This window comes from Scleropages formosus, chromosome 8 (assembly GCF_900964775.1).
Source record: "Scleropages formosus chromosome 8, fSclFor1.1, whole genome shotgun sequence".
NCBI lineage: Eukaryota > Metazoa > Chordata > Actinopteri > Osteoglossiformes > Osteoglossidae > Scleropages > Scleropages formosus.
Window position 1 is genome coordinate 26,467,606 of NC_041813.1, and position 118,414 is coordinate 26,586,019.

General features: G+C 44.1%; 9 protein-coding genes and 1 non-coding gene across 19 annotated transcripts; 4 read left to right on the forward strand and 6 right to left on the reverse strand.

Annotated features, from left to right (window-relative positions):
* Positions 1–18,768: 18,768 nt before the first annotated feature.
* LOC108937141 (BUB3-interacting and GLEBS motif-containing protein ZNF207-like) lies at positions 18,769–24,504 on the reverse strand. 2 transcript variants are annotated; one of them, XM_018756902.2, is made up of 11 exons: positions 24,365–24,504; positions 23,557–23,683; positions 23,322–23,460; positions 22,202–22,381; positions 21,857–21,932; positions 21,684–21,754; positions 21,154–21,314; positions 20,760–20,852; positions 20,010–20,246; positions 19,660–19,798; positions 18,769–19,390 (listed from the first exon to the last, which is right to left on the reverse strand). In XM_018756902.2, exons 1-11 carry the CDS (start codon positions 24,403–24,405, stop codon positions 19,230–19,232), a joined length of 1,425 nt encoding a protein of 474 aa, XP_018612418.1. In that variant the 5' UTR covers positions 24,406–24,504; the 3' UTR covers positions 18,769–19,229. The 2 variants fall into 2 exon arrangements, with proteins under 2 accessions (XP_018612418.1, XP_018612420.1); XM_018756904.2 differs by lacking the exon at positions 20,760–20,852 and having other exon boundaries at positions 18,770–19,390.
* A 231-nt stretch (positions 24,505–24,735) lies between these two features.
* c8h17orf75 (chromosome 8 C17orf75 homolog) lies at positions 24,736–30,315 on the forward strand. The gene is made up of 10 exons (XM_018756925.2): positions 24,736–25,160; positions 25,785–25,859; positions 26,071–26,196; positions 26,354–26,485; positions 26,817–26,874; positions 26,946–27,065; positions 27,613–27,677; positions 27,958–28,097; positions 28,226–28,329; positions 28,954–30,315. The coding sequence occupies exons 1-10, from the start codon at positions 25,033–25,035 to the stop codon at positions 29,170–29,172; spliced, it is 1,167 nt and encodes a 388-aa protein (XP_018612441.1). The 5' UTR covers positions 24,736–25,032; the 3' UTR covers positions 29,173–30,315.
* A 32-nt stretch (positions 30,316–30,347) lies between these two features.
* On the reverse strand, positions 30,348–35,379 carry LOC108937155 (uncharacterized). Its single transcript, XM_018756926.2, has 11 exons — positions 35,273–35,379; positions 34,808–34,885; positions 34,595–34,627; positions 34,083–34,169; positions 33,639–33,736; positions 33,216–33,376; positions 32,842–32,955; positions 32,135–32,203; positions 31,741–31,839; positions 31,406–31,480; positions 30,348–30,994 (listed from the first exon to the last, which is right to left on the reverse strand). The coding sequence occupies exons 1-11, from the start codon at positions 35,327–35,329 to the stop codon at positions 30,879–30,881; spliced, it is 987 nt and encodes a 328-aa protein (XP_018612442.1). The 5' UTR covers positions 35,330–35,379; the 3' UTR covers positions 30,348–30,878.
* A 512-nt stretch (positions 35,380–35,891) lies between these two features.
* Positions 35,892–49,934, reverse strand: rhot1a (ras homolog family member T1a). 4 transcript variants are annotated; one of them, XM_018757315.2, is made up of 21 exons: positions 49,524–49,934; positions 48,551–48,609; positions 47,892–47,973; positions 47,685–47,728; positions 47,531–47,584; positions 47,305–47,357; positions 47,053–47,161; positions 46,701–46,802; positions 46,462–46,560; positions 46,179–46,287; positions 45,829–45,949; positions 45,327–45,411; positions 44,860–45,005; positions 44,618–44,718; positions 44,365–44,495; positions 44,069–44,152; positions 43,676–43,798; positions 43,261–43,463; positions 41,789–41,908; positions 38,692–38,829; positions 35,892–37,030 (listed from the first exon to the last, which is right to left on the reverse strand). In XM_018757315.2, the coding sequence occupies exons 1-21, from the start codon at positions 49,558–49,560 to the stop codon at positions 36,913–36,915; spliced, it is 2,118 nt and encodes a 705-aa protein (XP_018612831.1). In that variant the 5' UTR covers positions 49,561–49,934; the 3' UTR covers positions 35,892–36,912. The 4 variants fall into 4 exon arrangements, with proteins under 4 accessions (XP_018612831.1, XP_018612832.1, XP_018612834.1 ...); XM_018757316.2 differs by lacking the exon at positions 38,692–38,829; XM_018757317.2 differs by lacking the exons at positions 35,892–37,030; positions 38,692–38,829 and adding an exon at positions 38,914–40,318.
* A 1,475-nt stretch (positions 49,935–51,409) lies between these two features.
* Positions 51,410–57,573, reverse strand: adap2 (ArfGAP with dual PH domains 2). Of its 2 annotated transcripts, none has more exons than XM_018757049.2 (11): positions 57,280–57,573; positions 56,704–56,834; positions 56,364–56,455; positions 55,060–55,148; positions 54,689–54,801; positions 54,461–54,553; positions 53,989–54,072; positions 53,289–53,351; positions 52,744–52,821; positions 52,283–52,511; positions 51,410–51,617 (listed from the first exon to the last, which is right to left on the reverse strand). In XM_018757049.2, exons 1-11 carry the CDS (start codon positions 57,365–57,367, stop codon positions 51,589–51,591), a joined length of 1,089 nt encoding a protein of 362 aa, XP_018612565.1. In that variant the 5' UTR covers positions 57,368–57,573; the 3' UTR covers positions 51,410–51,588. The 2 variants fall into 2 exon arrangements, with proteins under 2 accessions (XP_018612565.1, XP_018612564.1); XM_018757048.2 differs by having other exon boundaries at positions 54,461–54,607.
* Positions 57,574–59,901: 2,328 nt separating this feature from the next.
* Positions 59,902–70,735, reverse strand: LOC108937453 (polycomb protein SUZ12-like). Of its 2 annotated transcripts, XM_018757444.1 has the most exons (17): positions 70,288–70,735; positions 69,904–70,069; positions 68,712–68,758; positions 68,533–68,597; positions 68,065–68,133; positions 67,912–67,961; positions 67,692–67,777; positions 67,298–67,526; positions 67,005–67,107; positions 66,729–66,834; positions 66,259–66,436; positions 66,003–66,091; positions 65,586–65,729; positions 65,058–65,215; positions 64,605–64,803; positions 64,211–64,290; positions 59,902–62,028 (listed from the first exon to the last, which is right to left on the reverse strand). In XM_018757444.1, exons 2-17 carry the CDS (start codon positions 69,998–70,000, stop codon positions 61,677–61,679), a joined length of 2,052 nt encoding a protein of 683 aa, XP_018612960.1. In that variant the 5' UTR covers positions 70,001–70,069; positions 70,288–70,735; the 3' UTR covers positions 59,902–61,676. The 2 variants fall into 2 exon arrangements, with proteins under 2 accessions (XP_018612960.1, XP_018612959.1); XM_018757443.1 differs by having other exon boundaries at positions 69,904–70,735.
* A 2,663-nt stretch (positions 70,736–73,398) lies between these two features.
* trnat-cgu (transfer RNA threonine (anticodon CGU)) lies at positions 73,399–73,470 on the forward strand. Its single transcript has one exon. It is a non-coding gene; the product is annotated as a tRNA-Thr (tRNA).
* Positions 73,471–74,820: 1,350 nt separating this feature from the next.
* Positions 74,821–83,196, forward strand: LOC114911053 (uncharacterized). 2 transcript variants are annotated; one of them, XM_029254060.1, is made up of 3 exons: positions 74,821–75,038; positions 79,033–80,421; positions 81,032–81,251. In XM_029254060.1, exons 1-3 carry the CDS (start codon positions 75,029–75,031, stop codon positions 81,181–81,183), a joined length of 1,551 nt encoding a protein of 516 aa, XP_029109893.1. In that variant the 5' UTR covers positions 74,821–75,028; the 3' UTR covers positions 81,184–81,251. The 2 variants fall into 2 exon arrangements, with proteins under 2 accessions (XP_029109893.1, XP_029109892.1); XM_029254059.1 differs by having other exon boundaries at positions 79,033–83,196.
* A 13,984-nt stretch (positions 83,197–97,180) lies between these two features.
* On the reverse strand, positions 97,181–105,784 carry LOC108937291 (alpha-1,6-mannosylglycoprotein 6-beta-N-acetylglucosaminyltransferase B-like). The gene is made up of 16 exons (XM_018757116.2): positions 105,694–105,784; positions 104,142–104,286; positions 103,481–103,584; positions 102,692–102,765; positions 102,361–102,531; positions 102,088–102,252; positions 101,490–101,650; positions 100,734–100,865; positions 100,112–100,245; positions 99,632–99,768; positions 99,308–99,463; positions 98,844–98,990; positions 98,561–98,677; positions 98,339–98,413; positions 97,742–98,013; positions 97,181–97,379 (listed from the first exon to the last, which is right to left on the reverse strand). Exons 1-16 carry the CDS (start codon positions 105,773–105,775, stop codon positions 97,181–97,183), a joined length of 2,271 nt encoding a protein of 756 aa, XP_018612632.2. The 5' UTR covers positions 105,776–105,784.
* A 3,922-nt stretch (positions 105,785–109,706) lies between these two features.
* Positions 109,707–111,887, forward strand: LOC108937302 (uncharacterized). Of its 3 annotated transcripts, none has more exons than XM_018757127.1 (4): positions 109,707–109,938; positions 110,144–110,258; positions 110,689–111,006; positions 111,314–111,887. In XM_018757127.1, exons 2-4 carry the CDS (start codon positions 110,159–110,161, stop codon positions 111,688–111,690), a joined length of 795 nt encoding a protein of 264 aa, XP_018612643.1. In that variant the 5' UTR covers positions 109,707–109,938; positions 110,144–110,158; the 3' UTR covers positions 111,691–111,887. The 3 variants fall into 3 exon arrangements, with proteins under 3 accessions (XP_018612643.1, XP_018612644.1, XP_018612645.1); XM_018757128.1 differs by having other exon boundaries at positions 110,178–110,258; XM_018757129.1 differs by lacking the exons at positions 109,707–109,938; positions 110,144–110,258 and adding an exon at positions 110,394–110,453.
* The last annotated feature ends 6,527 nt before the right edge of the window (positions 111,888–118,414 follow it).

A 118,414-nucleotide genomic window follows, 5' to 3' on the forward strand; every position in this document is an offset into this window, starting at 1 on the left:
GCAGTGGCTCTATGTTTTAGACTCCCATTCTGCTTTTTTATGAGGACACTTCCTGTTAGGATTGGGAAGTCTGTGCATTACTGTTTCTTTTTTTCTTGTTATTTTTCTTGTGACGGGTATTTAACTGCAAACAAAGGTTTTTACGTAGGCGTTTTCCCAGAAATAGTCGATCATGATCTATGCACAGGGGTTGAAAGACGGAGTCGGGTGGCGGCTGGGGATTCTGTGTAGGTGATGTACGTATTTCTATTGCACAAATGTAAATGGCATGTTTGTCCTGTCTACGCTCCCTTCTCCCCTCTCCCCAAAGGTCCTCATTATTCTGAGTAATTACATCGCCATGCTGTATATTCCTACACCAAACCGTTAATAAATTACTTTTTTCCTTCTTTTTTTGCTCAGCTCTTCAAGCTGGTTTCTTTTTGGTAGTTCTCTCCATGACGTGATGCAGTTCATTTAAGAAGGACCCAGAACCCTCTTACATATGGATTTGAGAATGTTGCATGTACCATACCTGTCATACAGTTCAAGTACACACACACTGTAAACCGTAGCTCTGTGGGGCGTAGATTCTTGTATGATTTTTTTTTTTTTTTTTTTTTTTTTTTTTAACCCAGTAAGACATTCCAGAGGAATCTATTAGCCTGTATTCATTCCTGGGTAGACTGCCTCCTTGCCATTCGGCTGTATGTTTTTACACTCGTGACCCGTTATTCGATTTCCTAGAAAGGGGTTTTTCCATTTATCCGGTCAACGATTGTTAATACCTCTCATCGGTAATTGCTGCTAATCTTTATTTATCTGGTCTGAGGCACCGGGTCCTGGTCGTCAACACTCTCCGGTGTAATAATCTGAAAACTGTGCCAAGCAGCAGTGCGAGAGAGACAGTAAGATGTAGTGCAATACAGGAACAGTGTACCGACAGTGTCAGTTGCAGTTTGGAACTCAATGGTCTCCCCAGATACTCCAACCATTGTGTTTACATGCTCTGTGTTGCACCGTTGTGTTGTAAGTTTCTCCTTTTTAATGCGACCTATAGCCTTCATCCTCCTATGGTCAGTCCACTCGCATTATCGTGCTTAATTCACTTCATGAAATGAGCTATTTATTTTATATAGAATAGACTGTTCATGAATGAAATTTCTGCAAATAGCTTACCCTGCAGACCCAGTAAACCTTAAAATAAGAATTTATTCTGTCTTTATAATGTACAATAGAAAAAAGTTGAACACAAAATATAATGAAACTCCTCCTTCTTACATGTACAGTAATCAAAGTGTAGACAAATAACACTCTAAAAACCTTTTTATTGTATACACACCTCCGAATTAAATGTTTTTAAGTTATTTTCAGGAACAAACTGCAAAAAAACTGTAAAATTTCATCATTTTTGGTGATTTCACAGTGAACTTGGGATGGGGGTTGGAACACATTGGAATTTTTCTCCATAAAAAATAATGGAATAAGTCATTTCATGTTAGACTTTTTCCAATATTCACTTCATTTTCAGGAATGAATTAGTCCTGGAAAACCAACTTACACATACTAGTTCTGAGTTCTGATCTTTCAATCAAGAAAAAGTCCATTAAACGCCGGCAGTATTTTCAGAATTTGCGCTGCTTTCATCCCCAGGAACCGGCTGATCATCACCGCTCCTGACTGGCTGTTTCCTAGTCATTTCCTCATAGATGGGAACTGGAATTATTTCTTGAATCTCTTCTTTACAGCTGCACAGTTTACCATGGAACTAATGAATGAAATGCAAATCATTTCAGCATTTAACCCTTCTTTTATTAAGGCACTTTAATTACAATCGTCACGAGGCCTGCGTTTTCCACTGTTGTCCTCTGTGTAACTATGTTCAACCGCTACATCTTCTCAAGTAACGGAAGATGAATGGCAGAATGGGGAGCAACCAGGAATTAATCCTTGGTGATTCATGAGAAGTAATATATTTACCTTTATTCATTTAGCTGATGCTTTTCTCCAGAGTGACTTACACTAGTGAGGTTACGATTATTTACCCATTTATACAGCGGGGTAATTTAGGGCAAGTACCTCACTCAAGGGTACTGCAGTCAGAGGTGGGGCTTGAATCTGCAGCCTTTGGGTCTAAAGGCAGTAGCACAAACCACTACGCTACCATCTGTCCCAGTATATGTTAGTTCTGCATTTGACTTTTGTATTTTAAGGAAGTTTGAGAACCAGGACACTTTGCTCACCAAGCGTAGTTGCCCGTTTCCACGTCTGTGGGTGTAATAACTATATATCCCCGCAAATTAACGTTGTGTGAAGTCGAGACATAAATTCCCTGATAGTATCAGCAAATTAGAGTTTTCTGGAGCCTCTCCCCACGCTTTTTCAGCATTTGAAAGGGAACGCTTGCCTTGGTGCTGTGAAGTTCCGTCGGGAAGTACTCACCAACTTGGCGTAGCCCATCACGATGACGATGAGGAGGAGCATCGCCACCATCGCAGATATGGTGTAGAGCAGGACAGGATATTGTGGACAAGCGCATCTCCCGCCTGCGGTTTCCAAAACCGAACAAGCACCAAGCTTAGTTACGCAGCAAATTATATTTCAAACAGCTTAGTTTAGTCAAGTTTCAAATGCCGATTCCACGTCGACTGTCCCATCACGATGAATTTGAATGACTTAGAGGAAGTACAATGTTACCGCCAGCAAATAATTCATTCGTTCCTCTTTACGAGAATGTAACACCTTCAGTGACGATGGAGACAGTGCTCTGAATGAGGTTCTAAGCTGCAAGCGCTACATGTCCCCTTCATGGACATTTAGCCTTTAATAGGGCGTCGGCTCACTTGGACTCGCTTACCTCTTGTTTCCACGAAGACGAACACCGCGGTGCTCTTGTGTTCCGCTTGGCCCAAGGGGGAGCTGCCGTTGCTGAAGCTGCAGACGTAGAGCCCCGTGTCGTTGCGCTGCAACGAGGACACGGTCACGCTGACGGGGCCCGTATCCACCTTCCCGCGGATGCTCACGCGGTCCCGATAACGCCGTCCCGTCGTGTGCCGGGAAGCCGAGAAAAAGGCCACATCCCTCTCGGGCTCCGGGAATCCGTATCTCAGGTACAGGCCGAAAGGACGGAGTTCCTCCTCTGGAACACAGCTGATGTCCACCGATTCACCTTCCCGTCTCCTGACGTAAGTTATATTCTGGGGGGCTTGAGGTGCAGGAATGTTGCCGTTGAAGACAGAAAAGCAACATGCACCTTAATAGAAATGCTAAAAAGTGAGGAATGTAGCGCACGTTCGGAGTAACTGGGAAGAAAACTCTGAGCTTCAACACTCTTGTGGTGGAGTTTAAGGAGGGAACTTGGGGCAGCTGATAGCGTAGTGGTTAGAGCAATTTAGGGTACGTACCTTGCTCGAGGGTACTACAGCAACAGGTGGGATTCAAACCTGCAACTTGTTGGTTGCTGTAGTACCCTCGAGCAAGGTACTTACCATAAATTGGTCCGGTAAAATTACCCAGCTGTATAAATGGGTAAATAATTATAAGCCACAATGGAGAAAAGCATGAGCTAAAAGAAAAAATGTAATGTACATCAAGACATGAAACACTGATTCCGAATTATGGGGATAAAACACAAAATGAAACACAGCCGATTCGACAACACGTAACGACTGCAAGCATCGCGTCCTGTTTGCAGTTAAAACCTTACATTTTCAGTGAATGACGACAGTGCCGAGGAGTTTTAGAAAAGAAAAATCTCCCGGTACTCGGGACTCAGTTGCACTGACAGGTAAGAGCAAATTAAAAATCGTGCACGCACTTACCGCACCTGCGAGGAAAGGAGGCGAAAAGGATCCAGGCGACAAAATTTAGGGACTTCATGTCCTGAAGTTTGAGGTCGGTGTCAGTTTGGTATTTCAGCAAACAATGTTGGCGGCTCAGCAAAGCAGAGATTTTTATAGCAGCATTTATGCCGCTGTAAGTGAATCAGGCCCAATGAAGGGATAAGAAGCAGCAGCTGAACAGAAGTACCATCATCCAGTAAAGAGTCGCTGGTGACGGGCAGCGAAGGTGTCAAACACGCGTCCCGTGTGCTCTGAGCCAGCACGGGAAGTGGTCGACTCCCATGAGGTGGGGGTAACCACAGCGCCGCGTCCCTGATCTGCACCTTACCATCTGAGGAGGACCTGCTTTTTACTTACCGAATACTGTGATCTTCTCCTGATCGTCTGTCTGTCTGTTGCTCTCGTTTTGACTCATTCTCGTCAATGTCAAAATACGGTTGTCCGGAAAGAACGCTTCTGCGGCCTCATTTGTCCGAATGATACCGAGCAGCGAGTTCCGTTTTTGGGTAGTTTATAATTCTTTTACCCGCTTCCTGTTTTTTCTTTCACTTAACATCATTGCTTTACATAATTAATAGAACAATTTTATAAACTAGTTTAGCAAGTACTTTTCTCCAAAGCAATTTACAGTGCTAAGCTACTTTATTTTAGTGAAATAGTCTGGTTATTTATATATTCATGTAGTCATTTATATTTATTTACATAGTTATAGTTTACATATAGGTATTTATACATGGGGGGGGCGTAGTGGGTTGGACTGGGTCCTGTTCTCCGGTGGGTCTGGGGTTAGGGATAGGGTTAGGGGCATCTCTTGGGGTGCCTTGCGATGGACTGGCGTCCCGTCCTGGGTGTGTCCCCTTCCCCTCCAGCCTTGCACCCTGTCTTGCCGGGTTGGGCTCCGGCTCCCCGCGACCCCGTATGGGACAAGCGGTTCAGATGGTGTGTGTGTGTGTGTGTGTGTGTGTGTGTGTGTGTATTTATACATAGTTATATATATGTATATATTATAGCTATACATAGTTATAACTATATACAGTATAGTTATCTGGTACATCAGAATCAGAAAGACTTTTTTTGGCCAAGTGTGCTGACACAAACAAGGAATTTGCTGTGGTTCTAGATGCTTCCAGTATTTACAGACAAACAGCTGACATAGAATTTCAAAATAAATAACATATTTACAGAGTATAAACAGTATAAATACACACACACACACACACACACACACACACACACACACACACATTTTCTGAACCGCTTGTCCCTTACGGGGTCACGGGGAACCAGAGCCTACCCGGCAACACAGGGCGTAAGGCCGGAGGGGGAAGGGGACACACCCAGGACGGGACGCCAGTCCGCCGCAAGGCACCCCAAGCGAGACTTGAACCCCAGACCCACCGGAGAGCAGGACTGCGGTCCAACCCACTGCGCCACCGCACCCCCTCCAGTATAAATACAAAAAATATAAATAATTAAGAAGTAGTGGGGGTGTGGTGGTGCAGCGGGTTTGACTGGGTCCTGCTCTCTGGCAGGTCTGGGGTTCGAGTCGCGCTTGGGGTGCCTTGCGACGGACAAGTGGTTTCAGACAATGTGTGTAAATAAGAAGTAAATTACAAAAAGTGGTTGGATATTGTTGCACTGACAGGAGACCTATAGGGTAGAGTTGACTCTTCATGAGAGTGACAGCCAGAGGAAAAAACTGATCTTGTATCTGGTTGCTGTGGCAGACAGTGCTCTTTAACGCCTGTCAGAGGGAAGAAGCATGAAGAGTTTGTGCCCCGTGGTGCGTGAGATCAGTGACGATTTTGGTCATCCACTTCCTCGTTCTGGACTTGTACAGGACCTCAAGGGTAGGCGGGGCTGCGCCGATGATCCTCTCAACCGTCTTGACCGTCCTTTGCAACCTAATTCTGTCCGATTTGGTAGCCAAGCCAAAGCGGGCGCTTACGGCAGCGCGCAGGACAGACTCGCGACAGCTGAGTAGAACTGGATCGCCAGGTCCTGTGGCGGGTAGAACTTCTTCAGTTGGAGAAGGAAGTACCTCCGCTGTTGGGCCTTTTTCACGATGGAGTCAATATCGGTGTCCCGCTTCAGGGCCTGGGAGATCGTAACATACTTATTTATATAGCTTACTGAAGCAAGTTGGGGTAAATACCTTGTTCAATGGTACTAAAGCAGGTGCATGAATTCTAACCCAGAACCTTTGAGTACTTTTCAGAAGTAAACTATGAACATGGTGGTGCCACTGAACAAGTTAATCGAATGGATGCAGTGACATAATATTGTGTAATATGAGAGCTCAAAACAAATTCAATGAAAACTGAAGTCTTTTTTAACAAAATATATGAAAATAAAAATCAATCTTGAAGACTGCCCCGGTTCTGCAGTTGAAAATAGGCCGTTTTGTGAGCATGCTGCCACCTGGCGGCCGAACCTGAGCGCTGCATCCTGAAGTCAATAGACTCCCTTTTCTCTCAGACAGGCAATGTTGCTCTGCGGCCACGAGATGGCGCTGTGCGAGTAGGAAAACAAAGCTCACGCTACAGTTTCCAGGGCCGACGAGGTAATGCTCAAGGTCCTCGAACACGGACCTGCCTGGAACAGGAGACATCATCGCTGTTTTTCGAGGGATCATTTTGAAAAGAGCCAGAAAATATGAAAACGTGCGGAGTCTGCCTTCGAATCTTTGTCTCCCTCCCTGTGTTTGTGTGGATTTTCTCGCACAGGCCAAAGACGTATGGGAAAAGGCAGCGTGAAAGGCTTCCATGTGCACGCCTATCGAGACAAAGACAGGAGGAGTCCCCTTCAGCACGAACATCCCCCCTCAGATGGAAAACGATACTACTCGCACAGGCCGCCGTCAGTGTTGTAGCGTCTACAACTCGAGGGCTCCGCCTAGCGGTGGAAGTGGAAATAGTTGTGTAATTGATTTTCCAAATTGTGCAATCGTCCAGGGGGCTGTGTTGACCGCTGGAGGAAGTAGGTTCCTAACCCTTAAAGACAAGTGTTCAAAAAAAGAAAAAAGACGTAAATGAAAAAGTGAGAGGCACTGGAGATTTTAGCTGAGGGTGGAGTGGAACTGAACATGGTGGCACAGCAAGTAGTGCTGCTGTCTCACAGCATCTGGGTGGTGCAAGAGGACATGGGTTTGCTCCCCACTCAGTCTGTGTGGAGTTTGCATGTTCCTCCATTGTCTGTGTGGGTGTCTTATGGGTTCTCTGATTTCTTCCCACAGCCCAAGGCATGCTCTTCCCCCATAGTGTGAGTGGCAGAAAGAGTGTGTTCCACTGATGTATGGATGAGTGACCCAGTGTAAGTAGTGTATCTAGCAGTGTAAGTCACCGCGGTGAATAAGGTGTGTGGGCTGATAAGACCACATAGAGTTCATTGGAAGCTGCTTTGGAGAAAAGCATCTGCTGAATATGTAAATGTAAACATGGGGTTGCATTTTTGGGGCGAATCTCTGCTCCCTGAAAGGAGTTTATTTCATTATAGGGAGCCTGCGGAGCCTAAAGTGCAGGATTTCTGGTGGCTTGTCCACCATCCTCTCAGGGTGATGCAGTGATTTTATTTCCAGTGTTTGTAACTCGGTAGCCCACAGTAAGGTCTCTCTTGAAAATGTCTAAAGCTCAATGGGAAGACATGAGAACAGCGACCACAAAGAAGACGGCAGCTTCGGAGATGCAGAACTTGAAGAACACCGTCCACTTCCACTGGAGGAACTGAGACAACTTTGATGGATTTCCCAAGCGGGAAATTTCTTTCTTTCGGGAGATTGTCCTCAGACTCTTGGGACATCCAGCGGAAGACATTGTCTGCATCCAGCGCAACGGGCCGTTATCTTTCTTCAGCATCACACTGGCATCTGATGTACGCTGTTGAAGGGTGTGATATACATAGACGTATAGCTTGAGTCGCTTCAGATTCCAAGAGAGAAGTGAAGTACTGTACCGTACTCATAACCATGCCATGCGTTAAGATGCTGGATACAAATGTGCAACATACAGCAAACATACAAGCTGCAACCAGGGAACAATTTTTAAAAGCACAACAACAAAAAAGACAGAGGAAGATATGACAGTTTGATTGAAGCCAAACAGGCTGTGAAGCAACAAGAAATGTTGATTACTGTGTTTTGCCCATTACATTCAAACCTTGAACCCTTTGGTCACTGATCCAGTCCTGTCACCCCCGGGCTTCTGCTGTTCCTCACCCTGTGTGTGTCTGTCTGAAGCAGGTGCTGCTGTGCCAGTACAAGAAGACAGGCAGTCTGTACACCATCAAAGCGCTGAAGAAGGGGGACATTCTGGCACAGGATGAGGTGGAGAGGGACGCGCCAAGGAGCCCGCCTCGCCGAGCACAGGACTCTCACTCCGCACGTCACCGCCGCTGTTCCATTCAGTCGTTCACAGGGACACACGAGTGCCACCGCGGTACAGCGCCGTGTGACACGTCGAAGCCGAAACGTGCAGGAACTGGGCTCACCGCGACGTTTCGTCTGATCATCTCCTTCTCCTTGTCTCCTTCCTATTCCCGCCTCCCGGGCATACCTGCAGCCTTACGTGCGAGAAGCGCATCTTCGAGACGGTCACCAGATCCCATCACCCGTTCCTGGTCAACCTGTTTGCGTGCTTCCAGACACCGGAGCACGTGTGCTTCGTCATGGAATACACGGCCGGCGGCGACCTCATGATGCACATCCACACGAACGTCTTCGCGGAGCCCCGTGCCGTGTACGCCCCGCTCCGCCCGCTCGCGTTCGGCGTGCGTACGTCCGCGTGTCCCTACAGTGTCCTCACTGCGCACTTGTCTCTCCGTGCAGGTTTTACTCTGCGTGCGTGGTTCTCGGCCTGCAGTTTCTTCACGAACATAAAATTGTGTACCGGTGAGCACCGCCCCGTCCGTAGCCGTTCAGGACTCAGCAGCTGAGCTTCACCCCGGTGAAGGCAAAGTGTTGTACCCTTGACCTAAAGAATGGCTCTGAATAATAGAGGGGGAGGAGTAAAACTGAGCGATATAGATGCTTCAATTAAAAGCAATAGGGATGGCTGGTAGCGTAGCTCTTAGCGCTACTGCCTTTGGATCCAAAGGTTTGGGCCCCACTTCCAGCTGCAGGACCCTTGAGCAAGTTTTGAAGAATCATTAAGCAGGTTTCCAGCAGCCTAGTGGTTAACGACCAGGTCTCCTATGCTCAAGGTGCTTGGTTCAAACCACTCCTCAGAGGTGTTTCTTTTCATCTAGCTGTAAGCAACACATGTGGCTCTTGATGATGCCCTCAGTACATTGATAAACTGGTATTCCTGTGGTTGCAGCTTTGAATCCATAAAAATTGCACTTATGACTAATGGATTGTCTGGCCTTCAGTGTGAGTTTGAAGTTCGAAGGGTTTTAACTCAAGTAGCACAGTAGCACAGGGCTTATGTGTATGAGCTGCCACCTGTAGCATTGCTGGTTCAAGCCCTGCCTTGTGATTATTCCCATTTAGCATCACCTGAGTTTTTTCCTGCTCCATCCAGCTGTTAAGGAATGACAGAGATGTTTGAACACTTTATTCATAGGTAGTGGGGTGGCCTAGGAGGTAAGGAGTTGGACTCTTGACAGTGAGGTTGCTAGTTCAAGCCCTCCTTAGTAGTTGTTACTCTTTAGTGTCACTTGAAATTTTCCTGCTCTATCCAGCTGTTAAGGAATGACAGAGATGTTTGAACACCTTCTTGATAGGCAGTGGGGTGGCCTAGGAGGTAAGGAGTTGGACTCCTGATGGCAAGGTTGCTGGTTCAAACCCCATAGAAGACAAGCTTGGAATACACACCTGCCTGCCACTGGTGCCAGCAGTTAAGGGTGCTGGAGTATGTGGTGTAAGAGGGTGTTTGGAGGAGGGGGATGCTTGGCACAACAAAAAAAAAGAAAAAAAAACCCCCTCCCTGGAGAGGAGGGGCCCTTTGGAATTTTTTTTTTTTTAAATTAAAAACCTGATGTGGCAAAGCCACCTGCCCACACCCTCTACCAATAAGAGCTACATACAGAGCACACACCACCGGGGACCGCACACACCACCGGGGACCGCACACACCACCGGGGACCGCACACACCACCGGGGACCGCACACACCACCGGGGACCGCACACACCACCGGGGACCGCACACACCACCGGGGACCGCACACACCACCGGGGACCGCACACACCACCGGGTGCATTCAGTTTCCAAGGCTGATTGGCACTGGGACTTGAACCCCATACACTTGCAATTCCAGGGCAGTGCCTTGACCACTCCACCAAAGCCCTGGTACAGCTTAGTAGGTTCTTCATTCAATACCTATTCTACTGAAGTTGCAGAATTCTCAAAAACTTTCCACTTTGCCCTCAAACATCACTTGTACTTTCAGAAAGGGATTAATGTTAGCAGTGCCTCCAGGGCAAACAGTTAACAAGGATAAAGAGAGACTTGAACACCTGACTCTGGAGACCCAAAGCCAACACCTTACTCACCAGGCCACACAGACCTTCACGTATTTCAGCAAGACCTTAGAAGTAGACATACCCAAAAATATTGAATTATTTGCTCAGAAGAGGTTGGAATCCCATATCACTCCAAACCAAGTCAATCATCTTAACCACAAGGACCCAAAGGCAAAAGGAAGGATTTGAACACTGAACCCTTCAACTGCCATACAAACACAGTGAGCCTTGAACCAGCAACCACAAAAGCATTGACTTGATGCATAAGTGCAAGGCTACCAGGGGTTCCTAGAAAAAAATGCCTCTCAATCTTCTTGGTAACACTTGAGGTCAAAAAATATTGCTTAAAAGAAAGCAGAGGAAGAAGGACACATTAAAGTGCTCCTAGAATGAGGCGCAATCACCCTCAGTGAGCCTTGAACCAGCAACCACAAAAGCATTGACTTGATGCATAAGTGCAAGGCCACCAGGGGTTCCTAGAAAAAAATGCCTCTCAATCTTCTTGGTAACACTTGAGGTCAAAAAATATTGCTTAAAAGAAAGCAGAGGAAGAAGGACACATTAAAGTGCTCCTAGAATGAGGCGCAATCACCCTCAGTGAGCCTTGAACCAGCAACCACAAAAGTATTGATTTGATGCATAAGTGGAAGGCCACCAAGGGTTCATAGAGAAAGATGCCTCTCAATCTCCTTGGTAACACTTGAGGTCAAAAAATTTTGCTTAAAAGAAAGCAGAGGAAGAAGGACACATTAAAGTGCTCCTAGAATGAGGTGCAATCACCCTCAGTGAGCCTTGAACCAGCAACCACAAAAGTATTGACTTGATGCATAAGTGGAAGGCCACCAAGGGTTCATAGAGAAAGATGCCTCTCAATCTTCTTGGTAACAACTTGAGGTCAAGAACTATTGCTTAAAAGAAAGCAGAGGAAGAAGGACACATTAAAGTGCTCCTAGAATGAGGCGCAATCACCCTCAGTGAGCCTTGAACCAGCAACCACAAAAGTATTGACTTGATGCATAAGTGGAAGGCCACCAAGGGTTCACAGAGAAAGATGCCTCTCAATCTTCTTGGTAACACTTGAGGTCAAAAAATTTTGCTTAAAAGAAAGCAGAGGAAGAAGGACACATTAAAGTGCTCCTAGAATGAGGCGCAATCACCCTCAGTGAGCCTTGAACCAGCAACCACAAAAGTATTGACTTGATGCATAAGTGGAAGGCCACCAAGGGTTCATAGAGAAAGATGCCTCTCAATCTTCTTGGTAACACTTGAGGTCAAAAAATTTTGCTTAAAAGAAAGCAGAGGAAGAAGGACACATTAAAGTGCTCCTAGAATGAGGTGCCATCACCCTCAGTGAGCCTTGAACCAGCAACCACAAAAGTATTGACTTGATGCATAAGTGGAAGGCCACCAAGGGTTCATAGAGAAAGATGCCTCTCAATCTTCTTGGTAACAACTTGAGGTCAAGAACTATTGCTTAAAAGAAAGCAGAGGAAGAAGGACACATTAAAGTGCTCCTAGAATGAGGCGCAATCACCCTCAGTGAGCCTTGAACCAGCAACCACAAAAGTATTGACTTGATGCATAAGTGGAAGGCCACCAAGGGTTCATAGAGAAAGATGCCTCTCAATCTTCTTGGTAACACTTGAGGTCAAAAAATTTTGCTTAAAAGAAAGCAGAGGAAGAAGGACACATTAAAGTGCTCCTAGAATGAGGTGCAATCACCCTCAGTGAGCCTTGAACCAGCAACCACAAAAGTATTGACTTGATGCATAAGTGGAAGGCCACCAAGGGTTCATAGAGAAAGATGCCTCTCAATCTTCTTGGTAACAACTTGAGGTCAAGAACTATTGCTTAAAAGAAAGCAGAGGAAGAAGGACACATTAAAGTGCTCCTAGAATGAGGCGCAATCACCCTCAGTGAGCCTTGAACCAGCAACCACAAAAGCATTGACTTGATGCATAAGTGCAAGGCCACCAGGGGTTCCTAGAAAAAAATGCCTCTCAATCTTCTTGGTAACACTTGAGGTCAAAAAATATTGCTTAAAAGAAAGCAGAGGAAGAAGGACACATTAAAGTGCTCCTAGAATGAGGCGCAATCACCCTCAGTGAGCCTTGAACCAGCAACCACAAAAGCATTGACTTGATGCATAAGTGCAAGGCCACCAGGGGTTCCTAGAAAAAAATGCCTCTCAATCTTCTTGGTAACACTTGAGGTCAAAAAATATTGCTTAAAAGAAAGCAGAGGAAGAAGGACACATTAAAGTGCTCCTAGAATGAGGCGCAATCACCCTCAGTGAGCCTTGAACCAGCAACCACAAAAGTATTGATTTGATGCATAAGTGGAAGGCCACCAAGGGTTCATAGAGAAAGATGCCTCTCAATCTCCTTGGTAACACTTGAGGTCAAAAAATTTTGCTTAAAAGAAAGCAGAGGAAGAAGGACACATTAAAGTGCTCCTAGAATGAGGTGCAATCACCCTCAGTGAGCCTTGAACCAGCAACCACAAAAGTATTGACTTGATGCATAAGTGGAAGGCCACCAAGGGTTCATAGAGAAAGATGCCTCTCAATCTTCTTGGTAACAACTTGAGGTCAAGAACTATTGCTTAAAAGAAAGCAGAGGAAGAAGGACACATTAAAGTGCTCCTAGAATGAGGCGCAATCACCCTCAGTGAGCCTTGAACCAGCAACCACAAAAGTATTGACTTGATGCATAAGTGGAAGGCCACCAAGGGTTCACAGAGAAAGATGCCTCTCAATCTTCTTGGTAACACTTGAGGTCAAAAAATTTTGCTTAAAAGAAAGCAGAGGAAGAAGGACACATTAAAGTGCTCCTAGAATGAGGCGCAATCACCCTCAGTGAGCCTTGAACCAGCAACCACAAAAGCATTGACTTGATGCATAAGTGGAAGGCCACCAAGGGTTCATAGAGAAAGATGCCTCTCAATCTTCTTGGTAACACTTGAGGTCAAAAATTTTGCTTAAAAGAAAGCAGAGGAAGAAGGACACATTAAAGTGCTCCTAGAATGAGGTGCCATCACCCTCAGTGAGCCTTGAACCAGCAACCACAAAAGTATTGACTTGATGCATAAGTGGAAGGCCACCAAGGGTTCATAGAGAAAGATGCCTCTCAATCTTCTTGGTAACAACTTGAGGTCAAGAACTATTGCTTAAAAGAAAGCAGAGGAAGAAGGACACATTAAAGTGCTCCTAGAATGAGGCGCAATCACCCTCAGTGAGCCTTGAACCAGCAACCACAAAAGTATTGACTTGATGCATAAGTGGAAGGCCACCAAGGGTTCATAGAGAAAGATGCCTCTCAATCTTCTTGGTAACACTTGAGGTCAAAAAATTTTGCTTAAAAGAAAGCAGAGGAAGAAGGACACATTAAAGTGCTCCTAGAATGAGGTGCAATCACCCTCAGTGAGCCTTGAACCAGCAACCACAAAAGTATTGACTTGATGCATAAGTGGAAGGCCACCAAGGGTTCATAGAGAAAGATGCCTCTCAATCTTCTTGGTAACAACTTGAGGTCAAGAACTATTGCTTAAAAGAAAGCAGAGGAAGAAGGACACATTAAAGTGCTCCTAGAATGAGGCGCAATCACCCTCAGTGAGCCTTGAACCAGCAACCACAAAAGCATTGACTTGATGCATAAGTGCAAGGCCACCAGGGGTTCCTAGAAAAAAATGCCTCTCAATCTTCTTGGTAACACTTGAGGTCAAAAAATATTGCTTAAAAGAAAGCAGAGGAAGAAGGACACATTAAAGTGCTCCTAGAATGAGGCGCAATCACCCTCAGTGAGCCTTGAACCAGCAACCACAAAAGCATTGACTTGATGCATAAGTGCAAGGCCACCAGGGGTTCCTAGAAAAAAATGCCTCTCAATCTTCTTGGTAACACTTGAGGTCAAAAAATATTGCTTAAAAGAAAGCAGAGGAAGAAGGACACATTAAAGTGCTCCTAGAATGAGGCGCAATCACCCTCAGTGAGCCTTGAACCAGCAACCACAAAAGTATTGACTTGATGCATAAGTGGAAGGCCACCAAGGGTTCATAGAGAAAGATGCCTCTCAATCTTCTTGGTAACACTTGAGGTCAAAAAATTTTGCTTAAAAGAAAGCAGAGGAAGAAGGACACATTAAAGTGCTCCTAGAATGAGGTGCAATCACCCTCAGTGAGCCTTGAACCAGCAACTACAAAAGTATTGACTTGATGCATAAGTGTAATGCCACCAAGCATTTACAGAAAAGGTAGCTCTCAATCTTCTTGGTAACACTTGAGGTCAAAAAATATTGCTTAAAAGAAAGCAGAGAAAGAAGGACACATTAAAGTGCTCCTCGAATGAGGCGCTATTACCCTCAGTGAGCCTTGAACCAGCAACTACAAAGTGAGTGACTTGCTGCATAAGTACAATGCCACCAAGGAGCTAGAGTCATGGTGCTCACAAACTTCTCAGTAATACTTGATGCCAAAAAATATTGCTTAAAAAATAGGAGAGGTATAAGTACATGTTAAACTGCTCATGGAATGCTATCGCTCTCAGTGAGCCTTGAACCAGCAACCACAAAAGCAGTGACATGATGCATAAGTGTAAAGCCACCCAGGAGGCACAAAAAAAAATCATTTCTCAATGTTCTCAGTAGCACTTGAGGCCACAAAAACTTTGGCTTTTAAAGTAGCAAAGCCAGAAGTACATGTTAAAGTGCTCATAGAATGAGGAGCTTTTCCTTCTGCAGGCTTTGAACCAGCAGCCACAAAAGTATGGGTGTGATGCAAAAGTGCAACACTACTAAGGAACTAGAACCCATACCCTCACAAACTTCTCAGTAACACTTCAGGTCAAAGTCAATTGGTTAAAAAATAACAGGGCCAGAAGTTCATGTTGAAGTGCTCACAGAATGAGAAGCTTTTATCCTCTGCAGGCTTTGAACCAGCAACCACCCCTGTACTGGCATGATGCTTAAGTGGAATACCACCAAGGAGCTAGTGTACAAGGCCTCACAAACTTCTCAGTAACATTTGAGGTCAAAAAATATTGCTTATAAAGTAGCAGAGCCAGAAGTACATGTTAAACCACTCATGGAATGATGAGCCATCACCCACAGTGAACCTTGAACTAGCAACCCTAAAAGGATTGACTTGATGCATAAGTACAACACCACAAAGAACCATCTCTCAAAGTTCTCAGTAATGCTTCAGGTGAAGAGATGGAGAAAATGAGGGCAGCCTGAAGTACCTGTTAAACTGCTGCTGGAATGAGTAGCTGCTACCCTTAGTAGTTCTTGAACCACCGACTACAAACTCAGTATCTTAAAGCACAACTTCAATACCACAGAACATTTGAAGAGAGCGCTCTCTCAACTCTTTCTGTACTCCTTTGGGTCAAGAGGTGAAGCCTTGAAACAAGAAATGATATAAGCCTTGCAGCCCGAAGCACGTATGGAATTGTTCGAAGCTCATCTCAAAGTACAGAAGGGTTAAATGAAGCGGGAACTGCGTGGTCCAGTGCTCAGCGTGTCGCCTTCGTGCTACAAAGGACCCGAGTCGTGTGCGTTAATATCTTCGTCTTTCGCTGTCGCTAAGACGCGTTTGAGGTCCTACAGCTGCAGAAAGAACAAGTCACACGCGAGAGCTGCGCGCTCCAGCAGCTGGCGAACCGGTGCGGCCGTGTGGAAGTGCGGCGACTGAACCCGTTGTTCCCTCTCGCGGTTTGCATTTTTCTGTGACACGTACATCCCTTTCACCAAAGCATCTGCTAAACTAACAAATGCAAAGTAGCAGTAGTATAGTGACTAGAGCTACTACCTTCAGATCCAAAAGTTGCAGGTTTGATCTCTGTCTCCAGCTGTAGTACACCTGAGCAAGGTATTTACCCTGAATTACTTAGCTGTATCAATAGATAATTATAAACTCTAAAAGTGTCTGCTAAATGAGGATGTGTGTGAGTTGAAAAGTCTTACGATTCATGTTTGCGTATTGCTAATATAACACACATAAACATTAGGCAAGTCTGTAGTCAACTGTTTCCTTGTCGGATATGTTTTGTTATATTAATTTTATTAATCTTCGCCTTATGCCTTTGTTCATGCGCTCTGCGTCACTGCATGAGAAGAGTGCGCTATAAAAATAAATTGAATTATGCTTTTAAATATGTTAGAGCCTGTAATACATACATAAACGCAGAAGAGACAAATAATGTAACAATTTTAGAACATCTTAAAAGCTACGTAAATACCTGGAAGGAAGGATTTATTGGTCAGCCGTGGCCTGCAGCGTTCTTCGGAAAAACGATCGACCTAGCAAAATTTTAGAGTTGCAGTGATTGCAAATGTTGGAGATGTGGAGTTTGGTTGAATCAGCGAGGTAGGACTCTAGAACAGGGGCCGTCTATCACGGGTATGGTACAAATCACTGCTGCTCAGCGTTACCAAGGCGATCCCCATCATTGAAACACGTATATATTTAACAAAATTCCTAGGAAGAAATCGTTGATTTTTTGGGAGTTTTATACAGCTGTTCATGTGATGTACATCACTTCAGATGATGGTAAGAAACAAACCACTTAAGAATCACGTGTCTGCATGACTCTTTCTGCTAATGGAATGCACACATCGTATTTTCTATGAAATGTACATCGATAGGGAGATAAGCATCTGCTAAATTAATAAATGTAAACAGATGTAAATTTTTGCATGGTCCTTTCAGGGGGTCTCTTTGAGAGCACTTGTCGGTGAGTTATCCAAATCTGGTGCAGGCTACTCTCCAAGGCCATTCTCGTTTCACTTGGACTACGGCTGCCCATTAATGAAATTAGAGATGATGGCTTTCTGTGGATTTAGAAGCAGCACTCCGCCCCGAGCGGAAACGCGACTTAAAAAGGCGGGCGTCGTAAATATAGATATAAATAAGAGCCCAAGGCTTTTCTTATACTTCACGTACATTTCAACTTCAGCGTGACTCCGAATTTAATACGCCAGCAAAGTCATCCTTGCTTCGGATCACTTGTTAAAACAATGTTAAATCTGTCTTTACGGGGTGTCCCCACCCTGTGGCTCATTTTTTTTCCTTGTCCTGCCATTTTACCAGGATGGATGTTTTGCACGAGACTTTCAGCATCAGCAGAACATCCAGAGGTTCTTCCCCACTTTCACCATAGGGCAGCTCAGAGGCGAAGGATGAGCAGTGACGAGCAGCGATGACTACTGCTGTTGTCTGGAATCGGAGCGACTGGGTGTCCGGTTACGGAGCTCTACATCTTTCCCTCATTTCCCATCACCGCACAACATGTCAGTTACGCAGGGCCACTTCCCAGCCCAGTCAGCATTCCTTTCACTTTCCATTTTCACCGCGTCCTTCCCACATCCCATCTTCTCCCCTCCCCACCCTGTCTCTCTAGGGCCGCCATGCTTTCTTTCCTTTTCCCTCTCCTCCCCGCCTCCAGCAATGTCCCACAGAGGAGCTTCACTGTGAATCCCCTCCCTGAAGACCCACGATGCAGTGGCGGTCCTGGGCATCTCTCTTCTGCCTCCTGCTGCTGGGGGAAAGAACTGCAGGTGAGGGGGCACAGCGTGGGGGTGCGACAGCGGGCCGACAGGGGCACAAACATGGGTCGCCCTCAGTGACAAGTCACGCCAAAACATGCCAGATCCTTTTTACACCTGTTTTTTTCTGTGTTCACCGTGTTCTCTGCTTACAGTGAAACTGTATCAGCCTTTTACAACGTTAAAACAGGAAAGTATCTGCTAACTAATAAATGGAAATGTGAAAGTAAGGGTTTTGATGCTGTAATACTTGTGGAAGCTAATTAGTCATTGCCCTTTATACATTTCTCTCATTACTGGAACTTCTTTTTGTTAAACTCAGGTTTTTCAAAACAACTTGCATTTGAGTTGCCAGGACAACACATTTAAACAGGACAAAAGATGTCAGTCTCTTAATATGGGACATGTTACAATAAAGTAGATGGGATTAATTTTGAGGAGGTCCAGCATCATCTGCAACACAGATCTTTAAGAGCATGGAAGATGTACAAAACAGATAAACCTACTGGTTGCTGGGTACTTCTAACAGCTGGGGGCAGGAGTTGTAGTTAGGAGGAACAACCGTGTTGAGTAACTTTTGGAATCCCTGCCTTAAATGTACTTTTAAGCAAGCAAATACGGGAAAATTGTGCAAAGATGAGCATAGAACTGGTCTGATTTCAGTCCTAATATCTGGCAATGTGCACATTACAAAGGGAAGTTATAAAAAAAAAAAAAAGCCAGAACAGTAGAGAGCAACCTCTCAATCTGTGATAGTTATAAGCATTTATGAAAATTTTGTACTGCCTATTTGTCTTGTGTGGGGTGGTTTGTTGCAACATATTCACAGATTTAGCCTAAAAGCAAAAAGTTCCTCACATTTTTCCATCCCATCGAAACAGTACAAAGCAGGGCAAAGTAAAATCGTACAGCTCAAGGAAGAGAGAAACATTTATCACATTTTATTACAATAAATTTTTACAACCGTACAGAAAACATTCGCACAAGTCATTCTGTGAACTACTTTGTGTCCAGGACAAAACAGACAGGTGGAAGCCCTCACCAATTCAAGTCAGACACACAATCCAACAGCACTCCTAACTGGGAGAGCTCATGCTCACAAGAACTCGCCTTAGTAGCAGGAAGCATTGTGTGTGTGCTGATCCAGTGCCTTCAACAGATGACTACGAACAGTACAGACTAAATTTTACTTTTCAAAACCTGAAGTTAATGGGGGCAAAGTATCAAAAGTGTTTGCCGAAGCAAATCCATAGTACATAAAACTGAACCGTCTTTACTAACCCTGGCATCCTCTTCTTCCACTGCAGGCTGAGATGCTTCTTACCAGATTTGCTACTGAAACACAGACAGGCTGGGGACTATACGGGGTGCATTAATCTTCAAACCTAGTGCGATCTGCTGGTCAGGCTTCAATATCGACCACCCTGAGACATTACTGGAGGCCTCATACCCATAGGTGGTCTAGGGGGTACGCCCTGATAAGGAGGCACCATTGGGGGTCCCTGAGCATACGGAGGCATCCCACCTGGCATGTACCCAGGCATCGCCTGTGGTGGACCACTGTATTGTCCTGTAACACAGACAAAAACATCGTGTTGCAGTAAGTCACATCACATTTTTAATAAGGACAGCTTAAAGTCTCACCATGCATCAGCATGAGCTGGGCTCTCAGCTGAAAACAAGCAACAGCACCTGCTCTCTGAAAGAAGTTACCCTTCCTTGGCATAACAAGGCTCCTAGTCAAACCCCATTACGCTTGTCAAATAGTAAATGTAAATAGTGGTACCGCTCAGCTAATGCATACAGGGCAAGTTAGGGGACAAGCTATAAAGGGCATACCGTGCATGGGGGGCCTCATCCCAGGCTGCTGCGGGGGCATCATGGGCCCCATTGGTGCACCCGGCGGGGCAGACAAGTGGGCCTGTCCCGGCCGGGGGATATTCCGCTGATACCTAGGCAGCTGAGCTCGCATTTCCTCCTATTAAGCCAAAAGGACAACATAAAAAAACAAAGAGAGGTGTTAAAGCTGCTGGCAACAGGGTCTACTGATTGGCCAAAAAAAATTACGCATGAGAAGAAATACATACATACAGAGGATTGCATTATATATTAAGTACTTAAATATTACAGGTACATTACTTACTGTTAAAGGGCAAAATGAAAAGTTAACGATGTAATGCAGAACTTACCAGTGAGATATCCTCATCAGGGTGGATCAACTTACTGGTTGCACTCGTGGTAGTGAGGGTGGCAGGCTTACTTGTCACAGGGGTCGCCGGCTTGGACACAGCACTGTTAGCATTAGCGGCAGAGGGAGAGGGCTGGGTGTACGCTGGGAACGTAGCCTTTGGTGGATCAGTGGATGCAGCAGGTGCCCCCAGGGGCTTGAAGTCTGCACCAACTGGCGCTGACACTGCTGGCTGCGTCTGCGTGGAGGGGAGGAGGCTTGAGCCAATCCGGGCTTGGGTTTGATGCTATGAACTCACACTTGCACTAAATGCCACAGCACTCCAAAACAACTGCTGGGGGTACAATGTCCACATTGATACATTGTTTGGTGGAAAACTTAAAACAATGGCGCATAAATCTCCACAAATACAGCACTGGGGTAAAGGGGGGTTATAAAATCTGAAATCAAATTCTGTCTTTGGATTTATGTAGATAAAGTTTAATGGAACTGAAACGCTTAAGTTTTCTTTTTCTCTCCTGCATACTGAAGTTATCTTTCTCACACATGCAGCAAGGTGCCTAAATGCTAAGAACCACCTTTTTAAAGTAGGCAAAGCACATTCTGCCAAACACTGCATTGTGAAATTTGTAAGGCGTGAGTGATGATTATGAATAGCACCTCAGCTTTAGTGCAAGCAATTTGCTGTATGCTATTACAAGGCTGTGCCCTTTCAGCTTAGCCCTAAGCTCACAAACTGACTTCTGCGTACTTGTGCCGTGCTAGGAAACAGAGGTTTAGGGGACGCTGACAGCATATCTGTACTTGGAGAGGCTGTACTTGTGCTTGGAACACGAGTCGCCATCTGCAGCATGAAAAAATTGCAGAGGGTAAAACACCTGGCAGGAAGGTTTGCCAACTGCAGCCTTACAAGTCGCAGGGAAAAAGATCTTAGGAAAGGTGGTGGTTTAATCCATGTTAACCACCAACTCAACTTTTTAGTCTATAAGTTATCACCATTATTTGTGCAAATCATAAATCCCATAAGACCATTTAGATTCTAATTGTGGGGGAAAAAAATTCTAAAAACAATAATAATGTTTAAAAAAAGCACTTGTAACAGAATTCCATGCAGCCACCCACAGAGCAGGTGGGTTACACCATACCTGGACTGCACTGGGGAACAGTGGTTTGGTGACAGCAGGTGGGGCCACAGGTGCTGTGGCTATAGGCGCCGCTGGCCCACTGAGCATGCCGGGTGCTGTGACAGTGGGGCCCTGGGGCATATGAGACATACCTGCCCGGTGGTCCATGGGATGTGGTATACCTGACCGGGGGAGTGGGGGGACACACTGTAGTATCAAATCCATATCATTCAGAATACTCATTCGGCCTTAACAAAGGTCTAACAGCAGAGGTATCAATGAGCTCAGTTTTGTCCTACTGACCTTAGGCAACAAACATGCATCTTAAAATCCTCAGCACTCATTTATTACATGAGTTGGAAACTTATCACCAGACTCGCTAACGCAAACATGCATTTCTTGGGGACTGGCATTTTTAAGCAAGTCTTAAATACAGAATAAGGAAGCAAAAAAGTAACATGGCTCATGGTCACGAGTCTGCTTTTTCACAAGAGTCTGGAAACAGTAGAGACAATAATGCAAATAAGGTGGCCCAGACAACGGAAACCCACCTGGATGCATTCCTGGCATCATAGGGGGCATCCCTGGTGCAGGGGGCATCATACCACCCATTGGCATCATTCTGTTAAAACATGGGAGTCACAAACACAGACAATAGAACAAGGTAACATCTTCCTCCACAGAGGACACAGGGATACTGTCCCCTTGACAATGGAAGACCTACCCTGGGGGCATGCCTGGCATTACAGGGGGCATTCCAGGCATCATAGGTGGCACGCCTGGCATCATGGGAGGCATGCCTGAAAAGGGAAAACATAACCAGCTTCTGTACTAGCATCCCTTTTGCCTTGAACAACAGAGCTTCATTTCTACATTGACTAAAAGGGATGCCTACTACTTTGCTACTATTTAGCAAACTGAAAAAGTCACTCTAAATTGACAGAAAAAATCACGGGATATTCAGACCAATGGCCATCAATACAGAGTTCTGAATCTGAAAATCTCTCAAATTCCACAGGGCACAGCAAAGTGCCAAGTAACTAAAAAGAGACTGTTACAGTTTGCATACCTGAGTAAGCACCCTGAGGCATTCCTGGAGCTCCGGAGACTGGAGTCATGCCTGGCTGGGTCATGGTGGGGGTAAAGCCTGCCTGAGGCTGAGTGGCAGGTGCTTGAAAAGAGGGACCAGCCTCCTCATCATCTTCATAATCAGAGTCCTCTTGATTGTTCTGCTTCTTCTTTTGACTCTCTGGTTAAAAATAAAAAAAAATATATAAATACAGTGGTCAAACCTGAAAAAAACTTACATTATTACTCTCCCCCTTAGCTAATGCTTTTATTCAAATCAAAGTCCAATTTTATCTTAACAGCTTAATTACAGCAACTATTGGCTGTCTCCTTCTGGGACTTGAACCAGCAGCCTTCACGTTATAAATCTGGATGCTTTAGCAATACATTATACTTATTCATCTAGATGAAAATTTCAGCATAAATTGCCCATTTATGAAGCTGGGTAATTTTTTACTGGAACAGCTTTTGGGTACATTTATTCATTTAGCAGATACTTCCCTCTTACAATGCCACTCACAATAAACACTATGCTATATTCAGCCTTAACGGTTTCACCCAAAGTAACAAACTGTAGCTCGTAAACTGTAGCTCGTGTGTTAAGAGTCTATCACACATAACACACCATAGTAACATACTCATACGTACACGCACGCACACGAGCACACAAACTATGGGCAACTTAGTATCACCAATTCACGTGAAACATGAGTCTTTGTACTCTGGAAGGAAACTGGGGCACTGGGAGGAAACATGAACGAGGGGAAAATATGCAAACTCCACACAGACGGAGTGGGGATCGAAAAGATGCCCTTTCGCACCACCCAGGGGCTGTGACAACAGTGCAACACTCTGTGCCACCACATCACTCAGAACTTTACGAAGGGTATTTTAGCAAGAGGCAGGAATTGATGACCTGCAGTCACTGTGGATTGCGCACATTCTGACAAATCCAATTTTACATTTACTCAGCACTTTTCTCCAAAGAGACGTACAACTTAAAAAGAAAAGCTCAAGGAACCCCCCCCCCCAATCCATGTGACTTGAGCAGTATTTATGAAGCACTGTCAGCGGCTATGACCGTATAAAGTGAGCCTTCACTGAATTGGTGCCAAAAGTACCTTGTGTCTTTTGTTCCAGTACACGCCGCCGCTCCTCCATGTCTTTTTCTGGAATGCCCTCCATACCATAGATTTCTAATTCAATATCCGTCCGGCCAGGTATTGCATTAGGGACCCCATCAATGGTTTCTTTATGGACCTGCACATGGAAAAAAGATGTGATCATTAGACTAGTTTAGTAAAGGACCAGCAGAAAAGTGAAACTCAAAAAATAAGAATTTTAATTAGAACTTACCTGCATACAGTGGATGGCTAACCCAGGACCTGTATACAGTTTCTTGTGGCATATGTGACATTTGAAGTGTTTTGCCTTCTGATGCTGGATAAGAATCTTCTCATCATCAAAGTCTCTGTTGCAGTACCTTTGTTGTGAGTTAAGATCAAATCTTCCAAATGAATTACTGTCATGGTCAACACACCGTTTCTAACATGCGACATCTAAACCCCTATTTGCTGTCAAAATAAAGAATGAAATGGTCATACGAGTGGCTATAGCAGTTTATTACCGTTAGCAGCATATAAATAGTATGGTTATTAAAGGGAGGTACAGATGAGAATCATGTCACAAAGTACAGAACAGATTCAGGTTGGACAAAAATATTCGACACACCGGAAGTGACGAAATTGCCTTTTCGGTTTTACATAATTCTTGGTAAAAATTGAAGTTCTAACCAAAACAACATGAAACTAACACTACAGTCCGGATTTAAAACGTAACACATATTACTTTCTCTACTTTATGAATACAATTAAATGAAGAAGATTATACAAATTTAATATACAGCCATCGATGCTCCTCCACTCAACAAGCTTCTAACCATTTTCGATAAGTTTTTGCTCACTAGCTTATAACGGATAGGTGATCATAATCACCACTTCGAAAATAGCCGCCCCTTCCCTCTCACAACACAGTAAAAATATAGTCTTTAATTATATTTATCGATTCAGAATCTGTCACAAGCCGCACACACAGGGCTGAGCCTGGGCCTAACAAAATCCCTTTTGACTACATTTGGCTTCTCATACACCTAAAGAAAGGATACCAACACCATGGCTTCATCTGCTTCTTCTTTTTTCTTCCCATTGTTTATCCTAAAAAGCTTTCTAAGCAAATGCTACCGTTGTATACACAGGAAACAGCCAGACTACTACAGAAAATGGCGTGTGAACTGAGACCTCAAAAAATTACCCACAATGCATTGAGACGCGTTTAAGAACGCATGCGCCAGTCGAAGGGTAATGATCACGTGTTTTGCGAGCGCCTGTTGTGCTTTGTTGCAGTATATATGTTATTACGATAACTACACGTCCAGTCAAATGTAGCGAAATAGAATGCCTCAGTCCGTATGGGTACCTGTTATTTTTTCCTTAATATGCATAAATAAAGTTGCCAATAGTTCTTAGTTTAAAACACGTAAAATGCTTAGGATATTTATAGTACTCAACATAATTTTCAGTTAGATCGTAAAGTTCTAACTCCATAATTCCTGGCTACATTTTGAAATGTTTTCTATTTGACAGATATTAATATAACAGCAACATTGGAACCATTCGCCGGGAGCCGGTGTGGAACACGGACACTTTATCGGTGGAACCCTCACTATCATAACAATCCGATCGTTCGTCGCTGTGCGGCTGTGCAGCTGTCAGTAGCAGTGAGGTAGCAGCTGGCAGGAGGCGGGAGTCGGCAGTTGGCCGAGACCTGGTCGAAATGTTCACCTCACAGACCTCCTCTTTCCAGGACTCCATTGACGTGGAAGAAAAGGACACGGATTTCGACAACGAAGAAATAACGCAACAATTAAACTGTTATTATTCGATCTATTTCTATCAAAACAGGTATCGCACGCATGGATGTCCGACAAGTGTATTCCTGCACTGACCTTTGACAAAGGCTTTGTTTTGTAAAAAAACAAAAAAAAAAAAAAAAAGAAACCCTCTTACTCACGGATGATTTATACCTGCGCTGAGTATAGATGTAATGATTTATAATACGGTGTTTTGTGCTAGAACAGTTTGCAGGGTGTTTTTCAGAACACAAAACTGGTCCAGCAGCAGGGAATAAAAAAGAAAGAATTCCTAATTTTTTTGCAAACCATTTCCTCTTGACGAAGAAGTGTCGTTTCAAACGTTTGTATGTAGTATATATACAAGATTCTAACTTTACTTTTTAGACTAATAACTAGTTTACCTAATAATTCCAAAAAAGTCTCACTACCTGACAAATGAAACTTGTCAGAATTCAATCCACGTCATCGTACGCTATTTAGAGTTGAACCGAAAGCAGCGCATGTGGAAGGCCTCCAGGCCAAGAAGTCTGGTATTGGTGACCTTCCAAAATATGCCATGGGGAGGTTTCTTTCAATCAGAGGTTGATAGTTTCTTCATGTCTGAAATACACAACAATGTCATTCTGCTTACAACTGCTACAAAACAATGTTTGGGAAATCATTTCTTGTCTAGGGCTGACGTATCTGAAGACCATGTGTCTCAGGGCCACAGAAGAACAGAATCTACAACAAGTCAGGAGGAGTTCAGGTAAAGATGATTCTCTCTGTACCGCAGTTTTGTGGAATTTAGTGCTGTGCTTCAGCGTGTTAAGAAGGATGCTGAATGTTTGCCTTCGTTATTGGACTACAGCATGTCAACGTGATGACCTTACTGGGGTACGGACTCCACTAAACGTTTGTCCTGTATAAGCTGCCCATCCATCTAAAACCCCCGTACTCACTAGCCCTGTGTTCTACAGCCTGTCTCTCGTGGACACCAGCTTGCCCGCGGAGGCCGAACCAGAGTTGCGCTGCTATATTTCCCGGCGCCTGAGCAAAGGAGCCCTTCTTGGGGGGATGGGCAACATTGCCACAGTGGACCTCAGGTGATGACAAGGATCCTCGGTGAAAAGTTGACGTTGTGTTTTACTCTCACGCAGGGTCATGAACCAATAAACTAGTTTGTCATCCATTCAAGCATGTAGCAGCCATGTTGTGTGCTTCGTAAAACTGAGCCTTGTCTAACTTGTTGGGGAATTGCAGCTTGCCAGAACAGGCAGTTGGCTGCTACTGCTGCCTCCTGGAGCCTGATAGAGCCCAAGATCAGGCTGAAGACGAGGACAACGGTGCCTATGTTGTGTGCCTCCTAGGTGGCTCAGAGAAGGGCCTCAATCTATATCCTTTCCCCCAAAATTGAAGTCATGAGCGCATTTACATTTACGTTTATTCATTTAGCAGACGTCCAAAGCGACGTACGTCTCAGCAAAAGTACAATTTATGCATTACATTAAGAGAAAGAGACACAGCTACAGACACGTGACTCAAGTAAACCTAGTTTGTTGCCTACCGCTTGCACGTAACAGTTGAAACATACAGAGACCTGATCAATTCTATAGATTTCTGCCAGCACTATATTAAATTTACAACGATAGGATTCTCATTTTATTCATTGTGATAGAATGAGTGGTCAGCCTCTGAAATTCCCTTGATTCTTAACCAATGGAACATTCAGACTAGAACTGGACAAGTATGTGCAAGGCCTGCGTAGCAGTCTGAGTCCTGAGGTAAGGGCTTGTGTTTTGTTGAACCTTTCCATGGATGCAGTGTGACTGAGGCCTCGGTGTCGATATTGCAGCTGCAGAATCTGGAGACTGAGATCAGACCCTACCTCAGCCGATGGTATGAAGAGTCTGTTATGCACGTCCACAGAGTGGTGCAGCTAGTCCAGGGAGACGTTGCCTACTTGCTCCATGCCGTGAGTAACCCCTGATGCCTAGCTATCAGCATTCCAGTCCTTTCATAACTCAGTCTGTCCAGGTTTTACTTAGGGATGATTTCTTTCCTTGTGCAGTCAATGATCTGAACTTGGGGTTAAGTTACACTGATCCTGACTAATTTAAAGAAATTTGACAATTTAACGTCCTGAGACTATTGTCATTTACGTCTGACAGGCTTATAATTAAAGCAGTAATATTCATTCAAGGGGATCGAAGGGAATGAAAATTTTTTTCTGATATAATCCTAGCTGTACAACTGAAATCACACAAATCCCAAGTAGTAAAACACATTTCATTGTAACATGCTGCCAAGTAGTCTGATAGCTGCATAATTCCGCTTAGTCATACATGTGTATAGGAGATAGTTGTACTTTAAGCCTTTATAATCCCATTATGGTTATTGTGTGTTGCAAAATGGTAAACTATTCCAGTGTACAACTACCATATACAGCACATCAATTTGACCCTGGTGTACATGGTCTAATGCAATATGAGATTTACTTGTGCCCCTGTTGAATGTCAAAGGCTCTCAGTCACACCCATGTGGAAGTTAGTGGAGCAGACGAGAGAACCGAGATGGACATAGCCAGGTAAGGGGTTAGGTGCCCTGTCCAACACCACATTCATTAAAATGTAAGTGGAAAACATTTCCTTTAGAACTTAGATGTACTGGATGAAATGTTTCAGTCACCGTATACTTGGTTATCAAAGGAATGAAATAACTTGAATGTAACTATATAAGTGCGAGAAACAAACTTTTTTCAGAGTTCACTTGTAGCCAGATTGTCAGCATCAAATCTATTCCATCCATGACACAGTGGTATTCAGTTTGAGGATCACAGTGACCCCAAACTGCTCTTACGGTTGCAGGTTCATCAAGGCAGCCAGTCTACAAGGCCTGGCTACAGAGGAGGCCACTGCAGCATCTTTGTGTAAATCCCCCACCAAAGAGTCGCAGGTGGACCTGCTCATCGACTGCTCCTGCTCCCCGCCAGCCCTCACCAATGCAGGTCTGCCCTGTTCTACAGCATCCCCAGCTTAAAACAAAGTGTAACTGAGCTGCTTGCAGAAGTCCCGGTCTGCTTTTCACATAGTTGCTTGTGGCTGTTTTCAAAACAATTGCTCACCCTCTCCACAGTCAGTAACCGCTTCTGCGATGACTGGATCCAGGCCTTCCTGAATGCAGCTGAGCGCTGCAACCCATTCTTGCTGCGGCAGATCTTGGAGAACTTCAAGCTCAAGGTGCGTTTTCACCATCCTTCAGTTTCCCATAGGCAATTATTGACTTATGTTGCATTTCACTTTTATTCTGGAGGGCAGCAGAGGTATTAAACACACGTATTAAAAATTTTAGTTAGGAATAGTATTCTTTAATTGCGGGCATGGCCAAAAGATTGCCTGTTCCGAGACAGGAAGATACCATCTGTTCAACCTTTCAAATAGATTGCTAAACTTTGATTCAGGAAAATGTCCAGCTCGGACATATGGATAAATGCTACGTTGTGCTGTTCCTGATGAGGATTTTGGCCAGTTCCCAAAGCTTATGGCCATATTTGAGAATGGGGATATAGGAAAAAAAACAAGTGTACCCTGCACAAATTCTGGTTACTGGAAACCACTGCTGGGCCAGGCAACATAAGACAGTGGGGCTCACCCCAAAAATGTCAATGTGAAGCACCTGCTAGGCTTACGAATTGTAAGGTCAGACCTGGGTTCAGGTGCGCTGCCAGCCAATTGGCAGGCATGAATTCCATGGATTTAGACAGACTGCTGTCCATATTCCTTTAATGTACTTTGTGTTAGCAAATACAGAGGGTTGCACACAGTATCGTATGACGATAGAGCCATAATATTTCCTGCTCACAGGCCATTCAGGACATGAACAACCTGAAGAGATTCGTCCGCCAGGCAGAGATGAGCCACTATGCACTGTTCCGCTGCTGCCTTTTTCTTCAGGCCTGCGGGAATGGCGATGTGTTGTTGCGAAATGCACGGGCCGAGCACAGCGGTCTGCCTGAGGCCTGCAGCATCATCCGGGTGCTGGAGGAGTTCCTCGGCGAGCAGGCTCAGGGTGTCCGCTGCTGATGTACAGCAGAATAGCAGCAAAGGAGCTGGAGCTGAGATCTGATTACGTTTAGGGTTCAGGTTTTGGAAGCAGCCGCTTCTGTTGTATCCCTGAGTGGAATACTCTTGTTGAACTAGAGTTATTAAAGTAAGAGGTTAAATTGACACGAGTCACTTGGATAAAATTGTCTGCTAAGAAAATAAATTACTGGACAGTAAGGGATAACATGACAGAAATCCTTGCTTTGCCATCCAGGCTCATTTGTAGGCCATGGGGATATAAATACTTCCATGAGGCCATACTAAGCCACACTGTCAGCCTCCAATAAAAGTAAGGACAGAAAATCACATGGTATCTCAAATATTACCTTTGAACTGTGACTAAGTTAAGGACCAATTCCTACCATTACTTTTGTTGTTTCTATAAATTAGTTAACTTGCATGTTAAAATAAGTGTATTCTGTTCCAGCTTTTAATTTTTTTTTGAGAAAACAAAAAACTGAAGGGAAAAATGTATCTTGATGTCAACCTGTAGCAAAACAGTCATTAGCTCTTTGCTGTCAGCTCAGTTTCCTTAGTATTGATGCAGACAGTGGTCATTTGTTTGTATTCTGTACTTAAGCTCAAGTGTACAAAACATTTGTGATGAAATACTGTGTAATTTCCACAAATTTACATGCATGCACTACAGACTGTGTTTAGTACCAAGAAGTTTGCATTTGAGATAATGCATTTTACAGCTGTGATTTTGTTAAATGATGTACATGATTTTCTGCATCCTAAAGTTTTATTTGATGTTGTTATATCCGGTAATGAAGACTACATTTATATTTACCTCTTGAGGCATTTACTGCTTGAGTTAAAATAATGAACCCCTTCCATTGATATATGATGCTACGTCTGTTTACTTCTGCAGTAAAGGGTCTCGCCAACAATGTATATTTTAACAGTAACACTGAAAGAAACATGTCACTTGAAAGTCATGACAGTGGTGTCATGTGATGAAGGTTCAGCTAATGAAAGTGAGGTTCCGCTGACTGACAACACACCACTTATGTCTAACCCTGCTAACGGCGCATGACCACCTCACCGTGCAATGCATCATTTCTTTTGTGTAACATTGTCTTTCATGAAGCGGTGACGTAATATAAATAAAAACAAATGGCATGTCCTGTCGGGTGAATTTTTGATGCGTGCAAGACATTTACATACATGTGCCTTTATTCATTTAGCAGGTGATTAACTTGTACAGAGCAGACACTGTGCACACATACTTCCCTAGATTCCTTGCAATCTTTCAGTAACTGATAAACCAGGGCAATATAACACATCCACCTGTGCGCATACTTCGGGCAACTTGCACTCCCCAGTCTACCCGAGACGCATCTCTGAACTGTGGTCGGAAACCAGAGCGAATAGGGGGAGCGCATACTAGCTCAGCACAGGCACTCATATTCAAACCCACATACTAATACACAGCTAAGGTGCCGTGAGGTACCAGTGCTACCCACTCTGCTACCATGCCTGACAAAAACTCATAATATACAATTTCATCGGTATATTGTATTACTCAAATTTACATTTACATTCACTCATTTGGCAAATTACACGACTCGCAGAAAATTTCCTCACAATGACCTCAATTCAAATCACACTCCATTAAAACATTTCAGATTTTCATAAAGAGTATTACTTCTTAGATGACAATCTCAAACCCGCTGCACCTGTTATCCTTCCTTGACTTCAGCTGCCCAACTGACCAGCGAGTCCCTTCTCAGTCGCCACATTCCATCGTAGGCGAGAGCGTCGCTGTGTGCCGAGCTCTGACTATCGGACTGGACCTCTGTAATAAGAGACAGCTATTACTCCTGGGGACCCCAGACTCCCCTCCTTCCTCAGGATGACCAAGGTGCCAAAGAGTCTATCAGTTTAAAATCTTCTGCAGCACTTGGAACTAAAACACTGATATATCGCATCACTGATTTGTGAGCAATTTACTACAAATAACAAGTTTCTAAAACATCTTACTGCCTGGGCAGGAGGGTGCATATTTTTGCATGAACTTCCAAACAAGTTCCATATAGTGAAATAATCTTACTCCTCCTCTGAAGTCTGAATTTTTTCTACTGTAAAAAATATTTTGGATAAAAGCATCCTCCAAGAAATTACCACCACCCGCTAACATTTGATTCTATTCACAAGTATTACTGCGGCTTATTATAAAATCATTCAAAGTCTAAGCACGGAGGCTTACCGATGGTTTGCTCAGAAAATTTCTTCAGTAAGGACTGTGGCACATCGTAAATGCTCTCTGTGCATTCCCGATATTCTGCGATATTAGCAAAAAGAAATAGCAGGCAACAGTTATTAAATGAAAAAAGACAATTGCACCTTGGGGATAATCCTCAGAACGTGTTTTGGGGAAATTTAACAGAAACAATTAACGTGATCTTGAATCAGGCAGTCAGACTGGAATAATGCGAGGTCAGTCAAGAGCTGTCCTAAATTCCATCCCAGTCGAGTAGAACACCTGGAAACAGCTGGAAAAGGGGAACCTGACTGGCTGCTGTGAGAGCAACAAACCCTTACCTTGAACCCCGGACTTGTCCGAGTTCCTGTAGGAGAGAGGGTAGTCATAGATGTCTTCAGCCAACGCTCTGTCCGCCGCGTCAACGTTACTGCTGTTGGCTGCGGATAAGCAAAGCTCCAAAATTGAATAAAAACTGTTTCATCCCATTTTACTTTCCAAACAGATTAAATTACAAAGGGGAAAAAAAAAACGCTGACAAGCGGTTTAGAAAATGTGTATATGTGTGTGTGTGTGTGTGTGTGTGGTATAAAGCAGAATATAAGTGTAGCAGAGAGCCTATTCAGACATGGCTCCTGGATTTAGCAGATAAAGTTCTGAGATGTTTCATACTGCTACAGTGATTCTTAGAATAGAAATTGTGTACTTTAAAGAAAATTCTAGAAAAACACACACCTCTCCTAGGTGGTGGAACAGCATAATAGTCCTCTTCTCCCTCTTCATCTACTGGCTCCTCTGTCCTCTCTGTAAACAATGTCCTTACACCATTAGTGCGGTACTCCACACAAAGTTCCAGTCAAACTGGAAGTTCCAACCATCATGCCACGAACCTTGGAATTTGTGACTAACACGGCCTATGTAACGACATAAATGCTGTTTTGATTCCAACAGAGATCTAATAAGGTGGCTGAATTATAGACGGCTAAACAGACGCCTCCTGTGCTGTATGTCCGGGCATGAATTCAAATCTGGTTCGGTCTGCGTGAAGTTTGCGTGTTCTCGCGCACGTTTGCAGGAGCGTCCTCCAGGAGCTCTGGTTTCCTCACACGCTGTAAAGACGTGTTTTGGGTGAATCTGAGATTCCAAATTGCCCGTAGCGTGCGTGAGTGAACAAGTGTCTGCGATTGCTCGTCCTGTCCAGAATGTACCGTGCCTCACGCACTATGGCTCCAGGATAGGCTCCAGACTACCACACCCTGAATTAGGACAAGCAGCTACTGATAAGCGAAGGATGGTTACATGTTTTAAAATGATTGGTAAGAATTACGTATTCCAGTAGGTATCAGTGAAAATGGTTGTGGAATCAGTTCCTTGTTCTGAATGTACCCATCATTTAAATAATGAATCACTCCTTTACTTCACAACGGGCACAATGTTCTTACCCTTTCTAAGTTCTAGTGTTTCGTAAAGGTCGTCCTCCTTGGCAACATCCATTTCCTCCCAGTGCTGCTTCAAGGACCTCCAGTTAACGTAATCATCAGTAGGTTCTGAAATTCCTAGCAAGGCAGAATAGTCAATGCGTTCACTTCGAAACAGCTCCTCGGTTGGATACAGAGTATGAAAATCAGCTTTTATTATGTTTCAAAAAGTGGGTCTTTGGGGTGCTTTGAAAATATCTCGAGTTAAAATGAGGTGACAAGGCTGATTTACACATATTTATAAGTGAATAGACCAAAAAATAACGAAGGCGAAAAAAGGTTTCCTTAACGTCCGAGGTGATGAAGGGAAGGTTTCGCTGGCTTCGTTCACGGTTTACCAGAGTTACGGGTCTCGATCTCTTCGAATCCTGGTGAATCCCACTGGCCAAAGGAAGTGGAAATGCCGACGCCATTCAGCACCCCTTTTCCGCTGTCGGAATCACTGCTGCCCAGCGAGATACCCTCCTCCTCCTCCAGCTTCTTCTCTCCTGGCCCCCGCCTGGAAAACGTTTCACTCATCAGGGTGATAACAAGGGAGCGTGACAGAATGTGGAATCCTATCTGCTGACCAAGGTATCTATAGGAATTTTACCCAAAGCGACTTGAAAGGTTTGCGGTTATCACGTATAGCGTGGCCGGATATGAAACTACGCTGCTTTGCTCAGAAAAGCCCTTCCTGGAAATCGAACAAGCAACTTTAAGCACTACTCTCCCTGCTGTACTGTATGGAGAAACGTAAAAGGGAATAAGGCAAGACGTACCAGACGGAGGTTGGGTCCGCACACGTCGGACCAGATGTCCCTATGGCCTTCCACAGACTTGCCACCCAAGACTGCCGGAGGTGTTCGGATTCCGCAGCCTGGTTCCGGCAGACGGGACGCAGCGATGGGAAGGGATATGCAGTTAACGCGAGCTGCGTCGGGTCGGAAGCAGTAAAGAGGGGCTTTCCACACAGCAGCCACGAACAGAAGTATTCTTCAACAAGTATACAAGCGAGTACAATCGGCCCGCACTCCACATGGGAGACGCCTTTCCCAATTCCCTTTTTCACAACAAACGGCACTCTGTGCTCTCGGTTTCATCGCGCAACCGAGGCCGTTCGGCGTCGTCTGGGAAAGTCTCCTCTGCGCCGTATCACATCCTCAAAGCCTAGCTTTGCCAAAGTGGCTGGCAGAGGGGTTGTGGGTAAAAAGCAATGAACTCACCAGCAGTTTCTTCTTGCCATTTTTCATGTTGATCTCAAACACATAGCGCTTGCCCTCAGCTCGATTTACCTTGCGCACAGACTCCACCTGCACCGTGAAGCATTTATTACATAGCTGCATTTACCATATTCATGGTTTACCTTTCGTTTATATTAAGATTCTTGGGATGTCCCTGTAAAAACGATTTACACTTTCTCATCGCAGTATGTCTTGTATTGTAGATACATATAGTTTTGTTTGAATTACAAACAGAATATTTAAATACTCACTCACTACTGTTAACCGGTTGTCCAAGTCAGAGTTGCAGTGGTCCGGAGCCTATCCCGGAAGTATAGGGCGCAAGACTAGACGCGGTACAACCCAAACGGGATGCCGGTCCATTGCAGTTTAAGTAAATTGGTCAAGTCATGTCAGTTTTACAGTACTGAGAGTTAATTTGAATGATGGATTAATCTGCTCCAAGTACTTCTTTTGACAGATACAACATTAGAGTAACCATGTATAAAACTCACCATGCATAAGTAATACTGTCCTCTAAGATTTATCTGCAAAAGCAAACAGACAAGAGCAGTTCCAATGAGCAGGACACAAATGGTGCAGCGTTAAGCAAAATAAAGAAGGAATCTTAACCAAATGTACACAGAAATACATATACGCCACTTGGATACTTGCAGTGCCACAGCAGTGCATTCTGGGGGGAGCAGTTCAGATCCAGAATAACTTACAGCACGTCCGTCTTTCTTTGAGTAGAAGAACAATGTCGTGCTTTCCAGCCGGAACCAATATGTTACCCACTTCATCTTCTGAAAAAGTGGGTAAGATTTGCTTTTCAAACAGTTTTTAACCACACCGTCATTGTGTTGTTCAGAAGTATAGTCAATGTAGAAGATGACTGAGAAATTCAGTTTGGTAACTCCAATGAGGAGTGCAACGAGGGCAAAAACGCAGTCTGTGGACAGCCGAACAGCGCAGGCACTGTGGAACAAAGAGGCCCACCTCTCCACTTTCATTTCATCAATTTGCTTTAAACACTGAGATTTCATAACAATGTTACACCATTTCATAAACCATGCAGCCATTTAAACCTGAGGTCAGGAGAAACACTTCGGAATTTTTCAAGTTTTGCCATCGCTGGCCTGTAAATTGTTCATCACTTTCTCTGCCAATGAGTTCCACAAGACAAAACTTACCATTTTGTCTCTCCTCTTCCTCAGGTAGCCTTCAAACAACAGCTCTTGTTCCGCCATAGACTTTTTGATGTCGTCTCACTCAACCCCAGGGTTGTACTGCAGGTTCGTTTTAGTGATCACCTTTTCTAGACACAACTTCCCCTTTTCAGTGGTAAAATGACCGAATTAACTTGGTACGAGATTGCGCAGTTAGATTCCCATTTCTCCGTTCTATGACGTCACCACAACGTTGTTTCAGATCTTTATTATTGCACAGGTAGCCGAACAACACTTACTGTATGTGACCCGAGTAATTTTTCCATTGAATTTTCGGTATTTTTCCACAGACAATTTTCTTTCTTTGGAAAACATGCAGAAAAATTGACACAACAAGACTCACTGACACTGGATGGCTGATGAAGTGATGCCCAGAACATGTCATTACAAACAGTATTAGAATCTCTCATCTTTTCAGAACTCTGGTACAGTTGAAAGAAGGCATGGCTGAGGAAAACCTAGTCAAATTCCCCTTTTTTTTTTTTTTTTTTTTTTTTAAACTTCTGAGAATTTCTGAAATGAATCCTCAATCAAAAACAAACCCTTAGTTAAAAAAATACACACAGGACACTGCTACTGCACACAGTTATTTATTATAATGGCAGAAAAGTCCAAAATGGTTAGGAAGCTACACGCAAATCCCTGAATGAGTGGCACTGGTAGCAACAGTTTCTCACGGCATAAAATGCTCGTTCCGAGAGCAGATGGGAAAATTTATGGAGGGGGGGGAAAAAAAAAAAAAAAAAAAAAAACCAACAACAAAACATAAAGCATGCACAAAGTATTACCAATGTAATAACTGTCCAACATTTAAAAGCCCCTCAGGTCAAATTAAGAGGACATTGTTGCAGGACCTCAGAAACAGGATGGGAGAAAAGGGCAAGATGACAGGAAAAGGTAAATCATACAGTGAAAATTCAAACCACCTTGCTCAGTATTAGGGATAATGAAAAGTGGCAAATTAAGGAACTGTACAATAATCTTCTCTGTTGGACAAAAGACCTCAAATTTGGAGCAAAGGCCAGAAAATCCCAAGTTACATTTTTGAAGACAAATAAATAATGGCATTGTTAAATGAGAAACCCCTAAAATGTTTCCACTTCAAACAATGTGGTCGACAGTTAAGAGAAAAAAGGACAAAACGGAACACACCTGATGTGTGACTAACACATGAGCACCATAGCTTCTGTGCCATCTCCCACTGGAGCTTCTGTCTGACCTTTCACTATACCTGTCTTTTTCACCTTTATAGACCATCCAAATAAGCTGCCAATATATACAGACATTTATATAGAATCCAGTGTTGTTACTCTCATGGCTGTTGACTGTTCTGCCTGTTTGGACTGGTGAATAATGTGTCGAGAGAGAACACTCAACTGAGAACAACCTGCAGAGGAACAGTCAGACTGGAACATGGTCGACGTCCGAAAGAAAATTCATTAACAACCGTATTAGAAACCACAGCTGTGGGTCAAATCTTTCCCTCATATATAGATATACATATATAGGTATAGGTTTCAATTTATTTATAGAAAATATTATCCAAGTTCCCCCGAGACCACCGGATTATGGGAGAGGGCAGTTCTCTAGCTGGTTCCATCTGGTCATCGCTGCTTCAGGAGGGCCTTGTACACTGCAAAACCGAACACAGCGAACACGGTGGCTCCCACGCTGGCTCTCAGCCAGAATGTGGAGTTCTTGAGATCAGTCTGGGTCACGTGTCTGCGGAGGACAGGACATGGGTCAGACAAGTGGCCACAACATGACACACAGAACAACAGTCCCTGGGGTGGCTCTCCAGGTAACCAGACAGTAGACACAGGTGACAACCTGTACCTCGACTTAGTGCAACAACATCGCATCCTGCTCTACCCAGGACACATCAGTCTACATCTACTTGACCTAATGGAGGTCGAACAAAGAGTGTTTAACATGCCAGTCCAGTTAGCAGCCAGATAGGCAGCTGCGGCTTCCCCACAGATACTTTATAAACAGCAGCAAACAGAACACATATCACAGGAAGAAAGGTTCCGCTTAATGACGACAGGACATTCTTCTTTAGAAAGCTCTAACCAAGAGTAACACACACATCAAAGCAGACAATTGATTAATACAGGAAACATCTATTCTTCTAATTAGTGATAAATGCCAAAAATCTGATTAGCAAACTACATGACTACCACTACTACAAGTACTGTGATTTTGCTTCATAAATCCCTTCTCTCTACTATTAATCTACTGAGTCAGTTGCTTCTGAGGATCAGTTAGTAGATTCATCAGATTGGGGTACAGGTGGTGACAGCTTGTTCACATGCCATCAGTAGGGAGAGTTTTAATGATGTCACGCAAACTTACACAGTGCTGGAGGGGGCCCTGTAAATACAACTACAAAGGATGACACAGGTGGACAAGGTTAACGGGAGACAAGCAGAACGCAGCATGCAAAACATCTGAATACCAGCTGTTACTTCCAGCTTTGCAGCATCCATGAAAATGCAAGAATCAACCTCCAAAACCCACAGAAAAAGTTTAAACTAAGTCATTTAAAAGATTATCCATAATATAAAAACTCATGCACAAAGTGCATAACACCAAGTGAATTTGTAGAGACACATAAACCTACCAGAAGGACAAACTAAACAAAAAAATAGGTACCACTCAAATTGATTAAAACATTTTTTCATAGTTTGTGTCAGGTGTTCCTGAAGCTGATAATCAATAACAAGATGAATAACATTTGATTAATTGGTTTACAACCAGAATTTAACAGAAGGTCCTTTTTCTTTTCATTCATTTAAAATTCACTTTTAATAAACATTGAATTTAACAAAAACATTAAAATGTTTTTTTCTGTATGACACCAGAGCCTTTAACAGAACAAGGAACCTGTAAATACACCAAGGGATATCTATACTGCACTTTTCCTTATCATGTAAATAATGACAAGTGGCCACAGAACGATGAATACTGGATATGCTTATGTGATGAATGGGCAGTAGTTTGTTCAGATGATGCTTTTTATATTTTAATATTGCAGAGTTCAATTAATTATAGCTTATCTAAAACTTCTGCAGATACTTACAAGGTTATAATTCCAGGAGTATGTGTATCATGTAGCTTTTACTGATGAATTAGTGTTAAAAGTAAATTTGGATATACAACCAGACTTGTGTTCATCAGTTGAGGACCCAATGTATACTGTAGCTTTTACAAGAAAGAGTGGGGGGGGGGGGGGGGGGTGACTACAAGATGGCAAACATGGCTTGCAGAGGAAACTAGAATAGATCGTGAATGTTTAAGGAACGGACGGCTAACAGACCATACGCTGCCTTGGTGGTTCGCTCACCCATCCCCCGCCCCAGCTCTTCAGGGCTCGTGATTACCTGGGCGCGTAGGAATCCACAGATGACTCCATGTAGATGGATTCCTCTACATGGCTGACGTCGTGCACCTGCTGGATCAGACTGGCATCCTCGGCAGCCAGCAGAAAGGCACCCAGCTCATCCATGTAGGGCCTCAACCTTCCGCACGCGCACACACAGGCGTACACAGGAGGCGGTTCAGCAACCACACCTGCCAGATCCACACGACCCCATCCCAGCATGCAACTCACCACTCCACAAGCCCAACTTGACAGAGTCCCTCTGTAGACCTACTCAGGAGCTCATCTTAGCTCTGGAGGCTTCAGCCAAAGATCATTGTTATGATCACAATCAATAAAATCATCTACATGATCACTACTGCAGCGTTTAGAAGTGATGTGGGTTTAAAAATGAACTGATTCACTATGTCTAGTTATATATAATAAAACAATCTATATCCATAATGAAACACCTTAACCAAAGAATTTGGTCTCACAATCAGTCTCATAGACATTGTGGACTGATGTGAATATAAACTGAAACAAGGTTTTGGAAAACAAAAAAAAGCACCCAGATATAGAAGCTGCGTCCATGGTTATAGTCTGCGAGTGTGCATAGAGTGCGAGTCCTCCGCTTAACACATGCTCTTTAAGCCCCCAAATGCTAAACCAAACACAAACTCCAGAATTAGCATTCAGCACATCTCAGTGACAGTGTTAATAGCCACCATGCCTTGGTTTCTTGCTCCGAAATAGCCAGATGCTGTCATCCTGATGCTGTGAGGCACTACAGTCAGAGAGATACCCGGTCCATCCAACCACAAAAGGTCTCAGTTCTGTTTGTGCAGGACCACCGAAAGTACAATCTTGCACATATGACAAGTATCAAGTATGCCAGAACCTATTGTGCTACAAGGATTCTTTTGCTCTGTAATTCTGTAACTATTTTTGTAATTAAGCAATTTGAACTAACTAGGAGTCATTTGGAATTTGGTTAAACTGATGACACGAGTTCCTCAGCAGTATATCCCCAGACCAAATTTCTCACACGAGACACCAAAGGTCCCAAATTTGGCCCTCTCCCCACCGCACACATTAATGGAAATAGCTGCCGCATGCCCACCCTGTAGACGGTCACAGAAACATGACCAGGATATCTACAAATTAAACTAAATGCTTTAAATAACAGTACGGGTAGTTTTCGCCAACTCAAAAATGACTTCCCCTGTAGAAAATCCGATACGTGGCATTTAATTTAAAACTATCTACTGGGTATATAAAGAAGAAATTTACTGGTTCATACATATTTAATTCCTTCATCAAGTATACATATCCGTCCCTCCCTCGCGCACACACACAAACACACGACACTCTTACACTCCTGTTCTACTGAAATACTGCTTCCATAAGGTGACAGTGCAATTCAACCCAGGAACAAAACAAGACTAAGGCAGAGGATTAAGGGAAGCTCCTTGACCAACATGTACGCATATAAAGGAAGGGTTACAACTGCAGAACAGCAGACAATATGAGGGCAGTGTTAATGAGATGCACAGGAGAGTAACATGACAAATGACCCTGCTCATTAAGAGGCAAACGCATGCAGCAGTAACAGAACACAAGCCAGCCAAATGAAAGAAAATGAACACCTAGGAAGATGGGGAGAAACAATAACACAACATACTAAATAAACACTGCTTATCTGTCACTCAACAAAACCACATTTTTCCATCAAAGCTTTACAGAGCATAGAGTTCAGTAACATGCAGTTAAACCAAAGAGTAGACTGTGACATGGCAAATACACTGTGCCAAAACACTTGGGAAAAAGCCCAGAATGTAAACCAATAAGGTAAAAAATCTGGATGTCCCCCCTTGACAAATTGAGACGATGCTGCTGCCCATGTGACGTGATGCATTCCGCTTGCGGGTTAGAACAGAGCATGTGAGGAATGCTTAAAGGCCAAGTAAATGGGAAAAGATCACATATTTACAACACAGGCATCTTCAAGGCACACATGTCACATAGCAGAACTCGATAAAGTAACTTACTAACTTTACCCCAGCCCAGCCAAATATTTAGCATCGGGAGAGAAGACTGAAATGGACGCGTATGGCATAAACACGGCAGTCAACGCATGTTACAAGTTGTATACCCAGATGAGACGGAGCTAAAATATAAAGAAAAAAATTGATAAATGTGTTAAATCAGAATATTTAAGAGGACCTGCTTTAAATGCTCAATAGATATGCATCTCATGTGTCACGAGCAATTTGTATGTCCAATTATTTCTATATCCATAATACTTGTGTATTATGCGCTGGCAAAACTGTTGGTATAAAACAAATTGACAAATTCAAGTATCGTGTGTCTGTATCAAAAGCTCTTTGTTGCGAAATGTAATTTTGTCTACTCATATCACTTGGGATGAAAGCATGTACTAAATCAAATGTAAACTGGTCATAGTAAAAGCTCATATATAACGAAAGCATAAGTCTTAAAGTTCGGAGAACAGTTGCGCTAAGTCCAAATAGATAAATTTAGAAACTTATAAATTTACAAAAACATCCACAGCAGACACATGTACACCAGTGTAACCAGAAAACTGGGGTTGACAGAAACCTACAAGTGAAGGGTGGATTGACAGGGTTGCTCAGAAGCCCCTGGCCTGCTCTGTACCCCATTTGACTTAGGAATTTAAATGGGACCAAGAAGGATTCATTACTTAAAAGTTGATAAGTTGGGAATTGTACATTACTGAGAAAATATTTCCACATATAGCAGTACCCTAAATGTGGGCACACTGGCACAGGGCACAACTATCAGTTGGCTTGTTACGATTTTAAGAACTGTGGTCCAATCCTTTGGACAGGTGGATAATAAGTGGAAGACATGCTCACAAACTCTGAAGCAAAACATCCTACACTTAATTCAGTGTAAAATTCTGACAGATTATCAATAAATTGGAGCGTCTGCATGTTGCCTGGTGGATATGCTATGCAAAGCTGACAGGTTACAGATGTCACGGAGAGCAGCGAGTCAGCAGAAGTTGTTAAAGAAGTGAGGGTTAAAAACACTCCAAGATCAGCGGGATTCTACAGGACAAAGAGGCAACGGACCTGAGAAGGGCAGTGTAGAGTTTGGCCTTTACAGACCGCAGCAGCTCTGAGTTGAGGAGGTTCTGACAGATGCAAAAGGTGCACCTGTTGCAGGCGCACATGCAGTGTAACCGGGCATGGCTGCAGAGAAACACACACAAGCAAGTCAGAGCTACATCGCGCATGAAACCAGCGCCGTTCACAGCTCAGTGGTGCCCCCTTGCAGAGCAGCACTTCTTATTGGCAAAAAAGGCTTGGTGGTGAGCAAGGAAAGGCGGGAGGTCAAACACATGGAGGGAAAAAATATAAACCCTCAAGCTTGATGTTGCCAGAAAATGAAACATAAATGCCAACTGATAATCCATTTATGCACCGTTTGAAAAAACTCAAAGCTATGGCAATTCTAGATGTGATCTGACTGAATAAAGTGCTCAGGAAGGCTGGCTCAGTCCTGGGATTGAGACTGGACTCTCCAGAGGAAACGGTACACAGAACAACTCGAAACAAAGTGCTCTTCATCACATGAACTGGCTTTCACCCTCCGCACACTTTCCTGGCTGAACAGAAGAGCATTTTCTGCCACAGGCTGGGTCAGCGGCGATGTTCTAAAGAGCGCCACCTGAGGTCATTCCTGCCAACAGTCATCAGGTTCCATCACAGTCCTCAGGCTGTCAGGGTGGAGCAAAAGACTTACTGTCCATGTGGTACTGAGGTCTGTACTACTTTTATACTTGACTAAGCATGATATCTGTTCCAGTTTTATGCCAGAATCCTATGTTTACTTTTGGTGTATGTATGTGCTACTGCAGCCTCATGCAATTTCTCAGGATCAAGTTATTATCTATCAACTTAGCTACATACCTAACAACACTGCACCACTGCCATCTTTTAATAAATATAAACCAGTATGGTTAATTTGAGATCTATTGAAGACCAATAAATGTGATTTTTCTCCTTCACAGACTTCAATACACTGTTGTCTGGTACTGAACACCATGCTTGCAGGGGAGAGGGAATCACTCCACACTTAGGAAAACACAGAAGGAACAGTAACATCTGAATGCACTCCTTACAAAATGTATGAAAACCTTATTTCGCTGTCACCTGTCTACACAAATATGCTTTGGGTACATACAAACACGCATTTAAGAAATCCCTTCTTTCACCTGCAGGAATTTAAGACATTAAATCCCTGTTCATGGCAACTGTGTTACTCTTGGCAACTGCAGGTGTGATGCTGAACACAAACCGCAGTTTTTGCAACTAATCAAGGAATCCCAAAGACGAAGTACCATGGCCATTTCAGCAGAGCACAGCTGTATGAAGTGAGTCATTCAGAGAACAACAAACATACCGTGGACAGACAGCCTAAGACACACCTTCAGGACAGAGGCCCGGGAGAGTGACAGGGCAACAATACAATCACAGGAGGATAGGGCGGGCATATGAGACGAGATGGCAGGGAATGCCTGGGTTCGGGTGCGCATACTCACGGATACATGGCCATGGTGGTGAGCTTGGTGTAGATGTCACGGCTGGGAGCATCCGCTGTGTTGCAAGTGAAGAGTTGCGGCGCGTGCAGCTTGTGCTTCCTGCAGAAGTCCAGTGGAGAGAGGCTGTACTGCTGCCTCACTTCCGGAAGATCTGCCTTGGCACCAACCACAAGGCATGGTGTCCTGCTGTCCAAGAAGTACTGCTGCAATATGTACCATTACATGTGATTATCAGCAAGTGCTTAGTGAAGATGATAAAGGATTCACAGACCTTATAGCATATCATAAGTGCTGAGCCACAGTCACATTAAGTCTACATTTATTCATTTATGAGATGCTGTTCTCTGAGGCAATTTACAACTCAGTGTAAACAAAACTGTATTAAAGGAGCTTTCTACACACAGGCTGAACCGACCTTGTAGACCCGGGCACAGTACTCAAAGGAGCGGGGATTGCTGATGTCGTAAACCAAACAGACTGCATCGCAGGAGAGATCACCCTCTGAGAGGAAATCTGGGTCTGGGAGGACCTCGTGAAGCTGAGACACAGTAAACATGAGTGAACGTGGGTCACAGCTTGCAAGTTTCCCTAGATCAATGTCAGTCAACAGTACAAGTGATAGAAGCTGCAAGCCACCATGTTGGCGATGGAGGAAAAGGGAATGGCTTTCTACAAAGGAAGAAAAACACACATACACACACACTCAACTCATGGAGGGGGGGGGGGGGAAGCAATTCTGTTAACAAAAATCACACACCCCATCAAAAAAATGCAGTACATTGTGGAAAGTTGTGTTGAGTCAACTCACAAGTAAATACTTCTCTTGTCCATAGACATAAGTAGTGCTGATGGCGTAGTATGATTTATGGTCTTCTCTTATGTTCTTCTGGCGCTGAGGGGTTTTAAAAAAGAGAAAGGCATCCGCAGCGGAACAACGCCCAACTTTAGAGTCAGTCAGAGATGGGCATTCTTTTTAATCCTCAGATTATTAACAATCCAAATTTGTGACCACATTCTCACAATAAATCCTCAAAAACAGTAGAGAGTCACTTGTTTTGTCAATTCCCTTCAACCCCTCGGTTTTCTTCCCAGCATATTACTCACCGTGATGTTCCGGCCCAGGAAGCCCTGCAGAAAGCCACTCTTGCCACTACCCTTGGCTCCAAAGACACTGCAGCGGAACACGCTGCGTTGAGTCTGCTTCTTCTGCAGGTCGATCCTCTTGTTACGTGTCACTGGGGTGAAAATGGGGAGGGGGGATTGTAAGGACAGGCACATGGATGAACATATGTGTATTCATGCACACACAAATGCAGTGCAACATCACAAGACTGAAGTTATGGTAAGGCCACCTCACCTGTGATGGCAGCAGCCTGAGACTCCTGCTCAGCGATGATCGAGTAACCCAAGTAGCCCAGATACTCCAAGCAGCGTTGCACATCCAGGTAGGTCGTTAACCTGGTGGAGGAAGAAGTCAGATCCCAAATCACAGTTTAGGAAAATCACTTCATCGGTTTGTGTAGTAAAGCACCAAGACTAAACCAGTAAACAGCTAAGGTGAGAGAGCTGCGCAGTATCCCACACCGCATCTGTACTCACGTCCACTGGGACAGGTAGCCTTGGTAGGTGATCCAGCCCTGCTCGTTGGTGCACACTGTGTTGTTAACATCTGGGCCCCAGGGCATGTAGGGAAACACGCGGAACAAGTCTTTCAGCTCCTCCGGGGAGAGGGCACAGTCACGGTCCTGAAAAGGAATTACAACTGTCCATTTCTTCACTGCAATAAAACTAAATCAACTGATCTAAACTGATTAGTGAAGCACAAATTTTCACCGAAAGAGGTTTATATAAATTACATACGTATTTTACATGTTTTAAATACAGCTGGGTACGTAATTAATGAGACTCAAGTTAAGTAACTTAAAGGTACAACACATGTTCCTTAGCCTAACCAGACTGTTCCAGATTGTAAAGTCCATATCTATAACCATAAGATCAGCTGGTCTTGTGTACAGATTAGGCCAAGGCCATCTATGCAACAGCGTGATGAAAACTTCAGACCTCACCTTGTCATGCTTGTCAAAGACACTCTGGAGGAAGAGATAAGCATTGTGGTTCAGCTCTGTGGTGCAGTCAGGTGGGATTTTTAACCTGAAGCGAATTGAAATGACATTGTGACTCCTGGTGAAACAGTGAATGGCCTCATTTAAACATTGCTGTTCCACTACTGTTCCTCAAAAGAATTTCATCATAGCTCTCTGTTTACTTTATTATTATTATTATTATTATTATTATTATTATTGTCATTTAACTGACACTTTTCTCTACATCAATTTACAATGTTAAGTCTGCATAGTAGGTCATCTGTAATGATTTTTAAAAGTAACAGTTCTAACTGTATTAATTCAGGGCAAATACCTTACTCAAGGGTACTACAGCAGAAGTACAATTCAAAAGCAGGACCATCAAGTGTATTTAGTCTCTGCACAACACTGTTGCCAAACTGCTTTTAATAACAGCCTAATAGTGTTTGCTGTGAGGAAGAAAGTGGGAAAACTGGGGACATACGGAGGGAATAAGTACTCCTGCGTGAGCTCCAGGTCATCGTCGTAACCAAACCTCCGCAACACTGTCCAGGTGGTCTCGTGCCGGCCCCTCTGGATGAAGAGCGTGTGTAGGAAAAGGAAACCTAACACGCGCATCAGAAACGTTAAGCATTGCTGGGGGGGAATATGTCTGCAGGCCTTTCAGCTCCCCAAATCACTTTCAGTTTGCACACAGTACATGAACGCCAAGTTAGTTTTAGAGGGAATACAACCAAATGACGGTGAAGCAGTACACACGGATGACCCAGGACTGGACACTCTTGCACTGTGAGATCATACAGGGAGAAAAAGGGTATAAGAAGGCCATCTCACCCTTGAGCGTGAGACCATTGTCCTGCACACCATCTGCCATGTTTCTTCTAACCACATTCTTCACATCCTCCAGTGCCTGAGGTGCCAGTGGGGTATTGAAACATGTCCTCTGTCCAAACCAAACAGTTGTCATCAGTGGAAACCACAATGCGAATCACAGCGAGAACCAGCCTAATCACTCCACCAAACACCCAAGAACTGTTATAACATTTATTATTAGTGTTAATATATTTGATTTCTCATTCGCATGTGCTGAGAACACAAACTCAGCCAAAGCTCCTACCTGGAAGAGGTTGAGCTCGGTGTCATTGAGTATGCCATCATTGTCCATGTCGGACACTTTGAAGATGCAAGTCAGAGCCTTGACACAAGCAGGCATCATCTGTGGAGACGAAAAACCCATCCTCAGCTTCCATTAATACAGTACTTCAAAAAAAAAAAAAAAAACTATGTTGGTTTTTCCAACAATACTTAATCACTGTCTTGCTAGGGCAGGGCAGACGAATGGGGCAGAGGTCTTACCTCCTTCTCCTCTGGACAGTAGAGAGGCCCTGTAGGGTGCAGCACAGCCTTCTGAGCATAGTAAAACAACTCAGAGATGTTCTTCAGGTTTTTTGCTGAGCACTGAGAAACAGCCATAAAACACTATCAGAAATTTGGTACAAGTGCTATTTTCTGAGGTTTATTACAACATCAAGTTTGTCCCATGGAGAACTTTTTTTTACTTTTATTATAATGTAATTATTAACATCACCTCATATAACCTTCAGTTATATTATTGAAACAATCCATACCTTGATCAAAAAGGGGAAGAAAAAAAGAAAAAAAAAGAAAAAAAAAAAAATCAGATACAGAGATCTGAATCTCATCTCACCTCCACACAGGTCTCAATCTCACTGTACTGGTTCATGATGGGGAGGATGGTTTCCATGCTGCTGTGCTCCACCAAGTCAGACTTGTTCCCCACTAGGATGAGGGGCACCCTGTGCATCCCCACGTACACACACAAAAAGCCAATGTGAACATCTCCAGCTGCGCAATAAACCAGAACAGTGACAAACAACTACTGCACCCATTAAGAGCCCCCTCAGCCCTACTCTATGTGTTCACTGCAAGCAGCACCTACCTGTTGTCCTTGTCAATCCTTTCACTGATAAGCGGAATCCAGTGACTGGTTACCTAGACATGAGACAGGGTCGAACGATCATCAGTGAACACTGTGGTAAATTCACCAAATACACACACACCACAACATATCCACAAACATAAAGACAGGTTTAAACATCTGATGTAGGAAATCAGACAATTTTGTTGTAAGGCCTTTCATGTTTAGTGAAATAGACAAAGCTCACCTTCTCAATGGACTTTTTGTTATTGACAGCGTACACTATACATATTACGTTGGCCTGAAAGAAATGGGAAGGGGAGAGGGAAAAAAATTTCACTTAACGGATTATAGACAGATGCATGAATATCAGTACTGCATAACAACAACTACATTCTCACCTTTGATATCTCTTGGAATAACTGTTCATCAGTCTGTTCAGCTTCTGTGAGGGTGAGGAAAAAATGCTATAACAACATGGGAAATAAATCTGAAATAACTACACGAGGAAAAATTTTTCTTGTACTTTGCAGTTTGGACTCCGAATCATACTCAGTAAAAGCAGATTATTTTTGTGATAGAGTGAGACATTACAGAGACTTGGGTACCTGAATAATCTACAATGTGTGTGGGAACTCTCTCTGGAGTGACATCTGCAGGAATGGTGATCTCTTCAGCTCGCAGAGGAACCTGTTTGCCACACATCAAACATAAAGCGAAATTTTTTCGAAAAGTGTCTTATAACCCGACATCCGTCAATATTAGAATTACAAGAGCCGAGTAATTTGTTACAGGAACTGACTAGGGGTGAACCGAAACAAGATCATGCTACACCTGTGTCTGTTAGCAGCCCATAACATATACATCATTTATAACTTAGAATAACTTTGTTACACATTTTATTGGCAAAAGCACACCTTTTCCAAGGTTCAGACAAATAAGCACAAAGTGAGTACATATTTTAATGGACAATATTCTGGGCTATTTTACCTATTTTAGATTTTCACTGGAAGAATTAAAAAGAAATAACTCAGTTAAAGCAGCCCTTAAATCATAATAGGAACCCCCCCCCAAAAAAAACTTGTTTCCACACTGTTATCCAGGATTGCTGAAATAGTAAGACTGGAGCATCAGCATCGTTGCTCGAGGGATCGACTAACCACTTTCTACCGGGATACAAGCCATCTGCAGAAGCAGAAAGGAACCACTAAAACTCGACAAATCAACCTCTAATGCCGTTTAAGATATAGACTGGGAGCAGCTCTACCTCCTCAGGAAACTCCTCACCGACGAGGGACATGATTAAAGACGTCTTCCCCACCTTGGCTGTAAAGACAGGAAGAGTGTGGTTTAAACTGACCTGCACTGCAGGAATCTGTCAACAAACTAGAACAATGGTGAACAGCCTGGTGTTGTCATGATGGGCGAAACAGAGAAACTATACATCAAACCCACATCCTAGACTAAAGAGAGCTGCAAATGGGTGCGAATTTATTTGCGGGGGGCGTAGCGGCACAGTGGGTTTGGCCGGGTCCTGCTCTCCGGTGGGTCTGGGGTTCGAGCCCCGCTTCGGGTGCCTTGCGATGGACTGGCATCCTGCCCTGGGTGCGTCGCGTCCCCTCCCCCTCCAACCTTGCGCCCCGTGTTGCCGGGTTAAGCTCCGGTTCACCGCGACCCAGTTTGGGACAAGCGGCTTCAGTCTGCGTGTGTGAGAATTTATTTCCAATATATCTAAAGTAGGACTGGTATTTGAGGCACTGGCATTTTTTGTATCTTAACAAAAAGCGCACTTATTAAGTGAATTACACTAATTAGTTATTTGCCCATAGCCTAGAAGCAGAGATATATGACAGAATGTCACGGACACTTCGATTGGATTCTCCAGCAGTGTTTTACTACTAGTTTACTGTCATTAAATAATAAAAAGGCAGTCCTGACATTCCCAGGAGCGCGATGTCAAGAAGAAGGTCATGAGGGACAGCTCCTCTCCTGCCCAGCAACCCTTACTCAGTCAGTGCCATCCATCCCGATATGAAACGCGATATTATTAATTATATCCGATATAATAAAACACTGAGAGCTGAACCACCCTGCCATTTCATTTGCAGATGCAGAAACGTCATTTATAGGGTGACTCCGCCTTAAGGCTTAAGTTACTTTCCTCACATCAAACACAAATAATGTGTGCAGACTGACAGACACGTCAAGCCGAAACCCCTCCTCTTGCCTAGCATACTTACGTTCTCCCACGAGCAATATCCTCACGTCCTTCCTCATTGTGTCAGGTGTTAATTAATTATTAACACAAAATATTAAATTACTAAAACATTAAGCAGCTGTCGGGGGTCCCAGTCCAATGTTTTGTGTGTTTATTCGGCTTGTAGTTTTTCTTGGCAACAACTGCAGGAGCCTCGAGCCTCCGGCCCTGCTGTGAACTTCACTTCTTCTCGAGGACAAAACGGACACGAGGGTCCTTCCGACCCTTCTGGTCCTTTCACTCCTTCTGCTCCATAGATCGAAGCTGCACAACTAGCCGCTGCTCGTGCATGGAAAGGATTTCAGCCGCATTGCCATTTTACTTGGTGTTTAATCGCCGAACAGATTCACGACATTCGTCGCGGACTCAGAACCGCACGCCTCCTCCAAGGCGCCCTTCCACATACCGCCTCCTACGGAAAGTCCGCGTGGACATTCAGAAGAGCCGCTCACCAAACATGCGTTTTGAAAAAGCTCCGGCGCTTTCCGAAGTCTCAGTGATGGCGGGCTTAGCTTCTGCCGTTTGTGCCCAGACATCCGCGTGGCGCTTTAGTTCGTGTTGAAACCAACAGTAAATGCACAGTTATTGCTTACACATTATATGGTGCTGTCCCCGGTCTTTGTTACGCTTGTAAAGTGCCGCACATAATCAAATGAACATTTAAAAGGGTTGGAGTCCCTAGTAATTTTGATCTCGACTTCTCCCACCACCAGATTAGCCGGAGTTGTTAGTTTGTGTAAATGGTGCCAAATTGTAATGCAGTAACCTTGCTTTTTTCCTCCGTTTACATACTCTTTTAGTCAGTTACAACAGCAGTGTTGTCATTTATCTGATGCCTTTGCCCAAGGCAACAAAGTTATAGTAAGTTACTTACAGTGGTTCACCCATTTACGTAGCTGGGCAGTTGGGAGTGTAGTGGTCAGAACACCAAGTGCCTAACAGTCAAAGGATCTGGGTTTGAATCCCCCTGGTACTACAATACCTTTGAACATGGTATTACCAGCCTGAGGCATTCCAGTAAAAATGAACTGGCTATGTAAATGGGTAAATAGTTTTAAACAGAGAGGGCACAGTGGTGCAGCAGGTTTGGCTGGGGGCCTGCTCTCTGGTGGGTCTAAGGTTCGAGTCACACTTGGGGTGCCTTGCGACAGACTGGCATCCCATCCTGGGTGTGTCCTCTCGCCTTCCAGCCCCACGCCCTGTGCTCCCGGGTTAGGCTCCAGCTCTCCGCGACCCTGCTTGGGACAAGTGGCTTCAGCCAGTGTGTGTGAATTTTAAACGGTACAGTACACAACCCTAGTATTAAGTTGTTTTGTAGGAACGCCTCACGTAACACAGCGTCTGAACCATTTGTCCCGTACGGGGTCGCGGGAGCCGGAGCCTAACCCAGCAACACAGGGCGTAAGGCTGGAGGGGGAGGGAACAAACCCAGGATGGGACGCCAGTCCATCACCAGGCACTCCAAGCGGGACTCGAACCCCAGACCCACCGGAGAGCAGGACCCATTCCAACCCACTGCACCACCATGCCCCCCTCCACTTCACGTCAATGAAGTAATAATAACAATAGTGTAGAGTGATCCTGCTCTATCAGTTCAGGGTAACTACCTTGATTCTTGAGCAAGAGGCTAACCCTAAATTGTTCCAGTAAAATTAGAGTTGTACAAATGGTTAAATAACTTAGTACACACACACACACACACACACACACACACACACACACACACCTCAAGAAGACTACAGCAGGAGCACTATTACAAGACAGGACTTTCAGATTACAGGACATTAGCCTTCACCCATACAATACCTGCTTCCGCAAACATAAAACAGACACCAGTCAAGAGAATGCAAAAAATCCTTTTCTCCTGGTCTTACAGGTGTAATGACACAATGGGAACCAAAAAAGTATATTGTCTATGCAGTGTGTTTAGACCCAGAAGAGTGCACACAGGTCCATAGGGATCACTCCAGAGCATTCGGGCCCAAACGCTAGTCCATACATCTTCCTTCTTGAGCAGGAGAGTGACCCTGATCTCCATATGTTGGTATTCATCTCTTTCGACGCAAATTAGCTTCAGCTGCAGAAAAAAAAAAAAAAACAACACCGTTAGGCTAGGCCACAGGTTTTTTTTTTTTTCTGCTGACTTACGGCCTACTTTTCCTTTGAACTGTATATGTACTTATATGACAAGTACAGTATGACAAGAAACTTTTAACCTGGGTAGAAGGCAAAGAATTTCAACAGGTCGCTAACTCCCGCAGAACCATTACCCACCCGAAAGAAACACAATCACTGACACTTCGGGGTTCTTTAGATTATGTTACATGTGCATTTGCTCTCTGTTTGTTTCTGTCTGGTCACAGAAACATTTGTTCTATAGATGTTAAAACTATGTTTAAATGAATTCACTGAAAGAGAGTAAGCCCAAGTATTTACAATGATCCAAATATTTTTAAACATCATGTACTAGACAACGGAACACAAGCACCACATTCCAAGGATGTGTCCAAAGAGAAACAAGTAAACATGCCCTTATCGTTTCAAACGAAATATACTTTATGCGATTGTTTCTTACCACTCAACCCTTTGCAGACAAAAATACCTGCCCCCCAACCACATCTGGAGTGGCAATCTTATGTTCATCTTGAACAAAACTTAGTGTCACGCAGAGCTAACGACACATTCTGGAAGAGGGTGGATGTGTTCTCGGTGCTGCTTGGGTTCCACGCACATGACCCTTACTGGCATAGTCCTGCGGCAGCATAGGTTTCGAGATAACATGTCCGATAGCTTCTAGCCACTCCTTCTGCTCCCGCTCCTGCTCACACATGAAGATGAACTGCCGCTCGGGAGTCTCCACCATCATCCCAAACTTCCACTTGTTCCCCCTGGTGCCCCTAGGTTGCCTCTCTGTCACAGAGTAACCCATGTCCTCAGGGCCAATGAACACTGCTCCCAGCTCAACTGCATCCTTGAAACACGCACACAATCCAACCACTTTCAATATCATGACAGACCCAAACTCATGATTTTACAGTAATAATAAATACACTCTCTAAAAACAGAATTATACAGTGTCAGAGTGTTTACATGTACAAGAAAGATGATGACAAAAGAAGAAAAGAGCAGACTAAATTTAGCACTGACCTAACACCTCAGCTTCAGTCTGAGCCCATTAAACAAAACCACAGTGTTCACCTCACCAGTTGGGTTTTGAAGTAGAGCAGCTTCCTCTCTTGGGAGTCCAGCACAAACCATCTTTTTCTGAAGGCTTCACGTTGCTGTTAAGCAGGTGGCACATTAAGGGGGTACTTTCCAAACAGCAGCCCTGGAAACTGACTTACTACATTTATATTTATTTATTAAGCTGACACTTTTATCCAAGCAACTTACAATGTTAAGGTTACAATTATCACAAGCTTATAATTATTTACCCATTTATACAGTTGAGTAATTGAGAGTATGTACCTTGCTCAAGGGTACTAGAGCCAGAAGTAGGGACCAAACCTGCAACTTTCAGATCCAAAGGCAACAGCTCTAACCACGACACTACCAGCTGTCCCTCAACTAGAGTCCTTATACTAGCCCAAAATAAAAACTACCAACTACATCAGTTGCCTTAAGACCTCATACGCTGAATGCTTGAATTACGATTTTTGAGAATCCAAACATTTTCAAGGTTTGCTCAGTAGAAGACATTTTACTAAATAAATACCAACGTTGTATTTAAAAACACTGGGTTGCTTACCATGGGTCCAGTCTTCTCCATATAACCTTCTTTCGTGTAATTTCTGGTTATCCATGGAATCAGCTACATAAAAAGACAAAGGAGATGAATGCCTGTGTTTGCCTCTTCAGGTTTGGGTGTTGTGTTTTGAGGTGAAAACATAATAGCTACTGCTAAACTGAGAGGAAAAGGGGTTAAAATACAAAGAAAGAGAGTTAAGAAGAAAAATTGAAAATATCATTAATGCAACTAGAAAAATGCCATGGTCAGCATCTCAAAATTCCTCTTTTTGCGTAAGCTTATTTCTGGTAAACCCGTGAGAGGTCACAAAAGGTTTAAAAAAAGAATAGAGGCCCAGGCTTGATTTAATTTCCTTGTTGGGGCTGGATGTCCATAGTGAAGAGTTATATATCTCAGTACATATTAATAATGAAGTGATGAAATCAGCAAGCATGCAGCATACACTTGTGGTCACCCGCTACGACACCACCGTGTAGAAGGTTATCATTATACATCATATTTATAATTAGTAATTTAGCAGACATTTTTCTCCCAAGTGCCGTTCAATTCGGAGTATATAAAGTGCATTCAACAAAAGACAAAGAACTTTTGACACAGAGACATGATTATCAATGCACAGCGTGTCTGTCCAGGCCAATGAAGAGATGGGGGGGGACATCGTGTGTGCTTACTTATAATTCTCGGCATGAGTTATACTCACTTCGCTGTCACTGGCTGTGGGAAAGGCCGTCTTCAAGTAGGCAAGTCGGGTGGCGCGAATGGCATTGAACCAGTTCACAATTTCCTAAAGGGAAGAAGCATTTTAGAGAACACAATCTTATTTCAGCTAATAGTTCAGACAGATCAGGCCTGTTCAGATGATTAGTCATGCAACCAAATCCACACAACTAAAAATTATATTATAAAACAAACCCTTTTTCTATGTCCACCATAATTTCCGAGAGATCTATCATGCATTAACATCCTGTCACTTTACATTTGGAGCAGTAAGCGGCATAACGGTCGTAGTAACAACATCATCTGAGTCCCAACGGTGCATTTAACCTGAATTTCCTAACTAAAACATTTACTCGTATACACGAGCCCGTAAACATGATCTTGTAAAGCTGTACTTCCTTTGTTAGTACAATGACAAAAATATTATGTGCTCATCAGATCAGTTTTCTGCTCACCTGACCACTTTCATGGTACACAAACAGGTTCCGGGTGCGTCCCTCCTCTAAAAACGTGATCTGAAGTCCATGTGGGTGTCCAATCTTCTCCGGCTGAAAGATGGCATTCAGCGTCTTTATGAAAATGACTGCTTTGGGCCCTTTGGTCTACAAAAAAAATACATGGATATGCCACCATTCAGCACCGATCACAGCACACAGCTGGCATTAAAACACAGAGCTACTCACATCTTCTTTGTTGAAGTATTTCAGAGTGAAATCCACATCAGAAAGAACGAATTTCCTTTTCTGAAACTGTCCCTTGTCTTTGCCCTTCTTCCAAAGTATCCCTTGATAGGCTCCTGGAGGGGGCCCAGGTACATAATTATTTACAGTGATTTCTCACTAAGATTATCGTTCGCGCTGTTTTGACTGGAGAAACTTTGGATTACAAGCGAGGCAGTCTTCTTTATCCAAATTACTTAATGCGCTGCAGAGCAAAAGACCAGCAGAAGTCAATAACATTTGCCACAGAATGGTGCACTTGGCAGTCGCAGCTCTAAAAGGAATTTTCAGATGTTGGCAGCGCAACTAAATCAAAGGGTGATTCCTCCGTTTACCTCCGGAATAGGCCTTCTGGAGATGTATGTTATCCCCTGTGAACTCCAGCCTCTCATACTTCGCTCTTATCCACTGTTCCCTTAGGACTCTGGGACAACAGAAGAGATTCTGTTGGAAGGTACAGTCTTTACACTGGAATAATACACACACACACACACACACACATTTTCTGAACTGCTTGTCCCATACAGGGTTGCAGGGAACCAGAGGGGGAGGGGACACACCCAGGACGGGACACCAGTCTGTTACAAGGCACCCCAAGTGGGACTCGAACCCCAGACCCACCAGAGAGCAGGACCCGGTCCAACCCCCCCCCCCCGCCCCTTCAGCAAAAACAGTTACATTTAATGGATGAACACAAAATTAGACCTTCTAAATCTCAGGTTAAAGCAGCATTTCATTGAAATATGTCGGATTCTGCATCAATACACCGGCTCCTCATATTATGAAAGTTACGGACACAAACTTTTTTCACTGGAGTATTTTCTAACATTTCTGAAGACATACTGCTGTTTTCAGCAAATTAAAATTCCTTTTAATTTAGTTCAGAGTTAAGAAAAAAAATAAGTGGTACACAAGGATGGACTGAAGTTGCATCCAGGGCGGACCCTGCCCCACAGCCTGTGCTGCCGTGATAGGCTCTGGACCACCATGACCTTGCATTAGAGCAAGTGGTTATTAATAATAGAGAGGTGGAAGTGTTACAGAGTATTTGTTTATTTACTACAGCTTTACCTGAGGTTTTCAAAGAGCCTAACTCATGAATAAATGGAGGGGTGTCCGTATTAATGTACTTCTTATTGATTGTGACTTAGTGGTTACAGCCAGTTCTGGAGTTATGAAGACATCGTGGTCTGAACAGACTCCTGATCCCAACTGTGCTCAGGAGTCGAGGAGTCGGCGTGCAACATGCCTGTAAACGCCCTGACCAGATGCTACAAACTCAGGGGTCAAGACTGAGTCCTAAACAAAAGTCCTGCCTTCCAAGAACAGCACCACTTCAGGAAAGGTGGTATCTGTCAGCCAGCAAGCTCATTTGAGCACAGTTCCCTTTTGTGACCAGAACAATTGGCCCCGATTTCCTTCCCCTCTGTCAGCATGTGCGCTGGGTCATCATTTCTCTCCTTCCGCAAATAATCCAGTCAGCAGACAGCCACATTCACAGGGGACTACAGCAGTTCCACTATTTGATTCACAGAACACGTGTATTTCGCAGCCTTAAAAAAGCGAAACATGTATAACTGAAAGAGCGTTCTTTAAAAATGGCCAGTTCCCGGAACACGAGCTGGCAGGCAATACGTACGCGCTGTCCCATTGCTGTGGACGATAGTAGAAGCTGGGGACGGACCTCTCATAGAAAGCTCTAGCATTGGCATTCCCATTGGCCTTCATGAACTGCGGACACAAGCAAACCAGCTGATGCAACGGGGTAAACGGAGCTCGGAGGACACAGAGGAGTGGCACACAACACGTTGGACAGTCTGGCATCATGTAAATCACAGGCTCATCGACAATTTCACATTCCAGCGGCAGGATCATCGTCATCAGAGGGCTGTCACATGTTGCACTATCCAGTATTTTTGGTTTACGGAGGAAAACCGCACACCAGGGTAATATTACCACAGCACCACGTACGGACGTACCTCTACCAGCTCGTCGTCCCAGAAATCCAGCCGTATGGACTTGATGCGGCTGGCAGCGGGCAGGCTGCGGTGAGGTCCAGAACAGTCCAAACACACAAAGATTCCCAGGCTGCAGGAGGCCCAGTCAGGGTCTGTGGAGATGGGAGAGAGGGGAGGGTCTCGAACTTGCACGAGGAAAGAGGGGACCTTGTTACCTTGTAACACGCTTGTTTATAGTGTCTTTAATATGGAAAAACCGTGCCCATCAAGATAAAACTGAACTTATCATTAAGACTAATATTTCAATCAGTTTTTAAAAATGCAAGCTATACACATCTGAGGTCTATAGGAGAATGGACTGTGTGAACAAACCATGTACATCTAGAGTTAATAAGCTAGATCACATTCTTCATTTTATAGTTTGTGTGAAATTTTTTAGAACAAAGTGTCTAAAGGTAGACTTTTGCTGGGATTTTGGATGCTGTGGCTTAACACTAACCCCAACCCTAACCCTAAACCCTAAACCCAACCCCTACCCCTACCCCTACTCCTACTCCAACCCCTAACTCTAACCCTAACCCTGCCAGAACGACTCACCCGGAGCTCCGCAATCGGCGCATCGGTCGTTCCCGGGCTCTTTGACCAAATCCAGGAGGATCTTCTTGTTTCGGTCCCAATTTGACATTTTCTTCAAAGCGCTTTCTGATCGAGTCTTTTCAAGTCTCTTCGTTTCTGTGTTCTGTTCATAACAGCTGAGTTAAGCCGCGAGCCATAATACGTGTTTTCCTCAGAGATACGACGACAGACAATCTCTTGTTGTCTACGTTTGACAGCGCCGATCAGTCACCAGGACGCCGAGACGCGCGCAGCACTCATTGTGTGTGTGTTTGCGCGTTCACGGCTGCAGCGAGAGAAGCGCCGCGGGAGGCGGGAACGCGCGTTACCCAACACTACCTGCCAGCCCAATTAACGAGGAGGCAAAAGCAAAGCAAAAGTGAAGTAAAAGTGAAGCATCGCTCTTAGAGGAGCACGACTGCGGCCCTCGATCGGCGCAAACGAACCCACCGACTGAAAGAAAGAAAGGTGGAAAAGAGAAGTAAAACGCCGAGCGAAATAAAAATGTGATTCTATATATTAATTCGGGGGAAGTACTAGTTGGACTCATATCAAGTTGGCAGCAGATCGCAGAAATATTATATATACTATACATACGTATAAATATATATACTACCGCTGTAACTTAACAAGTTAAAGCCGAATTGAAATTTCTGTAATTTAAAGTACTTCAACTGGCGCGGTCAGCACGAAAAGACAGGGGCGAGGCGAGGACGCACACACGTCCAGCTCAAGAATAGCCTTAACTTAAGAAATTTGTTAAGATTTGTTGGTGAACAGATCTATTTTCGGCTGGTCAGAATTGGTCAGCGAGTAGCGCTGCTGTCTTACAACCCCCGGGTGGTGCAAAGGATGTGGGTTCGATCCCGCTCAGTCTGGGTGGAGTTGGCATGTTCTCATCGTGTCTGTGGGGGTCCCCTCTGGGTGCTCTGGTTTCCTCCCAAAGAGATGCGGTTCATGTTCACCCATAGTGTGTGAGTGACACAGAGAGAGTGTGTTCTACTGATGTGGGGATGAGTGACCCATGGTAAGTACTGTATTTAGCAGTGTAAGTCACTGCAGTGAATAAGGTGTGTGGGCTGATAACGCTACATAGTATCCATTACAATTTACTTTGGAGACAAGCATCTGCTAATAAAATAAATGTTCTGTTTAAAGGAGCGGCCACATCAGTGGAAGTCAAACCGTTTTTGACTGTAACCTACCTGTGGTTCGTACAATATGGCCCTAAAATAAATGCAAACACCACATCCTGTGTATTAGTGTCACTCTTTTTTTAGGTTGCGATTATAAAGCGTAACTGTAAAAGGCCGGTGTCACACAGTATATGAAATATGAATAAATGGCATCAAAAATACATTTATTAGAGAAAAACTAAAACATGTAAAACACCTTTCATTGTGGGTTTGGAACACATACATAAAATAGATAAAGCCAGACAGTCATCTGCCTCTGAAGGGCTCCTGTTGCCTGTCTTGATGTCGGGCATGTCAATCTGCATATGTTGTAAAAGCATCTCATTGCAGTTTCATGTGACACTTTCACACCTCCCCCACCGTAAGTTGTTGGCAAGTTTGTCTCGCCTCACCAAAGCTACAAAGTCCTTTCAACATGCAGCATTCACATTAATAGCAGTAAGTCTCAACATCCGTAAGAAATTCAGAAGTACACTGGCTCCTCTTCCTTGAATTACACATTTTTTCAAGATGAAAACATTTCTCCAGATTTTTTGATAGCGTTTTCTTCCCAAATCTGTTGTCTAAAAATTGTCTGTTGCGGAGTGAACATGAGCCAAGTTTCCATTAGTTGGCAGTAAAATGCAGCAAAACTCGACTGTGTATCATATTCAATCAATTCAGCTCCCTTGCAAAGTGTTTACAGCTGGTGTCTGCTCTTTCCGCTTTATGAACAGTTACATTCAGATTTGCAGTTTATCAGAGGAATCAGTGTACCGTTAAAAAGGAGCGTGAAATGTGGCACAAAGGCTAATCTACTAGACAGTGCTCCCAAAGTCATGAGAGCTTCTGTTTTGACTGAGGTTTGTAGATCTGTGGGACAAGATAGGACGCATCGTTCATGCCGGGCTCTTAAGCAAGGCCGCGTGGCCGTTTGACAGAGGACACGTTCACCAATTCAGCCAACAGGTGTCGCTTCAGGCCTGAAAATCGCGCTTTGACGAAGCGCAAGTTCTCCAACATTTTCCTGTCTATTCAACGGACCCGAGTACGTAAGTAATACGTTCTCATCCTTGTATAGTGTTTTAAGCTTGGTGCGAAAGCTACTCAAGTGCTGTATGCTGCAGGACAGTGAATAACAATACAGTACTTGCCATGTCTAATGGAAGGCATAACATTTGATCCTGATGTACAGCACTAAGTTCAGTATCTGTCACTGAATCTTCATACCTTTCCAAATGTTTGTGCCGGACTTTGCTCTAGTTGTTGAATTGCCTTGGTTTTCATGTGTCGAAACGTCAAACACCGTGTACATGTTTTCAGCCCTCTTCACTCTCAATTGTTCTATTATCCATTATTGATACAAAAAAAAATTACTTCAGGGGAAAAAAACACAACTTAAGGGACACTCCCAACAACTGACACTGGTAAAAAAAATTTATTTTAAATAGAAAACAAAACTTTCCGTAACCCATTTATCACAAAGTTCACAACTTCAATAAGCTGGTTTTATGATGTTATTTTATGAAATCTTGATTTTTGTTCCCCCCAAACCAAAGTTCTGGGTTCTCTGGCTCATTGGATCGTGTGCAAATGATGCCAGTATTCCCAAAGAGAAATTCAATCCATGATTTTCTTGTGCACAACTTCAGCAAATTAAAGCCACTCGAGGGGATAAAGAATAAAGAACTTCTATTGTGACCTGCCTGTCAAAACCTGACCTGGCATATACAAAGTTACTCATTTCTTCCGGCAAAAATCGGAGGATAACAAAATAAAATAAAATTTAAAAAAAAAAAAAACCCATATCACCCCTTTGGTCTGTAAACTAAATCTAAACTCTTCATCTTTTTTTTTTTTTTTTTTTTTTTACCGTTTTTGTTTTTATACATATTTCATACACATGATCCTGATGAATGTAGCCCACATTTTTTGCTTTTAAAACTATCATTTCTTATATCTATGATGAGTAGAAATTTCACATTATACATACTGTATATACAAGATCTACTAGAGAGTTCAGAGGTGTATTCCAAGACTTCCAATAAAGGTTGGGGGTCCCTTCCAGCGATGGTATTTTAGACATGGGAATAAGAGAAGACGATGGTATTAAGGAACAGCAGCGGTTGTGAGCCTTAGGTGGATGAACGGTGAGGATACAATGAACACCATTGCAGTCACATAGGAAAACGGAACTTGAAAACCAACACTTCATAGGCCATGCCAAAGACTTAGCCATAGTACTAAGGGGAGAAAAAAAATCCACATTTTCATGGAAAAAAATCTGTAAACATTTGCACAATTAATAAATGTTCCTGCACGCAGCAGAACACTGCCAGAGATTGTTTCCTGTTTAGTGTCTACAGTTTTATACCCTGTATATTGCAGTGGACAGACCACCATCCTTGCATATAGTTCAGTAACAGGTCCAGTGCTGCACTGCATGTGTCTCCACTTGGTGGCATTCTTGCAGAGACTGGGCAGGGCTGCATATTACTACCCTATGCCACGTTGGAGCTGGATAGACCCCATTCGGTGCCACAGAAATGAGCTGTTTTAGAACAAAAACGGTTTATATTTCTCAAAAAAAGGTTCATGTCAAGTTTGAAGAATACATCAGACTAGCCATCTGGAGACAAAAAAGCCAGTAACCTAGAATCGAATTCCCAGATTTGTTTCTATTCAAAATATATTAAAAACAATGTCTTTCCAAACAGGCACCTAGAAATAGGACTGTGAAGTGCTCAAATACATTTTGATCACAGGACATATCAGGGATGACACAAGGGGCAGATGGGGTGGGGTGAGGGGTATGCAAATACTTAATTTGGAAGATATCATTTCACTTTCAATATGCAATTATGGCTCCCATCACTATTGCAACTTGCTGGTAAAGAAATGAAGACCTGTGGTGGTACTGTGGTGTTCTGTTGTACCGATACAAAAAACTGTTCTTGTCGTCAGACATGCTCACGCTTGCTAACAAATTACCAAAACGGATCATTAAGACTCATCCAGCCGTGCCACCTGACACCAATACTATACTTTCCATGGCCACTGCTTGCTTGGAATGTAGACACCACTGTTTCAGAGGCTTCCTCTGACTCCATCAGCCAATTCCTGCCCTGCCCTGCCCCACCCTACCCACCTGCTATGCCACATCCCTCGGAAGCCCAAAACTGTCAATTCTGAAGGACAGCCCCCTCAAAGTTTCTGCCTCTTAGCCTGTTTAGGGCCATCTGTTGAGGCCGCAACAGGATCATCGCTGCGGCATGCTCTGTCCGCAGGAGAGGGTGAGTGGCTGCCATTTTGTGTGGTTTCCTGTGGCTCTTCTTCCTCTGCTGGCCCTGGTGCCTCCTCTTCCTCACCATGCTGTTGCATCGCCCGCAGACGTGCCATGGCCTTGTCTATGGTCAACACACTGATCAGATTGAAGTCGTGCATGCTGACTAGGTGAAGGAGGAAGTTGCGGCAGAGGTTCTTCTCAATGATTTGTGCGCCACACTTCTCCACGAACAGCATACAGGCCTGGTTCATCTGATTGTCAGCAATGAACCTGAGGAAAACCAAATCAAAACACTAACCTGAAGCAAATTATACATCCAACAAAGTATTCCAAACAGGCACAAAACGAAGGGGGTAAAAAAAAACCTCATCTTAGAAACACAGTTGGTACTGGAAGTCTTATGAACAATTCTGTGATACAAAGTTCACCCACCACATCAAAATCAATATTTTAATTCCCCAATTTATTCAAGAGTTAGGTTCTATTAAAAACATCAGACACAGCTAAATTTTTAATAAATGGCTCAAAGACTATTCTTTTTTTCCCCATCAACAGCCCATACAATGTAGGGTTAAAGTGTCCCTCTATCCTGGTAACACTGAGCATAAGACAGGGAAGTCCATGACTGGGACACTAGGTTATACAGGCAGTCCCCGGGATACGAACATCTGACTTCTATAAAATCTATAGTTACGAACCACCCCCATATAAAGCCTACTATATCAAAAATTCAAGTTACTGTACATACAATGATTATTCATAATAACAAATAGGCACTTCATTGCACATCTACAGCGGTTCATCGACTCGTGAGCTTGAGGTAGAACAAAGACTTTGTTCTTTTCAGTCAGACCACGAGGGGGTGCGGTAGCACAGTGGGTTTGGCTGGATCCTGCTCTCTGCCGAGTCTGGGGTTCAAGTCTTGCTTGGGGTGCCTTGTGATGGACTGGCATCCCGTCCTGGGTGTGGCCCCTCCACCCCTACACCCTGTGTTGCTGGTTTAGGCTCCGGCTTACCGCGATCCTGCTTAGGACAAGTGGCTTCAGCAAATGTGTGCGTGAGAGTCGGACCACGTTGCTGCTAACAGTGTCTTGTGTGTTACTGTATTTGGTTTTTTGTTCGCTCCCGATGTCCACTGCTGTCGACACTCATATCGCCTCCTCGACTATGACATCGGATTCTCCTGAAAGACCTAAGTTTGTGCATCGACTGTCTCACGCCTGTCCCCGACCATGAATCTCGCCTGCTTCCTTGTGTACTGACAATAAAGACCCCACAACTTGGTCCACACACCTACCTCAGCCTCCTGCCCGCTCAGTATGAAATAGAGCATGTTGCTGCTAACAGTGTCTCGTATGTTACTGTATTTGGCTTTAATTTTTTTTTTTTGCCAGTGATGGTGATGCATCAAAAAGATAAACGATCACAACTGAAACTAAAGTGGAAATAATGGAGCGATCAGAAAAAGGTGAAATGGCAACGAACATTGGAAAAGCAAACATTAAAGTTTCTTTAATGCTTTTTATATCCGCACACTCTCCTCCTTTCTCTCTCTATTATAAATACTGTAGTAACATTTATCATTACATTGTATAATTATTACTGTATTATGTTAAAGATGTTTTAGTGTACCTGGAAGCATTTAATGTTTTTCATGCATAGAAAGGTACACGATATACTATATACTAAGACAAACATTTGACTAAGTGATGTTAGACACGAACCGTACCTAACTGTTCCGACTTATGTCCGAATGCAACAGACTGAGGACACAGAATTCGTTCATAATCTGGGGACTGCCTGTATAATCTTTTAGTAACGTGAAGGAACAACTAAATTCTACATTAAAATGATTGAAAATTAAGAAATGTAATCTCCACAACGTCCTATTCAATGCGTTGTTCTGCTTCATGCATGTGAGACAGATCCATGTGGCTTCTGCACATCAGGCAGCACAAGAGAATGAAGCAGAGGGAGAGCTGCAGCATAATGAAGGATCATGCATGGAGAATGTATTTCACTTTAAATGACCACTACATGTACATAGTAAACTCTCACAAAAGTGGCCATTAGAACAGTATATGGTAATTCAGTTTCCAATCCAAAAAAAAGGTTAAAAACAGACAAACTGAATAAACAGACACATGTAAGAGTCTTGAATGTAGTAACAATGCAAGAAAAATGTGCTGGGTGAAATTTCACCTGTACGGCTGTGAGATGTTGCACCCGCCTTCCCCACAGCACTGTTTGAGCTCCTATTCTGACTACATTTTGGTGTTCTCTACTGGTGATATGCTGAAATGCCATTACCACTCGAACAGAAATCTTTCAGAAAATAGCAAATAAAATGCATTTACGAGGTACACGGTTATACAAAAAAATGTAAAGTCTTACACTGTCCAGTTCTTAATAATACAAACACATACAGGTTGTCGCTAAGTTTGACACATACCCATGCTTCATCACATGCAGGTTCCAGAGCTTCATCACCTCCTTCTCACCCTCATTCACATCCGTAAACTCGTCTATTTGCTGGAGGGGGAACAAAAAACAAAACAAAAAAAAAAAAAAAAAAAAAAAAAAACAGATCATGGCACACACTCTTGGAGTACACAGATGCCAAACAGGTCACACTTATGCTCACCAACACCGATAACTGATCTGTCACATATTCTGGTATACCTGCACTTTGGACAGGTGAGCAAAGAACACAATCAATCATTTTAAACAGTTGCTTAGTAGCTGCTTTAACTCAATGTGTCTTTGCTAAAAACATGCACCATAAACTGTAAGCTGTTTAGCATCCCTGAAAGCAATGCCCTGGAAGTGGACTTTTGAGGTTTTACCGTAATAGTCTTCTCCCTCAGCCATTCGGGGTCTCGCTCGTCCTCACTGTCCACATCCATCTCCTGGGGGCGCAGTGGCAGGCAGCTGTCGCTGTGAAAGTACAGCCGGTTGTGGCCACTCACATAGGTACGCTGCTGCTCTAATTCCCCATCCTCTGACTCCAGAAATTCCGAAAGGCTTGGCTTTGTGCGCTTTGGCCTGTAGGGAGGAAAGGTACTTTCAATGATATGGAGAAAAGAAAAGAAAAACAAAAAAAAACAACACATATCTGGTCTGCTACTCCTGTAGCTTGCCTACACTTCCCAGCCACTTCCAACTCATCTCCTACGCTTATACTTTTATGAGGTGTAGATAGGGATATGGATCTTTCCACCCCCAAGTCAAAGGCCTTTCCCTTAATCCCACATCCACACAGAAGAAGTACAAAGTTAGCATGTGATGGTGGTTCTCACCTACAGACCAGGATATGCGTGACTGGAGTCCTCTTAACTGGGCCATTGCGACTGAAGGCAAAGCCTGGCTGGCTGTGGATATCCTGAGGGTTCCCCACATAAGAGCCATCATAGCACTCATTGATGGATACATCTATTCGGGCTCCTTTGTGGTGAGGCTGGCAGAGATAGGGAAATGATCTTCATGCCTCCACACATTATTAATAAAACAAGGATAACTATGAGCCTTGATGATGTCAGTATAAAAGGCATAACAGAGGAACAAAATATGTTAACATAATATTAAGTACAACAGAAGGAGACAGAAGTCAACAGGCTGTTCTCACAAGGGAGCAACTGTCCTTTCCCTCTGTGGATATGAACAGGAAACTGTCAAATCTTGGTCAGGCTACATTGCTCAGGCACTAAAACATCTAACCGCATCCCCATCAAAAGCAGTTCTAGTGCAGCTACAGCCAAGCAATGAAAGGGGTAACTGAGGAAGGGTAACAAGCCCATGATCAGGACAGAAGAAAAATGATCCCACACCACATAGTTGAATATGAAGCGGCTGTGAGAGAGCTTCAGGTGTTTCAGCAGGCTGTAGAGCTTGCGGCAGTTCAGAGTGCACCAGGGGCAGTGAACGTCATCACGGGCCTCCGTCTGCTGTCGTGTGTTATTGTTGTACAGAAACTGCAGAGGAACATTTTTCAAAAAAAAAAAAAGCACTATATTCACAAATGTGGAATCAACTTTGGGAAGCAGTCAAACCTCCAGTGCCACTATGGTTAACACTGTAAACAGGCTGAGTTGAACAATTTAACATCAGCAGAAAAGAATTCAAGGAAACAGGACGGTGTACATTAAGAAACAATACTTACAGTGTTATGATTAGGACTGAATAAACCATTAATAGCTGCACAAGATGTAGTTCTACAAACATGAAATATTAGTTTCACCACACACCTGATAAAAGATACGTAGCTTCTGCCGAGGTTCAACAACAACCTGTTCTTTTCTTGTCTGGATGTCTGTGGTAATTGAATCTTTAACAGCTATAAAAACAAACAAAAAAAAAGAATACTAAAAGGCTTAACATTTAAAAAATGATTACTAACTAGCACAACCAAGCCAATTTAGCCATATTTAGTCAAATAAACAAGATAAGTATCAGTCACAATTTCAGACTGCAATGACATGCACGCAGTCCTTTTCCTCTCACCTACTGCCACGGTAGGTCTAATAGTGTTAGGCCGGCTTTCTGGCAGTGCCGAGTCTGAGTTGCGCGTGGCCAGCGGCTTGGCCACAGGGGCAGTGGAGCGCTCGTCAGCCTCGTCTGTCCAACGCAGGGTAAACTGCAGCGTGGGGCCCTGAGAGAACGTGTCGAATGGGGGCAGCCACTGCAGTAGAGAAGGACGGGGATAACTGGGCTCAGACTTTAATTCTAGCATTTCTACACCCCAACTGCTACACCAAAATTTACATAACTCATTTTTATGACTAGTAAGGCAACTTTACGCTTAATAATTCTACTTATTTACGCAGGTGGTTGTTTAATGGCAGAATTCAGGTACTCCAGGGTACTTAGACCTACCTAATTATAACTGAGAATCTTCAGAGGCAATCTTGTTTGCTATTGGGGTACAGTGTACTGTTATGATGCGACAATCTCAGTGCATGTCCAACACATACCTTGCCATCCTGAATGGTTTCCCACGTGGCCCTCTTTTTGCTGACAGGACAATCATCCATCTCCTGCATGGATACCTCATACTCCCCATCCAGCAGCTGCAAACGCCTACAAACAGGAGTTTTTTTAAATTTTAAAATGATGGAAAAAGACAAATGGAAAATTATACTGAGGAGTTTTCATCCGGAACATTCATATAAACACCACTCCATTATCCACTTTAAATGCTGCTATAGCAGCCAAATAAAACTGATAAAGCAAAGCCCATAAAGGGTTACCTGTTTTTATCAAAGACTGTCATCTGGGCCACATAAGTGGTCTCTCCATCTACTCTGTGAGTAGCATTCCTCTTCTTTCTGCTTGGAAGTTCTTCCATCATATCTGAGAACATCAATGCCAAAAAATTATCCCCCCCTCTTTTCTCCACATGTTTTGTTCACACAATGAGTGAATTACAAAGGGCCACACTGGATGGCATTCAAAGAATTATGCTGCCAATTAGGAAAAATTTGGAAGGTCAGGTAAGAGTATGACTTTGACTTTTTGGTTTGGGGGATCAAAGAGCACTCACCAATGTTCTCCATTTCCCCATTTGCCAAGCCATTAAGCTCTCCTCTTCCTGGTCGTGACACTCGGAAGAGCAGTGAGTAGGACTTCACCATGTGGCTATTGCTGGGCTCAAACTCGCTGCTGGAGACTACCAGCGAGGGAAAGTTGCCTGGCTTGCTTTGGCTGGAGTCAGGGTTCAAAGGCACCTGCTTCTTCCCTGTAGGCACTTGCTTGACTGGACAGCTGACATCCTGAGAATGCAAACCACACATTTCCCCAAGGGTCAGCAACACAAGCCTTGCATTAGCAGTAAGTGTGGTTATGCCTGTATGATGAAACATGACTCAACATAATAGATACACAATGCAGTCATAATTAAATCACTGAACAGGTGTATTCTGCTTTATTTGGCTCACCTTCCGCTTTTTGTGGCAAACTTTGACAAGGAGCACCTCTAAAGACACTGAGTTTTGTTCATTCTCTGAGTTCTGTGATGGCTTTTCTGAGGGGGCGGAAAAGGAACGGTTAAAATATAGCAGCCGCTACAGAACCATTCTGGAACACTTGTCAAGTACCAAAACCAGTCTCTTGCATACATGTATGGGGCCCTTCCAAACTCTTTGTGAGATAACATACCAATTTTATGGAAGAATCCAGTGAAAGTAAGTTGAAGATGTGATGCAACACTGTAGGGATGGAAACACTTGTGTCAAAATAACTGATCAATATAATGCTAATAACACAAGAGCTCAAAAAGTTTAAGTGAATAGGTATTAAGTTTGTTCCAACCTGTGCGACTCCTGCTCTCCTCTCATTTTTTCCACTTTAAATAGCATGTCATCCACTTTGAAAGACTTCCTGAACCAAGATAAAAGCTCTGGGTTAGCGGCAAAGTGGACCAATTTCAAATCGATCTTTTCTGAAAGATATATGTAAAACAGTTTCATAGAAGAAGAATGATGAACTCAGGCTAAAAAACAATTCAGCATTACAATCAATACTTGGTGGTAAATGCACACACACTGAACTGTCCAGTTATCATCAATACACCATGAATGACATCTAAATGCATCATCCACCAGAGTCAATGCAGACTAACCCTAGTTTATGCAATGCAATCAACTCTGTTTAATAAGTTTATAACAATAAGTGTAAAAGGCATTTTCAGCTCAAAACAAACAATTTATGGTTTCAAAAAAAACCCAAATGCAAACAACTTCTCAAAATACAATACTGAAAAAAATCATTTCCATTTACCTTTTGGCATTTGTTCTTGAGTTTCGATGTGACATATATGTAAGTGTTCTGTGCAAGAATATTGGCTGCAGTTGAGAAAGGTTGGTTAACTCAAAATAAGGGAAAAAATACATGTTCAAAATATAAACCAAAATAATTGTAAACTGCAAGTAACTGTAGCGATGCAAAACTGTGCTTACCGCAATAAGATTCCTGGTGCGAAGAAATCTGTAAATTTGGGTTGGCTCTGTAAAGATACATTTCAAAACCTGTAATTTCTGTTATCGTAATACGTAAAACAGTAAAAAATTTTTACATTATCTTTCAGAACTTTCTGCTCAAAAAATAGCGAAACAGTATGAATTAAAAAAAAACAGACTAAAGAAACGCTTTTAACTTAAGTTGCAGCAACGTGTAACAGTCAAACATACAGTGTGCACTTACACACATATGATAAGGCAGCCACCTAAAAGGGCACTGTCTATGTCCATGCTTTTAACACAACCAAAACATTACTATGTTACAATGATTTAAGGAGCTGGTGAGCACCACAACTGTGCCTAACAACATAACATAAATGATAACATGGAAAGGTTTAGCAAGTAGATTCGCCCAAATCTGCAGCAAAAAGTTTTATTATTGTAAAACATAATTGTCTCTACAGCAGCAATAATACATACACAGGACTAAAGGGAAAGGTTATCCATTACGTAAGGTGCCACACGTTTCAGACCTCAATCGTCGGCGTTGTTTGATCCGGAGGACCCAGATTGAAATGTTACAAAGTAACTAAATGATCCGAATGTTAAAAGTAAATCAGAAAATGGAAGTTATATATAACTGAAACGTTTATGGCCAATATCAGAAGAGAAACGCGGGTCTACCAAGCAAGCAGGAGAACTCAATGCTTTTCTTTTTTTTTTTTTTACTATAAGTTAACATTCCTCGATTGATTTGACATTTTTTATAACTCAGCTATCAGAACTGACAGCACGAGGTGCGGACGTGCAGGAAGTGACGACAGAAGTCCCGCCGTTAGTTTAACACATAAGAAATCCAATAAACTCGTCAAAACAGCCTGCTGAGCTTCAAGGCTGTACAAAACCGTACCATATATATTCAGTCATATGATAATGTCTTCAACATCTATCTTTCGCGTCTCAAAAGTTTGCCGAACTGGGAGAAGCAACCCCACACACACAGTGAGAAGCCCTTGCTCGTCAACTGCTCAACATACATGGCATGGCATAAAATCGTTTTTTTTTAAACCTGTTTTTTCGCATTCATTACAGTAAAGTTGACATACAAGTGTGTAATTTAGTCGCGTAACCTTCGCTTCATGTTTCAGCCAGGTATTTTACATAAACAAAACCCGCAGAGCGGCCAACTTACTTTCGAAGGCCTGTAAGAAGAGCTCATGGTCTGCTTGAATTAGTTCCATCTTGGGCTTCTTCACCGCGGCCATGACGACGCCGGAGGACGGGTACATCCCGCCGTTCGCCTTACTGCCGGCACCGCAGCCCGAACCGGGGCCAGAACCGCCGCCCGAACCGTGCTTCTGGGGAGCCATGATGCGTCAAACCACACCAACTCAACTGTATATATTTCTATCTCTAAAATAAAAATAAAAAATAAGCGCGTCCTTTCTGAAACAAAGGACACGAAGGTCTAACTAGCTTCTATTTCCTTCCCAAAAAACATGAAATAGACTGTTCGGCAGCTAGCCTGGCAGCTAGCAATGCATTATGATCCGACTCTGAAGAATATAAAATTTACCCGTTGTGTCTGTAAACTACGTAGTCTACGGCCCCGGGATATGATGAGCTACTAGAAGACAATTTATTTGTACAAGATCAAATGTACGGAAAAACAACAGAAACCGACGTCTGTCGAAAAACTAACTAGCTATCCAAAAAAACACGGTTAGCTAGCTAGGTAGCTATATTAGTAGCTCTGTAGCTACAGCCTCGGAAGAAGCCATGAAAGAATTAGTACAGTCACAGACAGACGGTTTTATGGTGAGATTCAAATACTGTCGCGGGATTTCTTCAAAGTATTTCTGTAACTGTAATTTAAACTCCTGTTACTTTTTTCTTGCCATTTAAAAGTAATATAGAACACAATGATATTTTGAAGGATTAAAATAAATATTCTGAAATCATTGTTTCCCCCGAAAACAGACAAAACTCCCGTTTAACTCTCCTCGCGAAAAAGTTACAATCGAAAATGCTGTGTACGGAACACCCGCCCATGTACCACCTACAATCGAATAGAAATGAGCCGTTTCAAGCTTTCAGTCACGTAATTGGTCCAACTTGCTTTCAATCCAAGTGAAGACGTAAACGATAAGTTCGGTGGAGATCAAAATTTGCCGCTCGCGCTCCTTTCCTCTTTGAAAGTATTTTGCGGGAAATCTTGACGTAAAAAAATAAGGTGCATCATGGGAAACGAAGTCCCTCCGATTCAGTGTCAGGACTCAAGCCTCACTGTGCAGTATAATACAGTGTATACAGTTATTTACATGAACTATGATGATTCCATGCATGGCTGGAAGGGCTTACCTTACCTGTCTATTATACATAGACAACCATATGTTTGTTCAGTTGTTATTAATTGATAATTGCTGGAAACCACACACACACTTTCAGAACCGCTTGTCCCATATGGGGTCACAGGGAACCGCAGCCTAACCCGGCAACTCAGGGCATAAGGCTGGAGGGGGAGGGGACACACCTAGGACGGAACGCCAGCCCGTCGCAAGGCACCCCAAGCAGGACTCAAACCCCAGACCCCCCCCAAGAGCAAGACTGTGGTCCAACCCACTGCACCACTGTGCCACCCACTTGCTAGAAACCTTCTTACTCAAATGAGCTTTTTGATTACACACACAGCCAGACGCCCAAGTTACTACAGGACTCATGTGCTTAGCGTTCGACCTGTGTAAACTGCTGTTGCCAGGGTATTATTTACTTATTTAAGAGTCTCTATATGGAGAAATTGGAAGGGGGTGCGGTGGCGCAGTGGGTTGGACTGCAGTCCCGCTCTCCGGTGGGTCTGGGGTTCGAGTCCCACTTGGGGTGCCTTGCGACGGATTGGCGTCCCGTCCTGGGTGTGTCCCCTGCCCCTCCGGCCTTACGCCCTGTGTTACCGGGTAGGCTCCGGTTCCCCCGTGACCCCGTATGGGATGAGCGGTTCTGAAAATGTGTGTGTGTGTGTGTGTGTATATGGAGAAATTGCTACCAGAACACGTCAGCAACACAAAGTTAATGTTTTAAATGCATTGCAGAAGTGCCTGGAAAGCCAAGCAGGATGCACTACACAAGAGGTGTGGAATGTGAGCACTGTCAGAAATCCCTTTATTTGGAACGTTTGGAGAATTTAAAAAAAAGCCCGAAGGAAAAAAGGCATGGAACAAGACAAAAAAATGTCTTCAAGACATTTGAATGCATATTAAAGTGAACAACAACATCCCAAAAGCAGAAATTAAAGCAACGAAAAGGCTGTTAATTCATGTATTGGAACTTGTTAAATTGCCAAAGCATCAGTCATGCGGCTTGTGAACTGGGGAAGTAGTGTCCAGCCAGAGTTTTCAGTCTATTTCCTGGGGTCAACCAATGTCTTCAAATAACCTGTCTTTGCCTTATCGTTACTATACATCTTGTTTGAAAATAAACCATTTTCTAATTATTCAGTTTCTGTTAAACTTCATCATCACCGAATGCTGCTTTACATTTACATTTAATTCTTATTTCACCACGCGCTCGTCCTCAAATCATCTTTCATGATGGGAGATATAACAGGCCACTTTCAAGTATACGTATTTAGACACATATGGCTCAAGTGACACTTTACAAATGTAATCAAAGCTGCCAGTATTTCACTTCTGAGAAACAGAAGTAATGTAAGCGCAGTCCTGTTTTTGTCCCAGGTGTCCATCGGTATTTCAGCAGAACACATCCTTGGTTTAGAATATTATCACAGGGGCCGTATTGTATGGCGGGTATAAGGAAAAGGCGAAAATACAGGGTGCTGTAGTGTAATACAGGACATGTGAGTTGTTTGCAATTAATGAAGACAACATAAAATTAACTTTTTCGCTGTGACATAAAAGTAATTCCAGCCTTCTATAATAAATAATTTGTCTTTTGTTTGGTAAAAGAATAGTTTGATGTGGAGATAATGAAGACTGGTTTACACTTTGTGAAACAAACCATTTTTATTTTAGTTGTCAGTTATATTATTATTATTATTATTATTATTATTATTATTACTGTTGTTGTTAACTTAAAACTTGGATTGTAGACAAAAAGTAACGAACTGAAGCACTGAAAAAGTACACTTTTGACTGCAAAGAAATACTGTTGACTTTGAGTTTTTCAATGCAGCATTAATGATTAAATATTTCCAGGGGATTATGTTTGGTATATAATAACATTATTGTCTTTCTTCTCTTATAAATAATTATTGTTTCGCACTTATTGGCTACATGTTACCTCCCCGATGCCACTCGGCATTATGGAAGCATCTCGAAGAAGCACGAGCAAACACGCTTTACAGCTTTTCAGCGTTAACCAACCGGAGGGCCACGCGACGCAGCCGAAAGAGCGTTACGCGCGCTCACCAAACGGCACGTACCAGCAGGCTAGGGTGTGAGGCAAAATACCTATATTAAAAAAAAAACACTATAGATAATAGATAACTCCATCAAGTGAACGACTGGAGTAAATGCTGTTGAGCTGTTCGATGTATTATAATTTTTAATACAGCCGTTTTAGATGTAATATCACCAAATTTAAAAGAATTTACAATAGCAAGAAATATTGTGGTTCTTTCGTTTGACACGAAGAAGGATTCCAGTAGGGCAGTAGAAGGCTATGGAGCCTATTAGGCGCGGTGGCCAAGTGGTAAGGCGTCGGTCTCGTAAACCGAAGATCGCGGGTTCGAACCCCGTCCGTGCCTTTTAGCGGAACACCTTAGCAAAACCCAATAATTGGGAAAAGTTTTTCATACAGGAAATAACATCTCCCGTGTCCTTTGCACTTCATTTTTGACGTTATATTCGATGAAACCCATATATACCATAATGTTGATACCAATGTGAATGTCTAACTAATATATTAAGTAAGCTATTTCCAGCAACGAATTGCAGATAATTACAAGTAAAGAAACATGATCTAAAGGACACAATGATGTTGCTTTGCTGGGGCTTTAAAATTGGTTTCCCCCCCATTCATATCGACACATAATTTAAAAAATTTTAAATTACGGCCTCATTCTCGTGGTTGCTACAAGCGGGCCACTCCTCTTCACTACTTTTTTTTCTTTTCTTTTAAAATTGTTCGTTTTGTTTTTTCAATGTTGGCATTATCAAAATATAATAAACGTTTGGAGCGACTCCTTCTGGCGAATTCACTTACAATAATTGAACCTGTACTGTATTTAGAGTACGGTATACCTGCAACCGGTAATGTAGGCAAAGTATGCCAACATTTCAAAGTATGCGAAATATAATAACGGTGATAAATCTATAACGCCGGTGACAAAAAGAGCAAGCACTGCTTAATAGAACAGTTATTCATCTAGTCTTGCGATAATATTCTTGTTCGAATCTCAGTTATCGAGTTTAGAGTGAATTAAAATCGTCAAAAATGACAGAACAGGTATAATTTATTCATTTCTTTCATCACAGTCTTGGACACTTATGTCATCGTAATCATGTATTCTACTCTATTCGAGTATGGCATTCTGATTTCTTAAATCTACAAATCAAAATCGATTACGTCACATTGGCTGTAATAATGCAAACATTTACGTCTCACTTTATGTATAATTTTTTAAAAATCCTAACAAAATGAAGAGGATGTAGCGCCGTGCTTTTCCATGCGGTGGCATTGGTATACTGTTTATTAATTACTCATACGGGGGGGGGGAGTCTGGAGCCCGTCAACGAAGTGATCAGTTCGCTACCTAGAATTCCATTTTAGGGAGGGTCGAGGATTGTCTGGTTTTGGGCGCAAGGCGATGAGCGATTGGAACTCAGTCCTGTGGTCAGTGGTGTCACGCAGACATCCGTCTCTGCGCGCTTCTGTCGGGATAACGCAGCTGACACGCGCGGATGCTCCGGCAAATGAAAAGAAAACGGGCTCCGAAACTTTCCAGGATTTTCCCAATGCGTTGGGGAGACACATCATCATGATGACCGTGTATTTCAGCCGTTCTGATGCAACGGGCCGTGCTCCGCCTTGTTGGACACAATAATATAAGAACGCTCTTCTCCTTCTAAAGGACGTCGTGTTGCAATCTCGATCACGGGATCAGAGGATTACCGAAGTGGGAGACCGCGTTAACATCAACTTCAGGACTGCTGGTAAGGCAGGCGGGGCGGGGGGGGAGGAGGCTGCAATGTGGCCGCGTAGTGACCCAACTCCAGCAGCCACCAGCGAGTGTCCGCGCCGCGCTCCTCTCTCTCCCGTGCTGGACAGAACCCTCTCCCTGAGCCCGAGGCGACGGGTACGAGATGTGCCGAGGTAAATGCAAAACAAAGCAAAGCAAAGTAGCAGTGTGGCCATGATCTGTGCGAATTTCCTGCGAAATCATAAAAGGTGGGATTAAATATGACATTATTATTTAGTAACAGCGCGCTGCCTGTCGTACGTTCTATGACTGGGATCACTTTTCGTTCAGTTTAAATACGCAGGAACTGGTGAAGCAATTGAATCGTTGATGATCTGAAACAAAAGCGACTGTCAGCCTACTACAGGACCGCATGATGATTATTAAATCAGTCGGTAACTCTTCGCAGGAGGATATATTAAATATTAGTGGAACTAGGTCAGGAGCGCTTCTGCAGATCTGTGCAATGATCCAGGAGTGTCTGGGGATGATTACCTGAAAAGCGGGCTCTTTCTTTTCTGCTTTCTTTCTGTGTCGTTTACATCGGTGGTTGTTCTCAATTTACACGCTCAGTTGTACCTAAAGGAAACCCGACGCACGAGCCCATCGCGAGTATGTGCGCGCGCGCGTGCGATGATGGGATGTGTCTGAGGTTGGGTCTTTGCGGGCAAGGTGAGTGCTGTAAGGTCTCTCAACTGGCCTACAAAGTCCCAGCTTTGGACTCATGTGACCGTCCGCTGAGGATCCCGAAGTAGCGCAGCGTGACAGTGGGAGTCCGCACGCTCGCGCGAGGAGGCTCGCGGAGGGCTCGCGCGCGCACGCGCGCGCACACTGCGCTGCCAGTTAAAGTCGCTCTCCTCGTGGAAGAGGACGCTGATCCAGCACCCGATCCGGCGTTTCAGATCGCCTTTCTTCTTACTGTTCGAGTGCGATGGATCATTTGTGCCATACCGTTAGTAATATGTTGCGGAAAGTGGTGTTTTCGTCATCAGTCGAGACAGTCGCTGTGCAAGCTGTGGAATATATATAGAAGTACAAAGAGATCATGGACGCAAGTATTAATAGAGGCGGACAAAAACAGAGAAGTAAAAATGCACACGAGGCGATTAACTAAAGTGCCTGGATGGAGATGTAAGGAGGAGAATGTTAAAGTGATTTGTTTGAATAAATCTGTTTCCCGACTTCATTTCAGGCGTCAAGACTCCCGAATAATAGCCGACATGAGTGTAAAAAACCATCCCATGGGACAAAACAAACTGATGTATATTTACCTTCCCGGGTAAAACAACTGAAATCCAAATATGTCCCAAGAGGTTCCTTTAAAAAAGCGCCATAAACGATATTTATAATTGTCGTGTGTGATATGTTGCTGGGCGCGAGTGTCACGCGTCTGATGATCGTCCTAATTTTAAAATACTGTTCGTCAAATGAAAAAGAAAGAAAAAATTAATTTGTGAAGGGTTACAAACTCTACATCGTCGTGCCTTTTAATATTTGTCCTAAATAACAGAATCATCTAAAATGTATTAATACGCATGTTGCAGAGCGGAAACAAATCACACCTTTTCACTAAATGAGAAGTTAGAGTTACTTTTGCTCAACTTCCTACCTAATTATTACTTCACCAAAGTTTTTAGTGTCCGTTTTGAAATAGTAATACAAGAATCAGTGATCCAATAAATAAAATATCCAATAAAATATCTCAGACATATACTTTGTTCCTCAAGAGTAAATGTAATTAAAAGTAACAACAAAAGTTTTTTTAATAATTCAAATAAGATAAAGTGAATAACCTAAGTACTGGACCAAACTGTTTAAAAGTTTTTTTAAAGTTTTAAACTTTAAAAAAAATTCTATCTTTTTTCCTCAAGGGACATTAAAATGTCATGAACAGCATTTTTTAGTAATTTTAAAATCTATTTTCTAAATATTTTCAGTAATAATTTTAAATTAATTAATGTTTTCAATATACTGTTGTGACATACAATATCTTCAGAATAAAACCTGACTCTACCTTCATGTGACACATATTTTCATGCTGTTTAATACAAGAAGGCCCTTAAAAACCAGCAATGTTTTTGCTGAGTAATCATACGAAACACATTGCTGTGGGGACAGTTTGCAGGGGCAGAGGCTAATTAAAAAATATTATGAATTAATGTTATTTTTTTTCTTGGCAATCATATTATTTCACCACATGCTAAAATTGCTTTTTGGGACAACAGTGTTATTCAGCAGATAGTTTGTATCTTAATCTGTTGTTATACTGAAAGTCAACCTATATATGTAAAAATGTTAGTGTGAAAACTCTTTAGCACCCCCAAAACCAAACTTAAAGCAAAAATAAAACTTGTTAGTAATTCTGTTATTACAAATGTACACAGTGATTTTGTTTTTAATGCATGCATTAATATGCTTTAAAACTGAGCAACAACATATGTCCCCTAACACTTCATTCATTTCACTACAAAGAAAAAAAATGTGAAAGTGGAACAGAATTGTCGTAACTTAGATGTCGGGACAACCAAAAAGTAACACATTCTAGATGAGCACAATAAATTTTAAAATTCTGGGATGTGCACCAAGTGGGTTGGTTAAATTCGCGATATTAAGCAGTGCACTGCACAGCCTGCCAAGTGTTTCTCGGTGGAACTGGAAGCTGTTTTAGGTCATTGAGCAGAAGCGCCCTGTGAGCTTCTTAACACGGCCACTTCGGGCCCTTCCCCGGGTTTTTACAGCGATTTTTACTGTGATGGGTGGCCAAAGACCTTCATGTCAAGGTGTGGTATCTCTCAGGGTCAGGGTAAAAACTGTCACTGATTTCAGCGCCTTTTGGAAACCATCACTGCTACCAAAGCAATAAACTGTCACTTTGAAACTGTTTTCTGAGAGTCCAATGACTTAAGACCCCTTTTACAAATTGACTGTCAGCTACCAAACTAATTGACTTTTAGCTAACTGAACTGCTGGGGTTTCAGCGATTAGAGATGTGGAAAAACTCCTCTCTCACAGCCCAGCTGAACTCATTCACCCCTATATTAAAAGTCTTGCTTGGATCCCAGCTCTAGCACTTTTTATATGTCCTGTTTACTAACTTTGGTATGCTCATGTGATGGGAAAGAATCGTTTTCCCCTCACCTTCTCTTCACTTGGAAGCGCTCAGTCGTCCGGCATCCAGTAGCTCAGTCGGGTAGCTTTCGGCCCCTGGAGGGACCCAAAACTCGTCATCTGACTGTCCCCATCTCACAGACACTCCGCAGTCAGTAATGACCCTCGCAACAGAGGACGTGGTGTTCTGTGGAAATGGAGGACCCAAGAGGCAGCAAGAAAAATGAGGGACTTTTAGGGGCAGCTGTGTTTCATTAACCCAGTCATAATGCCCCTAAAAATCCTTATTGCTCTTGCAATGTTCAGCTAATTCCCATGGATGGTATCAGTCCCTTGTGACCACTATGACATGCTGTGAAGCCTGAGCATCCCAGTGTACTTGGTAGTGGCATCTCATACATGCACACGGTCCAGTTGTGCAGCTATGCCAGATTTACAAGGGGTGTTAAATGATTATAACATGAAATCGAATTACCTGCAAATACAGTGGTTTAAGCACGGTTAAACAAGTACTTGCACAAGCATTTATGGGGTATAACACGTTTACATTTCTTCATTTAGCAGATGCCGTTCTCTAAAGCGACTGATAAGGTTAAGGTACTTCTAATTATTTACCCATTAATACAGCTGGGTAATTTTAAAGGAGCAATTTACGGTAAGTACCTTGCTCACAGGTACTACAGCTGGAGGTGAGAGTCAAACCTGCGATGTTTGGGTCCAAACGAAGCAGCTCTGAACGCTATGCGACGAGCTGTAATAAAAAGGACTACTGATATTTTTGTTTTTAAGAAAACATTTTGACAGATTATTTCCTCTAAAATGGAAACTACTGTAAACTGTAATTATTTCATATCACATAGCTTTTAGAAACTGTTCCAACCTGTTAGATGTGCTGAATTTCTCTGAGCCTACATTAAAGTAGATACCTTGGAATTTGTGCACATAATATATGAAAACGTCCAGATTCCATTCTTTTAATCTATCTAATTAACAACCTTCTTCCGGTACTCTGACCCTTAGCATGCTTCACATCCCCAGTGACTCGTGGTGGTGGACCGGCCTTCCTGCGGGACCGGTATGAGCCCGACACTGAGGCTGGGAAAGAGGAGCTGGTGACTCAGGCCCGGCCCTGGGCCAGGGTTTGGGGAAGGGAATGCGGGGAATTACCCATTGTGGAAGCTCATATTGCCACGGACAGGAAGCAATGCTTGCCTGCATCCCTTGGTACTGTTGTTCTCACTACAATTCCCTTAAGTAGCTTTCCTCATGCTACTGTTACTCTCACTACATTTTGTGTCACAAGTGTTACTCCCTGTACCTTTCCTCTCAGTATTGCGACCCCCTGTACAGTTGCTCTCGTTGTTGTTCCCCTCTGTCCCATTTCTCTTTACCCTAACTACCATAGTCCTCTCAGCAGCGTTACCTCATTACCATATTCCTGTCAGCAGCGTTACCCTCATTACCATATTCCTGTCAGCAGCGTTACCCTCACTACCATATTCCTGTCAGCAGCGTTACCTCACTACCATATTCCTGTCAGCAGTGTTACCTCACTACCATATTCCTCAGCAGCGTTACCTCACTACCATATTCCTGTCAGCAGCATTACCTCACTACCATATTCCTCAGGAGCGTTACCTCACTACCATATTCCTGTCAGCAGCGTTACCTCGCTACCATATTCCTGTCAGCAGCGTTACCTCACTACCATATTCCAGTCAGCAGCGTTATTTCGCTACCATATTCCTCAGCAGCGTTACCTCACTACCATATTCCTGTCAGCAGCATTACCTCACTACCATATTCCTGTCAGCAGCGTTACCTCACTACCATATTCCTGTCAACAGCATTACCTCACTACCATATTCCTCAGGAGTGTTACCTCACTACCATATTCCTGTCAGCAGCATTACCTCACTACCATATTCCTGTCAGCAGTGTTACCTCACTACCATATTCCTGTCAGCAGCGCTACCTCACTACCATATTCCTGTCAGCAGTGTTACCTCACTACCATATTCCTGTCAGCAGTGTTACCTCACTACCATATTCCTGTCAGCAGCATTACCTCACTACCATATTCCTCAGGAGCGTTACCTCACTACCATATTCCTGTCAGCAGCGTTACCTCACTACCATATTCCTCAGCAGCGTTACCTCACTACCATATTCCAGTCAGCAGCGTTATTTCGCTACCATATTCCTCAGCAGCGTTACCTCACTACCATATTCCTGTCAGCAGCATTACCTCACTACCATATTCCTGTCAGCAGCGTTACCTCACTACCATATTCCTGTCAACAGCATTACCTCACTACCATATTCCTCAGGAGTGTTACCTCACTACCATATTCCTGTCAGCAGCATTACCTCACTACCATATTCCTGTCAGCAGTGTTACCTCACTACCATATTCCTCAGGAGTGTTACCTCACTACCATATTTCTGTCAGCAGCATTACCTCACTACCATATTCCTGTCAGCAGTGTTACCTCACTACCATATTCCTGTCAGCAGTGTTACCTCACTACCATATTCCTGTCAGCAGCATTACCTCACTACCATATTCCTCAGGAGCGTTACCTCACTACCATATTCCTGTCAGCAGCGTTACCTCACTACCATATTCCTCAGCAGCGTTACCTCACTACCATATTCCAGTCAGCAGCGTTATTTCGCTACCATATTCCTCAGCAGTGTTACCTCACTACCATATTCCTGTCAGCAGCATTACCTCACTACCATATTCCTGTCAGCAGCGTTACCTCACTACCATATTCCTGTCAACAGCATTACCTCACTACCATATTCCTCAGGAGTGTTACCTCACTACCATATTCCTGTCAGCAGCATTACCTCACTACCATATTCCTGTCAGCAGTGTTACCTCACTACCATATTCCTGTCAGCAGCGCTACCTCACTACCATATCTCTGTCAGCAGCATTACCTCACTACCATATTCCTGTCAGCAGTGTTACCTCACTACCATATTCCTGTCAGCAGTGTTACCTCACTACCATATTCCTGTCAGCAGCGCTACCTCACTACCATATTCCTGTCAGCGGCGTTACCTCACTACCATATTCCTCAGGAGTGTTACCTCACTACCATATTCCTGTCGGCAGCGTTACCTCACTACCATATTCCTCACTACTGTTCTTCTCAATAGTATTACCCTGTACAATTCCTCTCAGTACCCGCCACTACCATTCTTCTCACTTACATACCTCTTGGTATTGTCAGCCTTGCTACTGTTTGTCTTCATAGTATTTCACTACCATTAATCTCCGTTGTGTTACCTCATTACTGTTCCTCTCAGCAGTGTTACTTTTTGTACTGTTCCTCTTATGTGCTTTCTTCATGCTATTTCAGGGAAGAGCAATCTTACCCTCACTATCGCTCCTCTAGAATCATCACTCTAGAGTCACAAATGAAATGTTCTGTAAATAAAACAACATTTTTATAAATAAAATGCAATCGCCGATAGACATACAGACTGCATTTCTTACAGCAGCGTTGGGACTCTAAAATAATATAATATGGTTAACAGGACAGCTGTTGTATGTTCAGGTTATTGTAAGTCAGATCTGTTGTAAATTGAGAACTACCTGTACAAGCATAACAAAAGGTTCAAGGAGCCAGATTACCTGTAGTCAGACAGGCACCCTGGGGAAGCAACAGATGGCAATGATCATGTAGAGGTTCTAGGGACTCGTGTGATTTTGCCATGGAATCTGGAACCCCAGTGATCTTCTGGTATATGAAAAATGTGGGACCACATGGCTTGTGTGTGTCAGCTGCATTGAGATCACAACCTGTTCAAGCAGGTGACACAAAAACCGTAAGCGAGCATTGGGGAAACACAACCATGTGTAATGGTTTTAAACTAGTACAATACAGAGCCTGTTTCTCGTAGATCAAAGTTATGATTTCACTTACAGGGTAGGTTCCATCATTGTTGTTCTTGGCATTGCATTTTACAAGGAAAGAAGAGTGCTGCTAAATGCCTGTGAATAAAATCTGGTGTGTCTTGATATGCTGGAATAAAAGCAAACAAATAACCATTGAGTATGTTTTTAATGTCAGGGAGGTATAGCGTTTGGTGTGAGCTTTACAGGTTAGTCAACTCATCACGTACCGGCAGCAAATACTTTTTCACAGTACTACTGGAAGTCTCAATTATAGTTTTGAAAGTCACTCATTTTTTCTTTGCTATGCAACTCACCGATTTACACAGCTGGGTAATTTATTGGGCTAGTTAAAGTGTGGGACCTGGCTCAAGGGCACAACAGCACTTCCTGTCATGAGACTTGACCCTGTAAGTTTTTTGGGTCACAAGTCCAGCTCCTTGAGCTCTTCACCACCTGCTACACCACCCCGTGAAATGCGTCCATGTCTATAAATACTGCCTGCAGAAGATCCAGGAGCTGTGGCAGACAAACACAGGGAGGCTGATGTTCTGGGCTTTTTTTGGTTTAACTTCATGGCCTTATTTTACTTAGCACCTCCATGCCCAGTCCTGCTGCGTCCACCCATTAGACATTGTGTGAACCTGGCAGAACGTGTCCTCTGTTTAATGCTGGCAAACAGGATGTGCTGCCTGTGTGCACGCTGGTCTTTGAACAGTTATTAAGTTCTGCTCAGAATTCCGCAAGCATTTGCAGAGCAAACTATGCCACTCCTTTCCTTTCAGGTCACTTCAACTAAATTCGTGCTAATTTTTTAATTGCACTCTTCCCAACAGGTTGCTTCAGAGCACATTGCAAAGAATAATGTGAAATCACTGAAGCACATGCATTAGGAAGCAGGAGAAAGGAGGAAAGAACTTCTAAACCCTTTTCAGGAGGGAAAAGCCTCTGTGGGTGCAAGGCCGCCTGACTGCTCACCCCTCAGGGGGATGTGGACGCTACACATTGAAGAGGAAGGTTCAGCATTTGGAAGCCAGGTACTCTGATTGCAATGAGGCAAAGCTCACCCTGGCATGCCAGTGCCCGTTGGAATGGGGGGTAAGAACAGGTAACTGCACATAGTGACAGTTAGAAAGCTGCATTGACAGCAAAACAACTTCATTCGCTGCATTCTAAAAAACTGTGTGAGGCTGAAAACTCTAAATGTGTTCAATAAAGGGGACATTTCTTACGCTGGTTTGAATCATTTCCACAGTTTAAAAGCCAAGTAATATTTTGCTTCAACCCTTTTCAACCAATTATGTCCTTTATTTTATCAAATGTCAGTTCTGAGGCGACCGTATTAACAAAAAGACAACCGGGAACATTCCACACGATTTATTAAGGTACATACCTGCCTGAATCTAACTACCTTCCTGACAACAAACCCTAAAATTATATGTCTGGGTGCAGCAGAAGGGAAGCTGTTAAAGGAGAAATACGTTAAGATGAACAAAATGTATATTCTTCTCTCTTGACTCGCACAAAACATAGAAGCTGAAAATAAACAGAACCGCATTTGTCCTGCACATAAATGCTCTGAAACACTCACTTTCGCTTGAAGCGCAACATGACTGCTTTGATTTTGCAGATGGACAACCTATATTCTTTAAAGAGGCTGCATGCACTTTGAGAGTAATGCAGTCGTTTGGAATCTGAAAGAACTTGAGAAGAAATTAAACTGTGGTGGAGACCAGAGGTTTTCCGAAAAGGTCTTGTGCTTTCTGGTGAAAGTGTTGATTAATTTTTGGCAAAGCAGGTCATGGACTGCAACCAATTATTATGTGGCAAGACGGACTTCAACCTTAAATAACCCACACAAACAATAACTCGAATTACATAACAGACAGCACTTCCCAAATAAAAGTCCTCTGCTGCTTCAAGTCATTCTCTCTGACTTTGATGCACTTGACACAGAAATAACCTGCTACATTTTTTTACTGGATTTGAATATGGATTTTTGGGAAAGCATGCTTAGCTTGTTTATTGACAGACGACCCAACCTCCATGGAAACCAGCGACACAAAATATACCTGGATAACAAAGAGATGGTCCAGCTTCCTTGCAATGATGAGAAACAAAGTCCAAATTTGGAATTCAATGCTTCCCAAATTTTTCTGTACCTGGTGAGCTCCATCAGTAGCAGAAAGCAGACCTTACACCATTCCTCCAATTTAACTACTGGTTGGAGTAGCAAATCCAAGACTGTTGGCTGGCATAATTTCAGCAATATACCTAATAAGTAGCACAGCTGTCATTAATGGCTAAGACATGAGAGAAAATATTATAAAGCGCATATAGGCTGGGAATCACTTGTGTGTCATTGCTAAGTGGAGTCACACTTTTAATGTAAATGAATAATTTCTCACCAAAAACAATGACCACTTCACTATCACAACCTAGGTGAATACACTCCTGCCTTGCTGCACGTTAACATGTTTCGAGGCAATTACATTTATTCAATTAAGTAGAGACGTTTCTCCAAAGCACCTTAGAATTATTTACCCTTTTATACAGCTGGACAATTTTTACTTGAGCAATTTAGGGTAAGTACTTTGCTCAAGGATACTACAGCCAGAGATGGGTATCAAACCTGCAACCTTTGGGTCGAAAAACAGTAGCTCTAACCGCTATGCTACCAGCAACACAAACTCAAGTTGTCTCCTCTTTAGAGTGTTTGCATCAAGTGCTAAAAACATTTTTACTGGGATGTACTTGAATTGGGTTGTTCTGGTCTAGAAGATAAATGAGGTATGTGTGGGGTGGTATTCTGCCACATTTAGAGAGTGAGTTGGGGTGGTAATGGCAAAACTTTCTGCGTTCCTCAAACAGCCTTCGTCTATATAGATCGCCAGGTTTACTGACCCCCTAGGGACAAATTTCAGTGTGACAGGCCAGCAGCTTACTTCATCATAACTTAATACATCCCGTGCTCTGTTTAGATGGGGATTGTGATGACGACGGAAGCTTAATTTAACCAGCTACTCAACTGCAGGCTCTGAGCACTCAACACTGACAAATCAACGTTGTGTCAGTCAGGATTAGCAAGATGGTGCTTGTGTGTAAAACGATCTATAAAGCAACCAAAGGGCTGCCCAACCACGCTGGAGAACTACAAACACACTGCATTTAAAAATGATCCTAAATACATTCCAAGAGTCCAGCATTCGACATCAGGCATAGTCAAGTAGAGACTGACCTAGCGTGAAACTCAGCATCTCCATAAAGAGGTGATAAGGGTTTATATACAACACAGCTTGGTACAGGCCTCTGCTGGGCATGGTTAGGTAACAGCTGTTATAACTATGCACAGGGTGAAACCACTTGTCCCAAACATGGGTTGCAGCAAACCGGAGCCTAGCCCGGCAACACAGGGCGCAAGGATGAAGGGGGAGGGGACACACCCAGGACGGGACGTCAGTCCATCACAAGGCACCTCAAGCAGGGCTCGGACCCCAGACCCACCAAGGAGCAGGACCCGGCCAAACCCGCTGCACCACCACACCCCACTCTGTTACACTTAGATGGTAAAAATGAAACAAACTTTATATGTTGTAAATTGGAATAGTTCTCAGGGTCCAAGGTTGGTTGCCCTGAGACACTGCAGTGGTTGTAAGCCATTGGCGTATATTCAGAACATAATATGTAAAGCTATAACAGCTCTATCATAACAACTGCAGTATCACACGGTGGCCAGTACTATAACCTATTGACTGTGCTACATATTCACTCTAACAGTTTCAGACATGTGCATATAATTAAAGAAAGATACAGGGATTACTGTATATCATATGCACTTACAGCAATATGTAATACCTTTACACTAATGGAGGTGGATTCTTTATATAAGAACAATATCTCCACTTTGTGACAGAACCTAGTTTTTAAAAGCAGCACTGGGAATAACGGCATTGCTCAAGGTCACAGCAACAGTTTCCCAGCACATCTGGCCTGGTGCAGCCGGAGAGCCTGTGTGTATAAAACAACACGAGTAGAGAACCGCTGCCAGTGTGAGACCAAAGTATTAAATGCCCTGATGTATTGAGACCGTCAAAAAACGTGATGCATTTTTTAAATGCCGGGCAAAATATCTGGAGAGTTACAGAACACAGCCAGTCACCAGTTTTGACAACTTTACTCCTTGACCCTTCACCAAATATTGCTGCTCTTGAGGTTTTCAAAATTGATGAAACAATACATAGTTATATTTTGTCCCCCGGCGAATGACCATCTGTGAGGTTATAGCTCCTGATTTTTAGAGCTGCATCACTCATTTGTCTCTCTGCACTATTTATTTCTTTGACGATAGGTTAAACAGCTAAATCAGCTGGGGTACGAACAGCTAAAATATTAAACTCGTCGTAATGGAAACAAAACTTAAGTCATTAGTGTTTCCTTAACTAGCATGTCTTTTTTTTTCCTGCTTGTTTCGATACAAAATATTTGTCTGGGTAACAATCAGACGAAGAGCCAAGGCTACCGTTGCACGGCCCTCGAATCTCCTGCTCGTGAGATGCAATTACAAATGCTGAAGTTGTGGAAAAATTAACTCTCATTTTTGTTAGCTATTTCCACAGCAGGTACAGAAGTGCTTTGTCAACATACAACAGCTCTTTGAAGCTGGTCTGGTGACCATCCCTCTCTAGAGATGATTGAAGCACATTAGGCAACCAGACGGTACTAACCTCTAGAGGAAAGGCTTTCAGGGATGGGGGAGTCGTCCAGAGAATGAGCCAAGTATCTTCCGAGCACATCAAACGTGTACGTGGGGGTGGTCCGTTGTGGATTCATGTCTGTGCGAACAGCCCAAAGGCCATAGGATGGAATGCAAGCAGTTGAACATCTGAAAAACCCACCCACTATTCACAACTCAAGAACAACACTTGACCGCTTTTGAGTCAACTCTGCAGAAAACATGCACTCACCACAACTTTGCTTAACCCAGTCAGTTATTATTACTACCAAGCCTCGTATAAGTCTCTACCTATCCTCACAAGAGATAGATCCAACCCGCACGTTCACAGAGACGCACAATTTAGAGTCCTCAATTCACGTGAATCAAATACCTTCGGATTGTAGGAGGATACGGGAGCACCTGGAGGAAAACGACGCAGACGCGAAGAGAAAATTGCAAACTTCGCGCAGACTGAGCTGGAATTGAACCCAGGTGCAAAACTGCAGCGCAGGAGCCACCGTTCTCTGCACTGACCAGGAGAAAAGAGGAAATCAAGGTTTATTCCTTGAAATACACATGCTGAAAAAATGCAGAACTGGTCTTTAGTGTGAGGGATCCAAGTAGAACGGAAACTAGTAAAACAAGTAGCACATCACACTGTTCAAATTGTCAGTTTTTACAGTGGCACTGGTCTCTCCTTAGTGATGCTTTTTACAGGAAGCGCCTTGCATACATCAGTGCCAGATCTGTTGTTAGGGGATTCTGGATAACGAGGTTAAAGCATCAGCACCCCGACCTTGCAGGAAAGACCCGTACCTGATTTTGCAACAACAGCCCTTGGTGGTTAACACTCTGCCCCCAGCGCAACTCCCTGGACCCCATCCGTGCCACCCCCCCCAACAATGACCAAGACAGATGCGTGCGCCAGAGCCCTCGGTTCTGCTAAACCCATTTCCCAGTGGCCAGCATATAGGGCAGAAGTAGTTGCCAGCATCCCAAAATAGCGACGTTAGCACACACTCCACGTCAGATGGTTTTGAAATATCCAACAAATGCTTGAGTGGTACCTACAGTTTAAATGGTGAGAGTGTGGGTTAAGGAGGAGATCCCCTTTAACATACACACTCAAATTCATCACAGAGCCTCTCCAGAAAAGGATCTTCAGATGGCCTTTAAGCACGAGCACACACCCCAAGGAGTACGAACATGAATCTTGGAACACTTCATTGTAGTAGCTGAAGAAACAGGTAAAACCGTTGATTCCTAATGTTGCCAGAATAAAAATGTGACTGTTGATGACTAATGCTCAGCACAGTCCTTACTACACCATGCAAAGGTCACAGGGCAGTTGAAGAACTGAGTCATTGCAGCACAAAGGGTCTTGTTCCCGAATGACATTCCCCTCTGACCCGAAAAACTTCTGACAAACCTACGCTATTTAAAACATTTTACTTCATTTACAAAAGCGTAGAAACTGAAGCATAATTTAAGGTCTGCAAATCCACAGTTTCCATGAAATTCCTAGGTTTTGCAGAACAATTTCAGGTCAAAGACATGCTAACAGTTGTCTCCCGAAATCTGAATATGCAGCATCGTAGTCGCTAGCCCAACTTCTTCACCACCATCCAGCCCGGTGTATCCTGTATATATTTAAATGTGCATGTGCGTACAGTATGCGTAAGCAAACACAAGTGCATTTTGCAATGAGAGCATTATCACAAAGCTAAAGAGATCGCACCACCACGAGAGTGACACTAGAGACAAAAAGAGGTGACACACGAGGGGAATATGACCTGTGGACCTGGAGAACTAGCAGCCAGTTGCTACACGGCCAGCGCTAGGGGATGTGTTAAGGGCAACAGATTCCTCTGACGAAACGGTGCCAAAGTTTATGGAAGGTGGTGAAAGTTTACGGCCGACGTGCAACTCGTTCCCGTCCCCTGGGTTACTGCAAACGCGTGAAATTGCTCTATATACTCCGTTCTCTCCTGAACTCAGCCGGTGATGTAATCTCTAAGAGCATGAACTGTAAGCGTTCTTGCTAAAAACTCTTTCTTTGTCTGGATGCGTGTCAACCCTCCGTTACTTCATTGACTAACCCATGCCTCCCCAGGCGTGGCAGTTGAATTGTTTTTTCATTCATTTTGGTCAACACGAAATGGCCTAGAGGGTTTGCATGCTCCTAGAGGATGTCTGCTACGGACGCCGCCTTCGGAGGTCCGGTCCTATTGTTTCTGTCGGGCGCTTGATTCAAACCGGCATGACAGGCAGGGAAGGGATGTGGTGAGAATCCGAGCAATGGCAGGAGAGAGAGAATGACGTGCACCCCTGGGCTTAAGGATGTGCAAATTAAATTCAAACTTGTTGACTCAAGGGGAAGGGGTGCTTGTCTAAGTACACAAAAGCCCAGTAAGCATCAAGGATGATATAAGCATTCAGACAAAAAAACAGAACTGTAAGGTTATTAGGATTCCCAGGTAGGACACAAAATTGCCATCACACTGTACGATTGACTCCCTGTGTAACTCACTTTAGGAAAACTAGAAGAAAATTTCAGCCAGCTCCTGCGATCTCACATAAACCATTCCACGGTCAACCGTGATGTATGTTGTGAAGCATATCAAGGGATCTTAAAATGAGGGAAATGTGAATGCTGAATATCTGACAAATTTTTAGACTTTGTTCTGGTTTCCTAATTTTTTAAACATTTCATTCATAACTACCAACTCTCCATCAAGGTGGGGGAGCCTTGGTAGACATGTTATTGGACCGGGGCAAACAGGGTCAGTAGAGTACTCAACACATTGCATGTTACTCAATGCTGTTCTGACCGTAGAATTGCCCCCCGGGGGAAGTACAGGCACTGTTGCACGGTAACGACGGCACTGCCCTCTTGTTGCTTCACTCATCTACAGCAGAATATAACATTTAACGGATGGGCTTTTTAAACCACTATTCCAGCTGTAACCGTAACTCATGATAGGGGTGTAATGCGACCTATAGACAGCCAGCAGGACCTCTGCAAACCTCAGAAGCTGTACAATAAAGAGACATTGACACGATGGTGTTTGGAATATCACATTTCATTAACAAATTTGTGATTGCAAGTATGAGGTTACATGGAAGTGTGCTGTGTTTGAAATCTCACCTCTCCTGCAAATGTGTCTGGGCAGGCAGATGAGGCATGGCTCTTCAACAGAGACGAGCATGTTTCTCTGAGTCATCGAGGGATGGAGAACGTTAAAGTCCCCACACCCAGGCCGACCGGATTTCCCCCACGCAGCACAACGACTCAAAAACTCGCGTGGGCTGACTCACCAAACCCCCGCCATCGCCACTTCCACCCGATGCATGGGAAAAGGGATCCTGAAAAACCTATGCAAATGACCCAATAAACAGCAGTAGGTGGCATGGCGGTTAAGGATCTCAGTTGAGACTCATGTCCTTGGAGATACTTCACTACTAGAAACGGACAGTTGATGCAAATTGTCTGGGATGAAAGCTGAAGCTAAAAACAAATGATTCAGATACCAATAACCTAATTTGGGCAGTAGTTCTGAATTTGCTGAAGACCATCAACTGTAGAAATGGTCATTCCTTCTTGTCCATTACCCTTCCATTCAGACATCATTATATAATGAAAAACAGTGTAAGCATATGCTTGGAGCCCTGAAAGCACCATAGATTTTCAAGCTTACTCAAGAGAAAATAATTCAACTTTGGAGAAAAGTTCCTGGTAAAAGACAAATAAATGCTACTGAAATTGAGCAAGGGTCTAGTGTAGAAAGCCAGACCACCCCGACATGAGGGATTGCAGGTGTTTCCCATGGAAATGAGCCTGGGCGCAGTCGGTTCTCGTTGCATGCGGGGCTTTCAAGGTCTCCGTGAGAAGACGGCTGAGGCAAAGATCTGATCCACCGCATCGCTGGCAGTTGTGACCTGCGTACTCTGGACTCCTCGTCCTTGGAAGGATGGGCGTGGGAAAGTAACTGCGCTACTCTCGGCATGTTTAAGGTGTGGCGTGTGTATTTATGACTCACTCAGTGGCTAAAAAGCACATTAAGGCAACCAATGTCGGAAAAATTAAAGATTATTATGCAAGTCTTACAGATGCGTGGTTGAGGTGTATTGGCTATTAAAGTGACGGACACATACTTTATCCAATAGGTTCTGAGTCGCAGGAAGAGAAACGGGAATACGCTTTACTTTTTCGGGACAAATTATTACGCACGGGAGGCCTTTATAACACTTCTATGCACTCGAAAAATCTATTTTGCCAGACAACTTTGTCACAGAAAAACACATGTACTGTATGGGATGATATTTGGCTGGTTAATGAAATACACTCTTGGGAATGAAGCTTTTGTCTGAACCGTTCCAGTAAAATACTCGGTTGTGTAACGGGTAAAACATTGCGAACGACGCAAACAAGATGACAACGTTCATCTGGACAGATCTGCGGGCTTGGACTGACATCCAGACAGAACTCCTCCAGCAGAATGGCCTGTGCAGGGATACAGAGACTAAGCCCATTGTGGCAATTTTCCATAGTGCAGCTACAGAAAGCATGGCTTCTTCCATCACTAGGGCAGCAGACGCTCCAAATGATATCAGACTATAAACAAATGACGGCCAAAATTATGGAGAACATCACATTCCACCCTCCGGGGGCCGCAACTTTTTTTAGGTCGGTGGAGAGGGGGCTTTAACTTTAATGTTACTTTAATTCAGCATCAGACAGTTCCCTATGTGCACTGTTAGGTATCTGTCCATTTGGAACCTGCATGTCTTCTGGGACTCCCCCCTCCTACTCAATCCTACTGGTCTACTCTGCATCTGATGGGGGTGCGATGTGAGCAACAGCTTTGACATGAGCCATCTGGCGGGAGAGGAGTTGAGCTGCATCTCTGTCACCGGCTCAGGAGGGAGGAGAGCGGAGAGGAGGAGAGGGAAGGAGCGAGAGAGAGAGAAACTGGGACAGCTGAGTTTTCCTGCTCTTGTTAGAGATGGAAGGAGGTCACCCACACCTACAAGCACTCAATCATGAGTGGCGACCTCCCTCACCCTGCACCGCGTGCTACATTTCCGTGGAACAATGGCAAAAAGGCTCACAGAAGAGCAAAAGCTCCCGGAGTATACCCAGCTTTGTAAAATCTGCCTTGATTATCGGAACTTTCTACATGGATGCCTCAGCGCCTCTCACTCTAACGCTGGGTGCCTCACGTCACCTGCTGGTTTTGGCTGGCGCTTCGTATTTAGTTTTGCTCCCACCCGTGAAACACTGTCATGTGGCCATTATGAAGAAGAACTCTTCCAACCATCTCTATACGTAGCTTTGAAGAAAAGCATTTGCAGCCCAGCAGCAGAGTGAGAATAATGACACACAGATAACAGCTTGTTAGAATGTCTGCTCGACAGGAGGGGGAAAGGGGCCCAAGGTATCTTGGGATCGAGACAGCTCTGATAAAGCCACAAGTAATTCATGCAAAAGTGCATTCCTGGTGCATGTGTTGGAGGTTTCTGGCAAGGGATCCTGTCTCCTTATCACAAGCAGAGCCACACCGGGAATGAAGACACCATGATCTGCATGGCAACCGGAGTGAGGGAGGTATGGTGCTTGGGGAGGGGCACGGCTCAGGTCATGCGGGGCCTGATGCCACACACTACAGTGCCTCCTGGTGGTCACCCTTCCACAGTGCAGTATAACAGACACTGAGCTTTGAAAACAGACACTTCAAAATAAAGTGACCATATTTCACGCATTGAAAGCTGAGTTAATTAGATTTTAAATAGAGTCTACAAAGATTAATTATCACTATTAAACTGTACAGCAAGACGATGCAGTGATCAGAACTGCTGCCTTTGGACTAAGATTACAGGTTTGCATCCCACTTCTAGCTACAGTTCCCTTGATCAAGGTACTTATCTTACATTGCTCTTGTAAAAATTACCCGGCTGTATACAAGGGTAAATAATCTGAACTTAACATTTTAATTTGCCTTGAAGAAAAGCATCTGCTGTAAATATAACTGTTGCTTAGGTGATTCTTATCCACAATATTTGATCCTTCTAATCAGTGGGGTGCATTTACAGGAGTAAATACAGCAGTATACATGGGCTCACAACGTTATAAACGTTCAGGATAGGAATAACCAAAGATAACATTTCCCCTTTTTTATTTTATAATTACACTTCCTTCAGTGTTCTGTTCTCTGTTTTTTGCTGGTCACTCTCTCAAATGCAAAAAGGAACTAGTATTTTACTGGTTTTTGCAGTATTCCTTAGCCCTATTCTTTTTTTCAATACAGTACATGTATTTACATTTGAATAACAAAATCAGAACTTCCCTTTGATTGATTGATTGATTATTAGTTTCATGTAATCTTTTGTTTTAAGAAGTGTTAGTGACATTTTCCGACACAAGTCCAATTTTACCTTTGTGAAGTATGTGAAGTACAGCTAACATTTTATTTTCCATACACACAAAATATACCTGTAACACTTTTCTTCAAGGATCTACAAATAAAATATGAGCTGAATGGACCATAAATCCCACCTTGCATTATGTGTAACTGATAAAAGAACGTAAATTATCCGATAACAACATATACTTCCTCAAAACTGTACACCAAAATTGTCAGTTGTACACCTGTTCCTCACATAGTGGTGTTAACTTGTTCCTGAAATCACCCCATTCAGTGATGTGCTGTAGATAAGGGGTTGAATGACCATTATTATGGATAAAAAGGGTTGAAAGATGAAGTATGTAAATTGATTAAAATATGAAAATAAAAGGGGTATTTTTATCGATGACAAGGATACTACCAACAAATTACATAATAGTTGTAACAAAAATTGTTTAGAGTATCTCTTTTTTTTAAATATTCTTCATTATCAGTAGCCACTTGTATATTATCTGGTTGCAGAGGTCCAGAGTTTAACCACGAATAGACTTTGTCTAACTCTGTCACACAAAACCACCACTTGCTCCCTCGGATTTCACCATGGATCCTACAGGACATTTCCCCGCAACCTACCTCTTCATCTCCAAGATTAACCCCTCACTTCACTGGATTCTACTCTCCTCTCCTGGACAGCCTGGCATCAAAGGAGATGGGTTGAGTCCTAGCTGTCAGGTAGCTCCTTCCAAGTGGTCTGGTGGGGTTTCCCATCATCCCTCTCAGCCTCTCTCAACTGGTGTCCCACAGGGCTCGGTACTGGGCCCCCTACTCTTTTCAGTCTACACCTCTTCCCTCGACCCTGTCATCACCTCCCATGGACTCAACTACCACTGCTACGCTGATGATCCCCAGCTTTTAGGATAGCGTAAAAGCCATTCAGTAAAAACTGAGTCTTTCACTTCTGTCTCGGCAAAAAAAATATTCTACTGAATTTATTAAATACAAAATCTTCCCGCTCAAGACATGACAATTATCATCTGAACTCATTTGACAATTTGTAGGAAAGTAGCATAGCTTACATTAATAACACTAATCTTTTTACTTGCCTACTTTAATGATCCATGATACGGTATGTACGCTCCTTTCTTAATGCGATTAATTACTGTCAGCTTCACTGTTAACGGATGTCAGTAAAACGACAGGTAAGTTTGATGGTTTTTTTAGTCTAATGGTTAAAGCGCAAATGTGAGAAGCAGAGAGTTTTGAGTTCAAAGCTGATGAGCTTTGTCTGAACCCTGTTGTATCCTTCGAAACAACTCTGGGAGTAGAGAATTGAACCCACTTGTTTGAGAAGGTTTGAAAACTGAACCATTCACACACACACCAGTAAAGTACTTAACTGCTAAGCTGAACAGTCTGCATTGCTTGTGCATTTATTGCTCATCTCCTGTGCTTCAAATGCCTGGGTCTGAACTCCAGACATTTGCCTAAAACTGAACTACTAGGCCACACAAGCAGCATCAAGCACAGCGCTCCTTCGTGTTGCTCCTCACATGAAGCTGTGAGGTGTTTTTAAGACACCAAAGTATGGATTTAAAGAGCAGCAATAATACCTCAACCACAGACCAAACCCACCCACCTCAGCACTCATCTCTTGTACTTTAAACATGTTTTGTGTTGCACAGGCCACAAAAGGAGAATTTTAAAACAACTTTAATGTTAACAGATTCTAAGACTGTAAGCAGCCTCCTGGAATGGCAACTGCAAGTTTCCAACACAGATCTTTATATCAAAAATGCCAACTCCAGTGCAAACTCAAGCCATGAATGTAACTGTTTGAAAACAATTTATATTCACCGATTATAAGAAAATAGTGTGAGTGTTCTGTCAATTAAACGTCGAAAAAACAAAAATTGCTGGAGTTAGATCACGAATGTCTTTTTTCAACGGTTGCATTATTCAACCGTGTCCACAAGGTGGTAGAAAACAAACGGTTAGCAAGAATGAGTCGGAAGGAGAGAGAAAAAAATGCGCGATTTCCAGTTAACTGCAGTACTCGGCTTTGGCCACAAGGTGGTAGAAAAAACACTGTTTTAGTGAGAACGAGTCAGAAGGAGAGAGAAAAAAAAATGCGCTATTTCCAGTTAACTGCAGTACTCGGCTTTGGCCAGAAGGTGGTAGAAAAAACACTGTTTTAGTGAGAACGAGTCAGAAGGAGAGAGAAAAAAAAATGCGCTATTTCCAGTTAACTGCAGTACTCGGCTTTGGCCAGAAGGTGGTAGAAAAAACACTGTTTTAGTGAGAACGAGTCAGAAGGAGAGAGAAAAAAAATGCGCTATTTCCAGTTAACTGCAGTACTCGGCTTTGGCCAGAAGGTGGTAGAAAAAACACTGTTTTAGTGAGAACGAGTCAGAAGGAGAGAGAAAAAAATATGCGCTATTTCCAGTTAACTGCAGTACTCGGCTTTGGCCACAAGGTGGTAGAAAAAACGCGGTTAACGAGAACGACTCGAAAGAACAATATTTAGAGCCTGGTTATGTGAGGGCAATCTAATACATATCGCAGCTTATGAAAATGTAGTGCTCAGTATCCTTCCTAGATAAAGTTAATTAAATTCCGTATAAGAACTGTCAAATATATGCCATAACATACAAAAAATATTGCCAGAATAATATGCAGAATTCATGATCAAGTAATCTATTAAAGAACATATTTCAAACTGTTACAACATCACTTAACTTCAACACTGTTGTATGTCATCAAACAAAAACAAACTGCACATCAGACTCTATAATAAATTAAAACAATCTATTAAAAATGTCCACCACCAGGACTCAGAGTGGCAACCGATGACAAAACCAGGAACGCCGAAGCTGCTGTGGGGGTCTTTCAGTGTGAAGGGATCCGTTTTACCTCCCTAAAACACTCAGTGTGGACTATGAAAAGTATCTAATCCCTTCAAGATTGTCTTTGAATTGTATGGAAAGAGTAGGTGGTGTTCACAATGATATGTCCTGCCAATGTGAACGGTGGGAGTTATTAATTTTTTTCATTGGCTGGGGATCGGCACTCCGACCATGGTCCCCCTCCACGACAGGACATCACTGAGCAGGTTCATGGAGAACAGCCCAGTACCTGGAGGAAAGGAAGCTGCAGAAACGTCAGCTCGTTTGTCCAGTCTCTGTGTGCGTTGAGGAAAACACACTTATTTCTTGCGGAGTTACACGAAATAAGTGTGCTTTCCTCCACACACAGACGGGACAAACGAGGGAACGGGCCATAACTCCCTGTCTCACCAAACAGAGTCATTCAACGTGACCTAACGCAACAACACTGACAAGTATGCAAAATGTATGAACCCTTCTACTATGAACAGAGATCTACGAATTTTTATACCCGATAATATACTTACAGCCAATACTGAGGTCGACGCCCAGCTTCCACATCATGTTATAAAGGGAAAAAAATCTGTCTCATAAATACCTCAAATATCATTTCAATGGTTATGGCTTAATGTTAAAAACAAGTCAATGTGTACTGATGCTAGAAATCCATATGTCCTATCAAACTGCTATTTCACATGCCAAGACGTTCAACAATGGCTGTAAAGATGAAATCCATTTAAACGACAAACACGTGAAACAGGAATCTCTTCTGTAAACATAGCAAAGTGCACAATGTCAAGGGGTATTGAAATTCATGTCAATTTTCCAAATATCCTAATAAAAAAGCTGGAAACATTATTTGCTGCTTCAAATAACTTCTGGTTTTTCACTGAATATTTTCACAATTGTACATGATGTGTCACAGCAGACCCCTGACCTCCGCAGCGATCCCAGCTTCAGGGAAAAAGCACGTGGACTGTCAAGCGCCAGTATTCCCTGAAGTTCTGAAACATCACTGAAACTCAACAATAGGTCCCAAACATGCACATGTCTTGCGAATTTAGGGTTCATGCCACCTAGTTTGGTCAACAGCTCCGATGAGGCCTATGAGTGATGCGGTTTCTCAATGGTCTGAATTTCCCTGCCCATCACCATGTAGAGGTACTCCACCCCGTGCTTTACCACAAAGTACCACTGGGAAATGGTGACGTGACATGCTCAGCGCAACCAAGCCCCAGTGAGCAAAGGGGCAGCTGCTTCACAGGCAGTCACGGCACAGCGCCACCTGCCCGTGCCGGGCGTCCCGACAAGGGCAAAGGCGTCGGTGCCGAGCGCTGAGCCCTGCGCAGCTGAACAGTAGCGGCTCCTTCTGTAAGCTGCAGCGTCTCTGCTCCCTGGACACCGCTGGGAATATGTGGTTCGCCTCCACTTCCCACATTTCACATCTCACATTCAACCTGGGAGAAAGGAGTGGGATGGACACATGTGATTAGTGACAGAGGCAGCGGCAATCATCTGCCCCGGACGGCACAAACACTCACAGGTCAAACCACCAATTTGAATGGCTCCAGCAAAGAGGTGCAGCTGCCTGTTCGTTTGCATAAAACATCTCATACGGAAATAAGAGCGAATGCTTGTAACAGCGTGAGAGGATGACCAGAGGCAGAAGGATGGTTAGTGGTCTCAAAACATGCAGTAGCGTTCCGTGCAACATCAACGGTGTATTCAGTGTGAGCTATTCCAGCAAGAGGTAAAAGTGGATGGATGAGGCGGAAAGCTTGAAGGCTGCTGGGGTGACGCAGGTGGGCCGAGCACTCACGAGGAGAGGGCCTGCTTGCTGTTGATGAAGTGGAAGAAGGTCGGCTCACAGACCATGGCGATACTGCGACACGTCTCTGTGCACGACAGCCCTGGCTGCGACAAGAGCGCCTGCAGCGAGCTCAGCGGTGGCCATGACGGCGGTGCCGGTACGCTGGGCTCCCAGGCTAACCTCGTCGAGTTGGAGAGCAAAACGAAGGGGCTGTGGGGGTTGCCCGGCCACAGCTTGGAGAAGCTGGCTGGAGGAAGTGGATCAGTGGGCGCACAGAAGTCCTATAAAGGGATGAAGGGCAGGCCATTCGTCACAAACGCTGAGCTACACACCAGAAGCTGCCCTGCTCTTCTCCCCATGAGTTAAGTCCTAACCTGAGTGGTGACCTGGGTGTGTAAACACATCACATTTAAAATGGTAAGGTGCGCACCTTATTTCTGGTGAAGGTCTTCACTAAACGAAAGCGTGGCAAAATATTAAAGTGTACTGCCATTGCACACTTTGTTATGGCAACAGTTGAACATTAATGTTTTGGATGTTTCCAGCTCCTTAAGCACCATGGTCTACGGTCACTGTGCGGCTCCACCTGGTACCTCAGGACCTCACCTGGTGCTGAATGTAGGCGTGCACTCTCTCCAGCATCCCCTCGCAGGTATATTCAAAGGGCAGGTAAGGCTCCACCTGCAGGGACGAACCACATGTCTTTGAGCCCGGAGGACAGTAAAGAGCTGGGGACTGCGCGGAGCACAGGATGCCCCACCAAAGTGAGCGCAGAGCAGTTAGGCCGCGGTTGGACCTTTCACGCTCATTCCACTGTGTGCAGCGCACCTTGGTTCTCAGGAGCTCCTGTATCGTGGCCTCGAGCTCCTGGGAGTTGTTGAAGTTGACCGTCATCACATGAGGCTTCCCTATGTGCCGCTCCATGTAGGGATGCTGGGAGGTCACCTGTGCAGTCAGAGACAGAGCACCTTAGCCTGGGGCCGAAACTCGACTGCTACGCCCCCTTGCACGCGGCTGGGTGCACACGAGCAGCAGTTTGTCCCTATGGGCAGGGTGGCGCGCTGCAGAGCCGACTTATTTTCAAAGCAACAGCCTCGGCTGGTCAGATCACCTCTCTGGACGTTGGCTTCCCTTCGAAGAACTTGTGATTCAGCGAACTGTGCGGTGGGTGGAACTTCGGCTGGAGAAAGATGCAGCCGTTAGCCACTGCCTCCAAAGGGGCGGGGCCTTCATAGGGGAAACCGAGTCCAACAAAGACCTTGATGTGGATTTGGGGAAAAAGAAAATAATCAAATAAACTTGTAAATGCTAATTATGAAATACTAGTTTTTGGTGTAACTGTGTATTGTTACTATGCCTTGGTCCATCAGAGGCTGTTGAAATGAGTGTCCTTATTATCGATAATGCAACGTTAATCTGAACACTTGTACTGCTCTATGTTAAGTGCAATGAGGAATCACGACTGGAAGGGCAATAAGCAAAAACAGAAAAGAAAAGTGATTCAGTGACAGGGGACAAACACAGTGCCCCTACTCGAGAGAGCGAACTGAGGCTGCTCCCCGAGAGCCAGGGTACCTTAGCCTTCTTCAGGAGCTTCTGCAGATCTTTCTGGGACAGGAGGCCATGGTTCTTCACGAACGGGGGCATTACCGTGGCGCTCCATGCCTGGTGGTAGACAGTGGCATGCACGTCCATGTGGCGGCGTAGAACTTCTAAGAGGTGTTCCTTCCCCTGGCAAGGAAAGGAAGCAAAGCATAAAGAGGAGGCAAGAACACGGAGCTATACGTTTTTCGTTTACATTCGAGAGTTCTGCTCCAGAACCACCCAACACTGCCTACATGCTAAATGACCAAGCTTCAGAGCAGAAACATGCGTAACGAGAGCTGAGGGTGATCCTACCCTCACCTTCCACATGCTGATGTCTTTGCCGTAGACAACGACCATATTTTTAGCCTTGTTCTTGCTTACGTGCAGCTTCTCACTCTTGCTCAGTTCATCTGCCACAAAGCCCATGAAGGAATTGTCCGGTGTGTGAGCTGCAAAACATTGCAACTTTCATTACGTTACTTTTCATTGTGACACGGCTGCAGAGAGTGTTCGAGGCTGCAGAGTGTCATAACAGAGCTGCACAAATACTGACAATGTCAACAATTTTGCAAGTCAATTGCACACCACAGTAGAGATCATTTACCTTCCTTTACTTGTTAACCAACAGAGATACTCATTTAGATGGAAAGGTGTGTTCAGGGGTGTTTCTACGACATAAAGGTTCTGCTGAGGACAGTGGTTGGATTAATCTCTCTGTCTCTGGTTACAGGAAGGACACGCTGCAGTGCTGTGGACAGGTAGCGTTTTCTGACCCGGAGCGAATGCACTCACGGAACATGGTCATGTACTGTCTGCAATCCAGGTTCCAGTGGCCCCAGTTGCTCCTGTAGCCGTTCTTGACGGCATATAGCTTATTGTTGTAAGCAGGTTCGGTCCCAAAGGTGTCGATCACACGGATACGGCATCTGAGAGAGAGGAGTTCAGGTGTCAGTTTGCAAGAAAGAGACTCAGAACCATCTCGCAGGTTCTCAAAATCATAGCAGGATTGGCAAGTGAAATTCTACACTGCAGGAAAGTATCGGTATCTCCAAGGTTTTTTCGCAGGCCCTTCACGGGTCCATGTGGGACTCGAGTACCCGGAGAGCTGAGGAGCAGCCTTCTCCTTCTCCACAGCTTCTCCACAGGTCTTGTACGGTGGCATCTCAGTGATTTAGCCTCCATGTACTTCAATACCGTGCTGGCTTGATTCTGTGGTTTTGACTGATTTCCATACCACACTGGCTTACTTCTCATATGCCATTTCCAGTACCGTAAACTTGTACTGGAATCAGCTGCCTGACAAATGGATTATTAATCAGACCTTTAATACACGTGACTGTGGCTCACTACTGCTCGCTATGAGCCTGTGAACCCAGCAAACACAAAGTGTGGGATCAAGGAAAAAGCCACTCACTGGTGTGCTTTCAGGGACACGCCCATGTACTCTCTCATCTGCCGTAGGCCATGATAGTCTGTGTAGATGAGGTCAAAGGGCAGAGATCCTGTAACTGGGCAACTGTTTCTTCTTTGGGGGACTCCAAGAAACCTGCCACACAACACAACACAATCATTTAAACTGGACCAACCATAAAACCTTTGAAAATCAAAATCTCGGACCAAGATGCTCTCGCTGCCATTTAGACCTCAGAACAACCTGACTTTGCCGTAGCAGCTTTTTCAGATACATAGATAGAGGTCTATCTTTTAAAAACACTGCACAGCTCACTATTATAGCAAGTGTTACACTGAGGCAAAGCCATGAACTTCACAGTATTATTGTGCAGGAGCAAAAGAACACTTCCCAGAGGTACAGTGTGGATAAGAACAGGTTTTTGTTGATATAATAGGCAAAAAAAATGCAAGAGAGACACAAACACCCTTTAAACACACATGCCAGATGGAGAAATGTGTACATGTTCCTTTTTTTTGCAGTAAAACAGCAAAAGCAACATCTAACTTCAGCTAAATGGTGTAACAAGTTTAGCCCAGACTGCAGGAGAACCTTACATGGATTCTGTACGATTTCAGTTTGTAGCCAGAAGCTTAAACAGACATAATTGTAAGACCATTATCTATTTGAGGACTAAATTGTTAAAAAACGATACACGTAGGAATGACTGATTTTGGCAAAGAGCTGCCAAAAGAGGTCAATCCAGGCCGGAAGGTTTACCCTTGCAGGTCCTTGAAGGAGGCCGAGACCTCCACTCGATGGCCGAGGACATAGAGTGCGGTCAGGATGTCGGCCCATTGTACCATCTCACCCAACGGACCACCCTTCGAAACCACAGAGCTGAAAACATCTTCTGTCAAGAAGCCCATGTGGACCAGGATCTACAGACGCAACAGGGACGACAACTCAAACTGGAAACAATCGTCGCCTGGGCAAGTTCCTAAATATTTACAATCTAAAGAGGACAATCACCATAAATTAGGAGGATACACAAAAGCAGGTGAGGCATTGGAAAAACCGTAGAGGAACACTCCTCCTCTGAATTACAGCAGCAAAGTGAGTCCAGCAGTAAGGATGTGCTTTGAGTATTCTGACACAGACCTGTTACTCACTAGTTAGTGAGTGCTGCCATAAGAAATGAGCACAAGTAGGGTTCCACAATAATTACCAGGAAATATCCACATAATGAACGGGTGGTGTTCACAGCTGCAAGCCATTTAAGTGTGCTTAGGTGAATGTGCGATATTAAAAGTATAGTATCATTAATTAAGCACTCCTAGCTCGTCTTGCCACCTTCTTCTCCTGCCTCCGCGCTCACCCTCTTCTCCTGCCTCCATTGACCCACCAGCCGCTTCTCCAAGCGCCGGGCAGCTGTAGCCCACTGTGGTGCCAGCCTGCGTATACGCCTCCCCATGAATCTGAGTGACTCCTTGCTTTTACCCAGCGCTGCCAGCAGGACAGTGATGTCTAGACGAAAGGCTGCCTGTAGGGAGGAGTTTTTGCTGAAGTGAAGAGTATTTTCAGGATTTTTTCTCCCCTCATCATCAAATAAGCAAAGCCAATACAAAAAACCGGCACTGGCAAAACCCACTGGTCTGTGTTCTTCGGCTTTCTGGGGGATCTTGGGCTGAGTGTAGTTCCTCCAGGCCAGTGGAGGGCAGAAATCCTCCACCTCACTCAAGTAGATGAGGAAAGAGCAGTTGGAGCCGTCTACACCGTAGGACGCGTAGCAGGGGTCTGAGGTCCAGAAGTTCTGCATCCACTGTGAAGAAGTAAAGGGGGGGGAGGTTAGTGGGGATCTCACATGGAAAAACAAAGAACTGAGATGACATATGCAAGTGGGGAGAGATGGACACAACGCTAGGCCAGCGTGGCACACAAATGACTTAGCAGATTCCAGAGAAGAAGCAGGACAGACTTACATCCATTTTACTGGAGCATTCTGGGTACAGGGGATCCACAGGGGTCTCACACAAGATGGTTTTTCCCTTTCTATCTATGGGAAAACACTGGTTTTAGGCATGCGCTACACACGGTACTCACGGTTACTCGCAAATTATGCACACAACACTCAGTGAAACTGTGAAAAACCCAACTCCCCTCTCTGTAAGAGTGGAGCCTCAAGCGAATGGGAAAGTACCAGCCACTTGACCATTTTTGCAGTAAGTCAGGGACAGACAATGATCCAGTGCTGCTGCTCACAGCGCAGCCACTCAAGTAGAGACAAGACCCTGAACTCTCAGCCTCCAAAAATGAAGAGCCCCTATGCATGGGAAGCCTCATCATACTGCTCCTTTGGGTTGACCAGCACACTCAAGGCACTGATGAACGCACTCACTTTAGGGCTATATTGCACACACAAATTCCTTGTTGCCCAACTTGCCCGTGCACCTAAGTAAAGCATAGATTGTGTTTCTCTCCAGAAGTTGAGAAATTGTAGAGAAAATATTACAGCGCATTCAAATCGGTTCTAGGGGAATGTGGACGTAGCTTCGGCAGAGCACTAGGGCAAACTGCACTAGGGATATTACACTTTCTCAGCACATATACATCTGGCTTGACTGGTTCAGGACGATACCAAAATGGACTGCACTTGACATCTTGCGTCTTGAGGCCAAAATTTCTAAGCCACTGTATAAAGCAGAGAACAAGCATGGAGGAAGGGACAGATGGACAGAAGTGTATGCGCCGACTGGTGTGGGAGTACAAACCTCTCATTGTGTTCCTTCGCAGGAACTGCTCAACACGCTCTACCAGCTGAGGCATATTCTGAGTGATGGCCTGAATCTGCTCCAACAGCTCTGTGGACAGGAGCCTGCCGGAACATGAGGTGGCATCTCAGCAAATCGCATATCCAGATTTGACCTTTAATTTGCATCCAAGGGAGCTGCTGTTGTGGATTTAAGCAACATTCTGCCTGCATAAACTTCCTCGAAGCCTGAAAATTAAAATTAACACTGGAAAAAGTAATCCAATAACATGCAAGTGGTGCGTTACTACCGTTTGACGGCGATACGACCTTTACATTTACATTCATTTACATATTTATAAATGTAAATGTAAACGTCCTACGCATGTAAATGTAAATGCCGCTACGAAAGGCTCGACAAGGGGCATGGATCAAAGCAGAGAGGAACGTGGAGGAAAACGCCAACAGTTAATGCCTGTGTGAGCTCTCCTCTTTCTAATAGTTCAGCTTCAACCAGCTGGCTGCGTTGCACACAACAGTCATTTGCGTTCAGCTCTCCATCGCTGCTTTGGGCACACAAGCCTGAATCGTCCAGGCTGCCCGAGAAAGGCAAATCTGCAAAGAAGAGTGACGTTGCTACGGAAGATACGCCTACTGATCGATCCCCATTCAAACACCATCACCTGCTTATAGGAGAGCTGAGTTCCTGAAGCCTGTGGAAGTCGCTGCTGTAGCTGAGCTGGGACGGGAGGCCTCCTTGCTTCAGGACGTCCTCTAGCATGTCACTGGTGTCGTGTAGGAGCTGCGGGGACTCCTCTCTCACTGACCCTTGAGCACCACCAAGAGCGAGCATCGAATGAGCCGCAATCAAGAGGGACGGAGCTCAGTAATTTTTCCCTTGCTGGTCAAACTACGAATGTGAGGGGTGTTGAACTACCACTATTTCTTATGGGAAAAAAAACAGGTAGTTCCCAGATAAAAATGCCATGTAAAATAAATGGAAATACAAAAACAAAAGGTATTTTTGTGCATATCCAATATATTTTATAATTTAGTAGAAAAAAAAAATGCTATTTCCAGTTTAGCTGACTATCAGCGTGACAGGAAGCAGTAGGAATTACAGCATATAGTTGGAAATACTACAGAAGTTGAGAAACACTGTAGGCAAATAAGGAAACTGCACTAAATAAAAAGGAAAATATTTTCATTTTCCATTGCAGGAATTTTCACAGTAACAGGGCCACTTTACATTAGAGCTGAGTGAAATGCGTGTTTTAATATGGAAAGCATTACGCGGCCTTTTTGTATAAGGAGAAATGTGCACAAAGAAACTTGGCACGTCATGCTCTCTCCATCTGCTTTTTAAGAAGGCCGCCATATGACAAGGAGCTTTTATACAATACTTAATACTCTGGAGCCAAACCACACCCATTACTCTCAAGTTCCTTCTTTGACTTACCCATTCTTGTGCTCTCCAGTCAGCTCAGTGCAGCATTTTATTTGCATGTCTCTTTTAGGAATTCCAGAAAGGTTTACGCTTTCACACTGTTTATACAAAAACGAACATATACCTTGTTTCCGGAGGTGGGGGAAGAAAGCTGCTGCTGTAGACATTCTAGAACTTCTGTTTTCCAATCATACCACATAGCAGAAATTTTCTCAGAAGCACTTTTCAGCAAATTTCAAATTCTCTGATTGGAGCAGATATAAGTGCAATGCACAAAATGATGTGAACACCCCCTGAATCTGATCAGGTCCTCTCTATGAACTTTCTGTGGTTTCTTCTTTAAACGTTCATAAATAGCACAATGAGGATATGGCTTCCTGCCGAAACTGCTACGAAATTCCACCTTCTCATCATTAATAGCAACGTTCGGAAAGGCAGGGCGAATCGGGATCGCCGTTCGTTTTCATGGATTCAAGTAAAACAATTCAAAGTTGCGCTCGTCCCATATACTCCATGTCCAGCTGCGAATGCGTTACTAGGCAGCATCGAATTTATTGACACAAATGAAAGAAAGTCAACAGATGCTATTTCCTGAGTCCTAATAACCCATCTTTCACATTGCGAAAACGGTTGAAGAACAAGCTTTTAGCAAAATATCCATCCGCATTTGTGTATAAACAGTTAATGAGTAAAAAAAAAAAAAAAAACTATCAAAATTATGGTTATGGGGTCTGCTAAGAAACTGCATGACAATGTGATAATGTCACTGTAAAGGATGGAGATGCTACCTTCCGACCTGGCAACGATCACAGACTTCTCTAAGTACGTCGCCAAGTACTGAATCCTGAGGAACACCATAAGGATGACCATGCTGAAGAAGATGATCCCTGCCACAAAAATCCTGGGGCAAGAAGACAGAGCAGCAGTGCCAAAGAAGGGATGTGGACAGAGGGAAGCGACAGCAAGGGAATTCCAAGAAAAGGAGAGGAAAAAGGAACAACAAAAAAAAAAAGTAGCATATATGAAATATGAATACTGCAAAAGTTGTGAAATATTCAGGAATTTTTTCACAAACTTGCACTTCTGAAATTCTGGTGAAGATGAAGCATTTATTACAGAAGTCATTAAAAACAAGCACCTGTTTCAGGCCCTCTGAACTTCTAGAAATGTCTCTTAAAAACCCCAGAACATGACCTTCAACTGTACTCGCCAAATCTGAGTGTTAATTTCCATTTCAGTGAAGCCACTGAGGCCTCAGCTTCTCCTCCTGTATAATAATATTGGAAATAATTCCCTTTTTTTTTAAATGTCTACTTATGTTTCTTCACTTTTGCCACTATTTATGTATAAATGTCAGAATTAAATCGATTAAAATACATGCAAAAGCTCTTCTGAACAATACTTAACTACCATTCCACTTTCGTGTTCATAGAACCCAGTCCAACTCGGGGCTGCAGTGGTCTGGATGAACTGAAGACTGAACTGAAGACTGAACTGAACAGGTCTGTAGAGCGCTGCACCACTGTGCTGCTCCACTTTTAATTTGGGTTTGTATGATTTGTTATTTTTTTTAGAAAAGTAAAGAATGACTGACTGAAAAATGTTTTTATGGCACATTTACACAATTTCAAGTAGGGTTCACACACGCAGGCAACACTGTATTTGAACTTCATTCTGCACCCGTTCATGGTAATAATAATAATAATAATAATAATAATGTTCAAAGAGAGCCAAACAATTTGAGATTTGGTCTATTTCCTACTCTAAGTTAATGGGTCCTACATATAAGGCTTTATTATGAAACAGTACATATTAGCAACACTGCTTTGATGCAAGAAATAAACACATTACCTTAAGAGTCTCAACGTCGAGAGGACTTTTCTCGCTATAACTGGGAGATCCCGACACAAGAGAGCACATCGCTGCATCCTGCCACCTGTCATTTACTATAATGTTACCTTTAGCCCTTATCTTTTCAGGTCATACTTCAGTGGTTTAGAGCTCTATGCAAACGTGTGTGTGTGTGTGTGTGTGTGTGTGGTTCCAAAATTCATCTGTGTTGGGTTTCAACCTTGACTGAACAGACTTTATTCTTACTATTATTACAACCTTTTTGCGTTTTTTTTTCTTTATTCTGTAGGACTGTTTTCGGGAAAAGGTCCCAATGGTTGCTGTTAGGGTTACAAACAGAAGCTGCAACTCAAAAAAGGAATCATCCATTTATGCACCTTTATAAGTTACTCAAGTCCATATTTGCATAATGCATTTCCCCATCTTTACGCTGGACAATTCTGACTTTTCAGGATGAAAATATACAAAAAAATGAGCAGAGCGTGCCGCCTCTGCTCACGAGTCACACACGCTCCCAGCACGGCGGACCAACGGTTAAAAACAGTGCACGTGTCACCGTAACGTTCACAACTATATAGTGTATTTCGTGCATTAATATTTACACACACATTCCTTTAGCAGACAATCTTCTCCAATGCAACGTACATCTTGAAGAAGAACACAAAGAGTGCATTACACATGCATACGTGCGTACGGATCATGTGTCAATTTTTTGTACCTCTTAGCTTCTGTGAAACTTCAAGCCATCATAATAAAGCCATACTTTGTGAGACAACACTTTGCTAACGTTCAACTACATTAACGTTTAAAGGGATTGAAAATGACTGAAAATGCTTTCCCCCCTCTTCAATAACGACTGTGGATGACGGATCCCACAAACACGTGCGACGTTACTCATATTGCCACTTGTCACCAACACTAAGGAACACGTGTCCAGGGCATACCCTGCCTTGCACCCTACGCCTCTGGAAAACCGTGACCCTGCATTAGACATTCGTGGCGTCCGGACCGCAGCCCAACACTCAGACGAATGTTTCCCAATCACAAAAAGGCTGCAAAATCTATTTGTGTAACTGACTATACGTAGGGGTGCGGTGGCGCAGTGGGTTGGACCACAGTCTTGCTCTCCGGTGGGTCTGGGGTTCGAGTCCCGCTTGGGGTGCCTTGCGACGGACTGGCGTCCCGTCCTGGGTGTGTCTTCTCCCCCTCCGGCCTTACGCCCTGTGTTACTGGGTTGGCTCCGATTCCCCGTATGGGACGAGCGGTTCTGAAAGCGTGTGTAACTGACTATACTTTGCGTTTCGTATTTTTACCCTATAACATGACAAGGAGATTTCAGTGTATCACATTAGCCTCCGTTCTTCTAATGATACGTCTACCCAAAGTCACTTACTGCATATAGGTTAAAATCGTAACATTTCGCCATGTTTTTCAGTTCAAAATTCAGTCAGCAGTATAAACACCTCAGGGGTCAATGCCTCCATCCTACCTGCTACTTGGGCCTTTCTGTTTCTGTACATCCTTTTGGAGCAGAAACTGTACCTCACTCCTTTTAACTTTCAAAATACCCACTTCCAGAGTACAACAGCAACACCGATTCCTTAACAACAGCGCCACCTGCAGCACAACTGGGAGCCAGCAGGGAGAGGGAGCTGAGACCTACTGGTGGCTGCACACAGTTAACATTTACATTTATTTACTTAGCAGACTTACACTGCTAGATACACTACTTACGATGGGTCACTCATCCACACATCAGTGGAACACACACTCTCTCTGTGTCACTCACACACTATGGGTGAACCTGAACAGCATATCTTTGGACTGTGGGAGGAAACCAGAGCATCCAGAAGGAACCCCACGCAGACACAGGGAGAACATGCAAACTCCGCACAGACCGAGCGGGGTTCGAACCCATGTTCTCTCGCACCACCCAGGTGCTGTGAGACGGATTTCTCTGTACCTTCGCCTGGCACACAGCGCTTTCCACTAGAGCTCTGAATCCACATGTTTCAGCTTAGCTCTTGCGGAGCCCATCCCAAATCCAACAAAGGAAGCGTGGGTTCAGGCTTTAAACATTGACACATTCACCTCTTGTTGACAATTCATCAGCCTGCTTTGCCCCTGAGGGACGGCCCTGTCTGCTCTTGCTGTGCTGAATCCTAAAAGGAGCCCTTCCTTCAGTTTCCTACTTTCTGTTTGAAATCATGTTCCTGTAAACGTGCCGATCCGGGCACCTGTAGAAAACATACAAATATTTTCATCTGATGAATCGGTCCCCCTGGCCGGTTACAAGGTCAATCCCCTTTCTCTTTGCACGGAATTTGCACGTTCTCCCTGCGTCTGAGCGAGTTTCCTCCCACGGGGAGAACACATGTCTCAGGTGGGTTGGCGACTCTACACTGTACGCTCTTTGTGTGTGTGAGAGAGAGAGAGAGATTGCCTGAAAAAATCCCATACAGAAAGATAATATCATCCATTTGATGATTCACCACTGAGTCATGACTGTATGTTGTAGTTCAGCTGTATGGAATTGGACCCACACACACACACACACACCTTGTCTGAACCACTTGTCCCATACGGGGTCACGGAGACCGGCCCGGCGACACAGCGTGTAAGGCTGGAGGGGGAGGGACGCACGCAGGACGGGACGCCAGTCTGTCACAAGGCACCCCAAGCGGGACTCGAACCCCAGACCCACCGGAGAGCAGGACCTGGTCCAACCCACTGCGCCACCACACCTCCCTGGAATTAGGCCGTAAAAGATTATTTGAAAAAATGGGAGAAAAGTCCACACGTGGTGAACGGACTGTGCCGAAATTACAAGGCAAGAGAAGAAACTCTGTACACAAACATGCCGAGACTCTTGCTGAGTTTTACTGCCACACATACCAGGTGCAAACTGAGGCCTGTCTCTACTTGCCTAGAGAGAGAGGACACAGGCAGAGAGAGGGTGATGTATAAGATACGATTGGCCAGGAAAAACCTTTCGGGGACCAAGATCACCTTGCAGGAAGCCCCAGATTTCAGATCCCTGCGAAAAGTCACATTGCGAGAAGTTCCTTTCCAAAGACGACATCCAGGCAGCGCACGACACACCACCCAGGAGGACAGTCGGGTCAGAGCGCAGGATCACACTGCGGCGCGGGACACCGAACTCACCTGGTCTCTTTAACAAGGTGAGTATTATCAGCACACGAGTAGGTTTGCATTTAATCGAGGGGTTGAAGGACATTGACTTTTGCGCCCAAAAGGCTGCTGGGACAAGTTCCATTATGGGTAAAGTGCTGCTGCATGAATCCTAAATTAGTCCAGTAAAATAAGCAGCTGTATGAACTGAGAAAAAGTGCTGCCACTGATCTTGTCAACACGTGAACCCCGCAGTCCTCCAAGACTCTGATGACCAGATTTGTTACGGAGAAACGGAGGATGTCAGAAACGGGGGCTGGCAGCCTGTTTGCCTGCATTATTCTGCTGTGTGCCTCCAGCATTGCCCAGAGTAAGTAACACCCCAAAAAACCCCAAGAAAATACTACTTTCCATGTTACCAGAGTACCAAGCAATGCAGGAGAATTTTTAGCATTTATTGTATGTATAGTATACATTTATAATTTTTTCAGCGTTCGTGTGGGCTGCAAGTATTAAAACAAGATGCTACTGGAAGGCTGCAAGAGGGCTCCCAAAAGAGGCCAAGGTCCTCATTTTACTTCTCAAGCCTGTTCTGTGTCGGTTTGACCTACAACCGGCCACACTCCACACATCCATCCACATGTGAATGCACAGCCCAGCAGCAGTGAGGCACCGGTGCTGCCAACTGTGCCAACATGTCACTCCGACTAATACACATCACTATTATATAGATCAGCTTAATGGCTGAGGTCCTATACGATGCGTTAAGAAAGCTTCACAAATAATGAATTCTCTTCCAGCTGCTGAAACCCTGATGAAACTGGAAGTTCGGGAACTGCTTACAGTGCCATGTAACCAGGATATAGACCTGGATTGTAACATCATCTCATTCAGAGAGCCTGTTGTCAACAGCATGAGCTGGCAGCATCATGTTGCAAAGCCACGGTGCATAGTGAATGACACGAAGCCCGCAGACGGACCCCAGTGCACCTACACGAAGGGCAAGCAACTGGTGCTCCACCTGCATAGCGTGACTCCAGCCATGGAGGGCGAGTACACCTGCAAGATACTGTCCAACCAAGGTATAAAGTCTGCCACTTCTATCATCAAGCTAGAAGGTGAGCTTCATGCACTTTATCATATATTTTCGGGACCTACAATGAAGTGTACATTGAGTATTACATAGAAGGCAACTTACAGTGCCAGATATACTGAACTCCCTAGAAACAGTCACTTCTCTACGCACCAGAGCAATGGACCACACACTATGGTCAACGTAGAGTAACAAAGTCATCTGGAAAAACACGTTTTCGGGCTGCGGGACGAAAGCTACACAGACGCCGGGAGAACATGAAGAACCAGTGAAGCTGGGCTATATTTGAACCCATTAGGAACAGGGTACTGAAATGTGCTCTGTTCCCACAGAATGCTACAGCCAGGGGTCATGGTCATCATCTGGCACAGAGCTGACCTGCTGGTTCCCTGGCGTCTACCCTGAAGGGACTATTCACTGGTTTTCTGAAGGCAGAAATGTAACGGAGGATGCAGTGATGGCAATCAGCCGGGTGGACAGGAAGGGCCTATTCAATGTGTCCAGCACACTTCATGACGCTCGGTCAGGGGGGCTTTACACATGCACCCTGTGGATCCCCAGCACGGGGAGAACCCTGGGAGAGGTCCACATGGAAAAGATCCAGGCAGCTGAGATCTCCTGGAACACACAACTGGCCAGTGGTGGAGGTGTTGGTCTTGGCCAGCAGTTGCCGAGCATCCTACTGCTGGTCAGCATCCTGATGGTGTAAGAGGTGTGATGAACAAGGCCGTGTCACCTGGCACAGGTTTCAGACTACACCGCCAAAACATATCAGAACCGACCCTGCTCTCATCACTTGACAGCATTTGTCCCTTTAATCCACTTAATTCTTGCGCTGAATTCAACTGACTGTATTCCTACAGCTTAACCCTACACTACTGTATATTTTTCAGTATATAAAAATATTTGGACCTTTATCGTTTTCTTGTCTTTCATTGAAATACCTCCATCACCCCTCTGCATGCATTTACACAGCAGCAGGTATTGAACAAAAACCTGCCATTTCATGCTGGTGCTCTTGGACGCAGGACAGGCCAACAGGCCTGCAAGCTGTGCAGTTCACTAAAACGGGGGAACGCAGCCAAGAGCAGAAAATACAGTTGACACACTGCACCTTTCATCCTGTCCTCTTATCCCAGTCACTGTTTCCAGAAAAAAATGAAAGCATGTAAGAAGAGGCTTCACAAACTGAAGAGTCTCTTGTTAAAGGGGAAACACACACACACACACAAGCTGAAACTGCCTGTACCAAGCAGGGTCGCGGCGAGCTGGCGCCTAGCCCGGCAACATAGGGTGCAAGGCTGGAGGGGGAGGGGACACACCCAGGATGGGACGCCAGTCCATCGCAAGGCACCCCAAGCAGGACTCGAACCCCAGACTTGCCAGAGAGGAGGACCCGGGCAAACCCTAATCTAAGACTAGTCTTGTTACAGAGCTCTAGTACCCAACACAGCTATCTATGCTTAAAAACAATACATGTGAATAAAAGTGCAAATAAACTACTTAGACACATTAATAAAATTCCGCTATAACTAACAGGTATTTGGAGAGCGTTATGAAACACTTGTCACCCAAGGGCGTAGATTTTAACGGTACACTCTCAATCCCCGGTACACCTTTCCCTGGCAAACGCAAGTGTCCCGAGGCCAGGGGGTGCCAAGAGGAATCAGTACCAGGCCAGTGATTGAGTATGATCTCCCAGTGGTCTGCGTCGTTCCCATTCGCACCGCCAGTCAGAACGGGAAGCAGGCCGAGAGAAAACCGATACGCCACAGAACCTCTTCCTGTGACAGATAATGGGCAATTGTTCCTGCCGCTCCGTTATAGGAACTCCGCTTGTTCCCGCAACGGGTACGTGTATACACAGCTCCGCGACACGGCAAACTTCTTTCGCTTTTTTATAGTCTGATCTTGCTCAGCCGGGAAGCAAGCAAGCGGCGAAAACAAAGCGCTGCAGTCAACGTGGACGAGCGGCGCCTTCTGAAACGCCGCCCCTCTCACTTCTCTTTAAGGCAGCGCCGCACCGCGGTGACGTGAGGCAGAGCTCCTGCTGCACGGCATCTGCTGCCCCGTATCCCCCAACACCTTCCTGGTCCCGAGCGCTTGGGACGGGGTCCCTTAAAGACAGACCCTTCACCCTGGACGTCACCGTCACATATGACAACGCATCCCCAGCTGCAGAGCGACGGGGTGTGTGTGCGTGTGTGCGCGCGCGTGTGAGAGCTTCCCCCTTACAGGCAGCACCGCAGACAAAGCGCATTGTTCCCGTGGACTCAGACAGGGAAGTCACCAATGATCAGTTATCCCGACTTCCTCTTTGTGTCCCGTTTAAACTCATTCCGCTGCGACACTCGCCATTTCTCACAGCGGTCTGGCCAGAAGGACAGTGGGGTCAGCAGGGGTCTGCAGGTGAGCACTACTCTCATCGCTTCTCATCGTCTAGCCGAGTGTTCACGCGGCGCAGGCAGGGCGGTACAGCAGCACTGAAATTCACACTGTAGTCAACTGTCATGTTTCAGCGCACTTGCACAATAACTTGTCTGGACTTTTAAAAATGGGTCGAAGGTTTCTAAAATCACCCTCCGGTCTTCCTCGGCATAAATCTGGCCTCGAATCAGAGAAAACCGCTGTTTCGCATTGAGTGCGGTAACTGCTGTCGTACCCTTAAGCCACACACCAGCTCGACTTTTCTCAAGCGGCCAGTTGTTTAAACGACTAAAAATGTTCACGCAAACTAGGACGCTCACCCAGCGTGATTCTCATCTGCTGTTCTGCAGCTGGATCCCACCCGCTCTGATCCAGCAGCCGCCAGTCGGGGTCAGGGTGCGTCCGAGGTACGGTCCTACCGCGCGGCCGCGGCGCCGCGTCCCGCCTGTCCGCGCCCCTGGACTTGGTCGAAGCTCCTCAGTGTCTGTGGAAGAGAAAGCTGAGGAGTCTGGAACAAGTACAGGGTCCTGGACTCTTGGCCCATCGTGTGACGGTCACGGAAATGGACCGGCGCCGAGAAGGCGTCCTTCGCCCCGGCGAGAACGCGCGATGGCGGTGCGACCCCGTACAACCACGGTTTGTCTGCTGGTAATCCACACGACTTGATAGCGAGAGCCACCGCATTTGCATCCATTTGTTCAGTTGATGGGCTGTTCTCCAAATCCGTTTCCATGTTCAGCTGCTCACAACGATTTACCCTTTCGTACAGCCGGACAAATCTTACCGGAGCAATTCAGAGTAAGTACCTTGAACGGGGATTTAAACCTGGGTCCTACAAGTACAAGGCAGCGGCTCCAACCGATAAACCCCAACAAGCATCTGCAGGATGACAGGCCAACACGAAGCCATGTGTAAAAGGGCACGACTTAGATAAGCATAAAGAGAACAAAAACATCCACATTGCACATGCAGAGCATCTTTCATAAACTACAAGAATAACCATGGCGACAATAACATTTAAAACTCTTTAAATTTCACAAAGGGAAAAATGCAAGAGACGCAGAGAGCGGAGGCCCAGACATTGAGCGTGCTGGCAGAGTGTGTCCAACAGCTGACACGCACTGCGCCGAGGAAGTCCTTTCATCATGACAGGAACTGTGCATTTCTATTTAAATATGAATCCTACTACGGGAAAACAGTGCAGCGAGAAGACAGTATGTGAAATTCAAGTTCTGCCACTCAGTCCATATTTACCCTGACTAAACTTCTCACCACAGACTAGGATAACAACATGTTCGGGAGGGTCATACGTGAATGAATAAGATTTTTAAAACAGAATCTTGAAGATGAATCCACAAATGACAAATATTAACCTTACAGTGGGGAAACGTATCCAGACTTGAATTTGTTTTTGCATACAATGTAAATCCTGAGATGATACAAGCAAACGGCGCTGGTCAACTGTGGGGAACTGGATTACTGTACTGGCACCTCAACATGTTACACTCCCAAATTTGACATGTTACCGCTGAGTGAAGAAGGACACTTTTAGCCACAAGGTGGCAGACGGCAAAAGTAACTATCTCACCATGCTTTATGGAACTTCATCTGACACCCTTGAAGCTGCTTACACAGCATTAAGCTTTTACCTGGTGGGGAGCCAGTTGGACCACCAGTCTGATAAGTCTGGTATCCTCTTCCATTGTCTTTTGGCTTCTCTCCCAGAGCTCATTATAATTCTGTATCTTCAAATGCTGGATATACGTCTGTGATTCGTGAGTAAAACCGCATATCGTTAATCCAACTTGTTGCACGGCTCTACATACTTCTTCCATCTGATCTTTTGTTCTTATGTTATCACTGTAATACTCCAGGTCCACCTGTTGGGAAGGTTGCTACACAAAAAAAAAAAAGAATTTATCGAAGTAATACAAATAGTGCAAAATGTCCAGTAGGTGACAGAACAAGTTATTTCCATCCTAACACCTCTGTAAGTACTGTATTATAAAAATAATACACATGCAGTACTGCCTCTGTTGGTGCAAATACACACATACATTGTCTGAACCGCTTGTCCCATACGGGGTCGCGGGGAGCTGAAGCCTAACCCCGCAACACAGGGCGCAGGGTTGGAGGAGGAGGGGACACACCCAGGACGGGACACCAGTCCATCACAAGGCACCCCAAGCGGGACTCGAACCCCAGACCTACCGGAGAGCACATCTTCAGTTATATAATCTGTTAGACACATGGAGATCTGGGAGCCCCTTCATCTCTGTGTACCAAGAGACAGGAGGCAGGAACCTCACAGTCAGAGAGGAACAGAAAGACTTTCAATCAGGAGGTGACACAGAGATGGGGTGAACTAAAGACAGAGGGGAAGAAAAAAGAGGTAGATGAGACTGAGAGAGGGAGGGAGAGAGAGAGAGAGAAGAGCCTTAAGGCTGTGGGCATGGACTCTTTGGAGGACACATCCACGTGTGATACAGAAGGTCCTGCTGGTGGGCTCTCAATGGAAAACGAGGCAGAAGGAGACAGGGAGGTGGAGCCCCTCTCAGACTCCGCGAAGGGGATGATCCAGGACACCTGGGCCACAGTCTACAGGAACAGCGAGGATGTTGGGGTGTCCATCCTCTCAGGTATAAGTAGCGCTCTGTGCTTCACACTTCCCTTATACTCATCCAGCAGGTTCTAAATCACAGCACTAAGCCTCTGGCAATTCACACTTTCAGCCACTTCACACTCTTGGATAACCTACTGAACCAGCTCAGGTTACTGACTCTGCTCAGTGGCACAAGAGCAGAACTCCCTGGGGGGGCTCCAGCTTCCTTTCAGTCCAGAGTCCGCAGTTCCTTTAATCACTGCGCCACCTGCTGCCTGCAGATGCCACACCAGCATAAGTGTGGCTGTGCAGTGTGCAGTGTGCAGTGCTGGCAGGGAGGACCTAGTATAGTGGGGTCCCCAAAAAGGTGCCTGGAACACCAGGACATTCTCATTTGTTTTGCTAAAGGTATAAAAAATGTAACAGAATTCAACTTAAACTGGATTTGATTTCAAGAACAAACACTACCCAATAGTTCAGCCACCATATTCACGTTTCTCAGTAAATTCCATGATTTCATAACCATGCGAGTAAAAAGCATCGTGTGGCACAGATACATGGTGAAAACGTATCTTTTTACACCCTTTGCAGTAGGCGCACTGTTCTAGTGTTCTTTCATTCCATTACTTTAGAGATTGTTGATCCGAGGAGGTATGCGGAAGAAACCGTGCGGTTTCCAAACTGCTGTGTTTTCAGTGTCTTGCATAGCACTGTGAGGAACTACTAAGAAAAAGGTGAACAAAAGATAAAAGCTTTAAACGCTTATGTTTCAGCTTTTTCTGAGCGTGCTGTTAATGTAATCCGAACCATTTCTCATGCCAGGAAACTACAGGAGAATCTGCGATCGCTGCCAGTGTGCTGATTTTGGTTAATAACACAAGAGAACCACGGGAGAGTGTGTCCCAGCAGTAGACCATATAAAGCTTCAAAAGAAGGCTTACAATAAAGCCATAATAAAGCTTTAACGCAGACTGCAACAACAGTGTTAACCACTCTCCAGCATACAGAAGATTACATTAGCAATTATGCCTTCCGAATAGCTTGGACATGATTAGCGGGACACTGTAAAAATCTCATTTACATGCAGCCACAGATGGAGTCATTAAAAAACAAGGTACCTCTGGGCTGCTTTAGTTTCCCTCATTTGAACTGATGCCACGAAAAGGCCTCGGGCTTCATGTAGGAGTGTGGAAGTGCTCAACTCAGGCCACCAAAGAAGCAGATCTTCCCTCTTCTTCGAAGATCACGAGCATTATGGTTGTTATTAACAGAACCCTGGTGCAGACCGTTAGGAGATGAGCTCTTATCACGAAACGTGCGAATGAGAGCATTTCTGTGGGCCCAGCCTATCAAGGACATATTCTGCCATTATGTTCTCATAAATACAGTGCATGATGCTGTCACAAGGGAGAACAGGACAGTTCTCACACGACTATTCACAGCAGGATCCCCAAGCCCTCAAAGGCTGAAGGTGCCCACAGCCTGGTGAGTCAAATCAAGAACACGAGCCGTCTTCCTCCTGCATGACAAGTAAAACACCGTGAGCACTCATGAAAAAAACTCATGGACCTCATCTACTATCACGTGGCCCAGACATACACCCAGCTGGACAGGGGGCAACTGCCCAACGCATAGATAGCATGAACTATCCAAGCTTCAGCTGACAGTGTGTGGCTCAAATCTGTAGACAGGAATACACTCAAGATAAAAAGGTGATGGAAAGTGTATCTCGCAATGCTTATGAGCAATAGGACATATACCAAGAAGAACCACTAATATACAGATACTAATGCAACAAAATGCATATTAGTGTCATGTTCAAAGGCAGCCATTTGTGTATTTGTGTACTGCTACAGTTAATGCTGACATCATTTAAACATGGGGCAGGAACGACTAAGCACCTGCACTGGAGGCAGATAAAAATATTTTAACGCTTAATTTTCAGAACATTTACAATCCTGCTTGGTGACTGACAGATATCCTGGACTAACTCGTTCTATGTATTGTATATTCTATAAGGATTAATAAATAGGGGATTTGACATAGTCTTCGGTGTGGGTGATTACATACTCAACTGCTTTAATATTCGCAAAGTGTGAATTAGAGAATGTCTGTTATATACCATGTATTCAGTCTCCTCGACCTCAAGACACACAGCATCACAGGTAAGGGGGTCACGCTATGTGGTGAAGGGTTTCCATAAGTTACCATATTCTCCATCTCAATTCAAGTTCAGATGTGGAATGAGAAAGAATGCTTTAAGAATTACCATTTAGGGCTGGCCTTGGGCTTTTCGGGGTCCTAAGTGAGATCACGGTTACCATTCAATGCCCCTGTAAGTACCTCATTTGTTACTATCGACGTGCTGAGATTTACAGGAAAGCCCAGGCCAAGGAGCCAGGAG

Bases quoted from the DNA above. Each gene is read 5' to 3' on its own strand.
- LOC108937141 (XM_018756902.2), bottom strand. From the start codon at position 24,405: ATGGGAAGAAAAAAGAAGAAGCAGATGAAGCCATGGTGTTG. The intron at 22,382-23,321 runs GTACTTTTGGCA...ATTTTTAACCAG, and splicing joins ACTGGAACAAAAGACACAAG to AGAGTCAAAAGAAGAAGCAG. The intron at 20,247-20,759 runs GTACGCAGAAGT...CCCTCCACGCAG, and splicing joins TGTTTCCTAGCACGGCACAA to ACGCAGCCAGCAGTGTCAGC.
- c8h17orf75 (XM_018756925.2), top strand. From the start codon at position 25,033: ATGTTCACCTCACAGACCTCCTCTTTCCAGGACTCCATTGACGTGGAA. The intron at 26,875-26,945 runs GTAAGGGCTTGT...TCGATATTGCAG, and splicing joins GTAGCAGTCTGAGTCCTGAG to CTGCAGAATCTGGAGACTGA. The intron at 27,678-27,957 runs GTAAGGGGTTAG...TTACGGTTGCAG, and splicing joins ACCGAGATGGACATAGCCAG to GTTCATCAAGGCAGCCAGTC.
- LOC108937155 (XM_018756926.2), bottom strand. From the start codon at position 35,329: ATGGCGGAACAAGAGCTGTTGTTTGAAGGCTACCTGAGGAAGAGGAGA. The intron at 33,737-34,082 runs GTGAGTTCATTG...TGCCGGAACCAG, and splicing joins ATGGCAAGAAGAAACTGCTG to GCTGCGGAATCCGAACACCT. The intron at 31,840-32,134 runs GTGTGTGTTTTT...GCTTATCCGCAG, and splicing joins TGTTCCACCACCTAGGAGAG to CCAACAGCAGTAACGTTGAC.
- rhot1a (XM_018757315.2), bottom strand. From the start codon at position 49,560: ATGAGGAAGGACGTGAGGATATTGCTCGTGGGAGAAC. The intron at 47,729-47,891 runs GTACCCAAGTCT...TCACCCTCACAG, and splicing joins ACACATTGTAGATTATTCAG to AAGCTGAACAGACTGATGAA. The intron at 46,803-47,052 runs GTGAGATGAGAT...GCTGTTTCTCAG, and splicing joins AGATTGAGACCTGTGTGGAG to TGCTCAGCAAAAAACCTGAA.
- adap2 (XM_018757048.2), bottom strand. From the start codon at position 57,367: ATGTCAAATTGGGACCGAAACAAGAAGATCCTCCTGGATTTGGTCAAA. The intron at 54,608-54,688 runs GTGAGTAGCTCT...TTTTTTTTGTAG, and splicing joins AATACTTCAACAAAGAAGAT to ACCAAAGGGCCCAAAGCAGT. The intron at 51,618-52,282 runs GTAAGGGTCATG...TTTTTTCTGCAG, and splicing joins GCTGCCGCAGGACTATGCCA to CTGAAGCTAATTTGCGTCGA.
- LOC108937453 (XM_018757443.1), bottom strand. From the start codon at position 70,081: ATGGCTCCCCAGAAGCACGGTTCGGGCGGCGGTTCTGGCCCCGGTTCG. The intron at 64,804-65,057 runs GTGAGAACCACC...TCCTCCCTACAG, and splicing joins ACGCATATCCTGGTCTGTAG to GCCAAAGCGCACAAAGCCAA. The intron at 62,029-64,210 runs GTATGTGTCAAA...GGTTTTCCTCAG, and splicing joins CTGCATGTGATGAAGCATGG to GTTCATTGCTGACAATCAGA.
- LOC108937291 (XM_018757116.2), bottom strand. From the start codon at position 105,775: ATGGTCATCCTTATGGTGTTCCTCAGGATTCAGTACTTGGCGACGTAC. The intron at 102,532-102,691 runs GTAAGTCTGTCC...ACTTCTTCACAG, and splicing joins AATGCTCCAGTAAAATGGAT to TGGATGCAGAACTTCTGGAC. The intron at 99,464-99,631 runs GTAGGATCACCC...TTTCCTTGCCAG, and splicing joins TCAGCATGTGGAAGGTGAGG to GGGAAGGAACACCTCTTAGA.
- LOC108937302 (XM_018757127.1), top strand. From the start codon at position 110,159: ATGACCAGATTTGTTACGGAGAAACGGAGGATGTCAGAAACGGGGGCT. The intron at 110,259-110,688 runs GTAAGTAACACC...ATTCTCTTCCAG, and splicing joins TGCCTCCAGCATTGCCCAGA to CTGCTGAAACCCTGATGAAA. The intron at 111,007-111,313 runs GTGAGCTTCATG...CTGTTCCCACAG, and splicing joins TTCTATCATCAAGCTAGAAG to AATGCTACAGCCAGGGGTCA.